At 32.9% G+C, this 107,318-nt stretch overlaps 3 protein-coding genes and 1 long non-coding RNA gene across 8 annotated transcripts; 1 reads left to right on the forward strand and 3 right to left on the reverse strand.

Moving 5' to 3' along the window:
* The first annotated feature begins 667 nt into the window (after nt 1-667).
* On the forward strand, nt 668-104,676 carry LOC127721229 (uncharacterized). Its single transcript, XM_052227939.1, has 3 exons — nt 668-1,952; nt 95,490-95,739; nt 104,382-104,676. The coding sequence occupies exons 1-3, from the start codon at nt 761-763 to the stop codon at nt 104,674-104,676; spliced, it is 1,737 nt and encodes a 578-aa protein (XP_052083899.1). The 5' UTR covers nt 668-760.
* Nucleotides 5,756-9,147, reverse strand: LOC127702091 (uncharacterized). Of its 4 annotated transcripts, none has more exons than XM_052206141.1 (2): nt 8,958-9,147; nt 5,756-7,536 (listed from the first exon to the last, which is right to left on the reverse strand). In XM_052206141.1, exons 1-2 carry the CDS (start codon nt 8,990-8,992, stop codon nt 5,778-5,780), a joined length of 1,794 nt encoding a protein of 597 aa, XP_052062101.1. In that variant the 5' UTR covers nt 8,993-9,147; the 3' UTR covers nt 5,756-5,777. The 4 variants fall into 4 exon arrangements, with proteins under 4 accessions (XP_052062101.1, XP_052062071.1, XP_052062090.1 ...); XM_052206111.1 differs by having other exon boundaries at nt 5,756-7,684; XM_052206130.1 differs by lacking the exon at nt 8,958-9,147 and adding an exon at nt 8,905-8,923 and having other exon boundaries at nt 5,756-7,684.
* On the reverse strand, nt 29,424-32,466 carry LOC127702100 (uncharacterized). Its single transcript, XM_052206158.1, has 2 exons — nt 32,158-32,466; nt 29,424-31,502 (listed from the first exon to the last, which is right to left on the reverse strand). Exon 2 carries the CDS (start codon nt 31,487-31,489, stop codon nt 29,546-29,548), a length of 1,944 nt encoding a protein of 647 aa, XP_052062118.1. The 5' UTR covers nt 31,490-31,502; nt 32,158-32,466; the 3' UTR covers nt 29,424-29,545.
* Nucleotides 63,806-79,097, reverse strand: LOC127703754 (uncharacterized). 2 transcript variants are annotated; one of them, XR_007983029.1, is made up of 3 exons: nt 79,022-79,097; nt 78,313-78,568; nt 63,806-63,842 (listed from the first exon to the last, which is right to left on the reverse strand). It is a non-coding gene; the product is annotated as an uncharacterized LOC127703754 (long non-coding RNA). The 2 variants fall into 2 exon arrangements; XR_007983028.1 differs by lacking the exon at nt 63,806-63,842 and having other exon boundaries at nt 78,068-78,568.
* Nucleotides 104,677-107,318: the final 2,642 nt, after the last annotated feature.

Raw genomic sequence — 107,318 nt, forward strand, 5'->3', positions numbered from 1 at the left:
CACCAAGTGATGGCATAAGCTCACATGGGGCCCTTCGGGACCCGGGGAGCTAATAATATCGTGATTTAACCTCCGTTAGTAATTAACACTAGAACATGAAGAAATGGACAGATATCGATCTAATTATACAACACTGACCCAGTTTAACATTTTAAAGTAAATCTTTTGTCGAACGGTCCACCTTTGTATTTGCAACTTAGGCCAAAGTTGTGCGTTTCTTTGTTTATGTCAAATTGCTGGTTGGTGTTTGATTTCCGGAAAAAAAATTAGAAAAAGATGAAAATCTATGGAAAATCTAGTAATTGAGAAATTATAAAGGGTGATTAGAACTGTAGACTTATGTATGTTCTTAATAATTTATTTGTTCAAGATAAAAATAATCTATATGGATCTGAAGGTTGATAGATTTTTTTTTCTGAATAAGAATGATTTTCATATTTAAAAAAAGGATATCAACCTGTATGTAATGTTTAGATTATTACGAATAGATTTTTATTTTTTGTGTTCTTTTTCTTACTGGCTGGCTGTTAGGTTTATACTAGTATGGAAAACCAGTATGAAAAAAATATATTGACCGGACGCAAAACAAATTACAAAAATAGACATGGCCTTATGTATCTTATTACAGTATATTAACTGATAATATTTATGACTGTTCTTCAGTGCATGTAAACAAGAAATGCGGGAGCGACATCACGGTTTTATTATTAACCTATGGAAATAAACCACACTGAGATTTTTAACTTTTGTAAAAGGGGAAATGGCTCAACAACTTGTTGATTGTCAATTTTGTGATACCAGTCGGAACAGAAGAGGAGGTGTACGATGGAAATGTTTAAACTGTGACCTTACTCTCTGTGAAAATTGCAAGACCGGAAAACATTCAAGAATCAAAGATTCAAATCAACATCGTATTCTCGATATACAAACACTCGGAACTATTCATACGATAGACTGGATCCGGGAGGTGGATCTACAAAAAATTGTATGCATAGAGCATGCAAATAGAAAATGTTATCACTTTTGCAAAGAGTGTAAAAAGGCAATTTGCCCTTCGTGTATTCTTGAACATTGTGGTCACAACCTGATTGAGCTTGAAATTATTTACAAAGATCAACAACAAAGATTGAAAAATATGCATAGAGAAATTGAGGAGGATTTGCAAACACTTCCTGGAATCATCGCAATGATAAGTAAGGAAGAGGAAGAAATATCCAGAAACTACGATGACGTCAGACAAAAAATAGAGCAGAGAGAAAGTGAAATAAAAGTGCAAGCAACACATGACGCAAAACGTCTTTTGAAAGATCTAGAGGATTTCCGAAAAAATGAAAATACAGTTTTATCTATGAAACAGCAAAAAGTACGCGAGTATGAACAAAGTCTTAAACATCAAAAGAACGAGATCCAGGAAACTTTCAAATCACACAAAGCAATGTCCATTCTAACAACTATTGGACAAATAGACAAAAAGATTGCACTTGAAAATAATGTACACGGACCAAAACAAAAATTCGTTTTCAAAACTCCATCTTCTCATTGCATCGACTTTGGATCTTTGATTAAACTACCAGAACTTTATATCAAACGTAAATATCAAATTGAAGATATTAATGTTTCTGGAATTAAAGGTAAACATGGAAATAACACTATTATGGTATTTAAGAAGAACAAGCTAGGTGTATATTTTCTAGGAAATGTCTCTTTCAGTGATTCCAAATGTATCATTTCAAATGAAAAAGAAATTTCGGATGATGTTTTTGACTTGACAATAACAAAAGATGGCATTATACTATTTTCAATGGATCAAAGCTCGGAGATAAAGTGTATTACAAAAAACAGTGAAATAGAAACCTTTTCATCCATTGAGTCAAAAAAAGTTCGAGGCATTCATGCCTGTGACAGTGGAAATATTTTTGTTGGATTCTCTGGTTTTCATGATGGCGAACAAGGTGGTCTCTTAGTTTTGAACGAAGAAAAAACACATATTAAGACATTTGAACTAGACAAAAACAATGAAAAAATATTTTCTTTCCCTGATAAAATTACAATCAACAAAAATGGTGATATTTGTGTTATAGATCATAGATTCTATGTAGGCAGGGTCGTTGCATTAAATGAAGACGGTCATGTGAAATGGACGTATAATGGGCATGATATGGAAAAATTTAACCCTTGTGACATAGTGACAGCATCTACTGGGTTAGTAATTATAACTACAGACTATCACTGTAATGTCGTTCATATTTTATCCGAAAATGGAGACTTCCTCACCAAGTTTGGAGGAGATGAAGTCAATATCTCAAAGGTCAGATGTCTAAACAATGGTAACGAAGAAAATTTGCAAATTGCATGCAATTTTTCAGACCATGTTAAAATATATGTAGGGAAAATTTTATGAGCCTATTTAAATGAAGTGTCAAGGGACCATTAACTGTATCTAAAATAACATTAAAATAAAATGTGTTGCTGCTTTGTTTATAAACTAGTAGATAATACATAGTTTGAGTACATACTAAATCTTGTTATAAAGTTAACCGGGTTTGTACTTACATATGCAACACTACGGGTGCCACATGTGATACAGGATCTGCTTACCCTTCCGGAGCAACTGAGATCAACCCGAGTTTTTGGTGGGGTTCGTGTTGCTCAGTTTTTGGTTTTCTATGTTGTGTTTTGTGTACCGTTGTTTGTCTGTTTGTCTTTTTCTTGTTTGGCTATGACGTTGTCAGTTTGTTTTCAACTTGTGAGTTTCAATGTCCCTTTGGTATCTTTCGCTTCCCTTTTTTAACGTTACATTTCAGTGTACCAAGTCTATTAAAACCTAAAGCCATGTATATTTTGACAAGTTTGAAAGTTTACCAACTCAATTAGTATTGGGATTTTAAACTCTCGTCTATGAAAATATATTTAGAATTGGAAAAGGAAAGATGGTGTCTGTGGTATTATTGTCACTGTATATGTAATGAATGTGAGGTGTACATGTACGAACAAACACTATCAAAACAAACATGACTTGGATGGAGAGTTGTCTCATTAGCACTCATACCACATCTTCCTATATCTATGACACAAACATCTTAAAATATTGTAAAATTACTTAATGGCCTCTAAAACTATGAAACATTGTAGAAATACAGATAAGAAAAAATCTCAATAATTAAAGCATACTAGTAAATAAAAAACAACATTCTGCAAAATTCACACACAACTGTAGTTTATGTATAACAAATGAAACATACAAAGGACAACAAGAATCAAAAAAATATACTGAGAAGTACATCAGAATACCAACACTCGACAAATAAAAAGGAACAACACATGGTCCAAATAACTAGTTTATATGAACACAACCCCCCTATTGCTTATCTAGACCACATTATATATAAAAAAGAAGATGTGGTATGATTGTCAATGAGACAACTCTCCACAAGAGACCAAATGACACAGAAATTAACAACTATAGGTCAACGTACGGCCTTCAACAATGAGCAAAGCCCATACCGCACAGTCGGCTATAAAAGGCCCCGAAATGACAATGTAAAACAATTCTTATACTATATTTTTGGAGAAAATAAACACTATCTCGTTCCCTATTGTTAATCTTTTGTTTTAGTATGGCAATGTTCCTTTAATCCATTCTTACAGGCAAAGTTGACCTTTGATGGAATTGGCTAGTATTTTAGGCCCTTTTGGGTCATTTACCTAAGCAACTGTTTTGGTTCTTATACATCCTTGGCTTTAAAAAATAATATTCGATTTTGAGCGTTCCTGATGAAGGTATATTCAGAAAAACGCTTCGGACGCATGCAATTTATGAATTATTGTTTTTATTTTTTACAATGTGTGTATTTAAACAAATTGACTTGTTATCAGACTTTTCTTTTCTTAATTTTACATGTAGCTTAAAAGCCATTTTTGAAAATCTATAAAATCCTTGTAATTTTTTCATAGTTTTTGAAAGAAAAAAGGTGCTAATGTTAGATGTATGAAAATATAAGTTATATCGCTTCTCTGCTCGTCTCTTAGTTACGCGCCCTTCCAAATTCCAACGAAATCGTGTGAATAATTAAATTAAATTATCGATGTTCTATCGAGTTCTAACTCAGATGGTGATGTAAATAAAATGACATATATCACCATTCCTAGATTATTTATTCAGGTAAATAAGTTTGGTTCCGTTTTGTGTCGCCTTGACGAAGTCAAAAAGCGAGACATAGGTATGCTGTTTCCGGCGTCGGCGGGTCGTCAACAATTTATTAGTTTGTGATTAGGTCTAGTTTATGGTGAACTACACGCGGTAGGTCAATGGTATTTGTTATGCAGTTGTATTAGTATTGGCACATCTCATTTCCATGGAAATTGTTTAGTCATGTACCTTCAGTCATAGTTCATCGACTTTGAATATTTGCATAACTTACATGTTAAAGTATTGCTATTTCAGTTTCAACATTTGCATTATCAAAATTAACAAGCATTCTGAGAGTATCGCATGGCAATACAAAGTCCCCTACCGGTTAAAAATTCATTGTACTTGTACAAAATGCTAACTTGATCTATAACTTGTCATGGTGTAAACTATATAACAAATATCAAGTCAATATCTTCAAATTATGACGAAAAAAAGTGTGGAAAACTGATTATTTAAGTGATTTTTTTAAGTCCAAGGACCATAATTCTGCATAAAATCACCAGACCGGAACAATCTTTGAACTTGATCTGTAACTTGTCATGATAATACAATACACCAAATATCAAATCAATATCTTCAAGCACGAAGAAAAAAAGTGTGGAAAACTGATTTGCCGGACTGACGGATGGACAGACCGACCGACCGACAGACAGGCAGACAGACAGACGGAGTGCAAACCTAAAGTCTCCTTCGACTTCGTCGGTAGGGGACTAAAAAAAGGCGACACATATCTCGGTGATAACAGTTTATTTAAAAACAGTCAATAGAACTGAAGGTAGGAGACTTGAACAATTTACCTAAATATTGTATATTAACGTTGTTTTTGTTTGTTTTGTCACAAGCTATAGTTTTGGTATTATGAAAATAAAGATTTGAGTTGAGTTGAGTATAAAACTTTGGTATAAGCAGCGAAAAATGAAACTCATTCAATAAGATTGATCGATTCATTGCTGACCTTTTAATCTCCAGCGTCAAATATCCCACGCGCATTCAGAGTGATAAAATGCTAATGAGATATAATAAATTAACATAGGCTGCTGGCTCACAATGTAAAAGTCTGAAGGCAGACACATCCACCTACTTAGACACAGTATGCTGAATTTTATCAGAACAGTTTTTGCTTTTTCTACTATTTTAAAAATGCCAATGTTTTCTGAAAAAAAATTTAACAAGAACACATCTTAAAGTCTTTAGTTTGAAGAAGCCTGGGATCGAACCCACTGCCTTCTGTATTCGAGGCAAACACGATGCGATTATAAAGGAACACAAAGCTAAGGATGCGTGTAATCTGTTATGTTCATCTTAACTTGTTTTCTGTGATGATTGTAAATGTATTTACTGGTGATTTAAGATTATTAAAAAAAAAAAAAAAAAAACATTGTATTTGTTGTTATCTGGATATATGTATATGCCTTTTTGTTCTTATTGGGCGTTATTTATGCTCTATAAATTTGAGTCTAAATCGTTGATATAACTATCTACCCTTATACCCACAAGAAAAACTTAAGAGACACAACTGTTGACTTTTTGTGACATTTATATATACAGGATGATGACGTCATATTAAAGGACAAGTCACATATATTTATTGATTTAATACTTTTTGAAAAATTAGAGTCAAGAAAATCTGAACAATGTTTTTATCGTTTACTTCATTTTCCCTAACTTTATCTATTAAATGGTTTACTACCATGTCAATAAAACTTTCTTTGCGAATTTGATTTGACAATATCAACTGTTCTAAAGCTGAATTTACTTGACTCTTATCTCGTCCTCTTGCCATTTCTTCGATGAAAAATGGAAGTGCATCTGTGAGCACGTCATGCAATGCCGCCCTTATCTTTTCCTTATTTTCACTCGAAAATCTCTTTAGGATGGCAATGATGATATCAATTTTTGAACTTTCGCTTGGATCATTATATGCTTTCCGGAATTCTGCTACTTTTTCTGCAGGAATTTTTTCATATTTTACTTCATCAAATGTCTGTCCAGCGAAAAACAAATTCAAAGCTTTGATCGGATTTTCCCGAATTTCCGTAACTTTGTTCGCAATTTCAATAGAAGTGTTTTCATTCATCCCCGCAAAAAGATTGCTTGGAATAAAGAAGTGTTGCAGTTCTCTACTTCGCAAACAATTGACCATGTAGTCTAGAACTTTTATCAACAATTTTAATACGTTGTCTTCTGTATCCACCAGTAACAACGAATTGATAGTTTCTGAGTTCCAATAAACTGCTGTTTTCCAATGAAACGTAGTTAATATTTCAGAATAATCTTGCAATAAACTCTTTTTGATAGCTTTGAGAATGAGAACAACCTTCTTTTGAACACCGGTCATTGCTCTCGCCAGCTTTATTTCACCGTTGTTGTATGCCAAACAAAAATCTTTCTTTCTCTCTCGTTTTGTCAAGGACGGTTTTGCAACAACAAAGAACTCGCTATTGTAAATATCATCCACTACATGTTCTGGTGGCCAGACGCGTTTACGTTGTTTCCACTCATCAAGAAATCTTGGCCTCCCAGCAAGCGGGAATGCTGGTATAAAATCTTTGCTTGATTTTGATTTATATTTTAGTATAACATCGCCTTTGTCGATCTCCTCTCCATTGATATTGTCATTAATATTGTTGGAGTTTGGCTTCATATACATAGATTGTTTGTTTTTTCGATAGAATTTCTCATTTGGACAAGTATCTGTTGTGTTTTGACAGCTAGTATTTTTAGCAGTTTCACAAGAAAGAGCACCAATAATAGAGCCAAACGTTTGTAAAAATATAGACCCTACTGAATCTGTTTTGATGTCAGCATCCGTAAAAGCTTTTATTAAATTAGCTCCTTTTTTTAGGTCAGACATCATATAATCTTTTCCTTCAAATATTTGCTCATCAATACTTTGTTTTAACTTCTCAGATATTAATTTCTTATTACTTTTAACGTGTTTCATATTTAAAGCTGGACAATCAACATCACTGTACGAAACTAACGTTTTTCCTGGCTTTATATTATGATCTAGTGCCACGTGCAAACTGTCGCGACCACGTGTTCTTCCAAAATTTGAGAGTAGTTTGTGAAAATCTCTTATATGCTTAAAAGCTTCAGGTCTTATTTCACTAAGTAAATTACTTGGTAGATAACGACCATCAATCAGTTGAACAGTCGGAAGTTGATCAACCAATTGAAGTCCATTTATGTGGACAAAACAAGGAAGATCTTCCCTGTACTCTAGAGCACTAACAGGAATAGATATTGCCGAAATTATGAGGTAGTCGAAATCCCCTTCATCTTGTCTGATTCTTAACCGTGTCTGCTCCTGAGTACTTCCAGCAACCATACATCTTTCGCCGCTAAAATAAGACAACAATCGCATTATGTAGCTGCAGTATTTATTTTGTCTGTCGTCATTAACAACGGGTTTATTCATCTCAATTAGTCGTGTGAGCATTTCCTGTAACGACAACTCCGGCTCTTCATTTCCAGTAAAAGAAGTAAGACCTACACAATGATAATGAAATCAGTATTAGAACTATGTGATTTTCAAAAAAAATAATGTTAACTATGAACGTTGCATGAAAAGAGAACACTCTCTTTTCTACGTCGGATTTTTGTACATGTATTTAAAAAAAAGTAGTTGATTTATCACAAAAACCGAATAGCGACTGACAGTAGAAAAAAAACCCCAAACATTATAAACTGTTGTGTTATTGCAGCATCGAAAATATTTATTTCAACCTTAATGCTTAAGAAATTAATTTAAGAGAGTTAAATTCAGTCAATGTATTAGGTTTTTTTCATGTCCCCCAAACACTGCAAACCATATATCCTTAATATCAAGTACACTAGGTATATATACAATAAGTACTAGACAAGTAGTATATATAATCAGGACTAGAGGAATCTTTTGGCACAATTGCTGTGAAACATTTAAATATTCCGAGTACAACTATTGTGTTAATTACCGACTTTGTTCTCTTAAATGGCTCTTTTATGATGCTTAGTATTATCACACCTACTCCTGCATTACACAACCAATACAATAAAGCTAGTCAAAATTGTTTTGATGTACAAAGCGTGAATACATTTTCTTTGTTATTTTATGTAAATATTTGAATAAAACTTCCTGATGTTTGAAAAAATATACGGAAGATACCAAGGGGACATTAAAACTCATAAGTCGAAGAGAAACTGACAACTCCATAGCAAAATCGAAAAACGACGAAAGAAAAAAACAATATTAAAAAAAAGTTATAATCACGGAGTGTTATCATGATCTCTAGAACAGAGAATGAATTAATTTCCTTTTTGTCCCATGAAGAAACCGCGAAACTAGAAGGTGGATTACTCACTCACTTTGATCAGTAATATCTGCGAACCTCTCTGCTAACCATAAAAATGACTCTTGGTGCGAATAAACTAGTTAATAAAGAGGAAAAGGGTGATAATAGATAAGGAAACAAAAGTGTTGTATTAGTATAAGAGGAACAGGAGAGAGAAAGTTACTTCTCTGGTAAATTATAAATATAGAATACTTGCTTACCGACTCAATATTACTGATGGGGTTGGAAATAGTGGTCAGGTGGGGATTCAGGCGTATCCTTTCAATACCCCCGCCTTCCCTCAGTCCTTTCCAACTTCGAGGACCTGACACTTGGGACTACTAACTCTTTATTGACTTTTTAATAAGCTTTACTAACACATATACACTTGTAACTTACCTGTTTAAATCTAAGTTTAAATATTCTGTGTATGCAATAATAGAATTACTTACAAAAAGAAATGAATACACAGCATATAATCCAACATGCTGCGTTTGAAGTCATTCCTTGGAACTTCGACGATTACACATTTATATGAATGGTGACAAAGATTATCATCATCTTCTCAAATACTACGCAGGTGAACACATGTATTTGTATTTCATGTAGTTTGTGTATCGGTCTCATTAAATATTCGTAGGAAATCCCATATTCTAAAAAAAGAAATACACATGTATAACAAAACAGTTATTTTTACCTTTATATGAAATATGGTTATCCGAATGTTTTGCAACATGGCTAAATGGTCTAAACTAACACGTTACATATTTTATTTTTATCAAAATATTCATAGTAACTGTAACTTTTCATACATATTTAAATATGGTAATTTCTTATAGAAGCTGTAACAGAAATGTGGTATGCACTCCTTCTTGTTGTGATTAACAAACATATGCACCTCTTGAAACTAAAAGAATAAAATATTCACATAATCCCGAATGGCTTACAGATGAAATTAAAGAAGCGCAGAAAAACAGAAATCTATATCATAAAAGGGGGGACTGGATACATTTAAGATTTTGGAGAAAAGTAAATGCAAGACACTAATAGAAAAATCAGAACTGAATTACTTTCAATAAATGATAGAAGAAAAGAAAAAAGAACCCAGAGAAATATAGAAAGTTTTTAAAAATCTAAATCCTAAACAACAAAAGCATTTCCCATCTGCTATGACATTTGAAATGAAGTAGTGTATAATATCTAAGAAAAAATAAATAAACTTAATACGTTTTTCTCACAAATTGGAAATACGTCAACTAATTTTAACAACATGGATAACAATTTTGAAAAACTTAACAATTATGTGCAATCAAAAGTCCCAAGCCATGTTAATTTAAAATCCTTTTTATCAAACTTGAGGAAACAAAATCTTTGCTTCATAGATTTGATATATCAAAAGCTAAAGGACTTGATAATATTGGGCCGTATTTTTTTAAGTTGTCATCAGAAATAATGGCTCCATGTATTACATATTTAATAAACCTCAGCATAATTGAAGGGTCTTTTCCTTCTTTAAAAAATTCAAAAAACATCAGAAAATGACCGACCAATTTCCATATTGTCCACGCTCTCTAAACTTTTTTGAGAAACATGTTGCTTTTCATTTATATTCATACTTACACGATTACTACACGATAATGGTAATCTAATTAGCTGTGTATTTTTAGATCTAAAGAAAGCTTTTTATATGGTGGATCATAATATGCTCTGTCAAAAATTGAGATGCTATAAGATCTCAAATTTTTCACTTTGATGGTTTGAATCTTTTCTTTCTTTAAGAACACAGAGGGTTTGTGTTGGACATATAATGTCCAACTCTGAGGCTGTAAAATTTGGAGTGCCTCAAGGGTCAATTTTGGGTTCTTTATTGTTTATTTTGTTTATAAATGATTTACCATTAGAAAATATTGACTGTAAAATTGACATGTATGCTGATGACACAACATTACACTGTGCTGGTAATAGTATTCATTCTATCGAAAATAATTTAAATAATGATCTCTGTTTAGTGAATATTTGGTGTAATAAGAACAACATGTTAATAAATCCAGCAAAAACCACAAGTATGATAATAGATACTACCCAGAGGAAAAATATATTGGACAAGCAAATAAATGTAAGTATAGATAATAAAATTATTCAAATGGTGAATACACAAAAGGTATTAGGAATAAAAATAGATCATCACCTTACTTGGAAAGAGCAAATTAATCAAATTTCTAAAACAATTAGCTCAAGGTTGTTTTTTTGTTGTTGCAAAAATCAAGAAATACTTAGACAATAAAAGTAAAATTTTATTTTATAATTCTTATATTCTACCAATATTGGACTACTGTTGCACAGTATGGGGTAATTGTAATGAAAAATGCCTCCAGAGATTAATAAAACGCCAAAAAAAGAGCAGCAAGAATACTTTTAGATGCCCCTTTCTTTACACAATCGAGAGAACTTTTTGACAGATTAAATTGGTTAAGTTTCCGAGACAGAATTTCATATCATTAACTAACTCTAGCATATAAAATCTTACACGACAAAACTCCTGGTTATCTGGAAAAGTTGTGTGTTCTGAACTCCAAAATTTATGAAGCAGGTGTCCTGCTGCAAGACAAAATGTCCTCCTTTTATCAAACATATATACTACTGGTTTCCTATGACAGTCGAGAATTCCATAAAATTTTCTAGAAGGCGTAAGTATTTTTTAAAGACAAGAACACGACAAGCAGAATTATTTTAAGAACGAAACGAAATAATTTCGTTTCTTATTTGAGTAAAAATGTGGAGAAAATACCATTTCAGATTTAAGGATGTTCGCTACTCTTGTTTTTGACTTTTTGTCAGATATTCGGAATCCTCTAGTTTTATCCATGTTAGTGCCAATAAAAATTTTGCCCGCTAACCCCGTTTTTTCTTTTCATAATTTTATTACATATAGTTTTAATAGCCATATTTGAAAATGCTATAAAATCCTTGTTATTTTTTCATATTCTTTTAAAGAAAAAGGGTGCCAATGTTAAATGTATGAAAAGTCTAGAGAGAATTATTTCCCGCCAAATTTTCAATGGCTTATATCTCGAAAACAAGCACACGGACCCTTAATTTGTTTCTGCTTTTTTAGTTCCTTTATTTATATACTATCAATTTATAACAGTCTTTTAAAAAGCTTGTTATTTTGAAACAGAGTAGCAAACATCCTTAAGATGAGAAATTATTTCATTTCGATTCATTCTGTTTCTTGTTTTAGTAATTTCGTTTTATATGTGACTGCGATTTTATGAACAGAATATTAAGTAAACGTCACTTTTAACCATTTATCCCTGTTATCATTTTTATTTGATTTTGAATATTATAATGTTTTTACACGGATTACGCCAGAGGATGACGAAAATTATTTGTCGAGCTACATTGTACTAAGTGAAGTAAATATAAAGTACAATTCCATACTAGATACAGCGTGAGTTTCAACAGGTTTTATTGTCACACAATTTGTTCATTGTAATAAACCATTTTTCTCATGTCTTTCTGATAGTCGCTATTGTAAGCGTTCTTTCATTCAACCGTGTGTTTATTCCGGCAAACTATTATAGAGACTATTGTATCACTGTGTCTAAACTACCCCGGCAAAAAATGTTTGGACTCGATGGATCTAATATCCGGCACAGTGACGGAACATCAATAGACAGAGAAAAGGTAGTTTTCTGTTTATTTATTTGTTATTGTCATGATATCGAAGAATATTTATACATTATGATATATAACTATTTTCTTTTGTGAGATGTAATATTTTCTACAACCGTTCTAGATTAACGGAGAAATAAGTAAAAATGCACATCAAAATGACGAATTGAGTGAACCTTGCCTCGAATTTGTTTAATTCCTCCTTAAATTGTTCACATGGTACGGAAACAAAGGCACAGAAAGAAAGATATTGACATGGAGATTGCAAAACTAGTCATTTTGAGCACCTCAATCCTTGTATTTCTGCATATGGAACGAAAGAAATAGGTCATGTCAAAATGGAAGCACCCGGTTTTGTCAGTGTTGTTTACTACACAATGACCCGGTTTTGTCTATGTATTGAACCCGGTTTTGTTTATTTTATGAAAAGCAACTTTAACACTGGTACCCTGAAACAGAAAGGACATTAACTTCCATAAGAATTCGTGTGAGAGTTTTGATGTGTATGGACAAAAGGTAGAACTCAACATTATGAACATATCTGCCCCTGTTAAATTTTCTTTATCTATAGCTGTTTTCAAATAATAGTCAAAACTTGCATCCCCCTATGTTCTATTTTAAGCCATGTCGGCCATCTTTGTTGACAAGCGGGGTCATTAAAAACTTTTTAAACTAGATACCCCAATGATGATGAAAACAGTTAAGCATAAGTTCGTTAGACCTTTTAAACCCGACATAAGATTATGGATAAGGTTTGTTAAATGTATTGTAGCCCAGTAATTTCAGAGGAGAAGATTATGTAAAAAATTAACGGAAGACGACGGACGACGGGGGCCAAGTGATGAAAAAAGCTCACTTTTCCCTTGAGGTCAGGTGAGCTAAAACCAACCAAGAATTCCAAACAAGATTGCACCGTTCTTGAATTAAAAAAAAAGTCTAACAATTTATAATTAGGGCTTACACGAACGAGATAAACTAATCTGACATGGCAAAACAACTTCAGTTGCGTTTTTTTTCAACAAAAATAAATACTACGTATTATTTATACAAGAGTGACTGTACGCACTGCTGGAATGATCGTTATCGAATTTATTTTGAAAATCTGTAAGATAAATAATTTAATAAAAGTATCTCATAAAATTAACATTGTTCATGGAACCATAAAAAAGTCAAGGTCTGCTGAAACCTGCCAGACGGACATGAACACATTACAATCATTAAAACCAACCAAATAAAAAAAACTGAACATTTACCAATAAATCAAGAAAATAAGTTCAAGGTCACTTAAATAGTCATATGCGCCATACGAGCAAATATAGTTGACCTATTACTTATGGTATTAGAGATACGGACTTGAACACGAAATGTTAACCTTGATCATAGATATCAACCATTATCAGCTATTCATTTCAATAGGAATTCGCTGAACCATGAAAATGAGGTCAAGGGCAATGGACATATGACAGATAGAAACATCGTTACATAAAAGATCTGTGTGCGAGGTATGTTGCAGCCAGGCCTTCTAACTTCTGACATATGAAGCTTCATACAAATAGTTCAAGCCACGAATTTGCATCCCTTGGTCTCGCATTCCGACAATTCCAAAATATCAATGTGAATCTTTAGAATAAACATGATAATCCTACTCACATACATCTAATTTCGCGGGTGTTCCTGCTTTCTTATTTCTTATAAAATTTTAAGTTGGTATACGATTGAGTTATATAACATCAGTGGCGAATCCAGGCGGCATATAGGTCACACGCCCCCACCCCCACCTTTGATGGCCCAAAAAATATAAAATCTTTTTTTACTATTTTTTTTAGCTTAATTCGTCCAAAACATTGTTCGCTTTGCTATACGCTCTGCAGTATGTAAGCTGTTTGAATTACGCCCACTTTGAAAAAACCTGAATCCGTCCCTATATATATATTGTCAATAATATATTGACCAACGTCAATGTACGATAGTCATGCCACAATGGAAATATAACAGAACCGTTTATTTATATAACTATTAATAAAATAATCACTATTGCATTTTCTCGATGGCCTGAGACTATTATACTAATTTATACTTAGTATTATAGTAACAATTAGGGATAGATGGATTTGACTTTTAATGCATAAGTATTGTAATCCTTTTCTCACCATAAACATTCATTTTCTATGGCGATTCTGCAAGCATATATACATTTGTCTGATTATCATGCCATTTAAAAAAATGAACATTTAGCCTTAAGAAGATTTATTTTAAACGATCATAGAAAATATTACACCCCTATGTAGATTGGATTACTTATAAAGATAGCCATCCTGTTGTGCAAGAAAATCACATATCAAATGTGCGTTCTTCAATTTTTAAGACCATAAACTCTAATTTTAAGTTTAAACACTAAAATTTACATTATACATATATAAAAAAAAAAAAAACGTATAGACAGCTTAAACCCCAATTTGCGGTTTAACTTTCATTTCTATCTATTTCGAAGTTAGAGTTTTTTTTTAAATGCAAAGCAAAATTATAACTATTTTTGTTCCAATAAAGTAGGAATTTAAGTGTTTACAGATTCAAATAAATAATAAGTTGTCCTCTGTAAGAAATCGTTTTCCAACCAGCCACCAAACTCCTTTTAATTGCTGAAGTTCAATTATATTATGCGATTATGCCTTTTTTTTCTTTGACAAAACCGGGTTTTGCCTTGTGAAATCTAGGACAAAACCGGGTTGTACACATTGACAAAACCGGATGCTTCCATTTTGACATGACCCATTTCTTTCGTTCCATACGCAGAAATACAAGTATTGAGGTGCCCAAAGTGACTAGTTTTGCAATCTCCATGTCAATATCTTTCTTTCCGTACCTTTCTTTCCGTACCATGTGAACAATTTAAGGAGAAATTAAACAAATTCGAGGCAAGGTTCACTCAATTCGTCATGTTGACGTGCATTTTGACTTATTTCTCCGTTAATCTAGAACGGTTGTAGAAAATATTACATCTCACTGTAGGAAATAGTTATATATGTTTATATGTTCTTCGATATCATAAAAATAACAAATAAATAAACAGAAAACTACCTTTTCTCTGTCTATTGATGTTCCGTCACCGTGCCGGATATTAGATACCGTCGAGTCCACACATTTTTTGCCGGGTTAGTTTAGACACAGTGTGTATGTAAATAGTGTGAGAACCGTTGTTTATGTTTATGTTTACATAAATTAATTGGTTAAAATAATAATTTTCAGGGAACCAGTTTAATTCATGTGAATCAATCCAGCGTTTTTGTTTGTGGATATAAAACACTAGGAATTTTCATCCCTCGAATAAAGTACACTGGCGGAATCAAACATTCCTTGAATAAGCAACACTAGTGTTTTGGGTCCATTTTTTACATTAATCACCTATGCAAGTTTTAGTCACTTCAAAACACCCCAAAAAGTACCAAGCCCTATTTTTTGTTTATATATTTCCCCTTTAAGAAAACCCTTTTCAGAATCTTTAGGCGAGTTTTGGATATTTTACACTAGACCAGGATTAAAAAACCTAGTGCATTTTTGTTGATGGATATAAAACACTAGGAATCTTCATCCTTCGGATAAAGTACACTGGCGGAATCGAACCACTGTTACACTATCCGAAAGATATCAGTCTGAAGGTAAATCTAGAAAAGTGATTCGGACGCATTAAAATTATAAAATGGAAACAAAAAGAGAAAATTAAATTCAGTTTTGTTGTTGGAAAGTATTGCTCTCAACCGAATCTAACGGCCAGTTTTCAAATGTAAGTCATGACGGGTGCCACTAAAGGACCAGGATCTGCTTTTCCTTTCAGAGAACCAGATATCTTTTCACTTTTTGGAAGTGAGGTTCGTGTTGCTCAGCCTTTTATGGTGTTTTGTGGACTTGCTAGTTTTTTGTCGTCTTTCGTTTTTCGCCATTGCATTGTAAGTTTTCTTTGACTAATGGGTTTAATGTCCGCTTGGTTTCTGCCGCCATTCCTGACATCCAACGCATTTGATGTAGTATATAAGGTTATGTGTTTTACAATTAAATCCTGATTAGTGGTTATAATGTTGCCGTTCTTCAAAGTTATGCTATACCCAACAGCTATATTTCTACAAAGTCGTCATGTTGAGTGTTGGTACTCATTTACAGTTGCAATTAACACTTTCTAAAAAAAAGTCTGGGCAATACTTCTTTTATGTTATGGTTATCTATTACATTCATTGCAATGAAATACCTTATGTTCCCAGTAAAATAAATAAACAATATTCGTACATTGTAGGAAAATAGATAATTTATTTGTACGAGCTTTAGAAACAGATCAGCTATTTTTGCCTGCCGTAAAGGATTGTTGCAACGATGCAACGCAAATTTGAAGATCTAACATTGTTAGGCTAAATTTGAGACGAATTATATATATATATGGTGTTGGCACTCATAGCACATCTTCTAATATCTATTGGCGCTGTATAACCATGTGTTCTCCGATGGAGAATATCTGTCATAAAGTTGTCCCATGTTTAGACGTGTATAATAAAATTAAAATTTGATGTGGCGGCATGGTAATTAATATTATTCATCCTTTACGGAAGACAAAAATAGATGATTTGAATGGTACACCATCTACTTGCCACTATACATCATGTACTGTGTTACAACCCTAGATAAAGCCGACGAGGAAAGGCATTACATCGAACACCGAAAGCTATATTTTAATGTAGCTTAGGTGGTCGAGTGGTCTAGGGCGCTAGACACGGTGCAGGCAGTGTTGCCACGATGTCAAAGACGCAAGGATTCCAATCCCGCTGAGGGAAGAATAAAAATTTGTTAACGTAAATTTGAAGATCTAACATTGTTGGGCTAAATTTGAGACGAATTATATATGTATATATTTATATATATATACAAGTCTAAAACAACATTCAAACCTATGATTCTGTTGGATAAAAACCGCAATTTTTATACGTGTGCATGCAAAACAAATTTCTTGGTAGAGGGGTCTAAATACAGCACAAACAACATTTTCCAAAAGACCAAAACAGTGAAAAAGTATATTTTAACAAAACGCAGTTGACTAGCAGGTCGAACAACGGATGTTCTTAAACCCAGCTGACTGCCATTGGCGATTGCCAAATAAACGGATCACCGATGTAAAAAATGGATCTTAATTATAAATTTAATACTAAACAGAAAACAATAAACTTGCGGAAAAGATGGTATACCGCAAACAAAAGGTGCAAAGGTTTTTGTACACCATATCCGGATTTCGACAATTAATGTCTCTTCAGTGATGTTAGGAATCGAAACGGTATTTGGAAGGGCATATAATTTACTTCAATTTAGGATAGACTCTTAAATTTTGAAAGAGTCAAAATAGGATGAACGGATCATATAAACCCGAAGGCAAATATAATACAAGCCCAAACGAAAAAATATAAACAAGTCTAAATTGAAAACAACGTTCAAACCTATGATTGCGTTGGATAAAAACCGCAATTTTTATACGTGTGCATGCAAAACAAATTTCTAGGTAGAGGGGTCTAAATACAGCACAAACAACATTTTCCAAAAGACCAAATGAGTGAAAAAGTATATTTTAACAAAACGCATTTAACTAGCAGGTCGAACAACTGATGTTCTTGAACCCTGCTGACTGCCATTGGCGATTGCCAAATAAACGGATCACCGATGTAATAAATGGATCTTAATTATAAATTTAATACTAAACAAAAAACAATAAACTTGCGGAAAAGATGGTATACCGCAAACAAAAGGTGCAAAGGTTTTTGTACACCATATCCGGATTTCGACAATTAATGTCTCTTCAGTGATGTTAGGAATCGAAACGGTATTTGGAAGGCCATATAATTTACCTCAATTTAGGATAGACTCTTGAATTTTGAAAGAGTCAAAATAGGATGAACGGATCATATAAACCCGAAGGCAAATATAATACAAGCACAAACGAAAAAATATAAACAAGTCTAAATTGAAAACAACGTTCAAACCTATGATTGCGTTGGATAAAAACCGCAATTTTTATACGTGTGCATGCAAAACAAATTTCTAGGTAGAGGGGTCTAAATACAGCACAAACAACATTTTCCAAAAGACCAAATGAGTGAAAAAATATATTTTAACAAAACGCATTTGAATAGCAGGTCGAACAACTGATGTTCTTAAACCCTGCTGACTGCCGTTGGCGATTGCCAAATAAACGGATCACCAATGTAATAAATGGATCCTACTTATAAATTTAATACTAAACAAAGAAACAATAAACTTGCGGAAAAGATGGTATACCGCAAACAGAGGTGCAAAGGTTTTTGTACACCATATCCAGATTTCGACAATTAATGTCTCTTCAGTGATGTTAGGAATCGAAACGGTATTTGGAAGGGCATATAATTTACCTCAATTTAGGATAGACTCTTGAATTTTGAAAGAGTCAAAATAGGATGAACGGATCATATAAACCCGAAGGCAAATATAATACAAGCCCAAACGAAAAAATATAAACGCATTTGACTAGCAGGTCGAACAACTGATGTTCTAAAACCCTGCTGACTGCCATTCGCGATTGCCAAATAAACGGATCACAAGATGTAACAAAATAGATCTTATTATTAAATTATTACCAAACAGAAAACAATTAACTTGCGGAAAAGATGGTATACCGCAGACATGAGGTGCAAAAATTTGAACACCATATCCGGATTTCGACAATTAATGTCTCTTCGGTGATGTTAGGAATCGAAACGGTATTTGGAATGCCATATAATTTACCTCAATTTAGGATAGACTCTTGAATTTCAACATTGTTACATCTTGTGATCCGTTTATTTGGCAATCGCCAATGGCAGTCAGCAGAGTTTAAGAACATCAGTTGATCGACCTGCTAGTCAAATGCGTCTTGTTAAAATATACTTTTTCACTCATTTTGTCTTTTGGAAAATGTTGTTTGTGCTGTATTTAGACCCCTCTACCAAGAAATTTGTTTTGCATGCACACGTATACAAATTGCGGTTTTTATCCAACGCAATCATAGGTTTGAACGTTGTTTTCAATTTAGACTTGTTTATATATATATATATATATATATACATGAAGCCCTTACACAGAAAACAGACTGATGATCTATCGAGTTCAAACTTAGATAGTGATATAAACGAAATGGCATATATCCTCAACCCTGATCAAACATTCCGGAAAAAGTTAGTTCCTTTTTTATAAAACAGTCGATAGAACTGAAAACAGGAGATTTGGAATATTTACCTTAATATTGTATATTGATGTTGTTTCTGTTTGTCTATTTATCACATTCAATAGCTGTGGTATAATGAAAATAAGAATTTGAATTGAAATGAGTAAAAAACTTTGATCAAATCATCGAAAAATCAAACTCATTTAATTTGATTGATCGATTGATTGGTGACATTTTAACCTCCATCGTCAAATATTACATTAAGTGCACATGATAAGATGCTAATGAGATATGATTTAACCTAGGCAGCTAGCTCGCAAAGTAAAAGCCTGAAGACATATAGTATGCTGACTTTTATCCGATCAGTCTTTGCTTTTACTGATAAATGCCAATGTTTTCTGGAGAGAAAACAAGAACATGTCTTTGGTTTGAACAAGCCGAGAATTGTACCTTTTGCCTTCACTATTCGAGGCGAACGTGCTACTACAAAACCACCGATGGAATTATAAAAGAACAAAAATCTAAGGATGTGTTTTCTTTGATGATTGTATATGTATTTTCTGTTTTTTTAAGATCATTGATCATTTATATGTTTTTATCTGGATATATACTATATGCTCTTTCTTCTGCTTTATTTCTGCCTAATAAATTTAGGTTAATTAGATCAAATTTCATTTATATTTTTAAATCCGGTTCCGGTTTATTTTGGTCAACTTAAAAGAAATCTTTGATGTAATTATCTACCCATATGCCAATAATAAAACATTTAGGAGACTCAGATATCAACTCCTTGTGAATAATCATATTCATTGACAGGATGACAACGTCATATTACATGACAATTCGTTTTTGAAAAGTCACATATTTTTATTGCTTTAATACTTTTTGTAAAATTAGAGACAAGAAAATTTGTGCTATATTTTTATCATTTACTTCTTCTTCCCTAACTTTGTCCAGTAAATTGTTTACGACCATGTCGATATAACTTTCTTTGTGCATTTGATTTGACAATACCAACTGTTCTAAAGCTGAATTCACTTTACTTTTATCTCGTCCTCTTGCCATTTCTTCGATCAAAAATGGTAGTGCATCTGTAAACACGTCATGCAATGCAGCCTTTACCTGTTCCTTACTTTCACTCGAAAATCTCTTTAGGATGGCAATGATGATATCAATTTTAAAACTTTCCATTGGATCATCATATGCTTTCCGGAATTCTGCTATATTTTCTGTCGGTATTTTTTCATATTTCACTTCATCAAACATCTGTCTAGCGAAAAACGCATTTAAAGCTTTGATCGGATTTTCCCTAAATTTCGAAATTTTGTTACCAATTTCAATTGATTTGTTTTCATTCATTCCCGCAAATAAATTGCTTGTTATAAAGATATTTTGCAGTTCTCTGTTTCTCAAACAATTGATCACGTAGTCGAGAACTTTTGTCAATAAATTACATACGTTGTCTTCTGTATCCACCAATAACGACGAATTGAGAGTTTCTGTGTTCCAATAAACTGCTGTTTTCCAATGAAACGTAGTTAATATTTCTGAATAATTTTGCAATAAACTCTTTTTCATAGCTTTAAGAATGAGAATAACCTTCTTCTGAACAATGGTCATTGCTCGCGCCAGCTTTATTTCACCGTTGTTGTACGCCAAACAGAAATCTTTTCTTCTTTTTCGTTTTGTTAAGGCCGGTTTTGCAACAACATAGAACTCGCTATTATAAATATCATCCACCACATATGCTGGCGGCCAGAATCGTTCACGTTGTCTCCACTCATCAAGAAATTTTGGCCTCCCACGAAGCGAGAATGCTGGTATAAAATCTTTGCTTGATTTTGATAGATATTTAAGAACAAAATCGCCTTTGTCGGTGTATTTTTCATTGATATCTTCATTGTTTGCTGTTTATTCCATATAAACAGGTTGAATGTTTTTTCTTCTGGATCTTGAGGATTGACAAGTAACTAAAAAGGAGTCAAGCGTTTGTAAATCTGTTTTGATGTCCGTTTCCGTAGAAGATTTATTCAAATTAGCTACTGTTTTAAGCTGAGATATCATATCATCTTTTCTTTCAATTTGTTGCTGATCAATTCTTTGATCTAAAAGCTCAGATAATAGTGTCGTATTACTATCACGTTTCTTAAATGAAACTGAATATTTCACATGTGTGTACGAAACTGATGTTTTTCCAGGCTTTATATCATGATATAAAGCCACGTTCAAACTGTTGCGACCACGTGTACTTCCAAAACTTGTTAGTAGTTTTTAAAAATCTCTTATAAGGTTAAAAGCTTCAGGTCTGATGTTGCTAAGTAAATTACTTGGTAGATATCGACGATCAATGAGTTGAATAGTCGGAAGTTGATCAACCAACAGAAGTCCATTTATGTGGACAAAACTAGGAAGATCTTCCCTGTACTCTAAAGCACTAACAGGAATAGATATTGCCGGAATTATTAGGTAGTCGTAATCCCCTTCGTCTTGTCTGATTCTTAAACGTGTCTGTTCCTGAGTACTTCCGGCAACCATACATCTTTCGCCGCTGAAATAGGACAATACTCGCATTATGTAGCGGCAGTATTTATTTTGTCTGTCATCATCAACAACGGGTTTATTCATATCAAATAATCGTTTGAGCATTTCCTGTAACGACAACTCTGGCTCTTTCAACCTTATTGAAGAAGTAATGCCTATATAATAATAATGAAATCAGTATTAAACGTATTTCAACAATGATAATTATGATCGTCGAATCAAAAGAAAACACACACTTTTCTACGTCTCAGTGTTTGTAATTGAAAAATTTAGTAATTAAGCTATAACAAAACTGAATACGACTGATAGTAGAAAACACCAAACATTAAACTGGTATGTTATTTCAGCATCGATATTTATTTTATCCTTTAAGGTAACGAAGTGTGGTGAGGTTCAGTCAACTTATTAGTTTTTCCCTTCCTTCACTTCAAAACAAGATGTACGAAAAGTGTTAGTGCGACCATAGGTTAACTTATCCTAACCACATCCTAGCTTTATAGAACCACTTGAAATCGAGATCATCATGCGTAATGGACAATCAATTACAAACAATATGCATACGTAGAATCTTACTATCGCGATTCTTAACTGGACAATCTGTCGTTGGTTGCTGTCATAATTTCATTTATTGGTTTATGTCATTTTGGGGCCATTCATAGCTTACTTTCGATATAGTTTTGCTCACTGTTGAAGGCCATACGATGACCTATAGTTTTATCTAGTAGAGAGTTGTCAACTTGTCCCGGTGGCAATCATACCACACCTTAATTTTTATATTAGTATAAATCAAGCCGTTCTTTTTTCTCTCATGAATTAATTCACAATTAGTCACCTCACAGCTTTTTATATCTTACTAAAAGATTGCAGTATGGACTATGGATTTTACTTGTTGTTTAAGGTCAAACGGTGACCTGTAGTTATTAACAACCTAGTCCTCTGGCGGACAGCTGTCTCAGTAGCAACCAGGGGACCTAGGTGACCGAGTGGTCTAAGTAGTGGAACTACTGTATCAATAGTCTGTCAACACTGGGGTTGTGAGTTCGAATCCTGCACGTGGCAGGTGCGCTCGACTCCCATCTTTATTGACTAGGGTTGTCAGTTTTCCTACCGAATGTATATGGTTCTCTCCGACTTCCTCCATCAATAAAAACTGACCGTTACGAAATAGCACAATAGTGCTAAAAGTGGTGTTAAACAATAATCAATCAAATCAAATCAAATCAAATCAATATTGACAATGATATACGCAGAGGAAAGTGGCAAAATCATTTATATATTTGAGACTGCATTAGTTTACTATTGTTTAAATATGAAAGAAAATCAATAGGAATATACCAATCAGGATAAAAACCGAAACAAGCAAACCGTATGGAACGCCGTAGCTGTCTTATGCGTTAAATTCTATGCTATGATGATACTTTGTTATTATATGCTGCTATTGGCACTCCTACCACATCTTCCTATATCTTGCTACTTTGTCATTATATGCTGATACTTTGTCATTATGATACTTTGTCATGCTGATACTTTGTTATTATATGCTTTACAATAGGGGCGAAGTATCAGCATATAATATTTAAGTATCAGCATATTATAATGATAAAGTATCAGCATATAATGACAAAACATCAGTATATAATGACAAAGTATCAGTAAATAATAACAAAGTATCATCATGGCATAAAATGTCACACATAAGACAGCTACGGCGTTCCATACAACCGGTTATGTCGAAAGGTTAGGTTATATAAATTATGCTCTATGTATGAATCAATCGCCTTGCGAATCCACAAAAGTCAAAATGTAACAATAATTAATATATGATATCGATAAATGTACAGATCAGAAAACTTTTAAGTATCTAAAGCTGTTATAACATATCTTATGTGAGTTGATATTCAGACGTATCGTATCGGTTAAATGATTCGGGTTTGTGGTCCTAAAACTTGCGAAGTGTCGACTTTTACAGTCGTTCTTGGTGGAACAGTTTTTAAGACGGGAGAAAACCCGTGTAAACATGCACCCGCGTAGCATATCAACTGAAAAATAATTTTAACGCCTTACGACGGTACGTTACTTCTGAGAAATGGGAAATTGACAATGTCGAAGCTTGAATCGTGGCGTTTGTCATAAATCCTCGTTTGAAGTCGTCTTTCTGAATAAATATCAAGAAAAAGATTCAAATATGAATATTTTAGGTCTAGTATCCTTTATATCAAGTACACTATATATACATACAATAAATAGACAAGTAGGGTTATGTATATATACTCAGGACTAGAGGAACCCTCTGGCATAATGGCTGTGAAACATTAAAACAAAGCTGTTATTAAAGCTAGTCAAAATTGTCTTGATGTACAAAGCGTGAATAATTTTCTTTTAATATATATATCTAAATAAAACTTCCCGATGTTTGAAAATGGAAGAGGAAGATATCAAAGGGACATTAAACACTCAAACTGACAACAACGAAAGACCAACAACATAAAAAAACACGAAATAAAAACTCAAAAACCGAAAAAAACGAACTCCACCAAAAGCAGGGAGTGTAATCATGATCTCCAGAAGGGGGAATGAATTTATTTCTTTTTTATCTCATAAAGAACTCGCGAATGTTTGCATGCGAACTGATAAGAATGTTGATCAGTATACTCGGGGAACCTCTCTGTTAACCGATAGAAATGACTCTTTGTGCGAATAACCTTGCTTGTAAAGAGAAAAAAGGGGGACGATAGAAAAGGAAACGAAGGCGGTGTAAAAATATACGAGGAACGGGAGACAGAAAGTTACATCTCTGGTAAATTATGAATATAGAATACCTGCTTACCAGCTCAATATTACTGATGGGGTATGGACAAATGGTCAGGTGGGGATTCAAGCCTACCATTTCAAAACCCCCGATGTCTCTCTGTCCTTTAAAACTTCCAGGCCCCGACACATACCTCAGTTAACTCTTTATTGACTTAAATAAACTTTAAAAACACAATTACAATTGTAACCAACCTGTTTAAAGTAACTTATTCAGTAGTATGTTATGATAGAGTTACTTACAAATGGAAATGAATAAACAACATAGTATCCACCGGACTGCGTTTGAAGTCATTCTTTGGAACTTAAACCATAATCTCTGTCAGTTTTCATGTCACGATGACAATTGTTTGTCAATAAATGTGCAATCCTTTTCCAATATACTACGTAAATTAACATGTATTTGTATTTCAATGTAGAGAATTTGTGTATCCCTATATTTATTGGAAATCCCCCCCCCCCTCAAAAAAAAATAAAAAAATATAACATATTTGTGTACAAAACAATATAGCTATGTTTACCTTTATCAAATAGGTTTTTCCTAACGCTTTGCACTATGTGATATGGCTGACGGTTTTAATCATATTACTATTATTATCAAAATATTTATAGAACATTGTAATTGTCACTGTTCATACATTTTTGAATATGTCTTCTACTTTGTTTAGTACAATTCGTACGTACAATCTGGATCCGAGTATAATCCTCCGTGGAAATCGGATCCAGATTGTGCATACGAATTTCACTAAACAAAGTGTAATTGCTCATAGGGATTCGGATCCTTTCACAGATTTCGAATCAGGATACCCGGTGTGCTATCTACTAGACTGGTATCCGGACGTTATTTGACAAGTTTGACAATTCAGAAGGCATACTGAATATTTTACAGAGGGAACCAACCTAGCTATCTACGAACCCGAAGGTGACTGAGGTATGGAAATATAGTTACAACAGTCTCCTTCCAACCGACAGTAGACCCTTTAAACATTATACGTCCGATTCGTTGTGCTGTATGTATAAGTTTTCAGTCACCTCCGGTCAGAATGGAGACGTTATACTAAAATGTCTCGTTTAGAGAGCGTGCCACGCTCTCTGAACGTTACAAACCTTTGCAACAACTCTTTGAGGCCCCCGTTATCAACATACTATTGTATTCAAGTAGCAGTCGAGAATTCCATCAATTTCTCTAAAAGTTATAATATCAATAACGATATCAATTTTACTGTTTCAGATGCGCATTTCGACAATTAATGTCTATGCTGTGATACTCGCCGCCGAAATATTTGAAATTCAAAACATATTACAAATATTGATGGACTGATAAAACCAAAATTACATTAAGTATAGCCAAATGCGGACAAGGAATCAGAGCTTCGCATGTGGGAGATATATTCCTTAATTTAATATGATTTCAAAAAAATATTAGGGCTAATTTCAATCAATCAATATCCGTAATTTGACAGTACTGAAGTACTGGCTACTTGGCTGCTGATATACTTCGGGACTAACAGGAAGTATTTTGGAAAGACAAGAACACGACGAGCAGAAATATTTTAAGAACGAACTGAAACGAAATAACTTCGGTTTTTATTTGAGAAAAAAATGTGGTGCAAATAGCATTTAAAATGAGAGATGAGAGATTTCTGTTCCATTTTGTTTCTTGGTTAAGTAATATTCTTTCATGTGTAACTGCCATGTTATCAACGGAATAATTAAATGGTGCTTTTAAACATTTCCCCTGTTATATGTAATATTTTATTTTGCATATTGTAAATTGTTTAAGGGATTACTCCAGATGATTGAGATAATTGTTTGCCGATCTTCATCGCACGCAGTGAAGCAAACAATAAAGCACAGATCTATCCAGGATAAAGTGTGAATTTCAAAAAGTTTTGTTGTCGCACAATTTGTACATTATAATGAACCATTTTCCTTCACGTCTTTTTGATTGTCGCTATCAGTCTTGGAGTTTAATCTTTGAATTAAAAGGGGTATGTTGTAAACGTAAGTAAGACAGCACCCTAACAACACTTTCATTATTTAACTACTTTGGATTCATAACCATTCGTGGTACATCGATTTTCTGTGACTTAGTGGGTATAGGTAAACCACGAATTTAAATGTTTCACGAAGTGTGCATTTTCTAAAGGATAGTGTCACTATACAAATTTTCGCAGATCCACGAAATCAAATAAATTCAAAATTATAGATTTGGTCAATTATAGAAAATTAGTATCCACGAAAATTAATGAATCCACAGTAATCGATATCAAAATGGGAGTGTTGAGTCGTCTGAAAATAAGTTGTCTACTGCAATATCTTATTCGACTTCTATTATGTTTGAAACCACGTAAATATAGTTTCTGTTGATATCTAAATTATTGTCTTGCCAGGACACTTAGTTTGCTTTGGAAGATCCAATGTGCTTAGGTTATTCACATGGTACATATACTTAGTCACTCTAGAATTTAATATCTGGTATTATCCCTCTTGTATTGTTGAAGATCATTGTTAAAACAGAAACATTCTTGGTGCATGTGATATCTTTAATACAAAAATACCAGTTGAGTGATACTGACTCCTTGAAGACTAGTTTTTTTTTCACGATTGTGAATTATATGACATCTCAAAAAAACACTAAACCTAGGTGAATATCAATGCAACTTCGGGAGAATATTTTAATTTATCATTTACTTGTATTCACAGTTTTTCGCATTTTGTTTTTGTCTTCAAAACAATTGACAAACTTTGTAAAAATTTTTATCTTTGAATTTTCAAAGCATTGGAATAAAATTGTTGCTTGTATATCCTGTCAAGCATAAACTGGACAAAATATTTCGAAGAAGAAGATTGAAATGTAAAAGTTAACTAACGATAGATTGTGTCATTTGTCTTTTTGTAATTTGATCAAGTGCTCCGTATCGATGGGTTTTGTTCGTTGTTGAAGGCCATACGGTCACCTGTAATAATTATTGTTCACATTAATGTTCCATACAATTCAGTTTTTACATCAGAAATGTCTGAAAGGCAAGCCTTGGTCTTTTTTTTTTATTCTGTCGAAATTTATTGTTGACAACATATACATGTATGTAAATGAACATGAAAATAATACTTCATAAATTTTATTATTCCGAAGCGCTTTTCTGGGTTAACCTTCATAAGGAACAATAGAAGCTAAAAATTTAAAGACAAGGATGCATAAGTACCGAGACACTCGAAGAGCAGTATGAACAAAATGGACCTTAAATAATAGCCAAATTCATCTAAGGTCAGACAAGTTAGTGGCAACAGTTGTTAGACTATCCAAGATTGTAAATCCATTTGAAATAGACCAATCAAAAGCATCATTCCACTCCGAACGGAGCGCCACCAGTTCGATAGAATAAGCATATCCTACAATCATTGCATCAACAGATCTTATATCATATTCAAATTCTAGTGAGACGAAACACATATCAAAGTATAATAAATAAAAAATGTTGTTTGAAATGTTGCCAAAACATGCTTATCTTTTAAAATTGTTCTTTTTAAAATAGGCATACTGTGCTGATGAAAATTACAATTTTCAAGGGAATTGTATTGGCAAAGTAAAACTATAATAATTAAATATGTTTTCTGCAGATGTTGAACTGAAGATATTGTCGTCCTTTCGAATAATACAATGTAATATGAAGTTACGATTATTTGATAACACTCATTATACTAATACAGTCAAAATTAAAATAGGTGCCACAAATCAGATTGGATACAATCCTTTCACTTATTCTATTGATTTTACAAAGTTTCATTCAAATAAGACTTACATCTTCTCAAAAGCACAAGCATTATATCAGGACCCATCAGCACAAAACTGAGAAAATGCACAATTTTTTTTCTCCGCAAAACATTATGTCGTACGGATTTGGATATTTATAGCGGATTCAAGGATTTTCTTTTTTTTAATTTCTTTCCATTCCAGAGGTTTTAAAAATGAGAATTTTTGTGTTACGCATACTGAAACAGCATAGTGGCCCAATTGTTTTATTCCATAAGAAAGAAAATCAAATCATTTCAACTATTTCTTGTCGTCTGTTTTTTTCGTGTAAACGACAAAATTCCTTTTTTCGTCTTTGTCCAAAAGGAGGCCGAAGTGGTCATTCAAAACTCACACGTCGAAGAAAAAACTGACAACGCAATGGTAATCAACGAAAAACGAGGAAAAAACGAACCAATCAACAAAACAAAAGCTTGAGTAACACGAAACCCACCAAAAAACCAGGGTGAACTCATGTGCTTCGGTAGGGTTAGCAGTTCATGCTCCACATGTAGCATCCGTCGTGTTTCTCATGCAAGTACAAATCTGGGGACAATTCTGAATAAGTGATGTCACAAATAAGAAAAAGAGGTCTTGCGTCCATTAAACTTTCGAAGCGATTACTTCAACGATCACAAGAACCAATCCGGACCAAATCACCAGCACAGAATGATATCTCCCTAGACAACCCTACCCATTGTGATAGAGTATATATAGCTAGATTTAATTGTGTGATTGGATACAATATGATAAAGCCAAATTATTTTTAACAGACCACCTATTCTTTGTCTTCGAAATGTCAATCTTTATAACAATGCTTCAGCAAATAATCATAAAAAGATTTTCCAATAAAATCGAAACCAAAGTTTGGTCAACACGCAATTGTAAAAAAGCTTTAATATATTATTTTTTATTCATAATAATTTGATAATTTAAAGACATAGATAGAAATAGACAGTTCTACAGCAGCATGTTTAAATACATATCCTTTTTTTCTAACAGTTAACAATAGAATATTAGTTTCCAGTTAAAATTTTCTGCATCAAAACTACAAACATATTCCGAGTGCAATCTTCCAAGTTTGGTGCTTCAGTGCTATGCATTTCGTCAAGTAACCAGGATACAGCACTATCAATCAAAGTGCTTCGTAAACTATCTGTTCTTGAAAGAGCTTGAATAATTTGCGAGTTAACAACCATGTCGTTAGGTTTACGTCCCCTGGTTACCTCTTCAATTAAAAATGGAACTGCTTCTGTTAAAACATCCTTTAAAGCTGTTCTCACAACTTCTCTATTTTCAATGACAAATCCTCTGAGGAGTGAAACGACTGATTCGACTATGGCGTTTTCACCTGGATCGGAATGCATTTCTTGAAATTCTTTGATCTTGCTCCTAGAAACAATGTCAAAGTTTTTGTTAACTTCATCAGTACTTTGTTTGTTGAAAAAATTCTGTAAATTCCCCATAAGGTCTTCTTGAATTTCAAAAATCTTCTGTACTATGTCATGTATTTCATTTTCATGTATACCGACAAAGAGATTGCTAGGAACAAAATAATGTTGCAGAGCATTTTTACACAAGCAATCAACCATATACTGCAGAACATTTTGAAGAAATTGAAGAATATTTTCTTCTGTTCGGTTTTCCAGTATTTGAGTTTCAGTTATCTCAGACACCCAGTATACAACAGTTTTCCAGTGAAACGTTGTCACTATTTCAGTATAATTTCGCAAAGAACTTTTCTGTAAGGCTTTAATGATAAGGATGACATTTCTTTGTAGTAGAGTCATTGCTTCAGCTAGCTTGATTTCTCCTATATTGCATGCAAGACAAAAATCAATATCTTTTGACGGTTCAACAAGAGCAGGTTTAGCAACGACGAAAAACTCACTGTTATATATATCTGTAACGACGTCTGTCGGAGGCCAATTTCTTTTTCTGTTTAGCCACTCATCTAAATACTTAGGTTTTCCTTTTAGAGGAAAGACTGGAATGAAATCTTTGCTTGTTTTATATTTGTACTGGATAGTGACTTGATCGTCTCCATCATTCCCTCGAACTTCTTCTTCTCTATGACTCTCATTATTTAATCTACCTGATAAACCGGAAGTCGATGGCACATCACTAGGCGTTGAAAAATCACCGCTAGAATCTAATTTTCGTTTCTTTAGGTGTCGTGGAGATGTTTGATCCTCGCTGTTTGTAAGTGCTTCAATGAGTTGATCGAATGTTTGGTGGAAAATAGTCGTCTTGCTGTTATCTGACAAAATTAATTCCTCCCACCCCTGAACAAGACTGCTGATGGTTATACCTGTTTTACGTATCGCTTTTTCATTTTCACGTGAATCTCCTAGGAGACTTTTCTCAACATTTTGTTTAATAAGTCCGATGTCTTTCTTTTGTTTGTTTTGTTCCATGCTTAATTCTGGGCATTTAGGATCTGCATAATCCACCAATGACAGTCCAGGTTTAATTTTATGATCTAAAGAAACATGCAGTGTGCTTCGACCATGTGTTGAATCCATCTGAGTTACTATTTTATGAATATCTCTACTATGTTTGAAAGCTTCCGGTCTAATGTCACTTAGTAAGTCACTTGGTAAATATTTTCCGTGGATCAGCTCAACATCCGGAAACATGTCCTTCAACATACATCCATTAATAGTTACAAAACATGGTAGGTTCTTTCTATGTTCTAAGCATTCAATTGGAATAGAAATTCCCGAAATTACCAAATAATCAAAATCCCCTTCATTTTCTTGTAGCCTCAATCTTGTCCTCTCCTTAGTACTTCCAACTAACATACACCGTTCTTGCCCAAAATGAGATAAAAATAGAGATATGTATTTGCAATATTCATTTTGCCTCCTGTCGTTAATAACTGGTTTTGCCATATTTTCAAGGCTTTCAATCGAAGTTAGGATGTCTGTGATCTCAATGCACACGTCTTTGCATGCCATTCCTGATGAAAGTCTGAAAACCATTACAGAAATAAATATTTAAATTGAAGCGTAACTTTAACACGACGTTAATATCGTATTCACACGAAATGAGTATACTTGTAAGTATACAAACCTTATTTATTTAATTACTTATGAACTAAAGTTTAAATCAGAACTTTTATGCGAGGGTCTGGATGGATGTACTCTATTTCTGTTTTCTTTATTTTTTTGGCCATTTTTCTCTATTCTGTATACTTTTTGCCCATTATTCTCATTTTCTTTTAATATTTCAGCATCTCATTGTTTTCTATTCTTGATTTTTTTGGATCCATTTTTCTATATTCTTTATATTTTTTACCCATTATTCTCTATTCTGTAAACCCCTATCCACACCCTCTTATATGCGTTAGTAACCTGAATAAATTTGGCGATCTCCTTTTGAATATAACTTTTACCCAGGTGTTATATACAATTTTTTGGATAATTTCTCATACTAGTTTCTCTATATTCTTATACTTTTTTGTTTTTATTTTGCATTTCCGCTTCTCCAAGTTCTCACTTATTATTATAAAATTTATTTTAGAGAAAATATGTCGAGGAAAAACTAAGAAAGAATCATAAAATCAATGTTAATGCTGTAGTTTCTGTAATGTAAATATTTGTAGCTCAACTAATTCGAAACTCACCAAGCCTGGCAGTGCTCCTCTCACAACACGAGATTTATCTCCGAATATAATCTAAGTATGATCAACAAACTGCTTTCTGCATTTCGAAAACTTTCTCTGAAGTGAAACTGAACATGGAATTATTTTTCTTCATTTTTCAAACAAATGAACATCTGAAAAGTTCCAACTGTATAATAATCCAGTATTCAATCATAGTTAAATTAAGATAATATATACGTCGAGACGCAAAATTTTAAACGATGCGATGGTTCGATAAGCAAATACTCGTTAACATTCCTTTTAAATATATTTAAGATATATATCAATTTACAGTTTGTATACGACACCTAGAGTCTCCAAGGAACCAAAAACGGTTCACTGGATTACTAAGGTTGAAAAGATATATACAAATAGCAACAGTGACAAGTATCGTATTTCGTAAACATATGATTAAAATCAATTGGTCATTAGTATTGCAATGGGAACTTGTCCTATTAAAACAAAATTGCACATCTAAATTACCAGGAGCATAGATCTGGAACCGAACAAAGCTAAAAGTCTGAAAAACAATCTGATGGATTATGTAATCATTTGTCTACAAAGTGTTAAGTCGACATTTTGTTTGCGTTTTCACTGTAAAACCCAAAGTTTTAAAATGTTTAACTTGCACTTCCAATGATAACTCTGGAAACAGAAAAAGTCGAATTGTGACCAAATCCGATGCTGATCGGCAACTACCCCTGTATCAATTTGAAGAAATTCTTTCATGTCCTTTACAAAAAGCTAAGACAACATTTTTCACTGTAAAGGGCAATACCCCTTGAATCAAAAGTATTCTAAAGGCTACTGACCCCTTCTAGCTCTTTTTATATTGTGTCATCGTATTACAATGTTTACAGACAATGACATCAAGTAATAGCAATTTTTTTTTCAGATCCTAAATTGAAGATAACCTTCCACACAGATATGTTTGGTTCACTATCGTCCACACTTGTAGTTTCAGACAATAAGATAAAAATGCTTTACTATTCAACCACTGTTATAAAGTTTAACAAAAGTTGAATAATGAATGAGTATAATTTTTAGGGAATTCGCTTATCATAAGTCGTGTTAAATCATTTACACTTTGCATTAATGCATTTGACTCCACAATTTCTATCGCATTAGCACTGTGCTTTAAAGGCTGTGGGTAACTTCAGTTCAGTTACCCACAGCCCAAGATGGAGCCGCCTGGAGTCGGTAAACAACTTCTCTCCTATATAACAATACCATGAATACAGCACAAATGTTCAGTAATTAAAAAGTTGTATCACTCTTTTAGGGAAGCTCCTAAACGTAAAAGGTGATTAAATACTACAAAATAAACGATCACATCACGATTTGCGAAAACACTTAGGATGTCCGTAACTTGAAAGCACCTTGTCTGTAACTTTTTTTTATTATACCAATAGGGATGTCCGTAACTTTACCATGATGTTCGTAACCTGTGATATTATATATCTTAGTACAATAGTTCCAACCGTAACTTTCAAAGAATTGATATTCGTGGATGTAATGTTTAAACATTTTATAGAGATTGCTAGATTTCTAGTATGATATGTGAAATATCTTCCGTCAGTGCCATCGTGGCTACCACCCCATGAAGGAAAAACGAGAACAGTTTGAAAAGTGTATCCAAATCACCAATTTTGTAAAGAGTCACAATATTTGTCCATGTAGTTTAAGAAGAAATTTTTGAAATTGGCCCACCTGAATCAATAATTAATTTCACATTGAGACTTTTGAGAATATATTTCTAAATTGATCGATCAGAATTTATAAATGAAACTAGAAGCCAATTTTTTCATCCAATCAAATCTAAACTAAGTGTGTTTCGTAAAATTTTTCACAAGGTTCAATGTGAAATTTGAATCACCAATGCCACCACGTTTGTCATTAGATAAACCTTACATGAGGATTGTTTCGAAATTCAAGTTCCTCGATGCTCTCCATCTTCGTACTTGACCTTTTAACTTTGTTAGTTCGAGCGTCACTCATGATTTTATGTAGACGAAACGCGCGTCTAGAGTACACAATTATAAGTCTTGTATTATTGATGATAGAAAAGAAAGAACATAGGGTAGCCATCCATGACACAAAATCAGTAAATGATAAGCAAAAAAAAAAAAAGTAAAAAAAAAGAGGGGGAAACACATACACACACACAACAAACAAAGGAACAAGGTGTGAGTTTTGTTTAAGGGTCTTCAAATTCTAAATGTGAATGGTTTTAAAACATGCGCCTTGATTTGTCAGAGAATAAGAATTTTGAAAATCGAACAATCAGAATTAACGAATTTTGTACGACGACAACGGACGTCATACAATTGCAAAAGCTAAAATGACCTTCCAGGTAAAAAAAAAGAAAAGACTAACGTCATTTTATCCAATTTCATACTTAAAGACTTATTTTGAAATGACATAAAAAAACTCACTAAAAATAACACTTTTGTTTAGCATTATTTTTTATATTGTTTGTTCTCCTAATTTGGATTGAATTAGTAGGATTTTTATGTCAAACATCACTTGTTAAATTTCATGTAGTGTTATGTAAATTGTAAGTATTACAAATGATAACATATCATATTGCACGTAACAAATTCTAGCAGTGTACAGACCGATCTTCTAATTTACAAATAACTACACTAGAAACAAGGATTAAACACATAAACATCTTTAAAAGACGACTGTACTGTTCTGTTAAAGCCATTTTGATTTTATCCCAAAACGATGTATGATGGACACTGAATTCGATATCCTACCGTTTTATCGCATATAACAACAGCCGACTTCAATGACCAACGACCGATTTACCTTTAAAAAAAAGACGGACGCACATCCGTAGACAAACAAAAGGTCTAGATGGGGGATTTTTCGTTTCAGTATTGTCTAATTTATGAGGCCATTTTTCTCCATTCTTGATTTTGTTTGCCTATTTTCTCTTATGTTTGTCAAATATTTTGTAAACCTCATCCAGAAACCCCATCTATGCTATATTCTGAATAAAATGTTCAATAAATTACCGCAAATGTCGTCCTATAAAACGAAGCGTATCGATAATATTATATATAATTTACTGCTGACGATATTACTTGTATATGAATATTTGACACCCTCTTAATTTGATAGGGATTAAAGGTCAGTTTTAAATTCTACTTGTAATTGGTTGATCAAATTTCAACTACTAGTACATTAAAAGTTGAACGAAGAAATATGATTTAAGTCCAGATAGGTATATAATTTATATATTGGATAAATTATCAAAATACAAATTCATGGGTCAAGAAACCAGTATGAATATTTCTTTTGTATCAAAAGATCTAATAAAACGTATTGTAAAAAAAAGATAGGCATTGTAATTTACACTAAAATGTATTGAAGTTTATGAGTGGCCGTTCGTGTCATTGCACTGGCGATATGAACATACCGTATGAATTGTTCAACGCGTTGGTTTTTACTTTCAACGGGTTGGTTTGCGCTTTCAATGCGTTGGTTTTCATTTTCAACGCGTTGGTTTTCATTTTCAACGCGTTGGTTTACATTTTCAACGCGTTGTTTTCATTTTCAACGCGTTGGTTATCATTTTCAACGCGTTGGTTGTAAAAACTAACGCGTTGATTCGTAGTTCATACGATATGAAAAACCAACGCGTTGGTTTTCAATTTCATACCGTAAGTTTTGTACCTTTGTCAACCAATCAAATTTTTTTTTACAAAGTATTAGCTAAAAATATCCTTTCGTCATTAGCGTATTCCTGTAAATATTCGGACAGACTCCGGATTTTTCTTCAGATTGGCGGTACAGTATAAATATGGCTGAATCGTCCGCAGCCTGTCTGCAAATATTAATAAACAGGGCCCAAAGATTGAATTCAGAAGCAACTGTTGTCGAAAATCAAGACGACGATGATTTCTTGTCTGGGTAAGGTTCGATAAAAGATTTCTGATAATAGAAATTTACGCCAAAACAATATTTCTTTTATTTATATTTATATAATAAACACGTCCCTGTTGAGTGTTGATATTTTATAGATGGGTGTTGTAACTTGTATCAAAGTTAGTCAGTCGAGTTTTAATTTCTTGTCTAGTTGGTCAGACGAGTTTTAATTGAATATTTTTTATAGAATATAAAGTGTACAGATACAGCTTACATCACTGACACTGTCATCAGCTTGTGTTGTTATTATATGACAAAACAATAAATAATTACGGCCTTCAAATATTAATATCCACAATTATTTAATCGAGAAAAGGATTATTTCCTTTGAAGTCTGTAAGATTTAATAATTTTGGATATTACTGTTATGTAGGCCATAACTGTATTATTATACTGAACTGAACCTAAAGTTGATATTAATTAAGTTATTATTCATAAGATGTCGCCAAAGGAGTTATTTTGCCTACACGCTCATTCCCACACAGCTATTTTGCTTAGGCACAGTTGCCCGCTTGGAATATGGGGTTATTTTAACGACGTTGTTACAGTTGATTTCCTTTCGTTTGATGTGTTGGAGCTTTTGATGGTGACATTTGATAAAAGACTTTACATTTGAACTTTCCTTTGAGTTCGGTATTTTTGTTTTTTTACTTTTAATTGTTTAACATCTAAATATGTTTTATACGCTTGTAGAAATAATATTTCTGTCATAAACCAGGCTGTTGATTTTTTCGTTTAAATGGATTCACATTTTTATTATGACGGGGGTATTTTACGGAATGTTTTGTTTTGTTTAAGACCTTATTGTGACCTATAAGTGCTTACATCTACGTCATTCGGACTCTAAAATTTGTGTTTGTTTTGCATACAACTTGGACCTGATGATCTTTAAAGGCATTGTCAAAACATTTAGCTAGTAATTTAAAAATTATGATTAATAAAAAAATATTATGGAAATGTGGATATGATTAACGTAAAATTGGTGAAAAACGTTCTCAAACTCATCAAAAATTAAAGCAGCAGTTTTTCTAAATTTTAATTGATGATTGCAATAATTTGTATTATTATAAATATTGATATGTCGAACCTGTATGCAAAATCTTATTAATTATGTGACTTCAACAATTTACTATTACCCTATATGTGATTTTTACAGATTTGTATCATGATTCTTTAAGAAGTGAACTAGACATAACAAGTTATTCATTGTATTTATAAAAAGTAGAACGTTTATAATATTTTACATATTAATCCTTTTCTTTTGAATTGATAAACAAATCATGTCAAAATAAAGAAGAAAAGTTTATTCATTTTATTTTTAAATTCATAATTCAGTGTATAAGCGTGTTAACAGAGATGATGGAGCAGAAGTAAACAAATCATTAGTTCATTTGGGAAGCAGAACATGTTGTACAAATATAAACTTATAACGAGAGTGAATAATTAATACGCTTTATTATATTCTTTTTTAATTGTATTTACTTTTGGAGTCATCTTAACCTTACATCTTCTTTATGATTTTCGTTGTCATGCAATCTACATTTTATTTATTTTACTACCCATTTAGACTCTTTCACACTAATTACGATTTTGATCATCAAGAAGTGTAGTAATTTGTGTTAAAAAAGAAAGACGATAAAAAAGGACTAAAGAGAACATATGATGAAGAAAGACTTAGACAAAATCAACTGAATAAAAAAAAAACACGAAAAAATAAAGATAGAACAATACGACCTGCATACAAAACATGAGTCCCAATGTGATGTTCAACAATAAACAATTCCTGCTCCTCTAGCGTACCCATCGTGTTACTCATAAGAAATGACACACATCGATAATTATAGTCGCATTCGGTAATTATAATATCATAAATAGGGAAAAGGGGAAAGATGTCTTACTTCATCAAAGGACAAGGTTCTCTTTAGGCTAAATATGGCCTTGAATTTCAACTTTATCAAAAAATTTCAAAATTACTATAATTTGGTTCCTAAGTGGATATATTGCAAAAGTCTTACTTCTTTGTTAAAATAAATCTCTTCATAAGAGTACAATTTTGGCTTCAGAATCAGTTCATTTGTGATATATTGGCAAAATACTGTGATTTTGTGTAATTCTTGGACATAAAAGCTTGAGGAAATCTTTGGCCGCAACCTAGGATCCAAAATGTTCTGTAACAAAAAGTTGCCAATGATGATATTGAATTCCTAGACACAAAAACTTTCTGGATCACGAATGGTGGTCAAAGTAAACTATGCAAAAACACAAATATTGCATTCTTAAGGAATCAATACTTCATCAGTTTTAATGTGATGCCCCAAAAATGAAGTTATTTTGTAATTAATATCAAAACGATTTCTATGTGAAATTTGTAGTATTTTGACCTGATTAAAAAACACATCAAAATCTTATGGTCAATTTTAACTCTTCGTGAACCTACTACTTTGATATACTAGTCAACAAAAGAAACGATACACAAGTTTGAACTAAAATAAATAGGAAAAACTGTTAAATTAACCAATGAAAAACATTTATTTACAAAGCAAATGCATATGATTAAAGGAATCTGACCAAATTGGAAAGTTAGAAAATACCGAGTTATTGAAGACAGGGGTCAAATTTATTTTGCGGAAAATGATGACAAAAGTCGGCACTTAATTTCGAAGATGAGAATTAAGTATTCAAATATCTGCAAAGGCATTCAAAATTTTAACCAGACCATGTTTAATTTTTAAAAGTTTTAAGTTCTAATATCGATTTTTTAATTTTTTGGGTGAAAATACGATTTTTGAAATATCAAAAATTCCAAAAATATTTTTTCGTGTTTTTGCCTTAAATCAATGGTTTTGATGAGAAAATAACACTCTGTAAGAATTAGACCACTACGGCAATTATTTACCTCTGTACAGTGTATCCAATTTTATTATAGTTGGAAAATACATTGCCTTGTATCGTTTCTTTTGTTGACTAGTATATATTCACAATCATTTGTCTTATGTTTAAAATGCAGACTCAAGTCATAAAAATAGAAGTTAATTCTTGAACTGTAAACAAGTTTAGTTTTAAAGCACTCGCTGTTAATGGAAAAAATGCATCGTTTGTTTTCTATAACTTTGTTTTTTTCGACTCAATATTTTAGTAGTACAACAAGGTCGCCATCATTGTCGTTTGATATGCAAAAACAGATTTTAAATTAGGTTGAGTGGTACTGGTCAGTCGTATGTGGACGTAACGCGAGTCTTGCAAACTAAATCATAAGCAAAGTATCTTTTATAAATTTCTTTATTTTTCATGTCAATGATAACCAAATTTGTTATTAAATCAAATACCAACGAACAAATTTATGCAATGACAATGATGAACAAAACATTTCACTTATTCGAAAGATGCATAAACAAAATTTATCTAAAATCCACTCGAACATCCACTTAGCAAGAATTAACATGTCATGCTTCTCTAGTTAAATTTTGATGAGAAGTTTTATTATGATGTGAGGCATATTTTAACAACATGTTGATATAATTTTTTTTTAAATATCAATCAGGTACCATTTCTTTTTATTCTAATGAACACACCATAATTTTATACACAAGGAGTTGAGCCGAATAGTTTGTTACTTATCTGTCTAGACCAAATGCCTTATAACAACACTAAACTTATCTGTTTCAAGTTTTCAATGATGTAAAATTCATACCACGTTACTCAAAATGTGTTGATTGAAATGAGCTTAAAAAATCTACATTTTGTATCTCTTAGTGTTTAGTTTAATTTTTCAAACCAAATATAATGTTTTAAAACAAAGAGCTAAACAACGTATCAGTTAAGCATGATTTTAATGAAGAACAAATGTGGAAAATGAAAAAATGACATAAATTAGTGGATGCCGTTAATGTTATAACTACATCTTGATCGATACCTCTCCTGGTGGACTTAAACCAGGACTTTAAGTCCACACCAATAATTCATTCCTGACATAAAAATACAGATATTGTGTTATTAAATTTGCTGTAAATTTTTTTGAAAATTATTAAAATAAGATACATATCATTAGAAGTTCGGATTCCTTCCCCGGCTTTAGCCATACTTTTCATCCTTTCAGGATTATTAATTTTTTAAATAAGATTTGGACTTTCAAATATTTTGGCCTCGAACATCACTGAACAGATATTCATTGTCGAAATTATCTGAATCAGCAATGTTTATATAGTCTCTTTAAAGGAGATTACAACAAAAATTTTAAGAATTGACAATTCTTTAAATTGGATATCAATTGTTTACAGAAAGGCAAATTAAATTATTGCATTCTTCCTTCTAAAAAAAAGAGTTAAGTTTGGTTTATAAATACAGGGAAAACATTTATGTAAAAGTTATATACTCTGACAAATTAAATCTCAAGTTTTTTTTGATTTTCGGTTAAAACAATAAATAATAATTCTAATATGACGACCTATTATCGTCAACCAGTATAATCACAATATATCTACCTTTAGCGCAAACGCAGTAATACACATAAACGGCTGTTCCGCGTTACGACCAACTTATTTATACTGCCAGATATTCTCAATTTTCGACATCAAAATCCCCAGTTTACGAAGGCCAAGCTTCAGATACAATATATATTTATCTCTATTCTACAGCAAAATAAACAAATCAGTCCATTTCAATTATTTTTCATGGTAAAATTTCATAAAACGAAAATTCCGCGAAATGATGTTATTGTCTTGACATGGCAACAAAACAAGGTGACGTCACAAATATGTTTCCGTAAACAAAAAATCAAATGTAAATACCGGGCGTTTTAAAGCTTCTTGTACGCCTCAGAACGAATAAAATTACATTGGAAGAAAATATATAAGTGAAAAATGCGATTAAAAAAAATAATCATTGAATTAGATAATATTACTAATATTATCAAAATTGGGTAAAACGGAACAGCCAAAACAGTATAGGGCTTTCACGGTTTACAAAATTACCGAATTTGTCTTATTAGAATCGAAATAATTCATGGCAGCCGTTGATTTGTTTTCATTTAACCATGGGTTGGGCATTTATATTCGTATTTTACCCCTCGCTAAGGCTCAGGGTAAAAAAATCGAATATAAATGCCCAACCCATGGTTAAATGAAAACAAATCTACGGCTGCCATGAATTATTTCTTAAGTTTCCCATGCACACAAAACTTTCGATACAAAATGCGAAAAAACCATTTCAAATGAAGATCTTGGTTCAAGTTTGAAATGTATGTTTACAAATAGAAGGAGATGGTAATATTGAATTTCACGGGTAGTAATAACGTCTTTTTGTGTCTTAACTCTAAACAAAGAAATAAAATACCTTTAAGAAATAGTAGTACTTACAATTGAAACCACCGTTGAACATTATCTATCTATACAAATTAACAAATATTTGTAGGAAGGAATAATTCATGAATAATAAATAATGAATATGTGACCATGAAGACTGCAAAGGTCGAACCCTACACAGTTGGGCAAGTATGAACACAGCATTAAAGCTTGATACTCCTCTGAATTTGGATTGTGAATAAATATTTGACACAGCATAGGTTTCTAAAACAGAATTAATGTGGTCTAAGAACCTAAAAATTTAAAATGGGACATTTACCCTTTATGGTCCAATATCCGAAATCTAAATACATGGTTAAATTTAGCATATCAAAGAACCCCAATAATTCATTTTTTGGATGAAATCAAACATATTTTAATTTTGGACCCTTTGGGACTCAATGTGGACCAAATTAAAATTGGAACAAAAAAAAAAAACCAAAATCAAAATACAAAATAAATTTCAGCATATTAAAAACCCACAAAAATAAAACCCCATTGAAAGTATTCAAAAGATAAGCAATCTATACAAAGTATTAAAAAGTATTCCCAAACGGAGAGGGCCATAACCCCCGAATCAATCCCAACCTTCATTTTGAGGTATGGAATCTTGTGGTACAATTTTATAGAGATCCATACAATTATTAACAAGTTGTTGTCATGAAACAAGAAAAATGATGGATTTAAGTCCCATTTTGGCCCCTTATTCTTGAACAGTTTTACGACGACGACGACAACGTCATACCATTATACATCCGCAGAATTGCTGTCGTATAGAAAATTGATTCATATGAGCTATATACATATTTTTCATCTTTTTTGTCATTTTTTCAATGCTAATAATGTGCTTGTCATGTATACATATTAATTATGAACGGTAAAATATCTAAAATACAGATAAGAAATGAAAACAACAATGCAAAAATTTCATGCGTCCGAATTTACTCTCATCAGGAACGCTCAAAGCAAAATATTTGAAAGCCTAGGATATATAAGAACGAAGCAGTTGAAGAGCTATATGATCTGTAATTGCATTCGAAATTATTTCAAATTGCAATGTTTTATGTTTTACATATCAGTTTTAAAATTTCTATGTATTAATGGGTAAACAAAATAAATTTATTTCTATTTCTTATCTTCTTCTAAGAAGACGGTGAATAAAGAAGGAAAATAATTTTCGAACAAGAAAGCACCCCTTTTCCTCTTCAAAACCATCAAAATATAAAAAGTAGGAAACCAATTCACTGATGAGTTTTTCCTTTACAATTTTGAATTTGAGTGCCCAAAGGAAAAGAAGACCTGTACCAAATGTGTTTCGTTCTTTGGCTTCATGTTCTACAAAATCATCAAAGACACTGGTTAAAACATCTCTGAAAGCTTCTCGAAGTTTATCTTTCTCCTCAATATATCTGTTGAAGACAAATTTAAAAAGTCGTAGTGTTAATTAATGATCATTGAAATCTATCAAAAATTCTTTCAATTTTCTCGTAATTGTTTCTCACTGCTCTTGACCATAGCCATCTATACTAAAAAATACCCGCAATTCCGTTTCCGGATTCTTTTGAATTTCAAGTATAAGCAGATTTATCGAAGAAGCTTCCTGGTGATCCATGCCTTCAAAAAGATTACTTTCAATAAAATAATGCTGAAGATTATGTTCAGTAAAACATTTTTTCATTTAATCAAGCACTAGGTGGAGAAGTTTAAATACGTTTACTTCTGTGTTTTGTTCAATGATTGATTGATCTACACTCTCTGAAATCAAATACAGTGCAGTTTTCTAGTGAAATGAAGTCGATTTTTTTTGAATAATTGCGTAAAATACCTTTTTTGAAAGCTTTAACTATAAAAAAAAAAACGCGTTTTTGTACAGTTCTCAGCGCCTCTGAAAGTTCCTTTTCTGCCATGCTATACGCCAAACAAATGTCTTTACTTTTCTTTGCTTTAACAGGCGCTGGGTGTGCAAAAAGAAAACATTGACAGTTTGAAATTCTAATTACAGTATCTTCAGGTGGCCAATGTGATTTTCCCTCCCGTTTTATCCACTTATCTAGCCCTTTTGGTTTTCCTTTTATTGGGAACATAGGAATATAATCTTTATGTTTTTTACAACTGTAGAATATTTTAATTTCATTCACCCCAATTTTGTCATCATTTTCACATATGACAGAAAAGGTTTCTTTAAGTCTCTTCTCGTTCCAAACTTGTTCATGATTGTCATTAAGGAGTTGTGAAAGAGCCCTATATTTTTCTAAGAATTGGTTTATTTTTTCTGTGCTTGCTGTTGGATTATCATGTATAGCTTTGTCAAGACTATCTGCCAAGGTCTTCAGTAGAGTTTTTGATGCGTCAGGTAATGTTATTCCAGGGTCTGAACATCTCGAATCTTCATAAATCGTTATTGAAAGTCCAGGTTTGATTTTCTGATCTATGAATATGGTGTTTCTATTTCGTAAAAAAGTTTTATAATGTCTCCAACATGTTTGATTGCTTCGGGCTTAATCTCTCTTAATAAACTACTAGGAAGATATTTTCCACCCACCATTTTAATGTCAGGAAACAGATCATGCATGAAGGCACCATTTACATGGACAAAACAAGATGGTCTATCCCGTTTATACTCAATATATGTGATGGAATTGCAATTTCTGAAATCAGTAGATAGTCATAATCGCCGTCATCTATGGATGTCAGAATAGGTAAAAAAAGAAACTAAGCAAAATGACAATGATACATAAATTAACAAAGGACTACTAGCAGTACTGACATGCCAGCTCAAGACCTCAATCAAACTGATTGAAAGATTATGTCTTCATCATATGAAAATCAAGTCTGTTTGTCTGTCAAGTAGGTATGATCTGACCTTGACTTCAATTTCATGTTTCTTTGGTCAATGTTAAGTTTTTGTGTTTTTGGTATGTTTTTTTAAATACCATATGTAAAAGATCAACTATATTTGGTGTATAGAAGTCTTATACTACGTATACAGTTGTGTACACAAGATTCAACGTCATGTTTTATTTTTAAAAGTACTGGTAACAAGATTAAAAGTTGTTGGCTTGAGTGAAATCTGTACCGGAACACATTTCATTATGAGAAAACACGATTTATTCATTTTTGTCCCAAAAAAAATAGAGCTTTGAACTAGCCTTTAGTCAATAAGGGTACTCTTTGATTGATAAGTTGTGTCATTTGTTATTTGTAATTTTTTTTTTTTGTGTTCAGTTTCGGTTAAACCCAATCCATTAACAATTTTACAGTTTGTTCTTATATTGTGTTGGTACACCACTGTTTTACGTTAGAGTGAAAGTTGGGCGCTAACAAACATATTAAAACCTGTCACCAGTGTCACAAGCCAGTGGTTGTCGTTATATTTGTGTTTTGTTCAATTTTATATTATGATTCAGGCCGAGGATCTTCTTCTCTCTTTTTCCAATTTGTCATATCACGACCTTTACTACCTAAGCATTAGGTATGGTTTTTCCTCGCTGTTGAAGGTCATACAATTACCTGTACAAACTATTGTTTGCATACGAGCCAGTTTTCATCAGTCATGTATTCAAAGTGTAGGTCGTTTTTGTATCAAAATCAAATGTAAACATGTGTTAATGAATATAAAGCTAGCTTTTTATGAATTGTATAATTCTGAAAGAGCTTTTATCATAAAGTTATAGCAAAAAATGTGTAAGCCAAGGATGTATAATTACCGCCACACATGAAGAGCAATATGACCAAAGGGACCAGTAATAGTCGCCAAAATCCATACAAGGTCAACTTCGCCTGATGAAGTTCAAGACAAGACATATATCAAAATAGAATGGCAAAAGTTCAATGTCATTTAAAATATTGCCCAAACTTTGAAATCTTTCAAATTAAGTTTAGTAAGCATGTTATGTCGATGAAAACTTCCATATAACTGAATTGCATTTTTTAGGGTAAGTAAAACTATTCTAAACAAATGTTTTTTTTCATCAGATATTGAAAAAATTGCCACCTTCAGTATTATGAATTTACGATTATTTGATAACTGCATTATTAAGGTTAAATATATTTCAAGTTAACTATTGATTCTACAACAAAACTAACAACTTGACAAAAATAGCATGTACCTAAAATCAGGACATGTTTGAGAAAATTCACAATTTTGATAAATGACTATGGTTTTACGCAAACAATTATGTCGTGTGGATTTCTGGATTGATAATGAATTCCAGGATTTTGTTTGTTTATTCTTTTCCGTTCAATATGGTCTAGTAATGAACACTTTTGTGTTACGCATACTTAAACAGCCTAAATGCCAATTTTCAACCCATAGGAAAGAAAATAAAATCATTCCAAGTCAACTATGTCTTTTTGAATTGGAATAAAATGTTCTGAGCGATATCTTGTACATCTGGTTCAGTGCTATGCGTTTGGTCAAGCAACATGGAAACAGCATTATCAATTATAGTGTTCCGTATAACAACTTCTAAAAGCGTTTGAATAAATAAAAAGCTTCTACTTCGGCTTTCCTTTAAGAGGAAAGACTGGAATGAAATCTTTGCTTGTTTTGTAGTCGTACTGAATAGTGACTTGATTATGTTCATCATTCCCTCGAACTTCTTCTTCTCTATGACTCTCGTTATCTAATCTACCTGATAAACCGGAAGTCGATGGCAAATCAGTAGACGTTGTACTATCATCGCTAGAATCTAATTTTTGTTTCTTTGGATGTGGTGGAGATGTTTGATCCTCGCCGTTTGTAAGTGCTTCAATGAAGAGATCGTATGTTTGATGGAAAATAGTATTCTTGCTGTTACATGACTGAGTTGATTTTTCCCACCACTGAACAACATTGCTGATTGCTATAATTGTTTTCTTTATCTTTTTTTTAATTTCAGGTGAATCTCCTTGGAGAATTTTCTCGACATTTTGATTAATAAGTCCGATGTCTTTCTTCTGCTTGTTTTGCGCCATGCTTAATTCTGGGCATTTAGGATCTGCATAATGCACCAATGAAAATCCAGGTTTAATTTTATGATCTAAAGAAACACGAAGTGTGTTTTGACCACGTGTTGAATCCATCTGAGTTACTATTGTATGAATATTTCTACTATGTTTGAAAGCTTCCGATCTAATGTCACTAAGTAAATCACTTGGCAAATATTTCCCGTCGATCAGCTGAACTCCCGAAAACATGTTTTTCAACGTACTACCATTAATATATACAAAACATGGTAAGTTCTTTCTATATTCTAAGCATTCAATTGGAATAGAAATTCCAGAAATTATCAAATAATTAAAATCTCCTTCATCTCCTTTTAGCCTCAATTTTGTGTTCTCCTTAGTACTACCAGCTAACATACATCGTTCTTGTCCAAAATGAGATAAAAAGAGAGGTATGTATTTGCAATATTTCTTTTGCCTCCTGTCGTTTATAACTGGTTTTGCCATATTTTCAAGTTTTTCAATCGAAGCTAGAATGTCTGTGTGTTTACTTGCCATGATTTTGATGAAAGTCTGAAAACCATTACAGAAATAAATATTTAAATTGAAGCGTAACTTTAACACGTCGTTAATATCGTATTCATACGAAATGAGTATACTTGTAAGTATACAAACCTTATTCATTTAATTACTTATGAATTAAAGTTTAAATCAGATCTTTTATGTGAGTGTCAGAATGAGGGTACTCCATTTCTGTATTCTTTAATTTTTGGCCACCTTTCCCTATTCTGTATACTTTTTGCCCCTTATGTTTTTTTTAAATATTTTAGCACCTTATTGTTCTGTATTTTTTTTTTGGTCCTGTTTTCTATATTCTTTATATTTTTTGCCCATAATTCTCTATTATGTAAACCCCTCATCCATACCCTCTTATATGCGTTAGTAACCTGAATAAATATGGCGATCTCCTTTGAATATAACTTTTACCTAGGTGTTATATTAAATTTTTTGATAATGTTTGATACTAGTTTCTCTATATTTTTATACTTTTTTGTTTTTATTTTGCATTTCCACTTTTCCCCGTTCTCGCTTATTATCATAAAATTTATTTTAGAGAAAATATGAAGAGGAGAAACTAAAAAAGGATCATAAATCAATATTAATGCAGTAGTTTCTGTAATGTAGATATTTGTAGCACAACCTATTCGAAACTAACCAACCCTGGCAATGCTCCTCTCACAACACAGGATTTATCTCCGAATATAATTTAAGTATGATCAACAAGCTGCTTTATGCATTTCGAAAACTTTTTCTGAAGTAAAAGTGAACATGGAATTATTTTTCTTCAGTATTTCAAATAAATGAACATATGAAAAGTTCCAACTGTGTAATAATCCAGTATTCAATCATAGTTAAATATAGATAATATATACGTCGAGACGCAAAATTTTAAACGCTGAAAAGGTTCGATGAGCAATCACCCGTGAACATTCCTTTGAAATATATTTAAGATGTATATCAATTTAAAGTATGTATATGACAACTAGAGTCTCCAAGGAACCAAAAACGTTCACCAGATTACTAAGCCTGAAAGGTTGAAAAGATATATTAGTATACAAATAGCAACGTGACAAGAGTCTTATTTCGTAAACACATATGATTAGAATTAATTGGTCATTACTATAACATTAAAACGAAATTGCACATCAAATTACAAGGAGCATAGATCTGGAACCGAACAAGGCTAAGGGTCGTTAATTAAAAACAAACTGGGGGATCATAATGTAATCATTATTTCTACAAAGTGTTAAGTCGACATTTTGTTTGCGTTTTCACCGTAAAAACTAAATTTTAATATATTTAAACTGCACTTCCAGTAACTACTCTGGAAACAAAAAAAGTCAAATTGTGATTCAATTCGATGCTGATCGGCAACTACCCCTGTATCACTTTGAGGAAATTCTTTTATGTCATCTACAAAATTCAAAGAAATCCAATTTGGACAGAATTAGTAGGATTTTTATATCAAAAATATCACACGTGCTTAAATAAACGTATTTGTAATGCCACTACAACCAGATTGTTTAACAAACATGCATGTGGATATCCACAGATTTTCCCGTGCAATGCCAAAAAATGACTAACCTATTTTAGATTAACTTCTTAAAATACTGTAAGGTCAACAGTGAACGGGAGAACTTTTTCGCTCTCCTTTTCCTGCATGTGATATTACCTGAAAAATTCAAAACCTGATATATGTGGTAACTTGAACCCAACCTAAGTGTGGTATTCAATATGTGGGACAGACGGGACGACAGTATTACAAAAGAAATCAAGAACACCTTTACCGCTTTCGTAGACCAAAAAAAATCAAAAATTTGGTATATCAACATTTAGATAAGCATAATCACAATCTTAAATTTATAAAATTCCAACCCCTCGAAACCGTTCAGAAACAACCAGGAGAATCACACAAGCAATTTGAAAAATCACGTGAAGTTCGCGAATTATTTTGGATAAAAAGACTTCAAACAGCTTATCCTCTCGGTCTCAATGACAAAATATTAGGTCAGGGGAACATATCTAAAACTTCTATCGATGTCATTAATATTGTTGATAAACGACTTAGAAATAATAGGTCTCATGGTAAACGCAAAAGCCGTAATCAACGTATTAAAAATCGTATAAATTATACACTTGCTGATCTGTTATCTATAATAAAAAATAATGGCAGACATCAAGTATTATGCAAACTGGGTCAGATACCAATAAGTAAATTATATGCTATTTTTCTGGAGTGTGATAAAATTTCTTTTTTTAGCCAGCTTTATGAATACACCCGTATTATTACAGCCTTTTATCATCACAGGCTGTTTCCTAGTATCGATAAACCTGAAAATCATAACGACATTTTCTTAAATTAAAATATATAAATAGAGGTATTGATTTTAGTTTAAACAATATTTTATTTTGAAAATAATAACGTAAACATTACAATATGACAGTTTTATTGGGACTGGAAAACAAATGAATTTTTACTTTTACAAATTCCTCTCCCATAATTTTTATTGATTTTATTAACTTATCTAGCATATTGAATGACTCTTCCGTCTATAGCCAAATACCTCCATATTTTGATAATATAGAACCACCCATTATTTCGTATTCTTACAAACTTTGATTTTTAATTATACGTCAGTTACATCAGACGTCAATATAGAAAATAATGTTCCTTCCACTTGAGACTATGAAACATCTAGTTTAAGATATGTTCCCTATGGTCATGTTATTACAGGAGACCTCAACATCGTCGAAGACCGTGAGGTCAAAACTATTCTAAAGAAAGGACCGAAATACCGTCCTCCATCTATAATAGATTGGAAACAGTGTCGTCAGGTCATTAAAGACGCTCTGTCTGCCTACTGTAAAAATTGATGCAAACGTGAAAAATCTGATAAAAAATCTCTAGACAGTTTTATGAATAAAATTATGAATACTGGTAATATTCGAATATCTCATTTTGAAAACAATTCTGAAATTAATAATAAGGTCCATTATATTCCCATTTCTAGAATTAAAAATAAACTCTAAGTACTCGCAGAGCGGTTTGTGTTCGTACCGGCAGACAAGGCAGCCAATAATGTAGTGGTGGTATGACGCATATACTACACGGAAGTTCTTCAAAACGAAATTATCAATTCCTCTACATTCAGGTCCGTACGCACCACTGAGAGTCAAATCTTTAACAAGCATATCACTGCCACTACCCAGCTTAAAGCCTCTTCCGAACATTTGAAAGTCCCTACCATGTACTGGTTACCGAAATTACATAAAACCATTTAAATTCCGTTTCATCTTCGCATCTAGTAAGTATTCTACTACTAACCTATCAGTGCTTCTTACTACCTCCCTTACTACTATCAAAGAACTTATTAACTTTTGTAATAAAGCTTATCAAAATAATGGTATTAATTATTTTTGGGGTGTTAAAAATTCTTTAGAGGTTTTAGATAAAATACGTGCTTTTGATGGTCCTTTTAATTCTGTTGACAGTTATGATTTTTCTACTCTCTACACTACACTTCCACACAATCTAATGAAGAAAAAATTTTCATATTTAATAAAATGGTCTTTCGAAAAATCTCATTGTAAATTTATTTGCTGTAACTCGTTTTAAGCCTTTTTCTGTGACGAAAAATAGAAAGTATGCTAGATACACTTACTGAAAATGTGACGATATGATTGAAGCTTTAAATTTTCTCCTAGATAACATATATGTACGTTTCGGCGATAAAGTGTATCGTCAGGTAGTAGGTATTCCTATGGGCACTAACTTCGCCCCTTCAATAGCAGATTTATTCCTGTATTGCTATGAATCTCAGTTTATGACCAAATAAAGGCAACAGTAGTATACCGCTGTTCGAAACTCATAAATCGATAGAGATAAAAAAAAATCCGGGTTACAAACTAAAACTGAGGGAAACGCATCAAATATAAGAGGAGAACAACGACACAACAAAAACACAACATTAAAATGTAACACACATAGAAACTCAGTAAAGACACATCATTGTTACATTTGGTTGATACATTCAACAATAGCTACCGTTATCTGGATGATATTTTTTCGTTAAATAATCCAGAGTTCTCCAAATATACTACCGAAATTTACCCAAAAGAACTTACTTTAACTAAATATAACATAAACAGCAGCAGTTGTCCTTTTTTAGATTTAGACATTTCAATTTCTAAAGGGAAACTCCATACTAAAATTTACGACAAAAGAGAAGATTTTTTTTTAGACGGCGATGTGCCTTTGGCTTCATCATACGGTGTTTATATATCCCAACTCGTTCGGTATGCCCGTGTGTGTAGTGATGTCATAGATTTTAACGAATGTAATCAATGCATCACTGGTAAATTATTAAGTCAGGGATTTCGTTACCATAAATTACTTAAAACATTTACTAAATTCTTTCATAGATACAAAGATTTGATTAGTAAATTTGTCTGTACCTGTAGAAACTTATTAAAAATGGTATGTCACATCCTAAATTTTATGGTAATATTGTACTTAAAGCGCGGAAATCATTATGTGATCAGTGTTAACTCATCGAACAAACTTATTAGTAAGGGTTATCGTACCAATATTGTAACTAGATCTTTGAATATAGTTTACATTGGCACTAATATCGATTTTGTCATTAGCAAATTAAAACATAACTAAATTTGTATTTTTTTTCTTCAAACTGGATGTATAGAGACACACACACGTTCATTTTTATCTATGAAGAAGTCACTCCTAACTATCCTACTACCTGTCGATACATTTATTTTTGGCATTGCACAAGTCATGTCTTCTTTGACTGTTCATGACGTTAAAACACTAAAGCCCTAGGATGTATTTAGTTGATTTTAGTCTCTGATGCATGATTTTTTATTATTAATTGTTTTGACTTTTAACTAGCTGTCAGTAACTGCGAGTACTCTCAAATCGTACTTTTCTTTTTAATTTGACCTGTTGATACCATTTGTAATGCTTTTTGTTATTTAATGTTAACATGGATCTTGTCTATATACCAGCTTTGATTATTTTGTATTACTACAAATTTTCACTTCTTCGTACTATGAACATCAAAATTATTTCATTTTTCCTTAGATGCTGTTGTTGGACCTGTACAGAAAGTTTTATCTAGCACTAATTGTATAGTTTTATTGTTGATATTCACCACATATGTACCAAATGTTAGATTAGTTTTATTGATATTAAAGAAATTTCTTGGTATTCTTAAACGGAAAATTTCATACACACAGAAGAAGAAGTATACTTAACAACAACATTATTTTCATTTACCTGTGTATAATATGACGCAGGTTTCTTCAAAAGTGATAATTTTCTAAAAATTGTTTGACATTTCACAGTGATATCATACTTTAACTTTATTTAAACCTGTTTATTTACTTTTGACTTTAATTATTTATCCCTTGTAATTTTTTATTAACTGTGTATTTGCATTCAGGTGTCACAGGTCAAATTTATTCGTTCATTGTGTGTTAATTTACGTTTTTTGATTGAGTTAAGCCTTCCAATTGATATTTTATAGTGTGTTTTTCTATGTTGTGATGTTCTACTATTGTTTCAGAAAAGGGAGAAGGTTTGGTACCAATAAAACGTTTAATCCCGCTGCAAATGTTTGCACCTGTCCTAAGTCAGGAATCTGATTACAGTAGTTGTCGTCTGTTTATGTAGTTCATACGTGTTTCTCGTTTCTCGTTTTTATATAGATTAGACCGTTGGTTTTTCCGTTTGAATGGTTTTACACTAGTAATTTTTTGAGGTCCTTTATAGCTTGCTGTTCGGTGTGAGCCAATGCTCCGTGTTGAAGGCCGTACCTTGACCTATAATGGTTTACTTTTATAAATTGTAACTTGGATGGAGAGTTGTCTCATTGGCACTCATACCACATCTTCCTATATCTATATACAAACCTTATTCATTTAATTACATAGTAGAGAATTGATAAGACGTAGTGGATTCGTAAACGATAATCAACGAGCGACTTTAGTCGGCAGTTGATTATCGTTTCCGAATCCACTACTTCTTATCAATTCTCTAGCTTAACCCATTTCAGGTAAAACGACTGTCTGTTCTACGTTCTGACAATGAATCAACGATATTTCTTTAAAATAGTTTCGTATTTTGTCCTTTTTATTCTATATTAGTTGGAAATGATTTTATCCACACAGTTCGCATCTATATTTAGACATTTGACAAGTTAACATAAGTATAAGATAACTTAAATGGGGTGTTAGCTCCCCTGTTAAACACCAGATTTTATTTTTGTATATACATATTTCATTTAATGTTTAATCATTACAAATTATCTAAATTGAATAAATTTTGGTATATTTAATTTATTCAAAAAGACATATATTAATATACAGAATTTATTTATCTTGTTTTGAAAAGTTAAAAAAATTTAATTACCAAAATTTAGAATTTTCAAAACTTGCATATACCATAATTAGCATCATGATTTGGTACATTGAATACTAAACACCGTTAAGCCGTCCTTAGTCAATCATAAATTAATAGCGTAGATGCCATAAATCTGCCACTTCATAATGCTCAATTTCATGTTGCTTTCCTAAAAATATAAAATTAGGTGCTTACGATTTAAATTTAAAAATTATATTTAAATTTAGTTTAAACAATTTCCGTTTCATTAAGTTAAGGTTATTACATTTGGCATATATCGTTCACCGGTCAATAAACTAGTTTTATCTGTGGTACGCATTCTGAATCCCCATCAGATTGTTCTTGCTACGGATGTACAATGAATAATTATGTTGATTTCATAAACTTACCATCAAGCTGTTCATAGCCGTGATCCAGGTCTAGTCGTTGGTAACGAATGTTATAACGGTGATATTAACAGTGCAAAGTTCGAACCTTGTACACGGAATGCAATTTATTCATTGTAATTTTTTTTCTGGGCCAAAATATTGTTTTAATCCTAGAACATGTAGAAGTATTATCTGTTTCATTGTCATATAATTGCGATGATTTTGTTTCTGTTTTTACTGTCAAAGAAGTAGTTTTAACCCATTTCCTTAAAAAAAATTAAAACCCAGAATAAAACAAATTCAATAAACATGAACAAACCATGCGTAGATAGACTGAAGACTCTATTGATTGTGAAGAAAATACGCGCGGGTTCGAATCCTACACATGCCACTCATTTTAAGAGGATAAAAGATCGTGAGTTAAAAGTTTAAAGTTATGATATAAGTTCTCTTAAGTTAATACTGTGGTCACTCGATTCTTGAAAAATAATCTGTAGTAAGAACAATAGACTGACGTCAGAGAAATGGGTTAATTATGAACTAAAGTTTAAATCAGAACTTTTATGTGAGTGTCAGGATGAGGGTACTCCATTTCTGTATTCTTTAATGTTTGGCCACTTTTCTCTTTTCTGTATACTTTTTGCCTATTATTCTCTTTTTTTTTTAAAATATTTTAGCACCTTATTCATGTTATTGTTCTCTTTTTGAATTTTTGGTCCTGTTTTCTATATTCTTTATATTTTTTGCCATTATTCTCTATTCTGTAAACCCCTCATCCATACCCTCTTATATGCGTTATTAACCTGAATAAATATGGCGATCTCCTTTTGAATATAACTTTTACCCAGGTGTTATATTTAAATTTTTTGATAATTTTTGGTACTAGTTTCTCTATATTTTCATATTTTTATATTTTTTTGTTTTTATTTTGCATTTCCGCTTCTCCCAGTTCTCGCTTTTTATCATAAAATTTATTTTAGAGAAAATTTGTAGAGGAAAAACTAAGAAAGGATCATAAATCAATGTTAATGCAGTACTTTCTGTAGTGGGACAATCAAACTGCTTGACAGTGCAGTTTTTTTTTGGCCAAAATCGAACTGTGATTGGAAACTAAATTCGATATCCTACCGTTTTATCGCATATTACAACATCCGAATCAATGAACAACGGCCGATTTACCTTAAGAAAAAAGACGGACGCACATACAAAGACAAACAAAAGGTCTGGATGGAGATTCTTCGTTTTTAGTTTTGTATAATTTATAAGTCTGTTTTTTGTGATATCCATTTGAGGTGACTCTGTACTTATGTATCCCGTCATACTTTGAACGACAAAATTACGTTATTTATTAATATCACTTTTACTGTTAAGTCTGTTTTTTGTGATATACATTTTACGTGACTCTGTACTTATGTTTCCCGTCATACTTTGAACGACAAAATTATTTTATGTCTACCTGTGCGAATTTCAAACGCGCGATTTTACGCCAGTACTTAAAACCTTCCATCTTTTATGGGTGGATTTTACATAGATAAATAAAATCGTATAATAAAAGAGCAAATTGAAGATGTTAAATTTGATGTATGCCTTTTTGTGCTTCTTCGTTACAATTGTTTGTTTTTATAGTGATTAAGATGATAACACTATGTTGATTGCTGTACCCCTATTTTTGACATTTTTACCTATTGTGTCTGTTTGTTTTGTTCACGCATCGTTGTCAAAATAATGGAATTTGATGCGACTGTCATACAAGTGAGAGGTTTAGCTAGCTATAAAACCAGGTTCAATCCATCATTTTCTAAATAAGAAAATGCCTGTACCAAGTCAGGAATACGACAGTTGTTATCCATTCGTTTGATGTGTTTGAGCTTTTGATTTTGCCATTTGATAAGGAACTTTCTGTTTGAATTTTTACTCGGAGTTCAGTATTTTTGTGATTTTATTTTTTTCTTCATTCTTGATTTTGTTTGCCCATTTTCTCATATTTGGGTCAAATATTTTGTAAACCCCCACCAAAGTCCCTAAACTTTGTTATATTCTGAATAAAATGTTTAATAAATTGCAGCAAATTACTTTTACATCCCAGCTACTTTGTTCTAACAGGGATGATCTAAGCCGGATCACCTCTACCAGATCACCCTAGCTTGATTTTCTTTGATCTGCATGCTTTCCTTTGTTCTGAAACATTTTGAAGGGAATGTCAAATCCACAATAAAACTTAAAATTATTCATACGGAAAATACAAGCTATCAAAATTCATGTAGAAAAATTCAGTGTCTATGCCGGGACTTGAACTCCAGACCTTTAGCATATTGACCCACAATGCATATATACCCCTACACCAGGACGACTGGATAGAACCTGCGGCCATTGGGTCGATCTTACACTAACACACCGCGTCCTAATGAGATAACTATTACATAAAACGAAGCGTATCGATGAAATTATATATGATTTACTATTCACGATATTACTTGTATATGGATATTTGAAAACTATTTATTCAATAGGAATTAAAGGTAAGTTTTAAATCCTACTTGTAAATGGTTGATTTAATTTCAACAACTAGCATATTAAAAGTTGATTTAAGTCCAGAGAGGAAAATAGTGTATACATTTGATGAATTATCAAAATTTAAAATCGTGGGTCAAGATACTAGTATGGAAATTTCTTTTGTATCAAAAGATCTAATAAACTTTATAATCAAATAAAGATGGCCATTGTAATCTACACTAAAACCTATTGTATTTGCTCAAGCCTACAAATAAAGTAAAAAACATTTTTAAAGAAAATTTGAACTTTTCCAAAACTTAAAGGGGCACTAGCTACGATTGTTCAATCATTAATGAAAGTGAAATAGTGAAATAAAAATTCGCTTTTAACAACCAATTTAGTTCAGTTTTGTCAAAATAAGCAAAGAAACATTGATTGCAAGTGAATAATTCGACTTCATTTAACCGTATTCATGTAAACTTCAATTGAACCTCTTAGCTAGAGATGGGTTACGCATGAACTAGGCGTGATCAGCTAGTAAAAGGAAAAGAATGTCAACATTGAAAGTGAAACAAGGGTAAACCATTTGATTGACTGATTCGATCTACAAAAACTTATTCTTATACAGGTAAAAACGATTATTAACATATTGTTCTAACCTATAATATGAAATCAAACAGACCTACAATAATCCAATTGCCCGAGTTCGCTATCTATTTGTATCTATGTTTATGTTTACAACGGGTTATATAACCGTAGGCATTCCTCGGAAGGTCACCTCGATGATTAATTAGATGGCTTCTAGACTAAAATACACATGAAATGCTGATACATAATTTCGAGTTCATGCATCGTAAATTGTTTATCTTAGACTTTATTTTTATTTGGATATACGTTTTATTATGTTAAGTCGAATATGACAATTTGAGTCACATCAGTGAACATGAATTTGACAGCTAGTGTCCCTTTAAATGTAATGTAATTGTAACGTTATTTTCTAACGCTATATTACATAAAAAAATAATGTGTTTATATTAAAATATTTATATTATCGCAACTGCCAAGTAGTTCATCGCCAGTCAAATTAAAACTGGTAAAAGTTTTGCTAGGGAAAATGCTAATACAATAACAATTTCTCACACAGATTACAGGCACTAAACTTTAGCAAACTTGGAAGATACATGTAATAACAACATAAACATAACAAGACATAGGCATGATAACGGCGTTTTTTTTTTATTCTTTTCAATAAAAAAATGGCAAATGCATTAAAAAAAAATCCCGCAAATGTTCACAATATGATAATACACATTAAGGTAAACTCTATTTATAAGCTTACTAGATAGTCAGAGTACTTCTTTATTGCAGGGGGCCTCGGTGGCCGAGTGGTCTAAGTAGTTCTACTACTGTAATCACTAGCCAGTCAACACTGAGATTGTGAGTTCGAACCCCGCTCGTGCGGGTGCACTCGACTCCAATCTTAATTGACTAGGATTGTCAGTTTTCCTATCGAAGGTCGGTGGTTTTCTCCGGGCACTCCACTAATAAAAACTGGCCACCACGAAATAGCCCAAAAGCGGTGCTTAAAAGTGGCGTTAAAACACCAAAAATCAAATCAAATCAAATCTTTATTGCAAACCAGTCTTGGATAATTACAGGACAGTTAGTTTGATAATATCAGATTATTGCATGTCATTTTTCATATCGCATGTATTATCAGCCCTAGGTTCAATATCAGCACAAGAGCTGCATGGCTCAAGGGCTGATATTGACCGAGGGCTGATAATACACGCGATATGAAAAATGACATGCTATGATCTTTTTATCATATGCTTCAACAATGGAGAAAATAACAGATTAATATATAAATCCTTTTAAGTGGTTCTCAAATAGAAGTTCAAAGAGTGAAAAGTTTACAGACGTCGGACCCCAAAGGTAGTACATCCAAAATGAAATTCTATCAAATGCAGCAACAGAGAAGAAAAAAACAACAGTATGATCTATTCGTATATTGGCGATCAAAAAAAAATTCAACAATCAACATAATGAACACCGTTTGGAAAAGTCATCATTTTAAAGTAAGTAAAACTTTCTAAAATATGTTGGAATTTTTTTAAAATGTGTTTATTTTATCGTTAGTTCGTTTGTTTGTTTGTTTGTTTGTTTTTATTGAATTTTACAAAATAAACTTTCCTGTATCCAAATAATGTTTTGTACCCTACTTTGTAATGTTTTTTACTGAAAAGTACCATTGGTGTGTATTTTCCGGAATATGCCCAGTATCACCGGAATGCCATGCGATAACGTTACGGAAAGACATGTGATAATATTCGAAGCATGTGATAAACTTTTCATATCAGCCCGCTAAATTATAAGCACCAATACGAAAAGTATGGAATTGACGTTAATTTTATGATATTATCATACGGTAAAAATCATATGTTATTTAGTCTAAGTATATGAGCGTTTTAATATTTAATATTTAACTGTCGAGAGTGGATAAATATCGTATTACACGAGATTTGGTGGTGGAATCTGTTTCTCTAATGATTTTCAAACAATATGCAGGCAAACTTATTCCGTCTTTTCGAATGATATGTAAAAAAATGTGTTCTTTCTATGTGACGTCGTCAGGCATGGTCGCCTTTTTTCATGCCGTCACAATAGGAAATTCAGAGGAAAGCAAGTAAATTCGACGTCATTATCGGATTTTAACCAGTGAATAACTGAGATCAAACGAACCACACGTTGATAAATTTTTTTATACAATAGGTGCAGAAAGGGTTAAATTGACGAAGAATTAGAGAAACAGTAATATCGATGTTTGTCTTAAATTCGGTATATGAGAACTGCATGATTAGTATATATTGATTGATCTTTGAAAATAGTTTCTTTCTTTGGATGTTTTAGATAAATTACGTGCCTTTGATGGTCCCTTTGATTCTGTTGACAATTTTGACTTGTTAACTCTTTACACTACACTTCCACACAATATCATCAAAAAAAGTGTTCCCATTAAATTGAATGGTCATTTGGTAAATGTGAATGCAAATTTATTTGCTGCAACTCATCTAAAGCCTTCTTCTTTATCGAGAAAGGTAACTATGCTAGATATACTTACTTGAGGTGTGATGAGATGATTGAAACTGCTAATTTTCTCCTTGATAGTATTTATTTACGTTTCGGCAATGATTTTTTATCGACAGGTTGTAGCTATTCCTATGGACACCAATTGCGTCCCTTCCTTTAATAGCAGACTTGTTATGTTCTGTTATGAATCACAGTTTATGACCAATCTCAGTAAAGACTCGTCTAAATTGCATTTAATTGATAAATTCAACAACATTTATCGTTATCTTGCTGAAATGTTTTCGTTAAATAATCAAGAATTTTCTAAATATACTGCCGACAGTTACCCAAAAGGAACTTTCTTTTAATAAATCAAATATAAACGATAATTACTGTTTTTTTTCTAAATTCAGATATTTCAGTTTTACGCAGGAAACTCTTACAATAAAATTCACAATACAAAAGACGATTTTTGTTTCCCAATCGTAAGTTTTCTTTTTTGGGACAGCCGGTGATGTATCGTTGGCACAATCTTACAGTGATTATATATCACAACTCGTTCGCTATTTCCGTGTCAGTTTTGGATTTCAATGAGCATAAGCCATGTATATTAATTGTATGTAACTGTATGTAAATTATTAAGTCAGGGATTTGGTTTTTTCACAAATTACTTAAAACCTTTACTAAATTCTTTCATAAAGATTTGGTTTGGAAGTTTGGTTGTACCCATAGAAAACTTATTTCAAATGGAATAGCACATCATCATTTTTACAGAGATGTTATTTACCGAGCCCGGAAATCGCCTCCAATCTCCTATAACCCTGTCACATTCTGTATGTGCCTGTCCCAAGTCAGGTGCCTGTATTACAGTGGTTATCGTTTGTTGTTGTATATCATATTTATTTTCCTTCATTATTTTGTACATAAATCAGACCATTAGTTTTCTCGTTTGAATTGTTTTACACTAACAATTTTGTCATTTCGATACCTTTTACAGCTGACTATTTGGTATGGGTTTGAATCATTGTTGAAGGCCGTACGTTGACCTGTACTGTCAATTTCTGTGTCATTTGGTCTCTAATAGAGAGTTGTCTCAACGGCAATCATACCATATCTTCTTATTTTTATAGCTAGCTACAAAACCAGGGTGAATCCACCATTGTTTTGTAATATATTACATATCAATCCTTTCTTTTCAATTGAAAAACAAAATCATTTCAAAATAAAGACGAAAAATTTATTCATTGTTTTAATTCATTATTCAGTTTATTTACAGATATGATGGACATGTTGTGTGAATGGAAACGTATAACGGGAGTGAATAATTAATAAGGTTTATTATATTCTTTTATAGTTGAAACTATTTTTGGATTTATCCAAACTTTACATTTGGTCTCTTGTGGAGAGTTGTCTCATTGGCAATCATACCACATCTTCTTTTTTATATTTACATCTTCTTGATGATTTTCGTTGTCATGCTATCTTCGTTTTATTAATTTTACAAGAGTTTTAGACTCTTTCATACTTATCACGATTTTGATCATCAAGAAGTGCAATTTGTATAAAAGAAAAGACCATGAAAAAAGAAAAATAACAAAAAATACTGAACTCCGAGGAAAATTTAAAACGGAAAGTCCCTAATCAAATGGCAAACACATCGAAACAATGGATACCAACTGTCATATTCCTGACTTGGTACAGACATTTTCTTATGTAGAAAATGGTGACTTTAGAGAACATATGATGAAGACTTAGACAAAATCGAACGAACAAACAACCACGGAAACTAAAGATAAAACAATATGACAGGAATCCCAGTGTGATGTTGAAAAGTAAACAGTATACTCCCCTAGCGTACTCATTGTGTTACTCACAAGACTTGTGAGTAACACAATGGGTACGCTAGAAGAGCAAGAATTGTTAACTTAGTGTTAGTGAGTTAGGATAAAGATTTCTTGGTACATCAAATATATTCACGATCATTTGTCTTATGTTGAAAATGCAAGGTTACGTCATAAAAATAGAAGTTAATTCTTGAACTTTAAACATATATTTTGTTTTAAATCAGCTCGATGTTTATGGAATGAATGCATGATTTGTTTTCCTTATTTTGTTTACTGTAGTTTTTGATTGTTCCACACTAGGTCGACATCACTGTGGTTTGATATGCTAGAAATGGATTTAGCTTGAGTGGTACTGATGAGTGGTATGTAGACGAAGCGCGAGTTCGGCACATTAAATTATAAGCAAGGTATCTTTGATGAATTTCTTTATTGTTCATGCCAATGCTAACTCAATTGTTTTTTTTAATCAAACATCAACGAACAAATTAAAACAATGATTCACGAAAATTACACTTATTCGAAACATTTATCTTAAATCCACTCGAGTATTCACTCAGCAAGAATAAATATTTCATGCTTCTCTAGTTAAATTTTGATGAGAAGTTTTATTATGATGTGAGGCATATTTTAACAACATGTTGATATAATTCTTTTTTTTTAAATATCAATCAGGTACCATTTCTTGTTATTTTAATGAACACCACCATAATTTAATACATAAGCAGTTAAGCCGAAAAGTTTGACCCCTTTAAGTCTAGAACAAGTCTCTTATAAAAACACTAAACTTATATATTCAAATTTTCAATTATGCAAAATTCATTTACGGACTTTCTGTTTTGAATTTTCCTCGGAAATTGCACTCAAACTTATTTCAAATTGCAATGTTTTGTTTTTTACACATCAATTTATAAATAAAGTATTTAATGGTTAAACAAAATAAACTTCTACTACTTAGCTTCTTCTTAAAAGGCGGTAAATAAAGACGGAAAATAATTTTTGAACAAGAACGCACCCCTTTTCCTCTTCAAAACCGACCAAATATAAAAAGTATGAAACCAATTCTTTGATGAATTTTTCCTTTACAATGTTGCATTTGAGTGCCCATACAAGTAGAAGACTCGTACCAAATGTATTTCGTACTTCTGATTCACGTTCAACAAAATCATCAAAGATACTTGTCAAAACATCTCGTAAAGCTTCTCGGAGTTTATCTTTTTCCTCAATATATCTATTGAAGACAGATTTAAAAAGTCGTAGTGTTAATTGATGATCATTGAAATCTCTCAAAAATTCTTGCAATTTTCTCCGCGCGATCGTTTCACACTGCTCTTGACCATATCTACCCATCCATACTCAAAAACACCTTCAATTCCGTTTCCGGATTCTATCGAATTTGAAGTATAATCTGAATTATTGAAGAAGCTTCCTGATGATCCATGCCTTCAAAAAGATTACTTTCAATAAAATAATGCTGAAGATTATGTTCAGTCAAACATTGTTTCATGTAATTTAGCAATAGGTTAAGTAGTTTAAATACATTTCCTTCTGTGTTTTGTTCAATGATTGATTGATCTACACTCTCTGAAATCCAATACAATGCAGTTTTCCAGTGAAATGAGGTCACTATTTTTGAATAATAGCGTACAGTACATTTGTTGAAAGCTTTAACTATCAACAAAACGCGTTTTTGTACCGTTCTCAGTGCCTCTGAAAGCTCTTTTTCTGCCATGCTATACGCTAAACAAAAGTCTTTACTTTTCTCTGCTTTAACAGGCGCTGGCTTCGCAACAAGGAAAAATTGAGTTTGAAATTCTAATTACAGTATCTTCAGGTGGCCAATGTGATTTTCGCTCCCGTTTTATCCACTAAATAGCCCTTTTGGTTTTCCTTTTATTGGGAACATAGGAATATAATCTTTATGTTTTTTACAACTGAAGAGTATTTTAATTTCATTCACCCCAATTTTGTCATCATTTTCACATCTGACAGAAAAGATTTCTTGAAGTCTATTCTCGTTCCAAACTTGTTCATGATTGTCATTAAGGGGTTGTGAAAGAGCCCTATATTTTTCTAAGAATTGGTTTATTTTTTCTGTGCTTGCTGATGAATTATCATGTAAAGCTTTGTCAAGACTATCTGCTAAGGTCTTCAGTAGAGTTTTTGATGAGTCAGGTAATGTTATTCCAGGGTCTGAACATCTCGAATCTTCATAAATCGTTATTGAAAGTCCAGGTTTGATTTTCTGGTGTATGAATATGGTGTTTCTATTTCTTAACAAAAGTTTTATAATGTCTCCAACATGTTTAAATGCTTCGGGCTTAATCTCACTAAATAAACTACTAGGAAGATATTTTCCATCCACCATTTCAATGTCAGGAAACAGTTTTTGCATGAAGGCATCATTTACATGGACAAAACAAGATGGTCTATCCCGTTTATACTCAATATATTCAGAAGGAACTGCAATTTCTGAAATCAGTAGATAGTCATAATCGCCATCATCTATGGATGTTCGTAAGCGTGTATTTTCCTCTGTACTTCCTCCAAGCATAAAACGTTCACTACTAAAATGACTTAAAAACAGAGTAATGTATGAAAATAATTTATTTTGACTATAATCGTTATGCCCAGGGCTAGACTGCCTTTCGAGTTCTTTTATAATATCACCAAAAATTCATTTTACGAATTCCATCTGGTAGTTCCATTTCTTGACCTTTAGTAAATTAATCACAATCTTAAATTTAGTAAATAGTATTACATATATATATATAAACCAATTCTTTATTTAAGAAAAAAAATAGTATATTTTGAAATTTTTATTGGTGTTTGTATATATTGCTTTAGCATGAGTGTTCTGTATTTGCATCTCTAGTGATGATTTTTGTCAAAGTGTTCTTTTTTCAATTTCAATATTAAATGCGCAACAATTTTTACAGTGCTTGAGTGTAAAAAATTTTATGAAAAGAAAAGCCAATGAGATGGAAAGGAGACATTTACCGAACAAACATATCGGTTTTTAACATGAATCAAGTAATTTTTATGGAGTTTATTTTGCCCACCCTTTAATCTTTTATGAGGTGTGATATTGACTGCTGTTTGATTTCATTGTTATTATGAGGGTAGGAATGCCCTTAATCGTCAGGTGTCAAACGGTCAGTTTCGGCTACCGTAAGAGTCAAAGTGGTTAAAATTATATCGTGATTCGTCAAAATATCCTTATCGTGATTTGTCAGAGGTCTCAAATAAATATTCGTTACCGTTATTTTTGGAAAGCATTTAACGTGATTTGTCAAAGAGAGGTAAAAGATACCAGAAGGACATTCAAACTCATAAGTCGAAAATAATCTGACAACGCCATGGCTAAGAAAAAGACAAACAGACAAACAATAGTACACAAAACACAACCTAGAAAACTAGAGACGAGCAACACGAAGCAGTCGATTTTTTTTTATCGTCATAAAGAATATGTGCCATCCACCAAAAATTACCGTTAACGTCATTTGGCAAGATTTTTTTTACCGTTATTCGTCATGAAGAGACCCCCATTACGACCCTCTGTTTTTAGTTTGTCCATGTTGTTGACTTCAATTGATAGTTTTCGTTTTCATTTCCCTTGAGGATTTATTCAAATTTATGTTTCCCTCTTGGTATATTCTGTCTTTGTTTTTATTGTTGTCAAATTCTAAACTGGAATCCGCTTGTATTTGACGCTTCGCTCTATGAACAAAGTTAGTAGTCAGTCGAGAACCAGCTCAGTCAAATTTAAAATCATTACAGAACAACCTAAATGGGTGTGAGCACTTTATCCGCAAAAATAGCTTTTTGAGTTTTTTTTAGTAAAAGTATGAAACAACACAAATAAGTCTCTGAGTATGAGTTTATCAACCTTATTAGCTCACCGTTCCGTCCGTCGTCGTCGTCGTCCTTCTGGTGTAAACTATTTCAAACATCTTCTACTATGAAACTACTGAACCAATTCCAACCAAACTTAAGCTGAATAATCCTTAGGGTATTTAGAATAAAGTTTGTGTATTATTTTTTATTTCGTCAAAAAACATGGCCACCATGGCTAAAAATAGAACATAGGGGTAAAATGCAGTTTTTGGCTTATATCCAAAATTCCAAAGGAGTTAGAACAAATCTGACACGGGGTAAAAGTGTTCACTAGGTGAAGTTCTATCAGCCCTGAAATTTTCAGATGAATCTAACAGTCCATTGTTTGGTTGCTGCCACTAAATTGGTAGTTTTAAGGAAATTTTGCAGTTATTGGTTATTATCTTGAATAGTATTAATGATAAAGATAAACTGTAAACAGCAAATATGTTCAGCAAAAGTTTTATATGACCAAAATTGTTAATTGACCCCTTAAGGAGTATTGCCCTTTGAGCACAATTTTACACAATTTGTTTATCATGTTTTCTAACTTTGAAAAATCTTCTCCTCTGAAACTACTGAACCAATTCCAACCAAACTTAAGCTGAATGATTCTTAGGCTATCTAGAATAAAAATTGTATTTTATTTTCTGTTTCGTCAAAAACATGGCCGCCATGGCTAAAAATCGAACATAGGGGTAAAATGCAGTTTTTGGCTTATATCTCAAACACTTAAGCAATTAGAGCAAATCTGATGAGAGATTAAAATGTTCATCAGGCCAAGTTCTATCAGCCATGAAATTTTCATATGAATTTAACAGTCTATTGTTGGGTTGCTGCCACTAAATTGGTAATTTTTAGGAATTTTGCAGTTTTTGGTTATTATCTTGAATGTTATTATATCAAGAGAAACTGTGTACAGCAAAAATGTTCAGCAAAGTAAGATCTACAAATAAGTTAATATGACCAAAATTGCCAAATGTGTCCTTAAGGAGTTTTGCCCTTTAAAAACAATTTTTCACAATTTGTTCATCTCATTTGCTTACTTTAAAAAAATCTTCTCCTTTGAAACTGCTGAATCAATTTCAGCCAAACTTGGGCTGAATGAGTTTCAGAGTATCTAGTATAAAAGAGGGACGAAAGATACCAGAGGGACAGTCAAACTCATAGATCGAAAACTGACAACACCATGGCCAAAAATAAAAAGACAAACAGACAAATAATAGTACAGATGACACAACATAGAAAAACTAAAGACTAAGCAACACGAACCCCACCAAAAACTGGGGGTGATCTCAGGTGCTCCGGAAGGGTTAGCAGATCCTGCTCCACATGTGGCACCCGTCGTGTTGCTTATGTTATTACAAATCCGGTAAATAGTCTAATTTGGTAAGTCACATTCGGGAAAAGGGAAGGGTATTTCCGATATCATCTGTGAAACGGTTATTCCATAACGGTCAACCAACTCGTGATGGCCTCCGTAAAATTTACGAAGGGATGATTTCAACTTCACCATTTGGAACTCTTGGTTTAATAGCTTCCTTGTGAGCAGCAATCCTCTATCAAGGAAATCATGATAGGAAATACAAGCCCGGGAATATCGTATCAATTGGGAGATATATACTCCGTATGCAGGCGCTGCTGGAATGTTGCTACATAGAAAAGGAAAGTTCACAATTGGGAAGCTGAAATCATCTCTTTTGTCGTAAAGTTTTGTTTTGAACCGACCCTCATTGTTAAGTTCTAGATGTAAGTCAAGATATGATTTTGTATTTTATTTTCTTGTACGTCAAGAAACATAGCCACTATGGCTAAAATTGGGTAAAATGTATTTCTTTGCTTTTGAAGAAAATATGATAGATATTAAGAACATCTCAATGGCATTTTTAGGCTACTCATTAAAAAATTAAAAAGCAAAAATAATCATTGATGAAAGATTTAAGCAAAAAATTACATGTGAGCGATTCAGGCTCTTGAGAGCCTCTTGTTTTAATTTGATATTGTAATTATTGAAAAATATGTAAAGTCTGTTTGACCTGAAGTATTTTTTTATCTACTATATTAATTGTGTTTACCGGCAATGTATATAATGCATATTAAGTAAGGAAAGGACAACATATTGTGCAATGCCCGTAATAAAAATCAGTGAGAATTTCTAAAACTTAGACAGCAATAACAAACCCAAAGATTGCATAACACGAAATCCTTGAAAATCCGAGGTGATATCAGGTGCTTCGGAAAGGAAAGCAGTTCCTTCTCAAAATATGGCTCCCGATATCTGGTTAATACAGGTGAACATACAGTTATAAGTCACATTCGAGATAAGAAGATGGAATTTTATAACGACAACTGGAACATGTGTGTGATAATTATAATGGCACCTGTTAAACTTTGGAATGCACCGGAGGCAGGCTTTAGCTGGCCCTTAAATAAAAATGTGTACTAGTTCAGCGAAAATGGACGTCACACTAACTCCGAAACATATAAATGAACCAAAATTAAAAAAAACATACAAGACTAACAGAGACCAGAGGCTCCTGACTTGGGACAGGTTCCGTGGTTAAACATGTTTTGTGAGATCTCAACCATCCCCTATACCTATAGCCAATGTAGAATAAACAAATACACAGCTGTACGCACAGAAAAACTCAGTTTAAAAGAAATCGGAGTCCGATGTTAGAGTAGGTATCAGAAGAAACTAAGCAAAATGACAATGATACAAAAATTTAAAAAGGACTACTGCCAGCTCCAGACCTCAATTAAACTGATTGAAAAATTATGTCTTCGTCATATGAAGGTTTAACACAGGGGTTTAGTATCATACCATCATAAAATATACGAGAAGAACAGCTTTGATGCTATAGATTCTCTGTAAGCAGTAGTGCGTTACCAAAGGAATCATAGCATAAAACGCAAGCCCTGGAATGTCGTAGAAACTCGGATATATCTACGCAATTTTAATATGCCTATTTTATATTCGAAACTTCTCCTAAAGCAAATATGACAAATTATTGAAAATTTCTCACAATATTTACCGTATAACGCAATTGCACATTTCTATTTTTTCTGCTCAGAATATTTTTTTTTTTCCTTCATCAACTCATGTACTTTATTTTGAGTAACTATTTTGTATCGCAAATAAAGGCAACAGTAGTATACCGTTGTTCAATAGTGATAATTCTATTAAGCAAAAACAAATCCGGGTAACAAACTAAAACCTAGGGAAACACATTAACTATAAGAGGAAAACAACGGACCAACAGAAACACGGAACTTCAACAAAAGCAAACGCCAACATACATAGAACCCGACTGTGTGATAACAACTGCCGAAAGCGGGATATATAAATACTAGGGATGTCAACTCGTTAAAAATTTACTAATCGAATACTCATTGGATTTACCGAGTGATACTCGAGTACTCGCTCGGAAAAACATCTACAAAATGGAAACACAAAAGTATATCCATTTTGTGTATTGTGGGACGTTGTCTTATGGACGTAAAACCCTAAACATTATTACCTAAGACTAGATAATAGTTCCAGGAATTTTATACCATAATTAATAGCGCATTTACTACATGTACCAATTATGTAAACTGGCAATAATCTAATCAATCAATTAATACACCTCTATAGAAAAGTGATTACTGATACAGCAGTATTTGGGAATCGTAAAAAAAAACCACACACACTTAATGATCTCCAAAGGGGTAATGATTAGAATTAACTGATGCCTTTAATCATTTTCTGAGGGTCGACTAAGCGTTGTTCTTATTTAGAAATAATATCTTATCAAATTTTCTGGAACGAGGTGATTTATCAACTTTGTTAATAATACATAAATAAACAGTTCTGCTGATATGATGAAAATATTTGCTCTAACGGTACAGAGGTAATGTAATGACTAAGACACGACTAGCTAAAAGTGTAAGCCTTGGAAAGGTGCTCATGTTCGTAGCCTACCTCCGTTCGGAGGAATTTTAAATGACAATCAAACGCAAAAATTCGAAACGTAAATTTTAATTACATTTGATTAATATTCAATTCCCCTAGGGGTGCCTCAATAAAAATATTTTATGTTTAAACTTAAGAAAGCAACCACATTGTATCGAGAAACCGATTAGTTGGGTATCGTTTTGGTATTCGATACTCGGTACTACCGAGCGATACTCGAGTACTTGATTACTCGTTGACATACCTAATAAATACCGAACCACGTCGTCTCCAACAGCGAACATAAGACAACACAAAATATCCAACAAGACTTACAAAAGAAACCTCATAACTAAATACATGAATGTTGGATATATAAATACCGAGACACGTCAAATAGCAATGCGAATTCACACTCGGCAAACAGTCATTTTCGGGAATAGGTCACGTTTAGTACTAAGCAGACCAGACAAAGTAGATGATAAACCACAATCTAAGACATGATAAACATGTCGTTAGTTAGTTAAGACAAAGATACATAGTATAAATCAACCAATTCGTGGTGGTATCCATACCATTTACGGAGTGTCATTTTTAATTCTTCCTCCTCGTAACTCTGTTGGAGCAGTTTCCACGTAAGAAGCACACTCCTATATATGAAGTCCGTATAGTGTGAACATGCACGAGCATAACGTATCAATTGAGAAATATAAACACCATACGATAGGGCAGAGGGTATGTTACTGCTCAGAAATGGGAAATTGATAAGTGGGAAGTTGAAATCATCCCGTTTGTCAAAGAATTTAGTCTGAAGTCGTCCATCTGTGTCAATATTAAGGAAAAGATCAAGGTATGAAGCAGTCCTTCTAGTATCAGTAGTATCCTTATTTTCAAGTTCACTGGGATATATGAGACGCAAGTACTGAGTGAAATATGGGTTATTCAGTAAGAGGACATCATCAATATATCTGAAAGTAATATTAAAGAATTTCACAAGGTGCTTTTTTCTTTTTGTCTTTAAGAAGGTTCTGAATGAATTTTGCTTCATACGAGAACAAACACAAATCGGCCAGTAGGGGTGCACAATTAGTACCCATTGGAATGTCGACTGTTTGTTGAAATATCAATCCTCCACACTTAACAACAAATTAATTGTCGACTGAAAAGTCCAGCATTTTGATAATATGATCTTCAGTGTATTTTTGATAGAATCATTGATTTTCTTCACAAAATAAGAATTATTATAACCCAAAACAAGAAATTTATATCTACGATTCCCATTTTTATATAACAACACTTTCTAAATCCATTATCATAATCTATTGAAACGTTTCTCTAACAATATAATATATCGATATCCCAGTAAGCAAACACTTCAGACAGTCGAACTTCAATATTTTGACTTTAATCGCATGAAATTTCTGGTGATTGAACAGCAAATTCATTGGAATGATAACAAGCTGGATCGTCGGGAAATATTCTGTATAAAGGAACTCAATGTGCTTGGTTCAAATGGCAATTAACAGAAATAATCTTACATTTTAGACGATCTTTTACCTATTAAATATGTTTTTGAATCTTACATATATTTATGGTACTAATTCAGATCAAGGTATAAGTTGAAAAATACTAATATGGTCTTAATTGGTTTTTTGTTAAGTGTGTTGTATTTTTACATGTGTTGCAAAACAGTTTGGAGGTATATAGTAAATATCCTGTGCACACGACTGTGTCATATAATGTTAGCAATTTCCATCCACAGAACACAGGAATCAACATGTTTTTTTTAAAGAAAGGAGACACAATCGAAAGCAACGTAGATAACCCCTTTTGCCCTTTCAATGCATTATACTTTTATAAAATCTAGCCCAGATAAGAGAATTGACATGAAAAATTGCAGACAAAAGTCAGATCAATTAAGACGAAGAAGATGTTATCTCAAAAAGTATTGCAAAGTCTTATCATTAAATGAATTGGTGTCTCCAAATTAATACGTGTTGTAAATAAAGTTTTGAGTTCAAAAAGAATATTCACTCCACATGACTGTCAGTTCAAAATGTAAAATTATTTGAGAGCAGTATCTACAGAAAATGAAAAAATAAAAACTATTTGTTTTTATAGCACACCAAATTTGTCATATAAAGCTGTTATCTAATAAAACGTTAATAAGTTTTAATGTGAAAAAATATATCTCTATATCGTGAGCCGTCTCTTTGAGGCCGATAGTTTGGCGGAAGCGGATGAATTGTATTTTCGTAGTTTTCCAAAAACAGATGCTGATTTTCATCAAATGAGGACGAGTATTGACACAGAGTAGAATATTAGACTATATTTAGAAGCAGCTATATAGTATGTCATGAATATCCGAGATGAAATATTTTTTCCGCATTTTTTCGATTAAGAATTGTTCTTCGTTAAACTAATCTTGCATGCTACCAAGGGTATCATGAGACAATCAATAGCTGACCCGTCAAAAATGTATTTTGCATTGCTGATCATTTTACAGTTTCGACTTATCTTCTGTTGTTTACGAAGTGTACGAAGACGAAAACGCTCGCAAAGTGATGACAGTAACCATGTGCATATGAGTTTAGAAATAGTCATACACTTAAATGTATGATATTTTTTTTTTATAAAATGTATCACTCAAGGATGAATAATAATACTTTTCTACGGATCTCCGTTAGAGACATGTAAAGAAAAAAAATATATATATTGTGTGCACAAAATAATATAGTGTGCGTACAACTTTAATATATTGTGCACACAAAATAATATATTGTGAGCTTACAAATGGTACGGTGCTTTAATGTATTATTTTCAAAGTGACAGAATGGTCAAATACATAAGGGTTTATTTTGAAATTGGGTTAGATTACATGGAAATACTCGCACTTTTAGCAAAACATCATCACTGCAATCTTTCTTATCGACACCTGAAACGAATACTTAAGGAACTATGTTTATTTGGTCTGAAACTTGGTTTACCAACAAATGCGTTTGAAGCTGCCACATTGCATCGGTGTTTATTGGAACGGTTTGAAACAGACTTAGCATTAGAGTGAGGTCACTATCGAACTTATGTAGACTTTGATAATATGGTTTTACCTAATTTCTTGTAACAATTTTAAAATACTATTTGTACTTATCCATTATACTTTATGTCTGCAAATCTCAAGATTTTGTTTATGTTGATTGACACAAGACTGACATGCTGCTTAATTCATGACTTTGATTTTGTTATGCCCCGTCGACGATATTAGATGGTCATAATATCTAAAAGTCTTTGCGTCCGTCCATCCGTCTGTCTCTTTTTAGGATAAATGTTTTGGTCATAGTAGTTTATGATGAAGTTGTAGTGTCATCAACTTAAATAAATTTTGTGGTTTCTCTAAAGATGTCATTGTAAAATTGTAAGGTAAGTCAAATCGACTTAAAACTAAGTACACATGTTCTTTATTAAAAGATTACTATGTTTGACCATGTTTAATTACGGTTTTGACCCAAAATTTAGTGTTCGTTATTGAAATGTGACGGTGTAATCTGTCTTAGAAGTTTACCATGAAGTTGTAATCAAATATAGGTAAAACTGAGTACATATATAAGCCAGGAGATTTAATATGAGTGCCAATGAGACAACTCTCCATCCAAGTCACAATATATTAAAAGTTAACAATTATAGGTTAAAGTAAGGCCTTTATCACGGAGCGTTGATTCACACCAAACAGCAAACTATAAAGGGCCCAAAATGACTATAACACAAAGATAAAAACCCATGAACCACACCAACAAACGACAATCACTGAACAACAGGCTGCTGACTTAGAACAGTATTCTTTTTAAGAGTTGTGTAAAAATGTTTCAGGTTAAGTTTTAGTTTCATTCTGATTAATAGAAGAGAGATGACAATAGCTCACAAGTATCTATTTCATGCTAATATTTTACAAAATATTGTCCGTATACATTATGAAACTGAAATGTTACAAAGCAATTTAGGAATAGTCAATGAAAATGTATACCTCAGTGGAATATTTTGAAAATAAACGAAACAATTATGATTCATTATTTTCCAAATATGGTCCGTTTTGGTGCATCATTTATTCAAATACTTACGGCGCCATTGATCGATATCGGTGCGATTGTCAATGAGACAACTACATATCCACCATACAAATTAAAGAAACAATCAACGAAAACAAATTTGACAGACGGGTATCGATGCAAGCCTTTAATTACGGACTCCTGACTTGAAACAGGCAAACATAAAATGTCATAGTTTAAACATGTTTATGAACGAGCAATCATCCACAATACTGAAACAGCACAAAAAAGAATAGTTGAAAATGGATTTATTCATCAAATGAAGAAAAGACACAAAACTTATAATTAAAAAAACAACAAAATATCGCTGTTCAAGTACTGAAAGCTAGTTTAAGTTCCCTGGTCTAGGATAATTACCAATCAATCCACATCCAATTGACTACTCGTACATGTATATAAGTCTGCATAGACATACTGAAAACAAAAACAAGAGTGGACACACCAAAACGTCGCGCCTGTTCTTGTGTTCTTGTGTTTATGATTGAATTTATGTTGAAAGTAAAAAAAAGGAAGTTTATACCCCAAGCACTTCATTGAATTAACATTATGTTAGAGTAAGATTTATTGTTCAATGTACATGATGTCAAGGAGAGATAAACCCTTTCAGACAGCCATGTAGGCCATACAACCATTGCGAACAACAAATTAAGTGAACCAATAGCTAAAAGTATCTCAGAAACAAACCTTATACGACGTACGCGCCATATAATTATTTTATACATAAAATACAGATTTACTTTACCTTTACTATCGTATTTGAAAAAACAGACCAAATCTGAGATATCTAACATTGACCAATTAACCTTGAAAATATTTATATTGTGCGCACAATATATCATTTTGTGCGCACAGTATATATATTTTCTTTGCATATCCCTAGCGGGGCTCCGTACTTTTCGATTAAAACGAACTGTGAGTGAGTGAACCCAAAAACGGATACCCTACCGAACATTACTATGTGTATATTAAAGTCATTTCATTTTCGCATGTTTAACATGTTTTATCAATTTGATAATCCTTTCTGCACACCATCAGATAGTGTTATACAACTGTAGAAATTCTCATCAAATACCTGCCCAGCCGTTTAGGGAAAGCTGTACTTACAATGCACACCGATATATAAGCCGACGGACAGACATATTTATTCTTGTATATACGCATCAGAACTTTGTTTTTGGAGGTACAACTAATTCTTCCAATTTAATGATACAAAAATAAAATTAGTTTCGAACTTCAAAACTTCAAGATTGCTGAAGGAAAGATTACATTTGGGTTTTACTTATCTATAAATATTTATTATATAGATGATTTAATCTTTGATGTGAATTTTTGTGTTGAAATATGTATTTTGTTTTCTATTCAAATGCTGTGCATTCAATATTTAACATATTGTAGATAAAGAGTAAATACTTTTCCGTTTAAGAACAATATGTTGCTGTTGTCTCCTTTTACATTAATTACAAACTTTAACAGAATTCTCCGCTTTCAAATAAGGAAATATTATAGGACAGTTTTGTTTTTTTGGTTAAGGGTAACGGGATGAAGCTAAATTTCCAGGGTACTTCATGGATAAGTGTATTACACGTGTTTCTATAACAAAAGAAAATTCCTAAAAACAAAAATACCTAACTTTAAGGCAAATCCAAAAAGGGAAGTCTATAAAAACCGACAAAATCAAATTCTGTCAATTATCGGAACAAGTGAAAAACAACTGCCATACTCCTGACTTGGTACAGGCATTTTCCGACACAGAAGTTATAAATGATGTTTGCATTATTTTTTTCCTATTATATGATGTTTTTTTGCAGTTTAATGTATTGATAAACCATTCATATTTTTGAACAAAGGCATTTGCTGAAATAAATTGATTCTGAATTTCTTAATAATAATGATAAATAATAATTTGTTTCAACAAGACGGAAAAGGAATTATAGTTCTAAGATTATTAAATATGCCAAAGAAAACAACAGATGTAAATTTAGCGATTCGATATACATGTATAACAGATATCCCAAAATTGATTGAAATCACTCGTAATATTTCCAACGATTAGACAATTTAAAGACCAATAATAATAATAAAAAACAACAAATAGTAAGTGTGAATTTTGGTAATTTTTGTCAATGATTTAGTAGAACAGTTCAACTATATATCAACCGGCCAACGAATTTGAATTCATCGACAATGTCTCATTAATGTCGAAAGATTGAAGGACAACCAGCATATGTTTTCTCAAAATAGCAATTGGGCTTCCAGACGTCAACTCTGATAAATCAGGCAAATGCTAATAAACATTATTTGATAGCATCGCCAAACAAAATCTATCAATCCATGATAAAAATTATATCACACAAAACAAATTCTGAAATTTAATAGGTTTTCAACTAAACCATATCAGTTCAACGGAGTATATCATCTATACTATACAACAACACAACTATGAACAAAGTGTACAATTCAACATTTATTCAACTATTCAACTATGCATTTATATGCATATCTGGCGCAAATACAAAATTTCAATCTTGGTATCTATGATGAGTTTATTTACAACTCAACAACAAAAGTTTTCTATAACAGAACTATTCAACTAAATGCATGTATTTAAATCCTGAATAACTTATTCAACTAAAAATACAACTAATGATTTCAACGCCATGAGCCAGTACATGATAGCTTTCAGCTTTAGATAAATGTTCAAAAGTTCATCTGGATATAAAAATGGTTGAATATTTAATGAACAACTCCTAAGCTGACTGAAAAGCTTTGATGAAAATGTCATTGCCAAAATATGACAGATGAAGGCATCTTCGGCGAAAACAATTGGATGCATATCATCAAAATCAACATGCCATGTCCCCAATTTTATATATGTTAGATCTAACCTCCTATTCAAACGGGCGTAAGACGGGTCTATTGCCCAATCAACAATGTGGATATAATTAAAGGTAAAATATTCCATAACATTCCAGAATGACATATCCAAACAATAGAGCATCCAAGTTTATCCAGACTCAGATCAATGTCAATTGCTCTAGTTTGTGTGTGTTCAGATGCGCTTTTTATCAAAGATGAACTAATGATCCAAATGTCATTTATTAATTTAACAAAAATTAATATTAGGAATTATAATGTAGCGCTGGAATGACGACGGCATCCAGCTACCCACGGTTTTTATCTGTTTTTCATATTTACCAGACATAAATGATGATGTTGCTGCTCCTATTCGAAACGAAAACATATTGAATTTTGATATGTTTAAACTCGAAAACTAAAAAATTGGAGTCCCTTGTTTAAAACAGTCTGGAACTGAAATCTTGTCAATGGTTTCCAATTAATATGTCAGAAGAGAGGACCATCATTTCCATTTGTTTGTTTTTGTAGTGATAAAGATTATAACACAATATTGACTGCTGTACCCCTATTTTTACATTTTTACCTATTATGTCTGTTTGTTTTGTTCACACATCGTTGTCAATATAAAGGAAGTTTATGCGACAGTAAAAAAAGTGAGAGGTTTAGCTAGCTATAAAACCAGATATAATCCATCATTTCCTAGATTTAAAAATGCATGTACCAAATTCAGGAATATGACCGTTGTTATCCATGCTTTGATGTGTTTGAGCTTTTGATTTTGCCATTTGCTTAGGGACTTTCCGTTCAGAATTTTCCTCGGAGTTCGGTATTTTTGTTATTTTACTTTTCCCAGTTTTTGTATATGTATATCCATTAAATTCTGCCACATTTGCAGATCATCTCATTTAAAAATGCAAACATAAGAAAGAGACAGTCATCTATGAGCTTCTCAAAAAAATAAAAAATTATCAAGATGATGATCTAAAGTTTCAGAATGCAATTTATATCTAATTGATCAATGCAAAAAGGTTGAAAATTTCCCAAACGTAGCACAACCAATAGAACATCCAATGGGCAATGTTTTTGTAAATATTAGTTGCCATTCAGCTCGTTGAAATCACCCTATAAACGTTTTAATAAAGGAAATCCTAATTTGATATCCATATTTGCCATTAAAGCTGATTTTCCATTTTTGTTTTTACAATTTTGACTGCATTGTCAAATGATGAATACACCTTGGTAAACTGAGTATCACAGAAATCATTGACACTTTCATTCGGTGGGTAGGACAAATGAGTTATCAGTCTAAGTCCGCCAGTTTTCTTAGGAACTACCCCAATAGAATAGCACAGAAGATTGGATATACTGTGGATTCATTTATTTTCGTTGGTACCACATTTCGTGGATGGAGGAAATATAGTATTTTCGTGGACATTTGATTTCGTGGTTTTGCCAAAGTCTACATACAAGCCTTTAGAAGTTTATACTTCGTCGAACCTTTAAATTCGTGGTTTACCTATACCCACGAAATCAACGAAAATTGGTACACCACAAATAATAATGAATCCACAGTAGGCTTATGCTTGAATAGGCCTGCCATTCGACCTTATGATATCTCATTATTCTATTTTGTTTTAAATCTATATTGACAGACAACTCCTATATTCACATAAACGTCTATGAATTTTAAAACCATATGCAAATGCCTTCAAAAATTCCACAGCACTTCGATTACCAGGATATAATGCCAGAAGCTTAGAGAGTTCATTTACATTAACCGGGGATGTGCATGGAGCCCAAATATTAAACTGGTCTGGATGTAGTTCTGACAATATGTTATTTTCGATTAAAATAGGCGGGTTGTTAGACGAGTTGTTTAGCAAAGGTGCATTGTTATTCCTCCTAAATCTAGATGTGACAGTATGAACTTCATTGTCCAAATCTTCGACATCTTAAAGCAGGATGATAAAAACCATATTTAAAACATCCATTCCTAAATTGGCAATTATGTGATACATTGATACCCTCAAACAGAATTGTTGGTCATAGGTATACCATTTTTCAACAGGATGGTCAGCCGCTGCATCCCTTATTATGGACATATGAAAAACGCTCACTTGCCTTTCCAGGGTACCTTTCAAAAGGGCCTGGGCATAAGTAATACACGAATCAGTCCAATCTTCAACGAAATTTATAGTATGAATTTTTTTAAACTTTGTTTTGTATAACCAACATACCGTCATTAAGGCCAATGGTGTTTTCATTATTTGTTTGACTATTGAAATTGTAACGATGCATAAGGGACAAATCATTATACTCAAAATTCAAAATTTTATCCTTAAGCTTTTGACTTATGAATATATCAACCTCATTGAAACCAGGTTACATTAGTGGTTCATCAAAAACTTCATTAACCTCACTTAAGGCAGCTAATTGAGGCTCATCCACCTGATTGTTTAATTCAGGGTATTGAGACTGATGATCACCCCGCCGTCTCCTTTTTATAGGTGCTTCATCTACATCAATAGGAGGACGCCTTCTCAAATTTCTAGCAACTGGTTGTAGCTGTTGTGTTGCTTCCCGAGGAGTCCTCCTTACCCTTTGTGGCATTTTTTCCAGACTTCAAACCTAGACCTGTCGGTGACGCCTTCCTCTACCTCTTGTCATTGTTATAAACTATTATAATTATAAAAACAGATTAATAAAATTGAGAATGGAAATGGGGAATGTGTCAAAGAGACAACAACCCGACCATAGAGCAGACAACAGATATATACATCAAGGTTTGAAAGAGCTATATTCAAAATTTAATTAAATTATCATACCAATATATTTTTACACACAAATTACTCTTAAAATAAACGTAAATACATTTTAATGCATTGAAACAATTGAAATTGAATACAAAAACACAACTAAACACTGGTACAATGCGTGCATTTGATTCAAAATTAAACATCGTTTATTAATGGTTTACTTCCTTCTATTACCCAACTTATAACATGTATTTAAATTATGTATCCGCGAATTTTTCTCAACATTAAAAAAAAAGATACACCGCGTAATTAACTTAAATGTATCCGCGCATGCAAACGATAACAAATCATACACTACCAACATTGAAATTACCTGTTCAAAATGTATCACTCACACATTAATTAAACACAAACTACCATATCACCTGTAGTAAAGCATTTAATTTGATGTTAGCCAATGATTAATATATGTGTGCACAATGTAACTTAAGGTTCATCATAATAAATTGACAAACATGGCTGTGTTTACACATAAAAAAATACTCTGAGTACAGACTAACCTGTGTAGTTGGTAAAATTTTAATGCGTGGCATGCACTAGATATATAAAAGTTAAATGCATTTTGTGTTTCAGAAAGATATAATCTTTTCTGAATTTTGATGGGCATTTTTTTTCGTTCCTGCAGAAGGTATAAAAATAAGCTAAGTTGGGATACATCTTTGAGATGCTCCCTCTCAGGTAAGAACTGTATTGTATTGTATTGATTGTCCTTGATCGACATGGACAATAGACAGACAATAGATATACACACAATTTTAGGCTAGCTAAAGTGTGTAATTGAGTGGAAAGTATCAAATGCAATTCAGGTGTTTGTTTATTTTTACACCTTCTGCAGGAACAAAAAAAAACCCCATAAAATCTAAAAAAGATGTTGGCATGATACGGGTTTTGTTCTTCTCATATATTTTATGATGGTATGATACTGGTTTCGTTGTTTGGATCTGGAATTGGTGGGATTTGACCGGAATCATCAGTAAGAATATCTTTGTTCGTGTTATCCAAAATTTGTAAAAAAGCTAGATATTTTTCCAGAAATAGATTTATTCTTTCTGTGCTCGCTGAAGGATTTTCACGAGTACCTTTCCTAAGACTGGTTAGCAAGTTCTGCCAAAGTGTTTTTGATGAGTCATGTAGTTTTATACTAGGGTCTGAACACTTAAGACCTTTGAACGTCGTTGTTGAAAACCCGGGTTTAATTTTCTGATCTATGACAATGGCGTTATTATTCTTTAGCAAAAGTTTTGTCAAATCTCCCCAATGTTTGAAAGCTTCGGGCTTTATCTCACTAAATAAAGTACTTAGAAGGTATTTTCCCTCTACCAGGTCAATCTCAGGAGAAAGTGCTTGCATGAAATCACCATTTATGTGGACAAAAAAGGTTTGTCCTGATCTTTTTAATTTCAAACTTTAACATACGGCAATTCTTACAGTGTTTGAGAGTGACCATTTTTTAAATAGAAAAGTCTTTGAGATGTAAAGGAGACATCTACTATAGATATATGGTATATGACAATACCGAATCAACCCTGTGATGTTCTAAACAACGCTCGCAACAACTATGTAAGAATCAAATATATAACAACGTAAATCAGGGGTCGGTAGCTAATTATAAAGCTGGATCTTATAAACTCATTAGCCTTCGTTGTTTGTCAAACATTTTTCAACAGCTGTATGGACATTATAAAAAGGAGAAGCTCTCAGGAGCCTACGACACTCATCTAGAAAAAGAGAGGCGAAAGATACCAAAGTGACATTCAAACTCATTAGTCTAAAATAAACTGACATCGCTATCACTAAAAAGGAAAAGATAAACAGACAAACAACACTACACAAAACACAAAAAATAACAAAGAAAACCAAAGACTAGGCAAAACAAACCGCACCAACAACTGGGAGTGATCGCAGGTGCTCCGGAATGGTAAGCAGATCCTGCTCCACTTGTAGTACCCGTCGAAAAATATACATTGTTCAAATCCTAAGCTACAGTAGTAATTATCTTTAACAAACAAATGAAGATTGTGACCAGGTTTCATCCAAATTCACTTGCAGAATACCTGAAAGATGTTCTTTTCAGAACAGTTATCCATCATTTGATTTTCCTTTGGATCATTGCAGATGAATGGAAAAGACAACACTAAAATTGGTAAAAAAAAAGTACCACCATGTAGGAGCATGATCTTTTATGGTCAATCCACATATGCATGACGATCACCTATTTATAGAGTATCTTGCTGTTAACTGTTAACATCTATCTTTCTATTGCAGTTTTCAAATTCTGAAGCCTTATCACATAGTTTTTGTGTTCGTCAATGTATTGGCATACACTGTTTTGTTATTCGATAATATGGTGCAATTCACTTGATTTACTGTTGTTTTACTGCTATCTAATGAAAATATAGCTTACTCAAATTTGGTCATCACACAAACTATTCAAAACTATTTTTAGTCATAAATATCAAGTTCGTGGTGTACAGTAGGCGACTTAAGATACCAATCTCATTTAAGACATATAAAACATCGGTTTTAAATAATAAAACTGTCTCAAAGGGACGCACAGAAGAAAATTTCCATGTTTTCACAATATTTTCTCTTACCATTTATGTTTTTTAGCAAGTTACCGTATGCAAAAAAATCAAGACTTTTTTACTGTATGAGTTTAATGCATGCTAACTACAAAGCTGAATTTTGTAGGCAAAGCTTAACTTTGCGATATGTATTATTACATTTTCATTGACTTTAAACATTAATTTTTCCATTTAATAATTAGTCCTTGCAACAAATGTATGTCCGTACTAAAAGACATTGATAAACCAACTAGTGCTGACAAAGCATGGCAATCCAGATTTGTCCGTCACTGGTAACAAAATATTAAAAAATACATTTTTTCTCATTTTGCCGCCAAACATCAATCGTTACGGTAATGGCACGATTATTGCCAAATACGCAAAATTGGGTACACATTATCATCTAAAATCCAAACTATGCAGAGACAATTTGGCTGCAACCCTTTACAGTTTGTTCGGAAAAAGTAAATATAAATCAATGATGACGTAATTGAATTGGTAGATCTGATTACTAAATGCCAACATAAGCACATAAAAGATGTATTAACAAGTCTAGACATAATGTAGTTGATCGCATGAATAACCGGAATTTAACCCTGTATGGTTTTACTTCAATAAAGAGATTTACCTCCTTGAAGGATTCGATGGTCGATTTTTATTATGTTCTTGTATTTGTAAATCTTCTTTTCTTTTCTTACGTACAGTTTTCTCTAGCAATCATGTATTTCACACAAAATAGAAGCAAAAAATGCGAAAATTGAAGGACAATAACACTCAAATGTTGTTGAATGACAATGTAAGTCATGTTGAGTAAATGTGTAGATTTATCTGAATTTTGGTCTGTATTTTTGCTGTATTAAGTTTCTCTTTGGTTAAAAACTCAACACTTGGTAAGAGTCGTCATGTAAATAAACTCATCAAAGATACTAGGTTTTAAATTGTATACGCCAGACGCGCGTTTAGTCTATAAAAACCCCATCAGTAACGCTCGAATAAAAAAGTTAAAAAGCTAATTCATGCCAGTACAAAGCTGAAAAAGAGCATTGAGAACCGAAACTTCAGAAAGGTTTTGCCAAATACAACAACGGTTATCTATTCCTGGAATAGAGAATACTTAGTATTTTGAAAAAAAAAGTTTTGTAAACAGTCACTTTATAATTATGACCATATCAAAGATATTTCAACACAGAATTGCTGACTACTGGGCTGGTGATACCCTCGGGGAGGAAACCTCCATCAGTAGCTTCGACACAGTGGTTGTAAATAAAATCATCATATTAAATGCACAACAGGTTAAATATCTTCCCGATATACAATTTATTTATTTTCATATCTTTTCATCTAAGAAATAATATACTTTTAAATCAAATATATATATACATTAAGCAATCTTTCTTGAGTACGGATGCTTTCGTTTTTCATATTTATGTGATTAATTGCATATATGCTTATATAGCTATCCGATTTACGAGATTTGAACATTTGTAAACTACTGTCGCCTTCATTCAAAGGAGGCAATATTATATATATTACACCACAACATTTCTTTATCGTGTAATATCAATTTCCAATCAATCGACAACTTTTTTGAAAAAAAATAAGAGTGAGAAGAAATGTACCTTTTTTACTCTTTTTCTTGCACTTTGTCTTCTCCTTTATCCAAATATATTGAATCACTTTTGAACAATATAATATCTTTATTTGTAATCTTCTTAGCTTTGGTAGGATTATATGTCAAGTCTTCTGGTCAAAATCCAAATCTTGATTGCTATGCAATGATATACTGCGCTCTTATAACATTTTTATTCAAACATGATAATATTTTACACACATACTATTTAAAAGAGGAACGAAAGATACCAGAGGGACAGTCAAACTCATAGATCGAAAATAAACTGACAACGCAATGGCCAAAAATAAAAAGACAAACAGACAAATAATAGTACAGATGACACAACATAGAAAACTAAAGACTAAGTAACACGAACCCCACCAAAAACTGGGGGTGATCTCAGGTGCTTCGGAAGGGTAAGCAGATCCTGCTCCACATGTGGCACCCGTCGTGTTGCTTATGTTATTACAAATCCGGTAAATAGTCTAATTCGGTAAGTCACATTCGTGAAAAGGGAAGGGTATTGTAGTTACGACATAAGGAACATATCCGATATCATCTGTGAAACGGTTATTCCATAACGGTCAACCAACTCGTGATGGCGTCCGTATAATTTAAGAAGGGATGATTTCAACTTCACCATTTGGAACTCTTGGTTTAAAAGCTTCCTTGTGAGCAGCAATCCTCTATCAAGGAAATCATGATAGGAAATACAAGCACGGGAATATCGTATCAATTGGGAGATATATACTCCGTATGCAGGCGCTGCTGGAATGTTGCTACATAGAAATGGAAAGTTCACAATTGGGAAGCTGAAATCATCTCTTTTGTCGTAAAGTTTTGTTTTCAACCGACCCTCATTATCAATTTCTAGATGTAAGTCAAGATATGAGGCAGACTTAACTGTATCTGTAGTATCCTTTATTTCTAGTTCGATGGGATAGATTCGTTCAACATAGTCACCAAATTTTGTATTATTTAGTGAGAGAACATCATCTATATAGCGGAACGTAGTGTTGAAGAATATTGCTAACTTCTTATTTTTCTTCCAAAGAAGTTCCTGTATGAAGTCAGCCTCATAATAATAAAGAAACAAGTCGGCAAGAAGAGGTGCACAATTGGTTCCCATTGGAATTCCGACAGTCTGTTGAAAAACACGTCCTCCAAACGTAACAAATGTATTGTCAATCAAGAAATCAAGCATCTTGATAATGTCAGTTTCAGAGAATTTTTTGTATGAATCAGAGTGATTCTTTACAAAGTAGGATTTATCCCTCCCCAAGACAAGATACTTGTATCTACGTTCGCCATTCTTTTTAATGAAACAAAGTAATACCAACTCTTTCAATGTGTCTTTTAGTTTGGAATGGGGAATACTTGTGTAAAGTGTAGAAAAGTCAAATGTTTTAATACTACTGCAAGATGAGAGAGTCTTAGATTGTATGTACTCTAAAAGATCTTTGGAATTTTTTAGTATCCACATCTGATTCACGCCACCTCTAGAATAGGCAGTTTCACAATAACTTTGGAGCCCGGCTTTGATTGCTGATAAAATAGATGTTTATAATTTAGAAAGAGGTTTCGTATTTTCGTTGCACGAATAGAAGATCCGTTTATATCTTAAACGTCACAAATTGTACTGCCAAATAACCAAATGATTTTGGATTCGATGCAAAGTTGTGCATATTCTGTGTCTCTATTTTAACTTCTCAGAGTGCACGGTGTTTAAACATCTTTTCTTTTTCGTGATCAAATCCGTATCTGAGATACTGTAAGCAATATGTCAACTATATTTCGTGTATGGAATGCTTGTAAGTTGTATGTGTCCGAACGCCAGGTTTCATCTGACCTTGACCACATTTTCATGGTTCGTTTGTCAATGTTTAGTTTTTGTGGTTTTAAGATACTATAAGCAATAGACCAGCTTTATTAGGTATATGGTACTATGATTGCAAGGTAAACCTGTCTGTCTTGCAGTTTTCATCTGACCTTCACCTTTTTCTTCATGGTTCATTGAACAGTGTAAAGTTATTGTGGTGTGGTTTATTTCTTAGATACTATAATCAATCGTGTCTGTCTAGCATGATTCATCTGATCTTGGTCTCATTTTTATTGTTCACTGGTCAATGTTTTTGTGGTTATGTCCGTTTTTAAGATACCACAAGCAGTAGGTTAACTATATTTGGTGTTTCGAATGATTACATGGTGTAAATGTTGTCCTGCAGGGTTCAGCTGTCCTTGACATCATTTTTGTGATTCCTTGTTCAATGTTCAATTTTTGTAATTAAGTCTGTTTCTCAGATTCTATAAGCAATAAGAAAACTATATTTACCATGGTTACAGCTTGGTTTCCGCTGACTAAAAATAAAATTGTGGCGAAAAATGATTGCGATAGAATTTCGAGTATATCGATTCGACGTCGTCCATCTTGTTTATTATTTTTCGTGCTACTCTGACATTTTCCATCATCGGTCAACCATCGGAGTTTTAACCTTGAACTAATCAGTAATCAGCAGATTGTAAATAAGGTACAAGTATGCGATTACTATCTGCAAGAAACTCACCAATTAAAGTTGTAATTGTATGGCTTAATAAAATTGTGCAGTTTAAAGGCTTCACATGTTACCTAAATGAGTTGTTTAAACAACTTTTATAGAATTACTGTTTTGTAGTGGGTACTTCAAAATCCGATCATGTTTTAAACATAGTTTTACGTTTTAACTTTAACGTTTAACGATGGGCCAGAAAAAAAGCTGTTTAAAAACACGTACAAAATTAAGAAAGATCCATGAATATATTCAGAGCACTTCAACTAGACGGGATCTATCCGATAAATCGATTGAAGATGAATCCTGAATTGCTGAATTTTTGTTGATACACATATATTTATTGGCACTTCGAAATCCACAAAAAGGGGGACAGTAAGAATGGTTCTTGCATTTAAATATAATTTTACAAAATCCATAAATGTTAATATAAATTACTTTTCGAATTAATTGTTCATTAATTGAAAAATGTACATTCAGATTTTATATAAGATCCCAGCGTACATAAGACAACGACGCTGCAAATCAAAATTTGGTTTGTTTGCAAAATGAAAAATTAGGATAAGGAAAAGAGAGAAAATATTCAGTGTGTACAATCATAATCCTAGATTATTCAATATTTAATTTCTTGAGGAAATTATCATTTGTTTCTGAAGGGTAGTTTCCTGTAAGAAAAAAACATTAGTTCCAAGTCTACCTTTTATTTTTATGACATTTATAGAACTACAAACAAACTGATATAGTTAAGTTCATGGTTTTCTTAAATCTTTCAACATCAAAGAATCACTATAACTCGGTTAAAATGTTTTTCTTAAAATTGTCAATTTGTTTGTAGTTCTATAAATGTCATAAAAATAAAAGGTAGACTTGGAACTAATGTTTTTTTCTTACAGGAAACACTATTTTACTTTGAAAAGACTTACTTCTGTACCGAATTATTAAAATATAAAAAAAGCAAAAACTCAAAGAAAAGTTTAATAAATGAATAGAACATACAAACAATACTGCTAATATAAAAGGATTACAATGAAAGCATTCCAATACATTTGAATGTGTCAAATTATGTTCAAACTGACCCTTCGGATTCGTGCTAGCGTGCCTGTCTTCGGTATGGGAGTTATTTTTCAAGGCTAAATAATAAAAAGGTGTCAGAGGAAAGACTGTTAGGCTCGGAGTCACGTTTAAGTCCGGAAAGTATGTAAAAACGAAAAAAAAAAAAAAAAAAAAAAAAACGAGCAACATAAATGAAAAAAGAAATGTATTTAACAAAAACTTTAAATTCGAAATTGCATGTACCCTCTCATTATTTAAAGACAGTTTGTAAAAATCATAGCATTCATTTCGAAGAAGAATTACAAAACTGCAAGCATTGCTTTCAAACTATCTAGTTAGATCCGAAACACATAATACCAATTGGAATAAAATATATCGCTCCCTTACTTGTCAATGAATCGATCTTTTTTAAAATATTTTAATCACTTTGCTATCTTTTGTTTAGAATTTAAATTACATATATTAATTAGAATTTGAAACATCAAATCAACTTTTGAGCATTTCTATAAACTTTTGTTACAAAGTAGTTCAATTGTTATACGTTATGCAATGAAGAAACATATCAATAACATGTGTTGAATATTTTGGTCAATCACATAATTTTCAAAGTGCATTGCATTCATAAACTCATTAATTTGTTGTGAGTGTTTTGTATCGTTCTATGAGATATACAGACTTTTCAACTGATTAATTTAGTTTGATTTTATGTTGTGCTGTTAAATCACTATCCCGTGTTTAACCCGTCGATTACTTTGTTTTCTTTCAGAAAAATATTTACAATAAAAGATAAAAAACAAAAATAAATGTATTACTATTATAAAAAGTTGAAAAGGAATTATTGTTTACGCTTGTATATTTTGTTATGTTGTCTATTTTCAAAGTTAGTGATTTATCATTAAACTTTTATCACACATGATTATATATATTAAAGTGGCAAGTGCAATTCGAGGGGTCAACGTACCGATTGAACCTCTGTTTCTAACTGTGTTAAAGTGTATAAATACTTAATATATCTCTGCAGATAATAAAGTATTTATAGCACACACGTGGAAAGCACGCGTACGTCAATGTGTTCAATATGTTGATATTGTAAGCAATTTCATATATCGATTTCTTTGCAATTAAAACGACATTTTATCAAATGATTGTTATGGTTAAATATTTAGAAATGTCTTTCAATTACAATGACAATTTATTTTGATAATTGTGAGTATTGAAAAAAAAAATGTCTTACATCATCAGTGGAGAGAGAGAGTATAAGATCCAAATGCCTTTTTCGATAGACAATACACTTCTGTTGATAATTGTAACATTTATTTAAAAAGTTAGTTTAGTACTTATATATGCTTATGTTATTATAAAATAGATACGCTTGTTAATAAATATAAGGTAGGAGTGAAGTGTTTAATTCATTTTTCATTTTCATTTAGTATTAGATACACCTTGAGGGCGTTACATTTGGAAATACATGTAAAGAGGGTATATTACCAAGTCTGTCATTGTATATTTTTTGAACGATGCTTATAAAGACAAACGAATTTTAACAGTCACTGTAAACTCGTCTTTTACTGAAAAATTACTGACATATAGTCTCTTGGGAGTATGCCTAATATCTTTGATATATATATATATATATATATATATCCGTTTTGTTAAAATATATTTTTTCACTCTTTTGGTCTTTTGGAAAATGTTGCTTGTGCTGTATTTAGACCCTTCTACAACGAAATTTGTTATATGCACACGTATAAAAGTAAGGGTTTTTATCCAACGCAATCATAGGTTTGAACGTTGTTTTCAATTTAGACTTGTTTATATTTATTTCGTTTGGGCTTGTATTATATTTTCATTCCGGTTTATATAATCCGTTCATCCTATTTTGACTCTTTAAAATTCAAGAGTCTATCCTATATTGAGGTAAATTAAATGGCCTTCCAAATACTTTTCGATCCCTAACATCACTGAAGAGACATTAATTGTCGAAATCCGGATATGGTGTAAAAAATTTAGCACCTCATGTTGTGGTTTACCATCTTTGCTGCAACTTTATTGTTTTCTACTTGGTATTAAATAAATATAGAGATCCATTTTGTTACACCTTGTGATCAATTTATTTGGCAATCGTCAATGGCAGTCAGCAGGGTTTAAGAACTTCAGTTGTTCGACCTGCTAGTCAAATGCGTTTTGTTAAAACATATTTTTTCACTCTTTTGGTCTTTTGGAAAATGTTGTTTGTGCTGTATATAGACCGTTCTACAACGAAATTTGTTACATGCACACGTATAAAAATTACGGTTTTTATCCAACGCAATCATAGGTTTGTTTTTTTCAATTTGGACTTGCTTATATATATTTCGTTTGGGCTTGTATTATATTTCCCCACAGGTTTAAACAATCCGAGGAAGATAACACCCGGCCACCGAAAGCTTTATTATTGTTATTATTATTATTAAGCCTAGGTGGTCGTGTGGTCTAGCGCGTCGCACAGTGCAGGCGATTTGGTATCACGATATCTCAGTAGCATGAGTTCGAATCCAGGCGAGGGTAGAAAAAAAAATTTGCGAAAGCAAGTTTACAGATCTAACATTGTTGGGCTGATGTTTAGACGAGTTGTATATACAGAATGTACACAGCCATGTATCACCATCACTGCTGGTGATCCGATTGATAAATCTGTTGTAGAGTTGTCACTTGTACAGACGTACTTATAAATATAATTATTTCTGTTACTGTATCTTGCAATAATTTGTAGGATCCTTTACAATAGATGTTTCAGCTGATCTGTAACAATTCCATCTTCATGCCTTATATATCATGTACTGTATTACGACGCTAGATTAAAACTGACGAGGAAAGGTAACACCCGGCCACCGAAAGCTTTATCATTGTGAAGCCTAGGTGGTCGTGTGGTCTAGCGCGTCAGATACAGTGCAGGCGATTTGGTGTCACGATATCTCAGTAGCATGAGTTCGAATCCCGGCGAGGGAAGAACAAAAAAATTGCGAAAGCAAATTTACAGATCTAACATTGTTGGGATGATGTTTAGACGAGTTCTATATACAGAATGTACACAGCCATGTATCACCATCACTGCTGGTGATCCGATTGATACATCTGTTGTAGAGTTGTCCCTTGTACAGACGTACTTATAAATATAATTATTTCTGTGACTGTATCTTGCATTAATTTGTAGGATCCTTTACTATAGATATTTCAGCTGATCTGTAACAATTCCATCTTCATGCCTTATATATCATGTACTGTATAACGACACTGGATTAAAACTGACGAGGAAAAGTAACACCCGGCCACCAAAAGCTTTATTATTGGAGAAGCGTAGGTGGTCGTGTGGTCTAGCGCGTCGGATACAGTGCAGGCGATTTGGTGTCACGATATCTCAGTAGCATGAGTTCGAATCCCGGCGAGGGAAGAACAAAAAATTTGCGAAAGCAAATTTACAGATCTAACATTGTTGGGCTGCACAAAAAGTGTACAAAACAACACCAATATTTTAAAAAAGGAAACCAAGTTTCTATTAATATTTCGGATAACAGATATCCTTCATCAGTATGATTATGATGTAAAATGAAGTGGGGATGTATAACTGGGTATCATACTTATTACATATATTCACATCTAATTTTAAGCAAGTATATATACATAATGATTTGAAACTGGAATAAATTTTATATCTGGAATTTATATGTTGAATTTGAACCCCTCTACTACGATATGATAATCATTCTGAACGCCATAAATCTTTTTATCAACCGTACATCCAATCTTAGTTTCACTTTGAAAAAGATCATCAAACTAAATCTTTGTCGTGTATGCATGGCTTATGTTTGGTAGTGTTCACTGATATCAAATATCATATAGGTAATTCATCATAGGTTTGAACGTTGTTTTCAATTTAGACTTGTTTATATATATTTCGTTTGGGCTTGTATTATATTTCCCCACCAGTTTATACAATCCGAGGAAGGTAACATCCGGCCACCGAAAGCTTTATTATTGTTATTATTATTATTAAGCCTAGGTGGTCGTGTGGTCTAGCGCGTCGGATACAGTGCAGGCGATTTGGTGTCACGATATCTCAGTAGCATGAGTTCGAATCCCGGCGAGGGAAGAACAAAAAATTTGCGAAAGCAAATTTGCAGATCTAACATTGTTGGGCTGATGTTTAGACGAGTTGTATATACAGAATGTACACATCCATGTATCACCATCACTGCTGGTGATCCGATGGATAAATCAGTTGTAGAGTTGTCACTGGTACAGACGTACTTATAAATATAATTATTTCTGTTACTGTATCTTGCAATAATTTGTAGGATCCTTCACAATAGATGTTTCAGCTGATCTGTAACAATTCCATCTTCATGCCTTATATATCATGTACTGTATTACGACGCTAGAATAAAACTGACGAGGAAAGGTAACACCCGGCCACCGAAAGCTTTATCATTGTGAAGCCTAGGTGGTCGTGTGGTCAGATACAGTGCAGGCGATTTGGTGTCACGATATCTCAGTAGCATGAGTTCGAATCCCGGCGAGGGAAGAACAAAAAAATTGCGAAAGCAAATTTACAGATCTAACATTGTTGGGATGATGTTTAGACGAGTTGTATATACATAATGTTCACAGCCATGTATCACCATCACTGCTGGTGGTCCGATGGATAAATCTGTTGTAGAGTTGTCCCTTGTACAGACGTACTTATAAATATAATTATTTCTGTGACTGTATCTTGCATTAATTTGTAGGATCCTTTACAATAGATATTTCAGCTGATCTGTAACAATTCCATCTTCATGCCTTATATATCATGTACTGTATAACGACACTGGATTAAAACTGACGAGGAAAAGTAACACCCGGCCACCAAAAGCTTAATTATTGGAGAAGCGTAGGTGGTCGTGTGGTCTAGCGCGTCGGATACAGTGCAGGCGATTTGGTGTCACGATATCTCAGTAGCATGAGTTCGAATCCCGGCGAGGGAAGAACAAAAAATTTGCGAAAGCAAATTTACAGATCTAACATTGTTGGGCTGCACAAAAAGTGTACAAAACAACACCAATATTTTAAAAAAGGAAACTAAGTTTCTATTAATATTTCGGATAACAGATATCCTTCATCAGTATGATTATGATGTAAAATGAAGTGGGGATGTATAACTGGGTATCATACTTATTACATATATTCACATCTAATTTTAAGCAAGTATATATACATAATGATTTGAAACTGGAATAAATTTTATATCTGGAATTTATATGTTGAATTTGAACCCCTCTACTACGATATGATAATCATTCTGAACGCCATAAATCTTTTTATCAACCGTACATCCAATCTTAGTTTCACTTTGAAAAAGATCATCAAACTAAATCTTTGTCGTGTATGCATGGCTTATGTTTGGTAGTGTTCACTGATATCAAATATCATATAGGTAATTCATCATAGGTTTGAACGTTGTTTTCAATTTTGACTTGTTTATATATATTTCGTTTGGGCTTGTATTATATTTCCCCACCAGTTTATACAATCCGAGGAATGTGTCATCCGGCCACCGAAAGCTTTATTATTGTTATTATTATTATTAAGCCTAGGTGGTCGTGTGGTCTAGCGCGTCGGATACAGTGCAGGCTATTTGGTGTCACGATATCTCAGTAGCATGAGTTTGAATCCCGGCGAGGGAAGAACAAAAAATTTGCGAAAGCAAATTTACAGATCTAACATTGTTGGGCTGATGTTTAGACGAGTTGTATATACAGAATGTACACATCCATGTATCACCATCACTGCTGGTGATCCGATTGATAAATCTGTTGTAGAGTTGTCCCTTGTACAGACGTACTTATAAATATAATTATTTCTGTTACTGTATCTTGCATTAATTTGTAGGATCCTTTACAATAGATATTTCAGCTGATCTGTAACAATTCCATCTTCATGCTTTATATATCATGTACTGTATTACGACGCTAGATTAAAGCTGACCAGGAAAGATAACACCCGGCCACAAAAAGCTTTATTATTGTGAAGCCTAGGTGGTCGTGTGGTCTAGCGCGTCGGATACAGTGCAGGCGATTTGGTGTCACGATATCTCAGTAGCATGAGTTCGAATCCCGTCGAGGGAAGAACAAAAAAATTGCGAAAGCAAATTTACAGATCTAACATTGTTGGGCTGATGTTTAGACGAGTTGTATATACATAATGTACACAGCCATGTATCACCATCACTGCTGGTGATCCGATGGATAAATCTGTTGTAGAGTTGTCACTTGTACAGACCTACTTATAAATATAATTATTTCTGTGACTGTATCTTGCATTAATTTATAGGATCCTTTACAATAGATATAACAGCTGATCTGTAACAATTCCATCTTCATGCCTTATATATCATGTACTATATTACGACACTAGATTAAAACTGACGAGGAAAAGTAACACCCGGCCACCAAAAGCTTTATTATTGTGAAGCCTAGGTGGTCGTGTGGTCTAGCGCGTCGGATACAGTGCAGGCGATTTGGTGTCACGATATCTCAGTAGCATGAGTTCGAATCCCGGCGAGGGAAGAACAAAAAATTTGCGAAAGCAAATTTACAGATCTAACATTGTTGGGATGATATTTAGACGAGTTGTATATATATATATATAGTGAAGCCTGGGTTGTCGTGTGGTCTAGCGCGTCGGATACAGTGCAGGCGATTTGGTGTCACGATATCTCAGTAGCATGAGTTCGAATCCCGGCGAGGGAAGAACAAAAAATTTGCGAAAGCAAATTTACAGATCTAACATTGTTGGGCTGCACAAAAAGTGTACAAAACAACACCAATATTTTAAAAAAGGAAACTAAGTTTCTATTAATATTTCGGATAACAGATATCCTTCATCAGTATGATTATGATGTAAAATGAAGTGGGGATGTATAACTGGGTATCATACTTATTACATAGATTCACATCTAATTTTAAGCAAGTATATATACATAATGATTTGAAACTGGAATAAATTTTATATCTGGAATTTATATGTTGAATTTGAACCCCTCTACTACGATATGATAATCATTCTGAACGCCATAAGTCTTTTTATCAACCGTAGGTCCAGTCTCAGTTTCACTTTGAAAAAGATCATCAAACTAAATCTTTGTCGTGTATGCATGGCTTATGTTTGGTAGTGTTCACTGATATCAAATATCATATAGGTAAGTCATCCATTAACAACTGAGAAAAGACCAACAGCCATATAATATAGTGTAGCTCAACTTTGTCAGGTCAAAAACATTTACAATATTATACTATGGCCTTCTTTTGAAATGATAATAGAAAACAATAGCTACATAACCCCCCCCCCCTCCGAGGGAACTATGGGTACATGGGGTTATATTGCCCTTTTCCTCTTCCACATAGTCTCGTATGGTATTGTGTTTCAGGGTTCACCCCGAAAAAATGTTGTATATCAATTGATAATACTTATGAATGTTCTTCATTGTATGAAAGGTTAAAGCAATATATTTTGCTTGACAAATAACTTTATTATTAACGTAGGAAAATATACCACACATATTTTGAACCTCTTGTAAAAGGGGAAATGGCTCAACAACGTGTTGTTTGTCAATTTTGTGATAGCAGTTGGAATAGAATTTGAGGTGTAAGGTGGAAATGTTTAAACTGTGACCTAACTCTCTGTGAAAATTGCAAGACTGGAAAACATTCAAGAATCAAAGATTCGAATCAACATCGTATTATCGATATATAAAATACTGGGAACTATTCAAACGCTTGACTGGGTCCGGGAGGTGGAGCTACAAAAAATTGTATGTAAAGAGCATGCAAATAGAAAACGTTATCACTTTTGCAAAGTCTGTGAAAAGGCAATCTGCACTTCGTGTATTCTTGAACATCGTGATCACAAATTGAATGAGCTTGGAATTATTTACAAAGATCAACAACAAAGATTAAAAAATATACATAGAAAAATTGAGAAGGATTTGCAAACACTTCTAGAATCACCGCAAAGATAAGTCAAGAAGAGAATGAAATATCCAGAAACTACGATGATGTCAGACAAAAAATAGAGCAGCGAGAAATTGAAATAAAAGTGCAAGCAACACATGATGCAAAACGTCTTTTGAAAGATCTAGAGGACTTTCGAAAACTGAAAATACAGTTATATCTTTGAAGCAGCAAAAAGTACGCGACCATGAAGAAAGTCTAAAACATCAAAAAAACGAGATCCTGGAAACTTTCAATTTGCACAAAGCAACGTTCATTCTAACAACTATTGGGAAAATAGACAAAAAGATTGCACTAGAAAATACTGTAAACGGACCAAAACAACAGTTCATCTCTAAAACTTCATCTACGTTTGCACCGACTTTGGATCTTTGATTAAACTACCAGAACTTTATATGAAACCTAAATATCAAATTGAAGATATTAATGTTTCTGGAATTAAAGGCAAACATGACAGTACCACTATTATTGTATTTAGGAAGAACAAGTTATGTGTATATTTTCTAGGAAATGTCTCTTTCAGTGATTCCAAATGCATGATTTCAAATGAAAAATAAATTTCGGATTATGTTTTTGACTTATTACTACATGTGGAGCAGGATCTGCTTACCCTTCCGGAGCACCTGAGATAACCCCCAGTTTTTGGTGGGGTTTGTGTTGCTAAGTCTTTAGTTTTCTATGTTGTGTCATCTGTACTATTATTTGTCTCTTTGTCTTTCTATTTTTGGCCATGACGTTGTCAGTTTGTTTTCGATCTATGAGTTTGACTGTCCCTCCTCTGGTATCTTTCGTCCCTCTTTTACAAAAGATGGCATTGTACTATTTGCATCGGAACAAAGCTCGGAGATAAAGTATATATAAAAAAACAGTGGAGTAGCAACCTTTTTATCCATTGAACCAAAAAAGGTTCGAGGCATTCATGCAGGTGACAGTGGAAACATTTTGGTTGGATTCTCTGGTTTTCATAATGGCTAAAAAGGTGGTCTCTTAGTTCTGAACGAAGAAAAAACACATATTAAGACATTTGAACTAAACAAAAACAATGAACACATATTTTCTTTCCCTAATAAAATTACAACCAACAAAAATGGTGACATTTGTGTTATAGATCATAGATTCTATGTACGCACGGTCGTTGCATTAAATGAAGAAGGTCACGTGCAATGGACCTATAATGCGCATGAGATGGAACCATTTAATCCTTATGACATAGTGACAACATCTACAGGGTTAGTTATTATAACGACAGACTACCACTGTAGGTGTAATACCACCAAATCATAGTACGTCACATCCGGTTGCATACGAAAGAGGGACGACAGATACCAGAGGGACAGTCAAACTCACAGATGACACAACATAGAAAACTAAAGACTAAGCAACACGAACCCCACCAAAAACTCGGGGATCTCAGGTGCTCCGAAAGGGTAAGCAGATCCTGCTCCACATGTGGCACCCATCGTGTTGCTTATGTTATTACAAATCCAGTAAATAGTCTAATTCGGTAGGTCACATTTGTGAAAAGGGAAGGGTATTGTAGTTAAGACATAAGGAACATATCCGATATCATCCGTGAAACATTTATTCCATAACGGTCAACCAATTCGTGATGGCGTCCGTAAAATTTACGAAGGGATGATTTCAATTTCATCATTTCGAACTCTTGGTTTAATAGCTTCCTTGTGAGCAGCAATCCTCTATCAAGGAAATCATGATAGGAAATACAAGCCCGGGAATATCGTATCAATTGGGAGATATATACTCCGTATGCAAAAATAGGTTGAAAAAAAAATATTCCCTTGAATTTGACAGTTGTAGGTAATTAATCCTACATTTCATTGCAGTAAAACATTTCTGGTCATAAACATATATCTTGGGTATTTAAAAGCACCATTATTTTTTTATTTGGGGTTTCTATAGAATATTTTGGAAACTTAAGGTTACATGGTTAAAAAAGCTTGTACACAGGTTAATAAAAGGGGAAAATTTGATTGGTTAACTTCCAGAGATGGTTATTTTCTTATATCCAAAGAAATGTTATGTGAAATTTTTCTATAGTACTGGACAGGATAAAACTTTACTCATGTCAAGTATTTCTTTATTTGAAACAAAGATAAATTCTGCACAATATTTTGAAAAGTGCAAATTTAACAAAGACTAATAGGGGAAATTCAATGGTGGTATTACAGCTAATATGGGAAGCTGTACATGCACCTTTGACCTTGTGAGTACTCTCATGTGTTCAAATTTCTTGCTATCTAAGTGAAATATTACAAAAAATGAAATATTCTGAGTGGATTGAGTCTCCAAAACACAATTTATGAGAAAATTTCCTTGAAATAGGACTCTACCATGAATATTACCTGACAGAACAAGCCATACTTAGTGTTTAGGGGAGCTTTTTCTCCTTATTTCTTATATTCTGCTATAATAGAAAATTTCCCCCAAGAAATACTTTAATAAATATATAGTTATAAGTAAATGCAATTATTTTTAAAGCAGTAACAACAAATTATTCACTAGAAGAGAAGCTTTTTATGTCCCTCTCTGGAACGCGGCCGAAATTTAAGTTTTACGTAAGGACTTATTGTAACCTCCTTGGAGACTGTAAACTTTTATATTGATAGTTCATTCAGCTCGAATACTTCAATTACTCATTTATGATAACATTTCTATCATGAATGAGTGAATGTTACCCCAACCTTTGTATTTATTGGCCTAAAAAGTTGAAATTTTGAGGAAATGATAGGTATAAATGGACCAAAACAGACCTTATAAGGAAGACAAAGAGGTCCAATAGTGGTATTTATCACCCTAAAGTCATCTTTTATATCATATTCAACTGTTTGTAGGCGGATGAGATAAATATTTGATCACTTATTGGTCCACACTATATTCTATCATGATGCGGCTTGGTTTGGATCTTTCGAAGAAATTTTGCTCGAATCGCTGTAGATGTCGTCTTACATTATAATAGATTTTTCTCAAACTATTGATCTGATTATGACAAAACTTGACAGGAATGCTTGGAATAAGCAGTATTACAAAGGAAAAAAGTCACATTCAGTTTATTCAACAAAAGTCTTCTTTAGGTGTAATACCACCAAATCATAGTACGTCACATCCGGTTGCATACGAATATAGGTCGAAAAAAAATATTCCCTTGAATTTGACAGTTGTAGGTACTTAATCCTACATTTCATAGCAGTAAAACATTTCTGGGTCATAAACATATATCTTGGGTATTTAAAAACACCATTATTTTTTTATTTGGGGTTTTTATAGAATATTTTGGAAACTTGAGGTTACATGGTTACTAAAGCTTGTACAGAGGTTAATAAAAGGGGGAAATTTGATTGGTTAACTTCCAGTGATGGTTATTTTCTTATATGCAATGAAATGTTATGTTCTATAGTACTGGACAGGACAAAACTTTACTCATGCCAAGTATTTCTTTATTTGAAACAAAGATAAATTCTGCACAATTTTTTGAAAAGTGCAAAGTTAACAAAGACTAATAGGGGAAAATCAATGGTGGTATTACACCTGTCATGTCGTTCATATTTTAAGTTCGGAGGAGACGACGTCAATATCTCAATGGTAAAATGACTGAACAATGATCACGAAGAAAATTTGCAAATTGCATGCAATTTTTCGGACCATGTTAAGATATATATAGGGAAAATCTTATGAGTCCATTTTTGCTTTTGTGTCAAAACTAATATTGAAATATAAGGGCGCAACCATTTAACTTCAAAGGGGGGAGGGGGTATCGTTTTTTGTCTGAGTCAGAAATTTTTTACGCGCACATTTTTTTTTAGTTTTTCGACGCTATCAATCAAATTGTTTTTTTCAAAATTTAACGCTATAAGGTATGGGGAAAATCTGGATTCAGAATAGTTTTTTTGTCATCTGCTTGACCACAATATTTTTTTTCATCAAATTTGGGATCAGAATATTTTTTTGGGAAAAAAACCATACCCCTCCCTTTAAGTTAAATGGTCATTCCCTAATGTATTGCTGCTTTGTTTATAAACAAGATGATTATAGTTTGAGTACCTAGATCAGTTAACGTTACATTTCAGTGTGATTTCCATGATTGATTGATTGTTGGTTGCTTAACGCCCAGTGGCAAACATTACATGCATGTCTAGACGCGAATAATTCAACAATGAATACAATAGGTAGTCCTCTAAAAGAGGCTGTCCGGGGCGAAGGTCGGTGAAATTTGGACTTCAAAATGTGGTTTAGTGGATAGAAACAGAAATTTTGCCTTGAAAAAAACTCCTACGAACTCCTCAAAGTTGTTAAAGGGTTCTTAACCTGCAGACAGCGTGGCACCCTCTCTACACAAGGTATAAGATTCAACGTTCCCATTTTTAAAGGATGTGGCTGCGTACTTGCACACCCCGCACGGCCAAACGAACGCCCCACTTTAGCGACCGAAGTGGCCATATTTCTAATCCCCAGTTACGTTTTGGGGTGATTTTAGTATGACGAGTCTATTGAAACAGAAAGTCATGTATATTTTGACAAGTTTGAAAGCTCCCAACGCAATAAGAATTGGTATTTTAAACTCTCACTTATGAAAATATATTCAATATTGAAAAGAAGATTGTATTTGTGGGTTTTTAGTCACTTTATATGTAATGCGAGGTATACATGTACGGACAATTGTGTTTTTTTGTCACTTTATATGTAATGAATGCATGCGAGTTATAAATGTACGAACATTTGTGGTTTTGTTTTGTCACTTTATATGAGATGAATGCATGCGAGTTATAAATGTGCGAACAAACACTATTCAAACAAACATAATACACACATCCTAGAATATTGTAAAATTACTTAATTACTAAAACTACAAAACATTATTAAAAGACATATAAAAACAACAATTTCAATAATTGAAACAGAGATGAAAAGCAACATTCTTAATAGTTGAAACACAGATAAAAACAACATTCTCAATAATTGAAACAGAGATGAAAAGCAACTTTCTAAATAGTTGAAACACAGATAAAAACAACATTCTCAATAATTGAAACACGGATAAAAAACAACAATCCCAATAATTGAAACACAGACAAAAAAAACCAATCTGAATAACCGAATCACAGATAAAAACACAACATTCTCAATAAAAGCCCTTTAACTGTTTCTGTTCTTATACATCCTTTGCTTTCAAATTTTCGGCTTTGAGCGTTCCGGATGAAGGTAAATCCAGAAAAGCGGACGCATGTAATTTATAACGTGTTGTTTTCATTTTGTTTCAGCACTGGGTCGATACTTCTTTTGATAAATTTGATAAACTATAAGTCCCCGAGGGTATCATCAGCTTAGTAGTCGGTACTTCGATACTGACATGATTTATGACAAACCTTTCTAAAATTGTCCGTTTATAATTTTTACAATTATAAAGAACTAAGGTTTCAACTTCCTCTGGCAAAGTTGACCTTAGATGGATTTGGCAATTTTTAGGTCCGTTTTCATTGCGTAGCATCACCATCGGATATAGGAACATCCGAACCGGTGGAAAAACAAATTTGAAGTCGGGTAAGGTCAAATTCTTCTTATTTTTATTATATTCTACGTTTTGCTGTCAAGTAAAGTTTTGTGATAGTGATTCCTAATAATGTAGCTACAGTACTATTTAGGGTTGATTATAATCCTTAATTGGCGGTCTCTCTCTTTAAATCGTCAGAATCGGATAGGGTGATACCTGTTCAACGAAGCATGTGAGGAGTTCAAACTTGATAAAACAAAATTGAGGATGGAAACGGGGAATGTGTCGAAGAGACAACAACCCAAGCAAAGAGCAAAAAAAAAAAAAACAAAAAAAAATCCCAAAACCACCAATGGGTCTTCAACACAGCGAGAAAATCCCGCACCCGAAGGTGGGCTTCTGCTGGCCCCTAAACAAAACTGCGTACTAGTTCAGTATCTTTCAACTAGTATTCACTTGACGTTTTCGTAGAACAAAGGTATATCACATTTAAGCTTACACAGTGAAATTCATGTTCATAAAGCAGATAAACTACGGCGAATAGCAGCGATTTGTTGTTTTCTGTACGGGATAAGAATAGGTATTTTTTGCTATCACTGTTTCTTTGCTTCGGAGGTACCTATATCCGGTGGTGATGCTACACGGTGGTTTTGATTATGTAACTCTTTAACTGCTTCGTTTCTTATAAATCTTTGGCTTTCAAATATTTGGCTTTGAGCGTTCGTGATGAAGGTAAATCCAAAAAAGCTCTTCGGACGCATACAATTTATAAAGTGTTGTTTTCATTTTTTACAGTGTGTATGTTTAAACAAGTCGTTACATGTTTTCCCCAACTCGTTCGTTATATCCGTGGATGAAGTGGCCCGTCTTGGATTTCAATGGACGTTATCTTTGTAGAATTGTCTAGTATTCATATCAACAAATTACAAAAAGCCTTTACTAAATTCTTTCATAAATACAAAGAAATGTTTGGAAGTTTGGCTGTACATGTAGAAATCTCATTAGAAACGGGATATCATAACGCTTATGGTTCTGTATGAGTGTATCTTGCCGATAATTACAAGTTGTATTTGCACAGGGCCATGCTTTTTTTCGCTGCATATGGTGTTAGCTGATTGGTATTTAATATACAAATAAGAAGATGTGGTATGATTGCCAATAAGTCAACTATCCACCACAATTCAAATGAAGTGGATGTAAGCAATTAATTTTTTATAGGCAAACGCGTACAACTGGGGACGTTAAGTCTGATGAAAAAATTGTCTATTTATTAGTTAATATTGGGTTTTGAAAAAGAAAAGAAATGGTCTTAGATCGGAATCCTTTTGGGGTCAAATAGTACTGAAACTAAATTGCAGGTCGCTCAGTTTCAGCTCAGTAGTCAGTACTTCGGTACTGACATGATTTATAACAAACCTTTCAAAAATTGTCCGTTTATAAATTTTGAAATTATAAAGAAACTAAGGTTTCAACTCCCTCAGGCAAAGTTAACCTTAGATGAATTTGGCTCTTTGTTTAATGTATTTTTGTCATATAGCTCTTCAACTGTACATTTCTCGGATTTCAAATGTTTGGCTTTGAGCGTTCCTGATGAAGGTAAATCCAGAAAAGCGTTTCGGACGCATGCAATTTTTAAACGTGTTGTTTTCAATTTTTTCTAACGGTTTTGATTATATCAAACATCGAATAAGTTTGGCTTCAAAAATGATTGATTTGAAGCGTACCGAATTAATGGCTTTCGGGGACGCATGTCATCCGTTTATATTTCAAAAAGCTGATAAAATTAATAAATTTAACCTGTCTGCGTTCTGCAATCTCAAGGGTTTAAATGAGAGAATTATGCTTTATATAACCACGCCTGTTCTTACAAAAAATGCTTTGGGGTATCTTCATAACCTAGCTTACGACAATAATTGATCGTTAGTTATATTGAAAAAAATATAATCTCGATTACATATAATGCATGTATAATGTTTTAAATTTATGCTTTTTTTATTTGAGATTTTTTTCTGGTAAAAGTTAGATACCTATTTCAACTGTGTTCCTCATCAATTTGCATAAACCTATACGTCAGATAATATAAAAAGTTATGTTGTTTCGCTGCACGTCTCTTATATAAAAAAGAAGATGTGGCAAGATTGCCAATGAGACAACTCTCCACAAGAGACCAAATGACACAGAAATTAACAGATATAGGCACCGTACGGTCTTCAACAAGAATGGTCAGCTATAAAAGCCCCCGAAATGACAAATGTAAAACAATTCAAACGAGAAAATCGGGGGTCGAACCTATACATGTTCGTTACGCGTCCTTCCAAATTCCAACGAAATCGGTTGACCAATGTTCTATCGAGTTCAAACGCAGATGGTAATACATAAAATGACATATTATTATCCTCAAACCTAGATCATGCATTAAGGTAAATAATCTTAGTTCCTTTTTTTAAAAACAGCCGATAGAACTGAAGATAGGAGACTTGAACACTTTCTTTAGATATTGTAAATTAATGTTGTTTTTGTTTATTTTGTCATAATATGAAATAAAGATTTGAGTTGAATTGAGTATACAACTTTGGTATAAGCAGCGAAAAATGAAACTCATACAATATGACTGATCGATTAATTGATGACCTTTAAAACCCCGCGTCAAGCATTCAGAGTGATAAAATGTTAATGAAATATGAACTAACATAGGCTGCTGGCTCACAAAGTCACAAAGTGTGCAGGCAGCCACATCAACCTACTTAGTATGCTGACTTTTAACCGATCAGTCTTTTCTTTTACTTCCGTTAATGCCACCGTTTTTCTTGAGAATAAAAAAACAACAAGAACAAATTTTAAAGTTTTTGGTTTGAAGAAGCCGTGGATCGAACCTACTGACTTCTGTATTCCTGAATTACGATTAACATTATTATTGTTTAAATATATTTCTCCTTTGACATTTTGTTTTACATGAAACTTACTCCTTTTATCATAACTTTTGTTTCCGTTAATCATGTTAATCAAATTGAACATAAAGAAAAAGAGTATGCAATGAAAGATGAGGAAGCAACTTCCGTTAAGTTACCTCAATTGGATTTGATATCAATCTCTGGCGACAAAGCTAAGTGGATTGAGTTTTGGGACTCTTTCGAATCATCAATTCACAAAAATAAACATCTGTCAAATATTGAGACATTTAATTACCTAAGAAGCAAATTGCAAAGACAAGCCCAGCTTGCAATAGCTGGGTTAGCACTGTCGAACGATAATTATGATCTGGCTGTTGGTATTTTGAGAGAGAGATTCGGAAACAAACAAGATGTAATTGATTTACACTACAACCAAATGATGAATTTGCCTTCTGCTACGCATAGAACAACAAGCCTTAGAGATTTTCTTGATAAAGTAAAAATACACCTAAGAAGTTTGGAAATGTTAAAACAAAATGTGAATCAAGATGTGTTTATTTCAATTGTGAAATCAAAACTACCTGAAGAAGTGATGCTACAGTTAGAAATTCAAAAGGGCTCCATAGAAAAGTGGACGATTTCCATTTTATGTGACAAGTTGAATGATTACGTCATAGCCAGAGAGAAATCAGGAATCGCATACACCCAAAAGGATAGCAGACAACACACGCAAAATGTGAATAAAGGAAATTCAAACACTTGGCGTAATAAACCATTTAAGAAGAACAGAAATGTCGATACTGTGGTGAGAAACATTGGAGTGATGAGTGTCTAAGGTACCAGAGCATTGATGAAAGAAAGAAAAAACTCAAAGGGAGTTGTTTCAAGTGTCTTAGAGAAGGTCATAAGTCAATGGACTGTAAACGGAGCAAACTGTGTATTTACTGCAATGAGGTAAATTCCCACCATAGAAGTTTGTGTCCGATAAAATTCAATTTGAAGACATCAAGTGTTCATTTTTCAGAAGAGTTAATAGTGAATAGAAGTCCGGATAGTGAATTTTTGATGAAACGACGCTTCAGAATGGCAATACAGATGAACAGGAAAACGTTTTCATCACATCTAGTGAAATGGTTCTTATGCAAACTGCAAAAACTGATGTCAGAAATGTTGGCACTATTTTCAAGCAGACAACACGTGTTCTTTTCGATTCAAGATCCCAGAGGACGTACCTTTCACAAAGTTTAGCAAATAAATTGAAATTAAAGGGTGAAAAGGAAGAAGAAATTAAGCTAGTTACATTTGGAAGTGAAAAGGCAAAAAGTGTGAAAACATGGACCACTAAACTAGAGATAAGATTGAAGAACGGAAATTACTTTAGTATTGTGGCAAATATAGTCCCAGTTATAAGCGGAAATGTACAAAGAAGAAAATTAGATGACTCAACAATTACCCATTTGAAACAATTTTTTAGTTACATTGAACTTGCTGATAATATACTAGTTGAAATTGAGTCATCAAGTATGGATATACTGATTGGAAATTATTATTATTTAGATTTAATACTTTTACAAAGAATTGAGATTCAACCTGAGTTGTACCTTCTTGCCTCAAAACTTGGGTGGATAATTACAGGAAGAGCAAAAGATACTTCTGATTGTAAAGATGAAACAGGACTGTTGATTCTGTCACATGTCATTAGTGATGTTGTTTCTGAAAAGACAAATATTATGCCACGGGAATGTGGATTTATTTCCCACCAGATCTAACTGATTTCTGGAACTTGGAATCAGTTGGTATTTCCGATCAGTTGGAAAATTCAGATGATGAAAAGGCAATGCAATCGTTCAGGGAAAAACTGAAATTCCAAAACGGAAGATACCAAGTAACTTGGCCTTGGAAACAAGATGATCCTGATTTACCTGTTAATAGATCTCTAGCTTTTGGAAGCTTAAAGTCTTGTATCGGCCGGATGAAGAAAAAACCAGAGTTACTAAAACAGTATGATTCTGTCATACAGGAACAATTAAAACGGGAGATAATAGAGAAAGTTGAAGAAAAGACCAACAGTTTGATCCATTATATTCCTCATCATGCAGGGGTTACACCACAGAAATCTACCACCAAGTTACGTATAGTGTATGATGCCTCATCGAAAACAAACAAGGACGTAAAAAATTTAAATGAATGTCTGTATAGAGGACCAGTAATGTTGAAAACTTTGTGTGGTATACTAATGAGATTCAGGCTTCACAAAGTGGGACTTGTGGCTGATATTGAAAAAGCTTTCCTTCAAATAGGTCTACAGCAAAGTGAAAGAGATGTTACAAGATTTCTCTGAATCAAAGATACAGACAACCCAATATTGACCAGTGAAAACATAATATAATATCGTTTTTGTCGTGTCCCATTAGGGACGATTTCTAGTCCGTTTCTTCTAGGGACTTCTATCGATTTTCATTTAAGTGCGTGTGAACAACCGATCGCGGAAAAAAAAAGAAATGACATCTATGTAGATAACCTGATCACCGGTGCAAATTCTGTGACGGAGGCGATAAGTATTTATTCCGATTCAAAGAAGATTTTCAGAGAAGCATCTATGAACCTCAGAGAATGGATTTCAAATGACAAAAACGTGAATGCCTTTATTCCAGAGAGCAATAAGGAGAGTGTGTGTTCAACGAAAGTTCTTGGTCATGTGTGGAATATTGATACAGATACGTTGAGTTTGAAGTCAACTCGTTCGTGTGTAATAGGAGGGAATCAAATAAAAAGAACCACTCTGAAGGAAGTAACTGAAGTGTTTGATCCACTTGGACTCTTTTCACCCCTTACTATTCAAGAAAAGGTGTTTCTCTAAGATCTATGGAAGAAAAATTTAAAATTGGGACGATGAATTAGATAAAGAAGATTACGTCAGATGAAAAGAGATACGTGCACAGTTACTTAAGATAACAGATTGTGAGATTCCTAGAGGTATTGCAATGGATAGCTTGCCACAATTAAGGAAGTATAAATTACTTTGTTTTTGTGACGCCTCTGCAAGTGCGTATGCTACCGCTGTTTATCTTCATCAAATTAGTAACAGAGTTGCAAAGTGCAACCTTGAGTTTTCTAAGACTAGACTAACGCCGGTAAAGGGAATGACAATTCCAAGACTAGAGTTAATGGCAGTTCTTTTTGGAGTTAGGAGTCTGCAATTCGTTGAATTGAAATAAAAATACCAGTTGAAAGGAAAATCTTGTGGTCGGATTCACAATGTGTATTAAAGTGGATTTCATCACACAAAGATCTAACTGTGTTCGTAAGAAACAGGGTAGCAGAAATAAAGAAGCAAGAAGATATAAAGTTTGAGTACATTCCAACCAATGAAAACCCTGCTGATGTTGCTACAAGAGGAACTTCGACAAACAAACTTACCATCAGCAGATTGTGGTGGCATGGCACTGTCTGGTTAAACTGTGCTGAAGGATCCTGGAAGTTGTACTTTTATAGCGAGAATGAAACTGTTAATAAAAATTATCAGTCTGAAGTCAAAAAGAATGTCAAAGAAAGCAGTTCTCATTATAGTGCTAATGTTGGTACAATTGATATATCTGACAAAACACCTTATGGGATTCAAAGTGATAAATTCTCTTCCTTCATACGATTAATTCGTATTACAGCATGGATTACACGTTTTATAGATCGATTAAGAAAAACGTCAACAGAGTCAAGACAAGAATTAACTAGTTCAGAATTACAGTGTGCAACAAAGCAATGGACGTTACTCAGATGTTTTCAGTGCCCTTTCCTCAAGAAAGAAAAGCAATTTCCAAAATCAACTTGGCGTTTTCCTAGGTGATGATGGTATTTTGAGATGTAGAGGAAGATTAGAGAATACAGATCTTTCAGAAGGAGCAAGATATCCTATACTACTTCCTAGAGGGGAGAGGTTCACAGATCTTATGATACAACATACTCACTGTAAACAACTTCATTGTGGCGTTTCACCAACATTATCCCAGATCAGGTACAATTACTGGATACCGCAAGGTCGTGCTGCTGTAAGACAAGTTCTGCGAAATTGCTAAGTGTGTAGAAGTCATGAAGGAGGACCATACAAAATGCCAGTGATGGCTTCTTTTCCCAAGTCAAGAGTGTCTCAAGCAGTCCGCTTATCAGGAACGGGGCTCGATTATTTAGGTCCAATTCTAGTGAAATATTCTGGAGAAACAAGGAAAAGATGGATTTGTCTTTTCACGTGTGTTGTTACACGCGCTGTTCACCTAGAATTGTTACAAGATATGACGACAGAGGAGTTTTTATATGGATTCCGAAGATTCATCTCAACCAGAGGTACTCCTAAACAAATCATCAGTGATAATGCCACTCAGTTCAAACTTGGAGGTGAAATTGTGAATTCAGTGTG

The sequence above is a fragment of the Mytilus californianus genome, unplaced genomic scaffold (assembly GCF_021869535.1).
Source record: "Mytilus californianus isolate M0D057914Y unplaced genomic scaffold, xbMytCali1.0.p SCAF_1, whole genome shotgun sequence".
NCBI lineage: Eukaryota > Metazoa > Mollusca > Bivalvia > Mytilida > Mytilidae > Mytilus > Mytilus californianus.

Coding starts and splice junctions, on each gene's coding strand:
- LOC127721229 (XM_052227939.1), top strand. CDS start 761: ATGGCTCAACAACTTGTTGATTGTCAATTTTGTGATACCAGTCGGAAC. Junction 1,953..95,489: donor TTTTCATGATGGCGAACAAG/GTGGTCTCTTAG, acceptor ATGGCTAAAAAG/GTGGTCTCTTAGTTCTGAAC. Junction 95,740..104,381: donor ATAGTGACAACATCTACAGG/GTTAGTTATTAT, acceptor ACAATTTTTTAG/TTACATTGAACTTGCTGATA.
- LOC127702091 (XM_052206111.1), bottom strand. CDS start 9,009: ATGACTTCAAACGCAGCATGTTGGATTATATGCTGTGTATTCATTTCT. Junction 7,685..8,957: donor CTGTGTATTCATTTCTTTTT/GTAAGTAATTCT, acceptor ATCATTGTGTAG/GTCTTACTTCTTTTACTGGA.
- LOC127702100 (XM_052206158.1), bottom strand. CDS start 31,489: ATGGCATGCAAAGACGTGTGCATTGAGATCACAGACATCCTAACTTCG.